Source organism: Coregonus lavaretus (assembly GCF_964263955.1).
Source record: "Coregonus lavaretus genome assembly, chromosome: 25".
Classification (NCBI taxonomy): Eukaryota; Metazoa; Chordata; class Actinopteri; order Salmoniformes; family Salmonidae; genus Coregonus; species Coregonus lavaretus.
Genome location: NC_140012.1, coordinates 6,573,422 through 6,717,600, shown reverse-complemented (window position 1 = coordinate 6,717,600; position 144,179 = coordinate 6,573,422). Strand labels below are relative to the sequence as shown.

At 42.5% G+C, this 144,179-nt stretch overlaps 5 protein-coding genes across 10 annotated transcripts in view; 1 reads left to right on the top strand and 4 right to left on the bottom strand.

The window, feature by feature from the left end:
• The window catches only part of LOC311100946 (zinc finger protein 646-like), a 12,771-nt gene extending 10,921 nt beyond the window's left edge, over window positions 1-1,850 (top strand). The window contains exon 4 of the mRNA XM_084141922.1: window positions 1-1,850. This exon is cut by the window's left edge and continues 1,023 nt beyond it. The gene's annotated coding sequence lies outside the window, so the exon portion shown is untranslated.
• Window positions 1,851-23,245: 21,395 nt separating this feature from the next.
• Window positions 23,246-44,612, bottom strand: LOC311100947 (E3 ubiquitin-protein ligase BRE1B-like). Its single transcript, XM_084141923.1, has 20 exons — window positions 44,546-44,612; window positions 43,701-43,849; window positions 43,405-43,572; window positions 43,090-43,297; window positions 42,670-42,867; window positions 40,746-40,867; window positions 40,396-40,542; window positions 40,022-40,096; window positions 39,746-39,865; window positions 39,225-39,404; window positions 38,576-38,711; window positions 38,092-38,213; window positions 37,497-37,756; window positions 37,234-37,351; window positions 36,903-37,052; window positions 28,994-29,206; window positions 28,572-28,697; window positions 28,223-28,363; window positions 25,150-25,251; window positions 23,246-24,990 (listed from the first exon to the last, which is right to left on the bottom strand). The coding sequence occupies exons 2-20, from the start codon at window positions 43,839-43,841 to the stop codon at window positions 24,814-24,816; spliced, it is 2,904 nt and encodes a 967-aa protein (XP_083998049.1). The 5' UTR covers window positions 43,842-43,849; window positions 44,546-44,612; the 3' UTR covers window positions 23,246-24,813.
• Window positions 44,613-56,201: 11,589 nt separating this feature from the next.
• LOC311100958 (SUMO-conjugating enzyme UBC9-B-like) lies at window positions 56,202-86,181 on the bottom strand. Of its 3 annotated transcripts, none has more exons than XM_084141943.1 (7): window positions 86,048-86,181; window positions 73,785-73,863; window positions 60,911-60,994; window positions 60,576-60,648; window positions 60,320-60,429; window positions 60,148-60,227; window positions 56,202-60,022 (listed from the first exon to the last, which is right to left on the bottom strand). In XM_084141943.1, exons 2-7 carry the CDS (start codon window positions 73,848-73,850, stop codon window positions 59,959-59,961), a joined length of 477 nt encoding a protein of 158 aa, XP_083998069.1. In that variant the 5' UTR covers window positions 73,851-73,863; window positions 86,048-86,181; the 3' UTR covers window positions 56,202-59,958. The 3 variants fall into 3 exon arrangements, with proteins under 3 accessions (XP_083998069.1, XP_083998070.1, XP_083998068.1); XM_084141944.1 differs by having other exon boundaries at window positions 85,322-86,165; XM_084141942.1 differs by lacking the exon at window positions 86,048-86,181 and adding an exon at window positions 80,835-85,314.
• A 587-nt stretch (window positions 86,182-86,768) lies between these two features.
• Window positions 86,769-125,104, bottom strand: LOC311100957 (BTB/POZ domain-containing protein KCTD5-like; the record flags this gene model as incomplete). 2 transcript variants are annotated; one of them, XM_084141941.1, is made up of 7 exons in its annotated part: window positions 86,769-89,432; window positions 93,169-93,294; window positions 96,092-96,193; window positions 96,378-96,473; window positions 98,436-98,527; window positions 98,679-98,787; window positions 124,883-125,104. In XM_084141941.1, 7 exons carry the CDS (start codon window positions 125,102-125,104, stop codon window positions 89,403-89,405), a joined length of 777 nt encoding a protein of 258 aa, XP_083998067.1. In that variant the 3' UTR covers window positions 86,769-89,402. The 2 variants fall into 2 exon arrangements, with proteins under 2 accessions (XP_083998067.1, XP_083998066.1); XM_084141940.1 differs by lacking the exon at window positions 96,092-96,193.
• A 217-nt stretch (window positions 125,105-125,321) lies between these two features.
• On the bottom strand, window positions 125,322-136,701 carry LOC311100950 (3-phosphoinositide-dependent protein kinase 1-like). 3 transcript variants are annotated; one of them, XM_084141932.1, is made up of 14 exons: window positions 136,198-136,701; window positions 133,573-133,851; window positions 131,689-131,731; window positions 131,381-131,518; window positions 131,087-131,231; window positions 130,756-130,853; window positions 130,505-130,580; window positions 130,305-130,373; window positions 130,022-130,118; window positions 129,015-129,188; window positions 128,609-128,832; window positions 128,374-128,431; window positions 127,935-128,087; window positions 125,322-127,773 (listed from the first exon to the last, which is right to left on the bottom strand). In XM_084141932.1, the coding sequence occupies exons 1-14, from the start codon at window positions 136,219-136,221 to the stop codon at window positions 127,660-127,662; spliced, it is 1,692 nt and encodes a 563-aa protein (XP_083998058.1). In that variant the 5' UTR covers window positions 136,222-136,701; the 3' UTR covers window positions 125,322-127,659. The 3 variants fall into 3 exon arrangements, with proteins under 3 accessions (XP_083998058.1, XP_083998059.1, XP_083998057.1); XM_084141933.1 differs by having other exon boundaries at window positions 136,232-136,701; XM_084141931.1 differs by having other exon boundaries at window positions 136,268-136,701.
• Between the last annotated feature and the right edge of the window lie 7,478 nt (window positions 136,702-144,179).

Below are 144,179 nucleotides of genomic sequence, written 5' to 3'. Positions count from 1 at the left end.
CAAGTAGAGACAGCGTTTAGTCTTGATGTTGAACTCTTCAAAGCTGCCTCACAAACATTTCATTTTTCAGATTATGCTTTGGTCATACACTTTTGGACTGGTAGAAGGATTTCTGATCTTACCTCGAGCAGGGATTGTGGCACTGTAAAAATACCCAGACCGGCACAGGCGAGTGTCTGTCAAATCTTTTATAGGATGGAATGTTTTCCCATGGAGTACACAGTCATTTAATCGTTTGACGCTATAGGAGTGAGAACTATTGAACCTCCTTCCATACTGACTGTATCAATGTCCTCCTCACAAGTTAGACTCCAGTCAATTTCCCAACCAAAGCGAACCGATGTAACAGAACTGCTTCAGCCCAGTTCCTGCATGTGAGCTTGATTCACACATGAATTACTCATATTTTTATGAGAAAAGTGCTGTTCTGAAATTGTAATTTCCTCTCGCTATCTATTACTGTGTTCAGTGCCTCCGTAGGTTCATTTCTCTGCTGTGCTTATCAAAAGTGCGGTCTGTTCTCAATATTGCCATAGGTTAGAGAGAAGTGGTTGATTTGACCTTTTGATGTGGCTTCAATAAGGACAACCCTGTCCGGGAGATGACCTCTAGGCTTACCCAGAGGATGATATCAAAGGTATTTACTGAAATCATGTAATCAAGTAAATGGTTTTAGTAATGATGATATTTGGGTTCACCTTTGAGTGACATTGTATGCTAAATGGACATATTTAATTATTTATTTATGTTATTTTTGATTTATTTTCTATTTTTCTGTGTATACTTTGATATATCACAGTTTCTATGAATGATACCTTGACTCTTAAGAAATATCCTATGTAGCGTTTAAGGAAATTCTTCAATCTGTAATTCCATTATTCTCAATTAGTGCGACTCCAACACAGGTAGGAATGCATTAGCCAAGGACAGTGGTCTTGCCAGCACTGTGGTTTTGCCACACAGAAAATATCTGATGTGCAAAGCATTGTAGATAATTATCAATGTCGGAGTTGGGCATGACTTTATTTTTACAGGTGCCATTTCTCACCCATGTCTTGTTCAAATAAGAATTGTAGGTTTTGTTGTCCATAATCCCCCTCAACAATTTTCATACGTTGCAAACCCTTAAAATACGATACACATGCTTTTGACTTCTCAAACTTTCAAAGGTATGTTTGCGTCAGTCCGTAAAATGAAAGTCAAAAGTGTAGAATTATCGTGTTGTGAAAGCCTACTTTATACTTATAATACAAAGTATTTATTTCTGTCTTATTTTAATGGTTATTGTATTTCTGTTAATGTTTCATAATGGATTCTTTTTAACTTTGAAAAGGTAGAGATGAATCTACAGAATTTTGTTTTACCACTCATCTAACACAAGCTCCAGTGTTCAAACTTGTCAACATTGTTGGTTGCTTCAACCATGTTGACAGCAACGTGTATCCAGAAGCGCATGTTGATCACCACTATTTGAGAAATGGTTTGGTGTCTTTGGAAAAAGCAATTTGTGGTCATATAACCTTTACATAAATGTGCAATTAAGTTAAATCTAGGATTTATCTTAGGTTTACAATGCCTACCAGAAAAGGTGTAGAAAAAAATAAGGTGCCTATCATGTACAAAACAGTGCATCTTTTCAGTAACACTGTAATGGCAATTTTTGGGGGGAAAACACAAGTAGGAAGCGGAGATCCTTTAGGTTTAAAACCGCAGAGGGCCTTGTTTGAAGGTGTGGGCCCCAGTACATCATGAAATGTATAACTGACACCACAATGTGTTTTTCTTGGTTTTCTTTATGTCATAGCCTATATGTATTTAATATACACTATATAAAGTGTATTCGGAAAGTATTCTGACCGCTTGATTTTTTTCCACATTTTATGTTACAGCCTTATTCTAAAATGGATTAAGTAGCCTTTTTACTCATTAATCTACAACCAATACCCCAAAAAAACAAAAAAAAACTAATTTACATAGTATTTGATCCCCTGCTGATTTTGTACGTTTGCCCACTGACAAAGACATGATCAGTCTATAATTTTAATGGTAGGTTTATTTGAACAGTGAGAGACAGAATAACAACAACAAAAATCCAGAAAAACGCATGTCAAAAATGTTATAAATTGATTTGCATTTTAATGAGGGAAATAAGTATTTGACCCCTCTGCAAAACATGACTTAGTACTTGGTGGCAAACCCCTTGTTGGCAATCACAGAGGTCAGACGTTTCTTGTAGTTGGCCACCAGGTTTGCACACATCTCAGGAGGGATTTTGTCCCACTCCTCTTTGCAGATCTTCTCCAAGTCATTAAGGTTTCGAGGCTGATGTTTGGCAACTCAAACCTTCAGCTCCCTCCACAGATTTTCTATGTGATTAAGGTCTGGAGACTGGCTAGGCCACTCCAGTACCTTAATGTGCTTCTTCTTGAGCCACTCCTTTGTTGCCTTGGCCGTGTGTTTTGGGTCATTGTCATGCTGGAATACCCATCCACAACCCATTTTCAATGCCCTGGCTGAGGGAAGGAGGTTCTCACCCAAGATTTGACGGTACATGGCCCCGTCCATCGTCCCTTTGATGCGGTGAAGTTGTCCTGTCCCCTTAGCAGAAAAACACCCCCAAAGCATAATGTTTCCACCTCCATGTTTGACGGTGGGGATGGTGTTCTTGGGGTCATAGGCAGCATTCCTCCTCCTCCAAACACGGCGAGTTGGGTTGATGCCAAAGAGCTCCATTTTGGTCTCATCTGACCACAACACTTTCACCCAGTTCTCCCCTGAATCATTCAGATGTTCATTGGCAAACTTCAGACGGCCCTGAATATGTGCTTTCTTGAGCAGGGGGACCTTGTGGGCGCTACAGGATTTCAGTCCTTCACGGCGTAGTGTGTTACCAATTGTTTTCTTGGTGACTATGATCCCAGCTGCCTTGAGATCATTGACAAGATCCTCCCGTGTAGTTCTGGGCTGATTCCTCACCGTTCTCATGATCATTGCAACTCCACGAGGTGAGATCTTGCATGGAGCCCCAGGCCGAGGTAGATTGAGTTATTTTGTGTTTCTTCCATTTGCGAATAATCGCACCAACTGTTGTCACCTTCTCACCAAGCTGCTTGGTGATGGTATTTTAGCCCATTCCAGCCTTGTGTAGGTCTACAATCTTGTCCCTGACATCCTTGGAGAGCTCTTTGGTCTTGGCCATGGTGGAGAGTTTGGAATCTGATTGATTGACTGCTTCTGTGGACAGGTGTCTTTTATACAGGTAACAAGCTGAGATTAGGAGCACTCCCTTTAAGAGTGTGCTCCTAATCTCAGCTCGTTACCTGTATAAAAGACACCTGGGAGCCAGAAATCTTTCTGATTGAGAGGGGGTCAAATACTTATTTCCCTCATTAAAATGCAAATCAATTTATAACATTTTTGACATGCGTTTTTCTGGATTTTGTTGTTGTTATTGTCTCTCACTGTTAAAATAAACCTACCATTAAAAGTATAGACTGATCATTTCTTTGTCAGTGGGCAAACGTACAAAATCAGCAGGGGATCAAATACTTTTTTCCCTCACTGTAGGTATTCAGACCCTTTTACTCAGTACTTTGCTGAAGCACCTTTGGCAGTGATTACAACCACGTCTTCTTTGGTATGACGTTACAAGCTTGGCACACTTGTATTTGGGGAGTTTCTTGCATTCTTCTCTGCAGATCCTCTCAAGCTCTGTCAGGTTGGATGGGGAGCGTTGCTGCACAGCTATTTTCAGGTCTCTCTAGAGATGTTAGATCGGATTCAAGTCCGGGCTCTGGCTGGACCACTCAAGGACATTCAGAGACTTGTCCCAAAGACACTCCTGCGTTGTATTGGCTGTGTGCTTAGGGTCGTTGTCCTGTTGGAAGGTGAACCTCGCCCCAGTCTGAGGTCCTGAGCGATCTGGAGCAGGTTTTCATCAAGGATCTCTCTGTACTTCGCTCCGATCCTGACTAGTCTCCCAGTCCCTGCCGCTGAAAAACATCCCCACAGCATGATGTTGCCACCATGTTTCACCGTAGGGATGGTGCCAGGTTTCCTCCAGACGTGATGCTTGGAATTCAGGTTAGAGTTCAATCTTCATTTCATCAGACCAGAGAATCTTGTTTCTCATGGTCTGAGAGTCTTTAGGTGCCTTTTGGCAAACTCCAAGCGGGCTGTCGTGTGCCTTTTCACTAAGGAGTGGCTTCCGTCTAGCCACTCTACCATAAAGCACGGATTGGTGGAGTGCTGCAGAGATGGTTGTCCTTCTGGAAGGTTCTCCCATCTCCACAGAGGAACTCTAGAGCTCTGTCAGAGTGACCATTGGGTTCTTGGTCACCTCCCTGACCAAGGCCCTTCTCCCCCGATTGCTCAGTTTGGCCGGGTGGCCAGCTCTAGGAAGAGTCTTGGTGGTTCCAAACTTCTTCCATTTAAGAATGATGGAGGCCACTGTGTTCTTGGGGACCTTCAATGCTGCAGACATTTTTTGGTACCCTTCCCCAGATCTGTGCCTCGACACAATCCTATCTTGGAGCTCTACGGACAATTCCTTCGACCTCATGGCTTGTTTTTTGCTCTGACATGCACTGTCAACTGTGGGACCTGATATAGACAGGTGTGTGCCTTTCCAAATCATGTCCAATCAATTGAATTGACCGCAGGTGGACTCCAATCAAGTTGTAGAAACATCTCAAGGATGATCAATGGAAACAGGATCCACCTGAGCTCAATTTCGAGTCTGAGCAAAGGGTCTAAATACTAAATAAGATATTTCTGTTTTCATTTTGTCATTATGGAGTATTGTGTGTGTAGATTTGCTGAGGATTATTTATTTAATCCATTTCAGAATAAGGCTGTAACGTAACAAAGTGGAAAAAGTGAAAGGGTCTGAACTTTCCGAAGGCACTGTATATACAGAAGTATGTGGATACCCCTTCAAATTAGTGGATTCAGCTATTTCTCCACACCCGTTGCTGACAGGTGTATAAAATCAAGCACACAGCCATGCAATCTCCATAGACAAACGTTGTCAGTAGAATGGCCTTACTGAAGAGCTCAGTGACTTTCAACGTGGCACCGTCATAGAATGCCACCTTTCCAACAAGTAAATTAGTCAAATTTCTGGCCTGTTAGAGCTGCCCTGTCAACTGTAAGTGCTGTTCTAAAGTTGAAACATCTAGGGGTAATAACGGCTCAGCCGCGAAGTAGTAAGCCACACAAGCTCACAGAACGGGACCGCCGAGTGCTGTAGTGCATAAATATCGCCTGTCCTCGGTTGCAACACTCACTACCGAGTTCCAAACTGCCTCTGGAAGCAACGTCAGCGCAATGACTGTTCGTCGGGAGCTTCATGAAATGGGTTTCCATGGCCGAACAGCTGCACACAAACCTAAGATCACCATGCGCAATGCCAAGTGTCGGCTGGGGTGGTGTACAGCTCGCTGCCATTGGACTCTGGAGCAGTGGAAACGCGTTCTCTGGAGTGATGAATCACGCTTCACCATCTAGCAGTCTGACGGACGAATCTGCGTTCGGCGGATGCCAGGAGAACGCTACCTGCTCGAATGCATAGTGCCAACTGTAAAGTTTGGAGGAATAATGGTCTGGGACTGTTTTTCATGGTTCAGGCTCCTTCGTTCCACTGAAGGGAAATCTTAACGCTACAGCGTACAATGACATTCTGGTTGACTCTGGGCTTCCAACTTTGTGGCAACAGTTTGGGGAAGGCCCTTTCCTGTTTCAGCATGACAATGCCCCCCTGTGCACAAAGCGAGGTCCATACAGAAATGGTTTGTAAAGATCGGTGTGGAAGAACTTGACTGGCCTGCACAGAGCCCTGACCACAACCCCATCGAACACCTTTGGAATGAATTGGAACTCTGACTGCGAGCCAGGCCTAATCGCCCAACATCAGTGCCCAACCTCACTAATGCTCTTATGGCTGAATGGAAGCAAGTCCCCGCAGCAATGTTCCAACATCTAGGAGAAAGCCTTCCCAGAAGAGTGGCAGCTGTTATAGCAGCAAAGGGGGGACCAACTCCATATTAATGCCCATGATTTTGGAATAAGATGTTCGACGAGCAGGTGTCTACATACTTTTTGGTATATAGTGTATTATGAATTGTAAATATTTCTGGGACCGGTAAGAGTATGAAATACCTCAAAGAGCCTTGCCAATCCAACAACTGATATTTAAAGCTATAGCAGTTTATTTAGGAAAGATTATAACATAACTTCAATACACTGTAATCATTCAAACGTTTAAAGTCAGGGAGGCCTGTATCATGAGCACATTGTTAATAAGGCATCAGCTCCCAACACCTCAAATTCGATTTACACGTGGGCAGTCGAGATGCATGTATGTTGTTCTCCCCAATCTACCAATATTATAAGCAATATGTTGACATTTTAAGAAATGTCTACGGCTCATTTTGTCAGTACATGTGCACTTACTAACATGGTACCATCTTGTTGATTTAATTTCTGTGACGGACTATTCAAACATGCTTTCCCACTGAGTAAAATGTATATTACTTGATTCAGAAGATGAAACACATGGCCATCCTGACACAGGGAAAGTACAACTCACAAAATAGCTCTGAATTAAAAAGTTTACAACATAAGGAACTACTGCACACTTAGAATAGCTTACTATGGTGATGTCAGACTTACCAATATATAAACAACACTTTTTTCAAATGGTTATTTGCGTTATTTGTATTGACAAACACTACAGTTCAAAAGTTTGGGGTCACTATGAAATGTCCTTGTTTTCGAAAGAGAACCTATTTTTGTCCATTAAAATAACATCAAATTGATCCGAAATACAGTGTAGACATTGTTAATGTTGTAAATGGTTATTGTAGCTGGAAACTGTGATTTTTGATGAAATATCTACATAGGCGTCAGTCCTGTGTTTCAATGGCACGATGTGTTTGCTAATCCAAGTTTAGCATTTTAAAAGGCAAATTGATCATTAGAAAACCCTTTTGAAATTATGTTAGCACAGTTGAAAACTGTTGTACTGATTAAAGAAGCAATAAAATTGGACTTCTTGAGACTAGTTGAGTATCTGGAGCATCAGTAATTGTGGGTTCGATTACAGGCTCAAAATGGCCAGAAACAAATAACTTTCTTCTGAATCTCGTCAGTCTATTCTTGTTCTGAGAAATGAAGGGTATTACATGCGAGAAATTGGCAAGAAACTGAAGATCTCATACAACGCTGTGTACTACTCCCTTCACAGAACAGCACAAACTGGCTCTAACCAGAAGTGTGTACTACTCCCTTCACAGAACAGCGCAAACTGGCTCTAACCAGAATAGAAAGAGGAGTGGGAGGCCCCGGTGCACAAAGAAAAAAGCCATATCTCAGACTGGCCAATAAAAAGAAAAGATTAAGATGGGCAGTCTGAGATATGGCTTTTTCTTTGCAACTCTGCCTAGAAGGTCAGCATCCCGGAGTCGCCTCTTCACTGTTGACGTTGAGACTGGTGTTTTGCGGGTGCTATATAATGAAGCTGCCAGTTGAGGATCTGTGAGGCGCCTGTTTCTCAAACTAGACACTAATGTATTTGTCCTCTTGCTCAGTTGTGCACCGGGGCCTCCCACTCCTCTTTCTATTCTGGTTAGAGCCAGTTTGCGCTGTTCTGTGAAGGGAGTAGTAAACAGCGTTGTACGAGATCTTCAGTTTCTTGGCAATTTCTTGCATAGAATAGCCTTCATTTCTCAGAACAAGAATAGACTGACGAGTTTCAGAAGAAAGTTCTTTGTTTCTGGCCATTTTGAGCCTGTAATCGAACCCACAATTGCTGATGCTCCAGATATTCAACTAGTCTCAAGAAGGCCAGTTTTATGGCTTCTTTAATCAGCACAACAGTTTTCGGCTGTGCTAACATAATTGCAAAAAGGTTTTCTAATGATCAATTAGCCTTTTAAAATGATAAAGTTGGATTAGCAAACACAACGTGCCATTGGAACACAGGACTGATGGTTGCTGATAATGGGCCTCTGTATGCCTATGTAGATATTCCATTAAAAATCAGCTTTTTCCAGCTACAATAGCCATTTACAACATTAAATGTCTACACTGTATTTCTGATCAATGTTATGTTATTTTAATAGACAAAGTGACCCCAAACTTTTGAACGGTAGTGTACATTATGGTTAAGTTCTGTAATTTGGCTCGCATATCCTAATTACGTGAAATTGCAACATGTATTTTCATAAACCATGAACATTTTATGGCCTGCATGTAGAGTGTTAATGTCAGATCTCAGTTTAAACCTTGCAAGTGGCATGGTCTCTGATTACTATGGTTCCAACCCTTCTGGCATTTGTTAATATACACAACTTTTTTGCCACCATGTACTGTGTGTCATGTGCATCTCCTACAGTTGTAAATATTGGAATGAGACATTGGTTGGGTTCTCTGTACATTCATAGCAGGATTTTCCTTTACACAAGGAACTCACCGCTAAATTAACTATAGTGTAATAAAAAGCATATACCACACAGTTTGGAATTGTGTTTAACTCAAGTCTGAAATATTTTATTCATATAACCCTGTATACATTTGTCACTTTGAAATGTAGATTTGTACTTCCCGGTTAGGACTATGAACTTAGCTAATTAGAACCTTAACAAATCAGTTGAAAATAAATTACTAAAAAAAAAAATACATTGTGTTTAATTGAGTTCATGTCCTTTTCAAAGGGTTCCGACCCTTATTTAGTTTGAAAGGTTTTATAACAAAACATGCAGAACCTGGTTCCAAACCAAGCCCTTTTTCCTACACACAGTAGAACCTGGTTCCAAATCAATGCCAGTCTCCTACACGCAGTAGTACCTGGTTCCAAACCAATGCCAGTCTCCTACACGCAGTATCTGGTTGTGTACATTTGCAGAGTTGTTGAACAACTTAATACAAGGTAGATACATCAAGAAAATCAGTTTATGGGAGTTCATTTTATTCTTAACATAATGCAAAAGTCAGCCAGAGTTCACTAGTAACATTGCTTATTACTATACTAGCCCATGTACATAAATCTAACAGACAAGAAAAGTAAATGAACTAACAAATTGTTAGTTATTGCTCAGTGAAAAATAAAGTTGGTCAGCTGGTGTCACAGGTTTTACAAACAACTTTGCAGGGATCCCTTCGACAGTATTTATCCATACATTTAGCTGTTACCACAAAGTAACTATAAACGTTCAAAAATATATAATTATAAATATATAAAAATAATGTATGTATAAAAATTGTCAAATTGACCTTTTCTTGCTGCTGGTATCCATATCCACTTAATATTGATAACGAAGTAATTTTGTCAGTATTATGGAATAGGTAATTATTCAGCCATCCACATTCTCCTGACACACAACCCCTAAAATTGTGTTCCGAGTTAGTTTGAAGCTGAGTACACAGTTATACTTGTCAATAGGGTTCAGTTTGTTTTTGCTAAACCGAAATGTTCCTTCCTGGGTTGACATTCGGTGACTAATAGTGTTAGAAATATTCTGTCACACAAGCATTGACTCAGGAAAGGGAATACCTAGTCAGTTGCACTACTGAATTCATTCAACCGAAATATGTCTTCCTCGTTTAACCCAACCCCTCTGAATCAGAGCATAGTGCTAAGGACTCCCTATTTGTGTCGATCTGGGAAGGATTTAAATGCTTAGATATAAACTATACAAACGCATTCCCACAGAATTCTGGGGGGAAAAAAACAGAAGTGTTTCGGCCCTCCAGGACCGGAGTTGAAGAACCCTGGCCTACATGCAAGCACAGACTGGATAAATGGCCCTAAAAGTACATTCAAATGGCCCAAATGTGCCCAACATTAATTTATTCAAATGGCCCAAAATGAATTTATAATCTAACACAGTGGTCACCAACCTTTTCTTAGTCAAGATCACTGAGTCAAAATGCAAGCCGAGATCTATGAGAAGAAAGCTCAGGAAATATATTATATAAAACATTTTTTTTTACACATATTTAACCCTTTTTTGGGGTAGGCACAAAACTTCCATTCATTTTTTAAAACCGGAACCGTTTACCTTCACAGGAGTCCCGTGACACTTGTGGGGCTTGTAGAGCAAAACAGAGAACACCATAGTGTTCGTGAGTCTCCCCTTTCCATAGAGTTTGTAGTGCAAACCGTTCGGACGCTACAGACGTTTTTGTGAGAAGACCGATTTTCGTAATGTCTCATGGTTACCGCTCTAGCTCTGCCACCTTTCACTGCAGATGCGGAAGTGCGACATAGGCGGATGCAGTGGATTGAGACACATCCAATGCAAAAAAACTGATATCTAGTTTAAACTGACAGATTTTGATGGGGATTCTGTAGTAATGATGTTTGTGCAGTAGGCTATAGGCCCAATACATTATTACTGCATATTGGCTATGATTGAATTGCCCTGCCAATGTTGTTCTTCTCAGACCATTTTGAAAATTATATATATTAAATGGTATAGGATCACACTGGTAATATATAATTTGTTGTATTACTTGTGAGGCACTGCTGAGTGAGCATAATAATTCCTTTTATTTTTACTGGACTCTTGGCCTGCATCGGATGGTCAGTCTGAGGGGAGGGAGGGAGCAGCGGTGAGGCTGCTTCTCACCCGATTCACCGTCCCTCCGCTGATTCCAGCTGATGGCAAAACTCAAGTCGCACTGCAATATTTCTGCCTCATGCACCAATTCATGTTGTTACTCCTATAACCAGAAAAAGTGAAACATTCCTTGATATTAAAAAGACACAAGCCGCTAATAATAACAACGCAAGCGTATCGGAACACTTTCCTATAGTCATTCATTGCAGCTGCAGTGCTGGTTGTAGCGTGAGTGGAAGTAGGGAGAATGCACATTTTAATGCACTTTATAAAAGTGTTGAACAAAGTGTTGACAGTGCTGAATAACAACTTAAACATGAACTTACTCAAAAACAGCAGCTCTTTGCTGTATGCGTTGAGTCTCTAGTCAGGGTTTGAAACGTTTTGAAATCTCACAGTATCAACTTTGCTGTGCAGTCAAGCTTCTTTTTACAGTCTATGGCTCGAGGAAACTGTGCAGACACGGTAATCTGAGCTATCTGATTGGCCAGCGGTAGGCATATAGGTACACTTGATTTGCTCTCTGGGCCTGCCAGGTAGGCAGAGTTCTACCTTCAGACACATGAAATGTTCAAAATGGGAACACTACCTTCTCGGCGCTAGGGCTGCTGAATCAAAATGCACCTACCGCCAACAGCGCAAAACTAATAAAGAAAATAGGAAGCAAGGCTTAATCGTTGTTTTTTTTCAGAAATGTTTGGTGATCAACTAGGAATGCCTTGTAGATCGACCGGTTGGTGACCACTCATCTAACATATCACTTGTATACTTCATTACCAAGAGGTTGTTATATATGACCAGCAAATAGAAACCTTTTAGTCTTAGAAGTACAGTTGGTCAAACCTAGCCCAGAAAGTTTGATTGTGCTGTATTCACATTTATCCTGCTTGTGGCAAGTCGAGGCAGTGTGTTAGCTGGTATTCGACCTAATAGGCTAAATGTACAGTATGTCCGACACCAATACAGTAATAGGTGGTCAAGCATTGACAGTTATGGTAATAAATCCAAATCATTCAAGATGTGTCTCATGTTCACTACTGTTTTTGAACCTACTTATTGTTGAAGAAATGACTTATCGATAGATAGGAATATCTACACTGGCTAAAACTAGCATCACTACTCAAAGGACATCAATACAAAAAGAGCTGTGAGCTACTCTTTACTAGCCACCTGGTCTTCCTCAGAGTACAGTCTGACTTCAGACAAGACATGGGATTGACAGCATGAGTTAACACAGTTCTATGTGAGAGCTCCGTTCTGTAACAGTCTATAATGAGTGTGAGCACATCTTTACTAACTAGCAGTATAATCAATTCAAATGGTCCAACTCTACTCGAATAATACCCACAGTCCATTGTACAAAAATTCTTCTGACGATTGGTCATCAAAAGGTGTTCCCTTGGTTCTGTCACGTCGATGTCAGGAGGAAGATGAAGATGAGGCTGAGGAAGTAATGAGAGATTTGTTGGTTCATTCACTCTCAGCATCCCACATTATTTCAAAACAATTACAATTTGTACAGAAATATTTGCAGACTTACAGTGGGCTCCAAAATTACTGCCACCCCTGACTGGCAATGCACAAACAATACTTTAAAAAATATAAACAATATAATTATAGAGAAACTCAAAATACCAACATGAGAAATACTGTACTTTATTAATGTTTCAATGGAACCAACCAAAATCATTTATTGATTTAATTAAAAATCAATGTCCTCCAAATCAAGGTTTCACAATTAATGGCACCCTTAAAGAGTATTGTAAATAACATCTACCAAAATTAAACCAGGAATTAAATTCCACTTATTTAAGTTGATCTAAGTCTTAAGGAACTATACTGAGCCATTACATCACTTCCCGTTTCACTAGGGTATAGTAATGAGGTAACACGCATGCAATATCCCTTTGTCATCCAACACCATGAAGAAAACAAAAGAACTGGCAGTTCAAAAGAGACAGACGGTTGTAGACCTTCATAAATCTGGTAATGGCTACAAGAAGATCCACAAACAATTGAATATACCACTGAGCACTGTCAGGGCAATTATTAAAAAGATATGGAACAGTTGAAAACCTCGCGGGTAGAGGACGCAAATGCATTTTGCCCCCCAGGATAGGGAGGAGGATGGTGAGAGAAGCAACAAAATCCCCAAGAATCACTGTGAAAGAATTGCAGGCCTTGGTGGCGTCTTGGGGTCACCAGGTTTCAAAAAGCACCATCAGACGCCACCGCCACAACCACAGGCTCTTTGGAAGGGTTGACAGAAGAAAGCCCTTTCTGAGTTTGCCAAACGTCATTTAAATTATGACTGGAAGAAGGTGCTCTGGTCAGATGAGACCAAAATTGAATGTTTTGGTCAGATACAGCATCGGCATGTTTGGCGTCGAAACGGAGATGCATACAAGGAGAGGCACCTCATACCCACAGTGAAATATGGTGGTGGGTCAGTGATGTTTTGAGGCTGTTTTAATTCCAGACGTCCAGGGGCACTGGTTAAGATTGATGGCATAATGAATTCCACCAAGTATCAGGCAATTTTGGCTGACAATCTGGTTGCCTCTGCCAGAAGGCTGGGACTTGGCTGTAGGTGGACTTTCCAACAAGACAATGACTCAAAACATACCTCAAGATCCACACAGAAATGGTTCTGTGACAACAAAATCAATGTTCTACCATGGCCATCTCAGTCGCCGGACCTCAGTCCAATCGAAAATCTGTGGGCTGAGCTGAAGAGGGCAGTTGATAAGCGCAAACCCAAGAATGTGAAGGATCTTGAAAGGATCTGCATAGAGGAATGGTCCAAAATCCCTCCAAATGTGTTCCTTAACCTTGTCAAACATTACAGGAAAAGACTCCATGCTGTTATCCTTGCCAGAGGTGGTTGCACTAAGTACTAAATGAGGAGTGCCAATAATTATGAAACCTTGATTTTGGTGACATTTATTTAGTATTAAATAATTGTATGATTTTGGTTGGTTCCATTGAAACATTAATAAAGTACAGTATTTCTCACATTGGTATTTTGAGTTTCTCTCTATAATTATATTGTTTATATTTTTTAAAGTATTGTTTGTGCATTGCCAGTCAGGGGTGGCAGTAATTTTGGAGCCCACTGTATGTAGGCTACTTACATACATTTATTTAATTATGTATAATAATTGATAGCCTTTATCATTGATTGTTCACACATCAACACATTTGTGGAATGCATACCTACTGAAATGTTTAAGCTTGGTAAAGAGGTCCCGTTGTCTCTTCAATAGGTTCTGCAGAACAACAAGAAAATGCAGAACATTTGTACTGTATTTTCACCAGAACCTAAAGAGCTCAATGTGTCAAAATGCTACAAAGAAATGTGTGCCTCTATCATCATGCTACAATAAGTTTAATGACTGACAATGTTAGTTTATCAGGAGATGGTATCCGTGAGCCCTACCACGAAGGGGCCTATTGTTTGCTGTGCGTCGATGCAACATGACCCCAATGATCAATCCTGCAGCGACCAGAACGACTGCCAGCACAGAGAAGCTGGAAATGGCTGCCAGTCTCCAGCCATCAGATCTCTCCTCTGTAAATGTGCCTGAAAGGGGACATATTGGTCGAAGAGGACAGTTTTAGGCATACAATAAAGCATTGGTTATTTGCAAGATTTAGTTGTAAGATAAGGTTGAATGTTCCTTAGCTAATAATTTAACTTACAAGTGTTACATGAAGGAGTCTTTGGATACTGCTTGCATGTTGAGCAGGATACACATTGGTCTATGTCTGAACTCCAGAACTCTTTACTGTTGCATAGGCCTGTGAAAAAACATAAATGGAGAGACTTAACGTTTACCCTTTGAATGACCACAATGTGACTCGTACTGTACATTTGCTCATTGGAAAATGTTCCTCTACCTCACCAAAGCAAATTAACTATTGGAATAGAGAGTGTATACATTATTTTCCTTCAACATTGGTCAGTGTCCTGCACTGTGAGAACCATAGATCAGCTTGACTAGTCTTTAGATAGCAACTTAAGTACGTAGATGTTTTTAAAACCTGCCAATAAAAAGGAATGCACTCAGTCTGTGTAATCTCTGAAAGGAATTGTTTTAGCCCAATAATAAAAGAAATCGTATGACATCAAGTCTAAAGAAATTGAGAAGATCCGAGAAACTGTGGGTTTCCTCTTCTTATAAAATGAGTTGGGGAATTCCTTTGGTTTTGCGTACTGATGCACTTACACCCAAATGAACATTACTCACTGGCTTTGTGTGTACAAGCATGGTGATACACCGTGTGTGAACGGCAGGATGTGTGTTATCAAGACCAGCTTTGCCGCATTATTTTGGGTGTTTGACTTCTAGAGAAGTTTTGGTGAGACTGAGAGGAAACATTACCGTAGCAGCAGTGAACGGTGGTTCCTCCCTGACCGACAAACATGTCATAAACTAGATAAAATGTCTACATCCATTGAGACGCTACAACTGAAACCTCTTATATCCTTTTAGAGAAGCCACAGACAGCAGTACCAGACTAATATACACTACATTACCAAAAGTATGTGGACACCTGCTCGTCGAACATCTCATTCCAAAATCATGGGCATTAATATAGAGTTGGTCCCCCCTTTGCCGCAATAACAGCCTCCACTCTTCTGGGAAGGCTTTCCACTAGATGTTGGAACATTGCTGCGGGGACTTGCTTCCATTCAGCCACAAGAGCATTAGTGAGGTCGGGCACTGATGTTGGGCGATTAGGCCTGGCTTGCAATCGGCATTCCAATTCATCCCAAAGGTTATCGATGGGGTTGAGGTCAGGGCTCTGTGCAGGCCAGTCAAGTTCTTCCACACCGATCTTGACAAACCATTTCTGTATGGACCTCGCTTTGTGCATGGGGGCATTGTCATGCTGAAACAGGATAGGGCCTTCCCCAAACTGTTGCCACAATGTTGGAAGCACAGAATCGTCTAGAAGGTCATTGTATGCTGTAGCGTAAATATTTTCCTTCACTGGAAATAAGGGGCCTAGCCCGAACCAAGAAAAACCGCCCCAGACCATTATTCCTCCACCAAACTTTACAGTTGGCACTATGCATTGGGGCAGGTAGCATTCTCCTCGCATCCGCCGAACCCAGATTCGTCCGTCGGACTGCCAGATGGTGAAGCGTGATTCATCACTCCAGAGAACGCGTTTCCACCGCTCCAGCCAACGCTTGACATTGCACACGGTGATCTTAGGCTTGTGTGCGGCTGCTCTGCCATGGAACCCCATTTCATGAAGCTCCCAAATAACAGTTTTTGTGCTGACGTTGCTTCCAGAGGCAGTTTGGAACTCAGTAGTGAGTGTTGCAACCGAGGACAGACGATTTTTACACTATACGCGCTTAAGCACGTGTGGCCTACCACTTCGCTGCTGAGCCATTGTTGCTCCTAGACGTTTCCATTTCACAATAACAGCACTTACAGTTGACCGGGGCAGCTCTAGCAGGGCAGAAATTTGATGAACTGAATTGTTGGAAAGGTGGCATCCTATGACGGTGCCACGTTGAAAGTCACTGAGCTCTTCAGTAAGGCCATTCTACTGCCAATTTTTGTATGGCTGTGTGCTCGATTTTATACACCTGTCAGCAACGAGTGTGGCTGAAATAGCCGAATCCACTAATTTGAAGGGGTGTACGCATACTTTTGTATACAGTGCATTCGGAAAGTATTCAGACCCCTTGACTTTTTCCACATTGTTACGATAACAGCCTTATTCTCAAATTAAATAAAAATCCTCATCAATCTACACACAATACCCCATAATGACAAAGCAAAAAAAAACGGTTTTTAGAAATGTTTGCAAATGTATTACAAATAAAAAACAGAAATATCATATTTACATAAGTATTCAGACCCTTTGCTATGAGACTCGAAATTCAGCTCAAGTACATCCTGTTTCCATTGATCATCCTTGAGATGTTCCTTGATTGGAGTCCACCTGTGGTAAATTCAATTGATTGGACATGATTTGGAAAGGCACACACGTCTATATAAGGTCCTAAAGTTGACAGTGCATGTCAGAACAAAAACCAAGCCATGAGGTCGAAGGAATTGTCCATAGAACTCCAAGACAGGATTGTGTTGAGGCACAGATCTGGGGAAGGGTACCGAAAGATTTCTGCAGCATTGAAGATCCCCAAGAACACAGTGGCCTCCATCATTCTTAAAATGGAAGAAGAAGCCTTGCCAGGGAGGTGACCAAGAACCCAATGGTCACTCTGACAGAGCTCCTCTGTGGAAATGGGAGAACCTCCCAGAACAACAACCATCTCTGTAGCACTCCACCAATCAGGCCTTTATGGTAGAGTGGCCAGACGGAAGCCACTCTTCAGTAAAAAGGCACATGACAGCCCGCTTGGAGTTTGCCAAAAGGCATCTAAAGACTCTCAGACCATGAGAAACAAGATTCTCCTGTCTGATGAAACCAAGATTGAACACTTTGGCCTGAATGCCAAGCGTCACGTCTGGAGGAAACCTGGCACCATCCCTACGGTGAAGCATGGTGGTGGCAGCATCATGCTGTGGGGATGTTTTCTGCGGCAGGGACTGGGAGACTAGTTAGGATCGAGGGAAAGATGAACGGAGCAAAGTACAGAGAGATCCTTGATGAAAACCTGCTCCAGAGCGCTCAGGACCTAAGACTGGGGCGAAGGTTCAACTTCCAACAGGACAACGACCCTAAGCACACAGCCAAGACAACGCAGGAGTGGCTTCGGGACAAGTCTCTGAATGTCCTTGAGTGGCCCAGCCAGAGCCCAGACGAACCCGATCTAACATCTCTGGAGAAACCTGAAAATAGCTGTGCAGCGACGCTCCCCATCCAACCAGACAGAGCTTGAGAGGATCTGCAGAGAAGAATGGGAGAAACTCCCCAAATACAGGTGTGCCAAGCTTGTAGCATCATACCCAAGAAGACTCGAGGCTGTAATTGCTGCCAAAGTTGCTTCAACAAAGTACTGAGTAAAGGGTCTGAATACTTATGTAAATGTAATATTTCCGGGTGTTTAAAAAAAATACATTTGCAAACATTTCTAAAAACCTGTTTTTGCTTTGTCATTATGGGGTAGTGTGTAGATTGATGAGGGGAAAACACAATTTAATAAATTTTAGAATAAGGCTGTAACATAACAAAATGTGGAAAAAAGGGTCTGAATACTTTCTGAATGCACATGTAAATAAATATATGTAAGGTGAAGTATTGAAGGAAAAGGTCTGCAATGTTAATTAAACTCAGTAAAGAATAAAGCATGATGGTAAATTCAATGTGGTGATCACGGCACTAAACAAACTTGTAAATAATGTAATGATAAACCTGTTACTTTACAGAGTTAGGGTTACTCTGACAATGCTTGGCAGGTTGCAGGGATATAATAATAGATCACTTTGACATCTTCACATCAATACATTTACTCATTGAAGTTATGTCAAGATAAAGAGTTAAATAAGATGCAAGCCTATAGTTTCCTCTTTCTTGAGCTCAAAGGTCACACAAGGGTTAAAGGTCTAGCCAGTGTAATCAGGTGTTGACAATGTGGTTTGTTACTTTGTAATTCAGCATGTTACCACATGGGCAATGTACTTAATTGAGAAAATGTTAACCATTTTCAACATTCACGGCAAACAGTTGGAAGGATGCAAACATTTTTCATGACCTGCAATTGCTCTTGCTACATTATCTCAGCATTCCACAATACTTTAATCATGGGTATAATGTAGGCTATGATTGGTGTGGGGTTGATCATTCATACTTAACAGGATTCTTCTTTTAGTTGCATTTTGCTTCAGCTGCTTTGTAACGCAGTTAAACGATACCAAAAGGTCAGTATTGAGTCACACAATGATGTAAGACAAAGGTGTGAGACAAGAGTGCAGGAAATTGGAGACAAGTCAGCACTAAATCTACAGTATCAGACAGTCAGTCTGAGTTTCCATGGTAAAATACTATTTATGAAGAAGCAGCTGATTGATGCATGTTATCAGGAAGTGTTATATTTTTCAAGGGATTCTCATCTTTGTTAGTCTTCAAGGACTGCTAATCCAGCGTCGTCGGGGTTTAGCCGGGGTAGGCTGTCATTGTAAATAAGAGCCACCCTAGAAAATAATCTCAATAAAGGAATTCTTAATGTGTTGGGAATGGGAAATTATTTTGTCAAGTTCAGTCACCAATTAGGCTAATCATTTATACATCCTCTCAAGAAAGTAAAGAAGTTATAATAATTTTTTATATTGCCAACTACAAGTAGGCTACACCATTCAATTAGGTATGTCCTCACCCATGGGCATGGATGGAGTGAAATAAGGTCATTAGAATGCGGAACCGGTGAGAAGGCAGCTGGTAGAGGAATCAACTCTGTAAGCAACCTTTTATCAGACTCAATTTCAGCGGACATGCGATGATTCCATGATCTTAAATGAAACACGAATTCCCATGCGATTAAAAGTGAGAGAAATAAAGTTTTCGCATTTAAAATGTCGCATCGGAATAAAACATTTATTAAAGTACTTTTTACTTGCCCTTACATAGACATGTCAACGTAAACAAACTTTATACAATTACATTTGATCACATCCATAAAAGTTTAAGAAAACATATTTGACTTACTTCTCTGCCCATTCACTATAGTCGCAATGATCAGTCCACAAAGCGCACAGAGAACGTTTGAAGCCATCCTTCTTGTATAAACGCAATTCCCGAAAGTTCATCTGATGAACAGCCGGTGTTCGTTTTTACAATGGAAAGCAAGCCTCGCACTGAGTCACCCGGAGTAGTCTGAGCCTCGTTTTAATAGAGTACACACCCACGCTTACAGTTCAACTCCTATGAGTCATTTCCTATGTACTGCTCTCAAATTATCAGTGTAGTTCGCATGAAGCACAGCCGTCCCGACAGGCAGGATACAACATTTCAGTTTCGGTTATTGTAGTAAAGAGAGAAATGTCAATGGATCATCCACAATGTGTATTTTGAACCAGCAGCGCTAACTACCATAGCCAATTTAGGAGTGAAAACTGTATATAGTCTGGAATTAAGAGTGTTCTCATTGTTAATACCACGCCTGTGTTCTACGTCATTCACTGAGCACTGCCAAAAAAGTATCTTGCATAGGTCTGGATCAAGCAGTGGAGAAAAGGACTTCAAACTGGGGTTGAATACATTTAGGGTTGTGTAAAATCTCACAAATGAGGAACTTTTGTGATGCAAAGTTGTACTTTTCTGAGAAACACTACAGAGATGACTAATATTAGAGAAGATCATCATTATCTTGGTTCACATGATTAGACTCTGCAGCTGTTGCAGTGTTCAATAGGGGCTTGTCGCCATTCTCATTAAGTAGCAAAATCAGTAAAAACACAACACAAACAAAACCCCTCCTATCAGGGTTTCCATTATGAAAATGTGGCACTGGACTTGACCTGCAGCATTCTAATTTATGCATTGGGTGCGTAACCTGATTAGGGCGTCCACCACGGTACTCAGAATTACAGAAATCACATTTAGATTGTGGTAGTTCATCTTAACAGAACATGTAAATCAAGGATGGAATTATGTGTCCTTACTGCGCACTTTGAAGAGGTTAGAATTACTGTCCACATTTACTTTTCCTCAGCCAACAAGACCAGTAATGAACAACATTATCACTAGCCTATGCTTAGGCAGCGTGTGAGTTTCAAGTTTGGGTAAGTACATTTTCACCATAAAAATGCACCTTTATAATAAAGCATCCCATGTATAATCGCATTTGCAGACTTACGTAATGTGATGAGTAGATTGTTATATTATTAGCCAAAATTATGACTATCCAATCACTGTAAGCAAACAAATCATTTTCAATGCATAGCTGAGCTCATAGGGTAGAGGTCTGGCCTATAGGCTATATCAGATAGGCCTACGTTTCTTTCTTTGCACGGGAAAAACACATTTAATGCAATTCTACTACACTTTATATGACTGGAGACATTAGCAGATATATATATATATTTTTTTTTACACATTACAGGGTTGCTTACTCTGCAAATTATTGTCCAAAAACAAACTTAAGTGGCACTGACCCAACAATGATAAAGAATGAATATGTGCATGGGGATATGGCCTCCTGGTGCCAATAAGCTAGGCTATCATAGCCACAGGAAGTAGGGGTGCTGGAGCACCCCCTGAAAAATATTAATTCAATAAATACAAATCACAAAAGTAGTGCACTGGGCCTTTAAAAGTCCTGTATTAGTGGACCTATATAGCAGCCTGCAGCACAGACCCAATTAAAAACAATCCACAACTTATTTTTATTTTAAGGCTAGGGGAAGCTAATGATCCTCTGTGACCAAATCATGTATAGACAGGAGTAGGTTAATTAGGCTATATAATTTTGGCAATTTAATTCAATTTACTTTGGGAAATCTTAGCCATATGGACTCGCCACCTATGAGCCTACAGTGCATTTGGAAAGTATTATATTAGACCCCTTGACTTTCAGACCCCTTGACTTTCCACATTTTGTTACGTTACAGCCTTATTCTAAAATGGATTAAATAAATACAAATCCTCATCAATCTACACACAATACCCCATAATGACAAAGCGAAAACAAGTTTTTAGAATTGTTTGCAATCGGGGGAGAAGGGCCTTGGTCAGGAAGTGACCAAGAACCCGATGGTCACTCTGACAGAGCTCTAGAGTTCCTCTGTGGAGATGGGAGAACCTTCCAGAAGGACAACCATCTCTGCAGCACTCCACCAATCAGCATTTATGGTGGAGTGGCCAGATGGAAGCTACTCCTCAGTAAAAGGCTCTTGAAAGCCTGCATGGAGTTTGCCAAAAGGCACCTAAAGACTCTCAGACCATGAGAAACAAGCGCCACGTCTGGAGGAAACCTGGCACCATCCCTGCGGTGAAGCATGGTGGTGGCAGCATCATGCTGTGGGGATGTTTTTCAGCGGCAGGGACTGGGAAAGATCGAGGGAAAGATGAACAGAGCAAAGTACAGAGAGATCCTTGATGAAAACCTGCTCCAGAGCACTCAGGACCTCAGACTGGGGTGAAGGTTCACCTTCCAACAGGACAACGACCCTAAGCACACAGCCAAGACAACGCAGTAGTGGCCCAGCCAGAGCCTGGACTTGAACCCGATCGAACATCTCTGGAGAGACCTGAAAACAGCTGTGCAGCGACGCTCCCCATCCAACCTGACAGAGCTTGAGGATCTGCAGAGAAATGTAATCCATTTTAGAATAAGGCTGTAAGGTAACAAAATGTGGAAAAAGTCAGAATACTTTCCGAATGCACTGTATGTCAATCTACTATTCCCCATGGTAGAAAAGTTTACCTATTCTATTGGTCAGCTTGTTGAGAAAGAAATAGCCTATTCCAAACAGACTCTGGGACAGTTGTGGGACAATAGATCCCAAATTCATACAACCAGTAGGCCTAGGCTACATAAAAACATTAAAAAGAAATTAATCTGATGCAACAGATCAGAATGTTTAGCTTAAAATGTTGAACTATTATTTCTTAACATTATTAGCGCAGCAATGCGCGAATGTGAATTTGGCTACCAGACAATTCAAGAAAGTTGATGAAAACCAATAAAACATGAGACAAATAGACTACTTCTTTCAATGGCATACGGAAACGAATATTGTAGGATTTTGCCAAGTTTACTTTGAAGCAAGGTAAAACATGCCTCATATGTAGTAAAATGTTCAGGTTTCAAACAATTAAATAGCTATGTTTTCAAAATGCATAGTGCTTCGAGCCACACCCGTCGCTATGGGCGGACCATAGGGGGCCGGGCCCGCCCCCAAAAATGCTTGTGCCCCCTCCACTTGAGGGAATTTATTATTAAATATACGTACTGTAGGCTAATAATAATTGTGCCCTGCCCTCCCATGCATTTCATATGCCCCCCTTAAGACTGAGGTCTGGCGACGGGTCTGCTTCGAGCTCATTGTGGTGTTACACGCCCTGATGAATCCTGCCTTCCATTGCCTATGCATTCGAATGGCGAATGGGAAATGCGCTTCAATTACCAGTTGAGAAACAAAAATAGTGGCTCTTTTTAATCATGGCCACAACTATTTTTAAAACACAATTGCATTTAGAATTGTTGAGCAATGATTGGGCTTATAAAGCGCAGACTGACAGATTTTCCGCTCAAAGGCCCTGTATCTGTATGCTGTGCGCGTGTGATAAATAAGATACATTACGAATATACACGCCAATTGAATTACACTAAATTATGCAAATTAACCCATAGACCGATAAGCATGACCAGTCAAATGTATTTCCATCAACTGGTATTTCCATCAATGAATAGGCTATAAAGTATTATTTCGCAATGGGATTTTTCCCTTCTCCTGGACAATTGGACTGTGCACATTTGATTTTATTGGCTTTACTGTTTAAAAAAAAAACAGAAGCCGGCTATTACCGGCTAACGTTAACCCTGCCTCCTATATACAGTATTGGGCAACCAAATGTTAGGCGCACAAGTGGACACTCCTAATTTTTTTGCAAGATCAAACGTTATCCCATTGTTCACCTCCCAAAAGGTTCAGGTCAGAAAACCCGAAGATGAGTAAATGTATTCAACAGTCAACTCATGATGCACAAGTGTATGTTTTTACTAGGAAAACGTACAACTTCTACGCTCTGTGAAATACAAAATGATCACTATGTTCCAAATGAGAACTGCTCCTTTGTCTATGGCATGTATGTTCATAACACAGAGCCCACACTGTCCACTCATTAATACCAATCCAAATATCCTGAGTCTCAAAACTCAAACATTACAACAAAATATTATAGAGGTCTTATTTTGAACAGATGTATTATGTTTTTTTGCAATTTACTTTAGATCACAAGAGTCTCACTGTGGTTTTTTGAGGCCAGCTATGATTTTGGTTCTCACAGGAGCTAACATCAAACACATCACCAAGCTCTCAATAAACAGCTAGCATCATCAGAACTGAGGAAAAGGGGGTTCAGAGATTCCATTAAGGCAGAACATGGTTGTAACATATGTTTTGAGACTTTAAAGGTACTACATGTAACAATTCAACAACGGACCGTCTCTAGTTGTCAAATTGACTGGGGCTGAGTGATTTCTTGCCCTTTGATGGCCCCAGTCAAGAAGTCTGCACCATTAGAATGGAATTTCGTGTGGGCCCAATTTTTTGGGGGGGGAATAAATATAGTGAAACTATCCTTCCACTATTACTGTAGATACATTAAGGACCTTTTCTGAAATTACAATGCAAAAATATTACATATGGCCCCTTTAATGTTCCAGTAATCTTTAAGTAGTGTTGAAAGAGCTGGATGGGACGGCCCACTTAAGATGACACTCGTGAGCTGACTCTTCCACTGAAATGTCATCAGTAATGAAGCACTAAAACCTGCAGATGTTGTGTGTGACTGAGGCGCTCGATCTGCTAGCAACGGGCTTGGTTATAACATGTTATCCTTAACACTCCTGTTTGTGCTGATTCTAAGTCAAACTTAACTGCCAACTTTATGTCGAATGATTCCTAGGTATTGACAATAGTATTATCCGGTGAAATCTCTCCACAGGTGCATAACCTGATCATTACGATAATGAAAGAAACTCAATTTCAACTGAATGGAGTCGTAATGTACACAACGTCTGAACTAATATGTGTCCAGTAAAGGAATCTCAGTTCTTGAGATTGGGCTTCTTTTCTTAGAATATCCAAAACAAGCACATACAGGTGTTCTAAAGGATGATTCTGGGTAAGTCTGTATACAAATCATACAGCACCACAACATCCCAGTTCACTTTTAAAAGGTGAATAACAGCTTAAAAATGGGCTCGGTTAAAAGTGAAGAATTCCGCATGGGCAAGATCTGACAAACTAAGATGGGACAGAAAAACAGAAGTAGTAATACCTTGGTATGTGTGCATGAGCACTTCTGTATTTATTACTACCTACCGTACATCTCAATCAATCACAACTCTCTGTTTGGTCACTTAGCACCAACCGGCAATGATGCAATTTAAGAAAGTCTTTCCAAAAGGAGCCATTAAAACTGAGAAACTAAGCTCTCCCGACACCTCTCCAACCACACCCTCACTATTATATTTGTCTCCCTCTCCTTTGGCTCTGTTCACTGTTCTCTTCTATTCCTCCTCTCCATGGTAACGGAGTTAGGTGATGTAGATGCGGTGGAAGTCGTTGGCCCCGAAGGCACAGTTACACTTGGGGCACTTCCTCTGTCGGGTGTCGTAGCGCGTCTTCAGACACTCGTAGCAGAACACGTGGAAGCACTTGGTGAGCACCGTCTCCTTGTCGCGGGTGTTGCAGCACGGACAACGCAGCTTCGCCTGCGAAGGGGTGGATGAGAGAAAATGGCAGGGTCAATTTGGATAGAAAATGTACCACAAGACACACTATGTGAACCTTCTCACATGTACCACCTCATGCAATTGATAAAACAAAAAGTAAGGCTATTCCATCAAGATTGGTCAAGTTTCTTTTTTCACCTTGTACTGGTTAATCTCCTCCTGCAGGATCTCATCAGCATCAGTGTACACCTCCACTTTCTTCTGCTTCTCCAGCTTTCGTCGTAGCCTGGACAGGTCCTCCTATAAGTTAGACAGTCAACTACTTTAGTAGTGAAATCAAATCAAATGTTATTTGTCACATGCACCAATACAACAGGTGTAGACCTTATCGTGAAATGCTTACTTACAAGCCCTTAACCAACAATGCAGTTTAGAAATATGAGAGTTGAGAAAATATTTACTAAATAAACTAAAGTAAAACAAATAAAAGAGTAACAATAAAATAACAATAATGAGGCTATATACAGGGGGTACCAGTACCAAGTCAATGTGTGGGGGTACAGGTTAGTCAAGGTAGTTGAGGTAATATGTACACTACCGGTCAAAAGTTTTAGAACACCTACTCATTCAAGGGTTTTTCTTTATTTTTTACTATTTTCTACATTGTAGAATAATAGTGAAGACATCAAAACTATGAAATAACACATGGAATTATGTAGTAACCAAGGGTGACTACCTCATTAAGCTGGTTGAGAGAATGCCAAGAGTGTGCAAAGCTGTCATCAAGGCAAAGGGTGGCTATTTGAAGAATCTCAAATATTAAATATTTGTTTAACACTTTTTTGGTTACTACAGTTGTGGTCAAAAGTTTTGAGAATGACACAAATATTAATTTTCACAGTCTGCTGCCTCAGTTTTTATGATGGCAATTTGCATATACTCCAGAATGTTATGAAGAGTGATCAGATGAATTGCAATTAATTGCAAAGTCCCTCTTTGCCATGAAAATGAACTTAATCCCCCAAAAACATTTCCACTGCATTTCAGCCCTGCCACAAAAGGACCAGCTGACATCATGTCAGTGATTCTCTCGTTAACACAGGTGAGAGTGTTGACGAGGACAAGGCTGGAGATCACTCTGTCATGCTGATTGAGTTAGAATAACAGACCGGAAGCTTTAAAAGGAGGGTGGTGCTTGAAATCATTGTTCTTCCTCTGTTAACCATGGTTACCTGCAAGGAAACACGTGCCATCATCATTGCTTTGCACAAAAAGGGCTTCACAGGCAAGGATATTGCTGCTAGTAAGATTGCACCTAAATCAACCATTTATCGGATCATCAAGAACTTCAAGGAGAGAGGTTCAATTGTTGTGAAGAAGGTTTCAGGGCTCCCAAGAAAGTCCAGCAAGCGCCAGGACCGTCTCCTAAAGTTGATTCAGCTGCGGGATCAGGGCACCACCAGTGCAGAGCTTGCTCAGGAATGGCAGAAGGCAGGTGTGAGCGCATCTGCACGCACAGTGAGGCGAAGACTTTTGGAGGATGGCCTAGTGTCATGAAGGGCAGCGAGGAAGCCACTTCTCTCCAGGAAAAACATCAGGGACAGACTGATATTCTGCAAAAGGTACAAGGACTGCTGAGGACTGGGGTAAAGTCATTTTCTCTGATGAATCCCCTTTCCGAATGTTTGGGGCATCCGGAAAAAAGCTTGTCTGGAGAAGACAAGGTGAGCGCTACCATCAGTCCTGTGTCATGCCAACAGTAAAGCATCCTGAGACCATTCATGTGTGGGGTTGCTTCTCAGCCAAGGGAGTGGGCTCACTCACAATTTTGCCTAAAGAACACAGCCATTAATAAAGAATGGTACCAACACATCCTCCAAGAGCAACTTCTCCCAACCATCCAAGAACAGTTTGGTGACGAACAATGCCTTTTCCAGCATGATGGAGCACCTTGCCATAAGGCAAAAGTGATAACTAAGTGGCTCCGGAAACAAAACATCGAAATGTTGGGTCCATGGCCAGGAAACTCCCCAGACCTTAATCCCATTGAGAACTTGTGGTCAATTCTCAAGAGGCGGGTGGACAAACAAAAACCCACAAATTCTGACAAACTCCAAGCATTGATTATGCAAGAATGGGCTGCCATCAGTCAGGATGTGGCCCAGAAGTGAATTGACAGCATGCCAGGGCGGATTGCAGAGGACTTGAAAAAGAAGTGTCAAGACTGCAAATATTGACTCTTTGCATAAACTTAATATAATTGTCAACAAATACCTTTGACACTTATGGAATGCTTTTAATTATACTTCAGTATACCATAGTAACATCTGACAAAAATATCTAAAAACACTGAAGCAGCAAACTTTGTTAATACCAATACTTGTCATTCTCAAAACTTTTGACCACGACTGTACATGATTCCATATGTGTTATTTCATAGTTTTGATGTCTTCACTATTATTCTACAATGTAGAAAATAGTAAAAATAAAGAAAAACCCTTGAATGAGTAGGTGTTCTAAAACTTATGGAATCAAACTTGGCATTCTCTCAACCAGCTTAATGAGGTAGTCACCTGGAATGAAACTTTTTTGGTTACTACATGATTCCATGTGTTATTTCATTGTTTTGATGTCTTCACTATTATTCTACAATGTTGAAAATAGTAAAAAATTAAGAAAAACTCTTGAATGAGTAGGTGTTCTAAAACTTCTGACTGGTAGTGTACATGTAGATAGGGGTAAAGTGACTATGCATAGATAATAAACAGCGAGTAGCAGTCCGGGTACCCATTTGATTGACTGTGTAGCAGTCTTATGGCTTGGGGGTAGAAGCTGTTAAGGAGCGTTTTGGACCTAGACTTGGCGCTCTGGTACCGCTGGAGTCGGTCTTCAACTTTTATGGTCTTCTTCTGACACCGCCTGGTATAGAGGTCCTAGATGGCAGGAAGCTTGGCCCCAGTGATGTACTGGGCCGTACGCACTACCCTCTGTAGCGCCTTGCGGTCAGAGGCCGAGCAGTTGCCATACCAGGCGGTGATGCAACCAGTCAGGATGCTCTCGATGGTGCAGCTGTATAACTTTTTTAGGATCTTTTCAGTCTTCTGAGGGGGAATAGGCGTTGTCGTGCCCTCTTCACGACCATATTAAACCTACAGTTAACATTCACACGCTCTAATTTTCTTTCCCACTGTAATCGCTGAAGACTTTTAGGGGTTTGACAAATTAACATATCAGGGCTAGAATGGACAGACTTGTCAGTAGTTGTGTGTACCTGTGCTCTTTTGAGGTTGCCCAACTCCCTCTCTCTGGCAGTGCGGTTCTCGGACACAGACACCTGGATCTCTCTCAGCTTGGACTGGGTGTGTTCCAGCTGCACCTTCAGGTCCTCAGCCAGCTGGGCTGCCTCCACCGCCTGGGGACATGGAGGGGCAAGAGACACTCAGAGATACTCCCAACAGAACGTTACAAGAAGAGTGACCAGCAATACAATTGCTAGTATTTGTCCTTTGTAACCGTGGCATTACAGTATAAATAGTAAAAGCAGTAGTATTGGTAAGGTAACTGTGGAAGAAGGAGAGTTTAAAACTATCTTAGTAGTAGTAGAGGTATTGTTTTCCTACCTTCCTCTTGTTGAGTTCTAGTGCTTGTGTGCGGACTCCTAACTCTTTCTCCAGAGTGGCCAGTGTGCTCTGGAGGATGCCCTCCTTCTCCTCCAGCTTCTGTACAACCAATAGCTGTGCTTCCACCTGTGACAGACAGCAAGGGGAACCAATCAGACCTCTTCCTCATTGGCTCAGAAACACAAGCATTATCCAGACTACTATCAAATGTTTATTTTTATTTTATTTCAATAGCCAGTGTTTTCAATGCGGCCCGAGATATGCTATTTTTTGTAAAGGTTTTCTTTGTAAAAAAAAAAAAATGGTTTCCCCTGTTTCCCTTGCCAAATGAGTTGTGCACCCGTTTTAAATCCGCTTTGCAAGTTGCCCTGGAAATAAACACAAACACGATGCGACAGTCCATCCTCCACAGTCCCTCTCACCTGGGTCTTGAAGGTGAGCACCTGGTCGGCCAGCTCCTCCTTCTCCTCCCTCAGCAGCTTGTAGATCTGGTTGGACTTGATGCGTTCCGACATCAGCTTGAAGTTGGCATCGTCCTTCTCCCTCAGCTGCTGCATTAGCCGGCTGTTCTGCTCCTGCATGTCCTCAAAGGCCTGACCCGTCACGTCCATCTCACTCAGTAGGGCCTCTTCCTCCTGGACAGAATGGAGAGGTACAGGGGGTTAGGAGGTTGGAATAGAGTTGTTTTCATTTTTTTATTTAACTGTTAGTTATGTAGTTTAATTTCATTGAGGTTAAATCTCCTTGAGAGAGAGAGAGACAGACACTTGGTACAATATGCCAGATAAACACATTAGGTCAAATTAGATCACACTGTGTTATTTACAGTGCATTCTGAACATATTTCAGACACCTTGACTTTTTCCACATTTCGTTACAGCCTTATTCTAGAATGGATTAACCTCTTAAGGGTCGGAGCCTTTTTTCTCTCTCAAATTTTCGCCTAAAATGACGTACCCAAATCTAACTGCCTGTAGCTCAGGACCTGAAGCAAGGATGTGCATATTCTTCATACCATTTGAAAGGAAACACTGATGTTTGTGGAAATGTGAAATTAATGTAGGAGAATATAACACATTAGATCTGGTAAAAGATAATACAAACAAAAAAACATGCGCTTTCTATTATTTTTTTGGTTCCATCATCTTTGAAATGCAAGAGAAAGGCCACAATATCATATTGCAGTTTAGGCACAATTTAGATTTTGACCACTAGATGGAAGCAGTGTGTGCAAAGATTCAGGTTGATCCAGTGAAGCATTGCAATACTGGACTATTTTGTATCAAGTCTGCCCAAATGTGCCGAATTGGTCAAATGATTGTAAAAGTGAAATACATGCAGATTTTGTTCCTTTTTTGGAGTGAGCGGGGGGCGATTTGAGTGGAGCGCGATGCAAACTGCGTTGAGCGCTGAGCGATAATGAGCGGACTGGCCTGATGTGGCTTTGAGCGGGGGGAGCGGAGGGGTGAACAGCTCCGTGAGCGAGGAGCTGAGATTCTCACCGCTCCACTCCGCTCATATGCTCTGGTAGAGGTTAAATTGTTTTTTTCCCCTTCAATCTACACACAATACCCAATGATGACAAAGCAAACACGCAACATGCAACCACTTCAAAGATTTGACTGAGTTACAGTTCATATAAGGAAATCAGTCAATTGAAATAAATTCATTAGGCCCTAATCTATGGATTACACATGACTGGGAATACAGATATGCATCTGTAGGTAACAGACACCTTTAAGAAAAGGTAGGGGCGTGGATCAGAAAACCAGTCAATATCTGGTGTGACCACGATTTGCCTCATGCAAATCGCATAGGGTTGATCAGGCTGTTGATTGTGGCCTGTGGAATGTTGTCCCACTCCTCGTCAATGGCTGTGCGAAGTTGCTGGATATTGGCGGGAACTGGAACACGCTGTTGTACACGTCGATCGAGAGCATCCCAAACATGCTCAATGGGTGACATGTCTGGTGAGTATGCAGGCCGTGGAAGAGCTGGGACATTTTCAGCTTCCAGGAATTGTGTACATATTTTTGCAACATGGGGCCGTGCATTATCATGCTGAAACATGAGGTGATGGCGGCGGATGAATGGCACGACAATGGGCCTCAGGATCTCGTCACGGTTTCTCTGTGCATTCAAACTGCCATCAATAAAATAGCATAGTGTTCATTGTCTGTAGCTTATTCCTGCCCATACCATAACCCCACCGCCATCATGGGGCACTCTTAACATTGACATCAGCAAACCATTCGCCCACACAACGCCATACTGTCATCTGCCCGGTACAGTTGAAACCGGGATTCATCCGTGAAGAGCACACTTCTGCAGCGTGCCAGTGGCCATCGAAGGTGAGCATTTGCCCACTGAAGTCGGTTACGACTCTGAACTGCAGTCAGCCCAAAGGATGCCGAGCACGCAGATGAGCTTCCCTGAGGCGGTTTCTGACAATTTGTGCAGAAATTATTTGGTTGTGCAAACCCACAGATTCATCAGCTGTCCGGGTGGCTGGTCTCAGATGATCCCGCAGGTGAAGAAGCCGGATGTGGAGGTCCTGGGCTGGCGTGGTTACACGTGGTCTGCAGTTGTGAGGCCGATTGGACGTACTGCCAAATTCTCTAAAACGACGTTGGAGGCGGTTTATGGCAGAGAAATGAACATTAAGTTATCTGGCAACAGCTCTGGTGGACATTCCTGCAGTCAGCATGTCAATTGCACGCTCCCTCAACTTGAGACATCTGTGGCATTGTGTTGTGTGACATAACTGCCTTTTATTGTCCCCAGCACAAGGTGCACCTATGTAATGATCATGCTGTTTAATCAGCATCTTGATTTGACACACCTGTCAGGTGGATGGATTATCTTGGCAAAGGAGAAATGCTCACTAACAGTGATGTAAACAAATTTCTGCACAACATTTCAGAGAAACAGCTTTTTGTGTGTATGGAACATTTCTAGGATATTTTATTTCAGCTCATGAAACATGGGACCAACACTTTACATGTTGCATTTATATTTTTGTTCAGTGTAATATGTATCAACGGACTTCACTATGACACTTCATCTAATGTAATTAACATTTTACGATTGTATCTTCTATCGACGATGTTTGACAGCCATCGTCGATGATGACGACATCGTGATGTCACAAATGATGGTTTAGCATATTTTAATTTGACTGGAGTCTGGCAGTGCACAACGGTGCAGTGCAGTGAGCGCACAGCAGGGTGACATGCCAATTGGCCTATTCCCCATAGCTTAATACATTTCAATACATATATGGTAGTTAGACTATTAACATAATGCAAGAGAACAACGTAGATTGTAGAAAGAGCGGAGAGCACCAAAGCAGTGCAAATTGTCAGATAGGGTCTAACGTTTTTTTCCCCCCTTTCCAATGTCGGATGATCATGGGCCTTTTGCAGCTGACAATCCGTTGTCTGGCTTATTGTTTTAAAATCTTAAAATTTCCCTTTTCTCCCCAATCCCCATTCGATTTGAATGTGACTTGTTGGCCTAGACATAGCCTACTCTTTCATGATCAACCATCAAATGAACCTACAGTGAGGGAAAAAAGTATTTGATCCCCTGCTGATTTTGTACGTTTGCCCACTGACAAAGAAATGATCACTATAATTTTAATGGTAGGTTTATTTGAACAGTGAGAGACAGAATAACAACAACAAAATCCAGAAAAATGCATGTCAAAAATGTTATAAATTGATTTGCATTTTAATGAGGGAAATAAGTATTTGACCCCCTCTCAATCAGAAAGATTTCTGGCTCCCAGGTGTCTTTTATACAGGTAACGAGCTGAGATTAGGAGCACACTCTTAAAGGGAGTGCTCCTAATCTCAGCTTGTTACCTGTATAAAAGACACCTGTCCACAGAAGCAATCAATCAATCAGATTCCAAACTCTCCACCATGGCCAAGACCAAAGAGCTCTCCAAGGATGTCAGGGACAAGATTGTAGACATACACAAGGCTGGAATGGGCTACAAGACCATCACCAAGCAGCTTGGTGAGAAGGTGACAACAGTTTTTGCGATTATTCGCAAATGGAAGAAACACAAAAGAACTGTCAATCTCCCTCGGCCTGGGGCTCCATGCAAGATCTCACCTCGTGGAGTTGCAATGATCATGAGAACGGTGAGGAATCAGCCCAGAACTACACGGGAGGATCTTGTCAATGATCTCAAGGCAGCTGGGACCATAGTCACCAAGAAAACAATTGGTAACACACTACGCCGTGAAGGACTGAAATCCTGCAGCGCCCGCAAGGTCCCCCTGCTCAAGAAAGCACATATACAGGGCCGTCTGAAGTTTGCCAATGAACATCTGAATGATTCAGAGGAGAACTGGGTGAAAGTGTTGTGGTCAGATGAGACCAAAATCAAGCTCTTTGGCATCAACTCAACTCGCCGTGTTTGGAGAAGGAATACTGCCTATGACCCCAAGAACACCATCCACACTGTCAAACATGGAGGTGGAAACATTATGCTTTGGGGGTGTTTTTCTTCTCAGGGGACAGGACAACTTCACCGCATCAAAGGGACGATGGACGGGGCCATGTACCGTCGAATCTTGGGTGAGAACCTCCTTCCCTCAGCCAGGGTATTGAAAATGGGTAGTGGATGGGTATTCCAGCATGACAATGACCCAAAACACACGGCCAAGGCAACAAAGGAGTGGCTCAAGAAAAAGCACATTAAGGTCCTGGAGTGGCCTAGCCAGTCTCCAGACCTTAATCCCATAGAAAATCTGTGGAGGGAGCTGAAGGTTCGAGTTGCCAAACATCAGCCTCGAAACCTTAATGACTTGGAGAAGATCTGCAAAGAGGAGTGGAACAAAATCCCTCCTGAGATGTGTGCAAACCTGGTGGCCAAATACAAGAAACGTCTGACCTCTGTGATTGCCAACAAGGGTTTTGCCACCAAGTACTAAGTCATGTTTTGCAGAGGGGTCAAATACTTATTTCCCTCATTAAAATGCAAATCAATTTATAACATTTTTGACATGCGTTTTTCTGGATTTAATAATAATAATAATAATAATATGCCATTTAGCAGACGCTTTTATCCAAAGCGACTTACAGTCATGTGTGCATACATTGTTGTGTATGGGTGGTCCCGGGGATTTTTTGTTGTTATTCTGTCTCACTGTTCAAATAAACCTACCATTAAAATTAGACTGATCATGTCTTTGTCAGTGGGCAAACGTACAAAATCAGCAGGGGATCAAATACTTTTTTCCCTCACTGTATATAAAAGTCAACACTCAGATAAAAAAAAAAATATACTATTTAGCCTATAACATTTCTAACACTTGAATGAACATTGGCTTAAGCTAAAAACAAACAGGCCTATTATCCTCATGGTTTTTGCCATCAAACTGTAAAAATCATAAATACACAATCAACTAAAAACATTTTTTGGCTTATGCTAAAAACAAATAGACCTATTAGGATATGCCTTTTGCCTATCGAACGGTACAAATCCTAAATATACAGTGCCTTCAAAGTATTCATACCCCTTGACTTATTCCACATTTTGTTGATACAGCCTGAATTTAAAATGGATTAAACAGATTTTTTTCTCTCACCCATCTACACAGAATACCCCATAATGACAAAGTGAAAACATGTTTGTAGAAACTTTTGCAGATGTATTGAAAATTAAATACAGAAATCTATCATTTACGTAAGTATTTACACCGCTTTGCTATGACACTCCAAATTGATCTCAGGTGCATCCAATTTCCTTTGATCATCCTTGAGATGTCACTACAACTTGATTGGAGTCCACCTGTGGCCAATTCAATTATTTGGACGTGATTTAGAAAGAAACACACCTGTATATATAAGGTCCAACAGTTGACAGTTCATGTCAGAGCAGAAACTATCCTATGAAGTCCAAGGAACTGTCCCTAGATATCCGAGATAGAATTGTGATGAGGCATATAAAGGGTATAAAACAATTTCTAGAGTGTTGAAAGTTTCCAAGAGCACAGTGGTCTCCATCATTGGGAAATTGAAAAAATATGGAACTACCCAGACTCTGCCTAGAGCTGGCCGTCCGACCAAACTGAGCAACTGGCCAAGAAGGACCTTGGTCAGGGAGGTGACCAAGAACCCAATGATCACTCTGACAGAACTACAGAGTTCCTTGGCTGAGATGGGAGAACCTGCTAGAAGGACAAAAGTCTCTACAGCACTTCACCAATCTGGGCTTTATGGGAGAGTAAGCCACTCCTGAGAAAAAGGCACATGACAGCACGCCTGGAGTTAGCAAAAAGGCATGTGTAAGACTGAGATCATAAGGCAAAAGATTCTGTGGTCTGACGAGACAAAAATGTAACTATTTGGCCTGAACGCAAAATGCAATATCTGGGGAAAACCAGGTACAGCTCATCACCCATCTAACACCATCCTTACAGTGAAGCATGGTGGTGGCAGCATCATGCTTTGGGGATGCTTTTCTGTGGCAGGGACTGGGAGACTGGTAAGGATAGAGGATACAATGAATGGAGCCAAATATAGGCAAATCCTTGATGAGAACCTGCTCCAGAGTGCAAACGACCTAAAGGTTACTGGCAAGGAACACCAGCATGTTCACCTTTTCTGCCCCAGAGTATCGAACTCAGCAGGACGATGGACTTGGAAATGTTGACGGAGGTTTGTAGTCTGACCATACTTTGCCCTAATAATCTTTTTGCATATTCAGGTCTGCTGGCTCACCTTTATCATTCGGCCTAAAACCGAAGAACTGCCAAACAGGCGAAGACGTGCTTTTCTTTCCCACCAAATCAGCCACAGTTTTTTTCTGATTTAGCATAAGGCAGGCTATACTATAGTGAAATCCCGTCACTTACAGTCTGAAAGTAGCCTAATGGAAGCGCAAATGCGCTTACCTAGATGATCAACATGAAAAAACTATAGCCTTGATATGCCTATCATATTAGTTTTTAAAAGGTAGGCTAATCACACTGGGCACAGATGCAACTCAATATTAGGAAGGTGTCCTTAATGTTTGGTATACTCAGTAACTGATGAGTATTTATTGTTGGTACTTTTTTACCCCTTTTTCTCCCCAATTTCATCATATCCAATTGGTAGTTACAGTCTTGTCCCATCGCTGCAACTCCCGTACGGACTCGGGAGAGGCGAAGGTCGAGAGACACACTGCTCGCTTAACCCGGAAGCCAGCCGCACCAATGTGTCGGAGGAAACACCGTACAGCTGGCGACCCAAGTCAGCGTGCATGCGCCCGGCCCGCCACAAGGAGTCGCTAGAGCACGATGGGACAAGGACATCCCAGCCGGCCAAACTCTCCCCTAACACGGACGACGCTGGGCCAAATGGGTTTCCCGGTAACGGCCGGCTGCGACACAGCTCGGGATCGAACCCGGATCTGTAGTGACACCTCTAGCACTCCGATGCAGTGCCTTAGACCGTTGCGCCACTCGGGAGGCCACTGAAACATAACCCTAACAATTTGAACCCCTCCCTTATCTTAGCTCATTGGTCACCATAGCAACACCCACCCGTAGTATGCGCTCCAGCAGGTATTTCTCACTGGTCATCCCCAAAGCCAACACCTCCTTTGGCCGCCATTCCTTCCAGTTCTCTGCTGCCAATGACTGGAACAAACTGCAAAAATCTCTGAAGCTGGAGACTCTCATCTCCCTCACTTTAAGCATCAGTTGTCAGAGCACCTTACCGATCACTGCACCTGTACTCAGCCCATCTGTAATTAGCCCACTCAACTACCTCATCCCTATATTGTTATTTATTTTCTATCTATCATTCCAGTGTTAAATAATAAATAAATAAATAATATGCCATTTAGCAGACGCTTTTATCCAAAGCGACTTACAGTCATGCGTGCATACATTTTTGTGTATGGGTGGTCCCGGGTGTTAATACTAATTGTAATTATTTTGCACTATGGCCTATTTATTGCCTTACCTCCATAACTTACTACATTTGCACACACTGTATATATATATATTTTCTGTGGTATTTTTGACTTGTTTTGTTTTACCCCATATGTAACTCTGTGTTGTTGTTTTTAATCGCACTGCTTTGCTTTATCTTGGCCAGGTCGCAGTTGTAAATGATAACTTGTTCTCAACTGGCTTACCTGGTTAAATAAAGGTGAAATAAATAAATAAATATAAATAAAATTGCGATACCTCACTTATTCCATTGAAATCCCTGGTCAAATGAAACAAAGAAATGGCAAAGCCAAGGCAAACCCACTGCAATTGTGATATTTAACATATTCAGCACCTCTGCAAACGGTTTGAATGTGTAGTGGATATACAGTACCTGTTTGGTGGCAGTGAGCTTCTTCTGTAGGTGGTCGATCGTCTCCTCTGCCACGCGGATCTTCCTGAGAGCGTCTTCATCAGCCAGCTTCTTGCTCTCCTTCCTCTCCCTCTCCTCCAGCTCTCGAACCCGCACCCGCAACTCATCCACCTGGGACACAGAGGGGGGGATTTAGGTATAACACACGGACTGAGACTCATAGGCACTACTTCAGTTTGTAGTGGGGGTAGATTCAGATAACAATTTAAGTACCTCATGAATTGATTTTCATTGATAACCTACAGTACAGGTTGGAATTTGAAGAAAGAAGTCAGAGCATAGCTGGACAAACCTCGGCTTTAGACTTGCGCTCTGCTGCCATAAGCTGCACTTTGTCTCGCTGCTCTTTGGGAGCTGATTTGTACATGTCCAAAAGTAGCTTCATCTCCTTCTGAGACTCCTGGGCTTTCCTGAGGGGAAAGGAGAATAAACAGAAGAGTTAGCACTATCTAACTCCAGAGTAAGACAATGAGTCATCTACTCTACTATATGACAGTACCCTTTATTCTATATAAAATACGAGTTGTGTGTTCTGTGACCAAAAACTAAACATACTTAAGTTCCGCCCTCAGCATCTTCAGAGTGTCCGAATCTTTCCTCTTCAACTCCTCGCTGCGCTGTCGCTCCCTTTCTCGTTCCCTCTCCCGTTCCCTCTCGACCTCCCTCTCTCTCTCCCGGGCCCGCTGTCTCTCCAGCTCCCTCCTCCTCTCCTCCTCCTCCTCTTGGTCTTCCTCCTCTTCTTTCTTCACCTCCAGGCTGTCGCTCACCGGCTCCTCCAACGACAGAAGCCCAGTGTCACCACTCTGGCACCGCAACTGACAAAGGGACAGGGATAGAAAATGGTTTTGGGACATCAATCGCGTTTATCACATTTTCGTACCAAATATCGTGATTCAAGTGTCACGTTTATCCTTATCTATTAACCAGATATTGTGCATCTCAGGTTTTGTTGAACCATGTGACCTAACCACCTCACCAGGGCAAACTCCAGGCTGTAGTTAACCTATAATAAGGGTCCAGAGTTTATCCTGACCTGGTCAGGTCATATGGTTAGAAAAAACTCCTGGCTCTATCTATGAGCTATGCATATTGATTAAATATTCGTAGAGAAGAAAGTCTATTGGTCTCACGTGCAGGATCGGCTGCCTACCTTGTTAATCTCCATCTGTGTTTCTCTGAGCTTCCGCTTGTAGCGCTGCACGTCACCTTTCAGCTGGTGGTTGTGGTTCTGGAGGCTGCTGATGAGGTGGCGCATCTCTCTGTTGATTGGGCCTAAGGGAAAGGGCAAAGGGACAGAGGTGTCGATAAGATGATGACCATGTGGTTTCAGTCAGAGCCGTCGCATGGTTTTCCCTGACTATTGTCTGCGTGCGCTAAACTTGTGAAGTCTCGCCAAACTTGAGAGCAATATGGATAGTGATAACAGGATAGGATACATTCCTCCCAAACACACAGTCAACATCCTTGGTTACAGAACATTTTAAAATGAACAAATAAAGACATGCATATATTACTAAGCACATAAGATTGACATCACTGACAATCGTCCATTCAAAAGTCTCACTGAGAAACATTTGCTTTAGTGATAGAAACAAGCCTAGGGAGTGGGAGGTGTTGTGGAGATGAGACGTTACCTGCTTGCTCGTTGGCCGCCAGGTTCTGCTCAAACTCGATGCGCAGCATTTCATACTCCTTGCGCACCTGGGCCAGCGTGTCTTCCAGCTGGATGACCTCTGTGCGGAGCTTCTTCTGTAGTGACAGCTCGTCACTCTGAAAAGATTACAACACCAACTTCTGTTGACGGCAGTCAAACAGCGAGATCACACCAATCTGATATCCTGACTACTAATGTTGGCCATTCTTTACCGATTGTGACGTAATCCACTTTCCAAGCGTCTAAAGAGCCTGTCTGTTTCTGCTTACGCCAAATTGGTAATGTTTTGCCCAAACACAAGGCACTGTCGCCATAGCATTACCTTTCTAACCACATATTCCTATTGTATTCATGATATACGTGCCAGACCCGGGTTCAAGTAATATTAGGTCTTTCAAATACATTAGCTGCGCTTGATTGAGCTTGCCTGACACAATGGAACCAATGGAATAGTCCTAAAAGTTCAAATCCCATCCATCTGATACCCCAGACAGGCTCAATCAAGCTCCCTCCTACACTTAAGTTATTTGTCAGATTCTCTTATCCAAAGCGACAACCAAAGGGAGGTAAAACAACCATGATCACAATGACTGCAAGTAAAACCTATCTGCTAAATCAGTGCTTCTGACCTCCATATGCTCTATCTGTCTGAGGTGGGCGTTCTTGGCGGTGAGGAGCAGGGCACGGGCCTCGTCCAGCTGGGTCTTCACCCCCAGAGACTCGTTGTAGAGCAGTGAGAACTGGGACTGCAGGCACTTGTAGTCCGCGGTCTCCTTCACCACTTCCTCTGGAATATTTTTCAGGTCCAACTGAAAGGGAGTTAAGTGGGTGAGTGAGTTAACCCCCCATACACTGGAAGATGTCTTGGTGAAAAACGATATGAATGCAATTCATTTGGGCTAGAGCAAACAGAAAAGTAAATACACGGCATGATATTACATACGGAGTATAGATTCAATGATCATAATATGACAAACAAGTTATTGTGTTTATACATTCTACAATTATTGCCTGCCTTGACATGACATCTGACTCATCATGACTGTCTAAACAGTGAGCATATCCGTTGTTAAGCAGACAGATAATAGAATGCACAGAGTATTGTTGTGAGTTTAGTCTTGTATTCCCTCAGAGAGGACTGCTGCTGTACCTTAAGCTTCTCACTCTCCCTCACAGCCTCCTGGAGCTCCTGCTGGAGTTTCTCCAGTTCCGCCATGCGGTTGTTGGCCAGCTCCTGATTCTGCTCCAACTCTGCATTCAGGCTCTCAAACTAATGGACATTATAATGTATGAAGTTAAATTATCGTCACTTTTGGCACCAATTTAACTCCATATGACAGGGTTGGAATACAACAATGTATCAAAACAAGATGGAAGGGAAGCTCAAGAATATGGTTGGACAATAGAGTGACAAGTCTGCACTCACCTTCTGTATATTGAGGGTGATCTGGCCTCCGGGTAGCCCCCCTGAGCTGCCAGTGGTGTAGTAGCCCGAGTTCAACTGGACAGAACAATCATAAAGGAGGTGTTTAGCGAACTTGGCCCATATATTAGTACAGACACTAACCCAGAAATATTACAATAGTTATATAGATGTGGTTACAGTCTTGAAAACAAAACATTATTTTACTCATGTACATAAAGCTGGACATAGATAAACACACAACACACACAGCTGCGATTCAATGGCTGGCATGCTCTGGTGCTTCAGCCTTATCGCTAACAATTCGATGAATAATTGAGAGTGACATCAGCAATGATGAGATACAGGACTATACACGGCCACAGATTAAAACAAACCTGTTCCAGTGCCTCAGCTAGATGCTTGTTGAGCTTCTGTTCCCTCTTACGGAGCTTCTCGATGTCCCACTGCAGATCCTCCACAGCAGTCTCCATCTCAGACACCTTGGTCTCTGAGCTCGTCACCTTATCCACAAGCTCATTGTACTGATTAAGAGAAGTACAGATGAGAGCACATTTGATTATGGAATTGTCTGGATGAGTTTACACAATCGCCATGTATTACCACCGATGAGAAATGGCAGACATTCATATTGAAGAGGATACAAAAGCCTGAGAGAAGACACCATGGAGATGTGGGCATTCCCAATCCCCACACACACTATACATTACAGGGTGAGGCAAAGTACCTCCATAGACATCTTGTGGTGTCTGCTCTGCAGGGAGGAAGCCAGGTCTTGCAGTCTGCTATTCTCCTCCAGCAGAGTACGATTCAGACGGAGCAGCTCTTCCTGGCTGTCGTCCTCACACACTGACAAAGACAACACTGTTACTAGGGTTACTCAACTAGTGATAATACACTACTGGTCAAAAGTTCTAGAACACCTACTCATTCAAGGGTTTTTGTTTATTTTTACTATTTTCTACATTGTAGAATAATAGTGAAGACATCAAAACTATGAAATAACACATATGGAATCATGTAGTAACCAAATAAGTGTTAAACAAATCAAAATATATTTATTTGAGATTCTTCAAATAGCCACCCTTTGCCTTGATGACAGCTTTGCACATTCTTGGCATTCTCTCAACCATCATCACCTGGAATCCTTTTCCAACAGTCTTGAAGGAGTTCCCACATATGCTGAGCACTTGTTGGCTGTTTTTCCTTCACTCTGCGGTCCGACAACCCAAACCATCTCAATTTGGTTGAGGTCGGGGGATTGTGGAGGCCAGGTCATCTGATGCAGCACTCCATCACTCTCCTTCTTGGTAAAATAGCCCTTACACAGCCTGGAGGTGTGTTGGGTCATTGTTCTGTTGAAAAACAAATGATAGTCCCACTAAGCCCAAACCAGATGGGATGGCGTATCGCTGCAGAATGCTGTGGTAGCCATGCTGGTTAAGTGTGCCTTGAATTCTAAATAAATCACAGACAGTGTCACCAGCAAAGCACCCCCACACCATAACACCTCCTCCTCTGTGCTTCACGGTGGGAAATACACAAGCGGAGATCATCCGTTCAACCACATCGCGTCTCACAAAGACACGGCGGTTAGAACCAAAAATCTCAAATTTGGACTCCAGACCAAAGGACAAATTTCCATCGGTCTAATGTCCATTGCTCGTGTTTCTTGGCCCAAGCAAGTCTTCTTCTTATTGGTGTCCTTTAGTAGTGGTTTCTTTGCAGCAATTCTACCATGAAGGCCTGATTCACACAGTCTCCTCTGAACAGTTGATGTTGAGATGTGTCTGTTACTTGAACTCTGTGAAGCATTTATTTGGGCTGCAATTTCTGAGGCTGGTAACTCTAATTAACTTATCCTATGCAGCAGAGGTAACTCTGGGTCTTCCATTTCTGTGGCGGTCCTCATGAGAGCCAGTTTCATCATAGCGCTCGATGGTTTTTGCGACAACACTTTAAGAAACGTTCAAAGTTCTTGAAATGTTCCATGTTGACTGACCTTCATTTCTTAAAGTAATGATGGACTGTCGTTTCTCTTTGCTTATTTGAGCTGTTCTTGCCATAATATGGACTTGGTTTTTTACCAAATAGGGCTATCTTCTGTATACCTTGTCACAACATAGCGGATTGGCTCAAACACATTAAGGAGGAAAGAAATTCCACAAATTAACTTTTAAGAAGGCACACCTGTTAATTGAAATGCATTCCAGGTGAGTACCTCATGAAGCTGGTTGAGATCATTCCAAGAGTGTGCAAAGCTGTCATCAAGGCAAAGGGTGGCTATTTGAAGAATCTCAAAAATAAAATATTTTGATTTGTTTAACACTTTTTTGGTTACTACATGACTCCATGTGTTATTTCATAGTTTTGATGTATTCACTATTATTCTACAATGTAGAAAATAGTAGAAATAAAGAAAAATCCTTGAATGAGTAGGTGTTCTAAAACTTTTGACCGGTAGTGTATATGCCATGTAGCAGATGCTATGATCCAATGTGACTTACAGGAATTTAACACAAGACCAGAGTGAATATCATAGTAGGGAACTCCTCTACATGATTATGCCACATTTAGAACCCGCATGCTTCTACAACAACAAAGTGAAAAACTCTTGTCCCTAGTCATGATTAGTGAGTCTGAATAGTTACCTGCGGACTGGATCTGGGTGCATAAGCCATCGATGCGGCTGTGCAGCCTGTCGAAGACGCAGACCATGCAAGCAGCAGCCTCTTTGCTAAACTGCATCCTGTCCTGCAGCTGAAGGCTGAGCTCCTCCTCACTGCTGTTGTCCAGAATGGAGAGGAAGGCCTTGGCACTCTCACTAAGGGAAGTAGAGGGTGGCGGTGCTACACACCATGGTGATAGGTAAACAGTTAGGATGGGAGGATTTAGGATGTGGTTGACAATATAAACATGTGGTGTAAGTGCTAGAAAGGTTTACTGCTTTGTTATGTTTCCATACCTCACACCAGTTATTACAGGTGGCAACGCAATGGACTTGGAGGTATCATTACTGCGGATCAGAGGCTAGATATGCATAGATAAAGGTTGAGAGAGAGCATCTTTACCTGTTGCCGAGTCCTGCTGTGGTTCAGGAGCTTTCTCCATAACATCAGGTGGGGGAGGCTGTTGCTCCTCGTTTTCTGGTGCTGGAGGAGGGGGTGGTGGGATCATCATACCATCCTCTTCTATTGGGGTAGGGGCAGGCGTAGCAGGTGGTGCTGGGACCACCGTGGGGTCAATGCGTAGGCGCAGGACGTGAACATTTTCTTCCAACTGGAAGTTAAATAAAGAGAGTAATTGAGTATGTGTGGGGTTACATTTTAGGTTAAGTATATGTCTATGATCCTTCATGGCAGCAAACGATTGTGGAATGTACATACCTGGGACCAGTAACGATTCACAATGAGCAGTGTGGTATCATCAGTGGCTTGTCGCTTTTCCAGCTTCTCGATCTTCTCTCGCAGCTCGTCCTCCATGGTCTGCCTCTGCTCCAGACGCTCACTCAGCTTCTTATTCTTAAACTGGATCACTTTCATGTCCATTTCCTCCTGCCGATGTCAAATACACGATAATGAAGAAGATAACAATATAGGAGGGATAATGAACTTCATTATAGACAAGACCAAGATGTGGAGGCCAAGACCTAGTTGTGGAGGACAAAAATAGAGTGACAAACCGTAGAGGAAACTCCCCCAATGCGTATAGGCTCAATGAGAGTGGTGGTGGTCTTCTCCTCTTTTTTAATCTTCTTCTCAGGTGGACCAGGGGGGCTGTCCCCACCTGAGGCTCGCTTCCCTCCCCCGGTGCCAGACATCATTGCTGCTTCTGCAACAAAAGTGTGACAGCTGTTTTAGGCCAGAAGGCCGATGAAAATTGTAAATTTCGTTTGAACAACATAATTCGTCAGCTGACTATGTACTCTATGAATGGCGAAAGAGAGACATTTAGCTTTGATGACAAGACTGATAATCTCCCCTTAACAACACTAGGGTTTTGTCACTGTGTCACCAACTTGTGAAGTTAAATTTTGCTAACGTTACTGAAGCTAACTACTACCTGGTATCTAACTACAAATAATTGATGTTGATTTCTTACAATTGCTCAAGTTGGCGAATAAATTTAGATTTGTAAATGCCAATTCAATGAAGGCCAGAATGTCCCGCTAGCTAACTTGCTAGCTATCCAGTTTTTGATGTGTGAATTATGTGCGCCTAAACTTGCGAAGTGGCCATCAAAAACTTGGCATGCGTATGTACTTTAGCTTCCTAAATAGCGGCAGTTGCGTCTTAGCTATATTTTACTACCTAGTATAACGTTTGCAAGAATCTAGCTAGCTAACAGGCTAATACTGACTGTAAAGAATGCTAACAGATTAGCAACTGTGAGTGCAATGGCTAGTTAGCTAGTTATACGGTTTATTTCCTCAAATCAGTTTTAAATGTATTCCACATGCAATCATATATAAGGTACTATTAATTAATATACGTTTTTATTTCACAATCACTAAGAAATATGACAAACCTTCAGAAAGAGACCTCGTAAAACATAGCCGCTAAACGGAGATGACGACAGTAGCTACTTCCTGTACGGCACGGTAAGTGTACCGATGGAGAAAGTCGTTTCATCAAAATAAAAGGTCCTGTTGGCAGCGTCTCGCTTTCTTTTTACAGTATAGTTCACGCCTAAACGAATGCATGATGTACCAACTTTTCTATTATACAATAAATATTCAAACGTTGTTTTATGCGATGAATTCTGTGACATGATGTTTAGTCCAGGGGTTCTCAAAGGTGGGTCCGGGTCAGCGGAGGGTCCGCGGACAGATCTCAAAATATTTTAATTTAATTTTTAAATGAACGTTACTAATAGGTAGGTAGCCTAGTGGTTAAGAGCGTTGGCTAAATAACCGAAAGATCACTGGTTCGAATCCCCGAGCCGACTGGGTGAAATATCTATTTGTGCCCTTAAGTTACTCTGGATAAGCGCGTCTGCTAAATGACATAAATGTTTTTTAAAAGTACCATGTCGGTTCCTACGAGGAGAGGCCCACACAAATGGACCACTGTTCTTTTGAGACATTCTTTTGAATGGCCATTGAAGGAGTAAGACGGTTTAAAGAGTGGCTACAGAAGACACACGAGTCAGGAATCACTTGGAGGGTCGCTGTCACAAAAGTTGAGGCCAAATCAGCAACAGTGTCATGTCACACACGGTCTCTCTCACACACACACACACACACTTCTTGTTTGTTTAGTCTTGTTATTTATGGTCTCCTACCTTATCCCAGTAAATAGTTTAGCTGTTTTGTAGAAATTAGAAGAATAAACTCCATATATTTTGTTCAGGCTCATTATAGGTGTCAACACAATGTGGCCGTCAGATTCCAAACAGCCAATGACAGAAGACTGTCCAAGAATCCTGATGCGAGGCAAAGACTACCTGTACTCTGCTGACATGTGCCGACAAGACCGGAAGATTGAGCAGGTGGGTCAGCGATTCATGTCTAATAAACCTGTTTGTTAATCCAGTTATCCCCTCTTTGTTCTCTGACTCAATTTGACATAATTCTGTGTGTGGTTGGTCCCAGGAGCAAAGACCCTCATCTTCCATAATATGCGTCCATTGTGTGCAACTACAATGTACATAACCACAACATGTTTGTGGCAGACGCCCTCAGGCACAGGGATGTGGGGCCCAAAGACATAGAGACACTGACCCAGCTCTTTGAAATCGGGCACTCCCCCTCATCTGCCCTGACGGTCCTGAAGAACGACCTGCAGATGGAGTACGGAGAGGACTACATCTTCATCTCGGCAAACAGATCCCTCTGTCCAGACCTCCAGATCTGTTACCGGTAAATTAAAACATTTTTAAGATAGGTGCCTAGGAAACTGGGTGATATTTTTTTGAATTCAGGACAGTATTAGTAGTGTGGAGGCGAAAGAAACTCATACCTATTTAGGCGAGGTGCTGGCTAACGGAGTAGAACCCTAAAAAAGAAAAGGAGAGCAGCACACTCTAGGAGCTCAGATGCAATCATTGAATAACCTAATAACAAACGTTTCGACAGACAAGCTGTCTTCATCAGGGTATATTAGGTTATTCAATTATTGCATGTGAGCTCCTAGAGTGTGCGGCTCTCCTTTTCGTTTGAAAGTATTAGTAGTGAACAGGTGTAGGGAACTGGGGACACATCTTTGTCCTACTACCTTTTGCACAGATTTCAACTGTTGAAGGACATGCTGAGGGAGGACGCCTTTGCAGGGAGAGTTCAGGCTGGTCTTCGCCTCATCATTACAGATGACTGCAAGGCAGAGAGGGGAGCATTAGGTACGGCATTTCCAGGGGCCAAACTGCTCCTCTGCACCTTCCACCTACTCCAGGCAGTGTGGAGGTGGCTGTGGAGCAAGGAGAGTGGAGTACACCTGAGACAGGCAGACCCTCTTCACTGTCATCAAATACATAATTTATGACAGTGAAGAGATGGTTGAGCCCCTCTATCAACAGGCAAAACGAAACCCAGTTGTAGCCAGGTTAGTGTAGTATGACAGTATAATGAGGTGCAATATATTAACTTATGCTTTATTCTCAGTAACTTTATGATAAAACCAGGACATGCTGATCCGTTTGAGTCTTTTCTAATTAAAATTTGGGATATGTTGTTATTTGGGATACATTTTGTAACCAATATGTGATAGTACAAGACATTGTTCAAGTACATATTTTACCCTAATTACAGGTACAAGAAATTCACGGTCTACTTCGATCGACTGTTCAGTCGTTGAGAGTGTTGGCCACTCAGCTATCGGGAGGAGCTGCCAAACTGAGGGAACGACACAAAACACTTTGTGGAGGCAGCAATGCGGGTCCTTAAGGATAAAATCCTTCAGCACACGAACGCGTTCAATCACCCTGCCTTATTTAACTGCTGACATCGCACCTGGAGGCCTACTATGAGGCAGGGGTCACTGACGTTGCCCTTGGTCGCTGGGAAATGTTCCAGCACTCAAGTTGTCTGGCCCAGGAAAGCAACGTCAAGCAATCTGACATCGAGCAGGTAAAATTGTGATGAATACAGGTTTGTAATATTTAAAAAATCCATCATGTGGTCTTTTATTATTTGTTGTATCTTCTATTATAAGTTGCCTATCCTCTCTCTCCTAATGTCTGTCAGGTGGGGGAGAAGCAGTACAGGGTGAAGGGCACCACACCAGGCCAGACCTATACTGTTGAGATGGAGATGGACCTCTGCACTTGTCCAGTAGGGCACACAGGAGCTCCATGCAAGCACCAGGCTGCTGTGGTCCAGATATACAAATGCCTGTCCAGCAACTTCCTCCCGACAACACCGGAGATGAGGGCTGAGTTGCTGAAGATACTGTAACAGGAGGTAAAATAGTGGCTATTTTTTTTTTGTTTATACAATCATTTATGTGAATATATAATGTACCAAAGCGGAGTGCTTAAGTTGATTAAATATCTCTTACAGCAACAATACCTATGGATTTTCTGCAGCCAGACAGCCCAGTCAGTCATTAGAGAGTGAGTGAGCACAGCCACTGAGACAGCCCAGTCAGTCATTAGAGAGTGAGTGAGCACAGCCACTGAGACAGCCCAGTCAGTCATTAGAGAGTGAGTGAGCACAGCCACTGAGACAGCCCAGTCAGTCATTAGAGAGTGAGTGAGCACAGCCACTGAGACAGCCCAGTCAGTCATTAGAGAGTGAGTGAGCACAGCCACTGAGACAGCCCAGTCAGTCATTAGAGAGTGAGTGAGCACAGCCACTGAGACAGCCCAGTCAGTCATTAGATAGTGAGTGAGCACAGCCACTGAGACAGCCCAGTCAGTCATTAGAGAGTGAGTGAGAACAGCCACTGAGACAGCCCAGTCAGTCATTTGATGGTGAATGAGCACACAAAACAGACAAATTATGAATATGAGGCAACAATACAGAATGTCATGTTTTATTTTAGTGTATTTTAGCATTTCACAATGAAAACATGAAACTGGTTTGAAGGGTTTCAAATCCCCATTCGGACAAAATGGTGACGTCACCATGCTCTTTATTTATTTGTTATTTTTTACTTATCTATTTTTTACTTAACAATAATTTTTCTTAAAACTGCATTGTTGGTTAAGGGCTTGTAAGTAAGCATTTCACTGTAAGGTCTACACCTGTTGTATTCGGTGCATGTGGCAAATCAAATTTGATTTGATATTCAGACCCTTTGCTATGAGACTCGAAATTGAGCTCAGGTGCATCCTGTTTCCATTGATCATCCTTGAGATGTTTCTACAACTTCATTGGAGTCCACCTGTGGTAAATTCAATTGATTGGACATGATTTGGAAAGGTATACACCTGTCTATATAAGGTCCCACAGTTGACAGTGCATGTCAGAGCAAAAACCAAGCCATGAGGTCGAAGGAATTGGTCCGTAGAGCTCCGAGACAGGATTGTGTCGAGGCACAGATCTGGGGAAGGGTACCAAAAAATGTCTGCAGCATTGAAGGTCCCCAAGAACACGGAGGCCTCCATCATTCTTAAATGGAAGAAGTTTGGAACCACCAAGGCTCTTCCAAGAGCTGGCCGCCCGGCCAAACTGAGCAATCGGGGGAGAAGAGCGTTGGTCAGGGAGTTGACCAAGAGCCCGATGGTCACTGACAGAGCGCCAGAGTTCCTCTGTGGAGATGGGAGAACCTTCCAGAAGGAAAACCATCTCTGCAGCACTCCACCAATCAGGCCTTTATGGTAGAGTGGCCAGACGGAAGCCACTCCTTAGTAAAAGGCACATGACAGCCCACTTGGAGTTTGCAAAAAGGCACCTAAAGGACTCTCAGACCATGAGAAACAAGATTCTCTGGTCTGATGATACCGAGATTGAACTCTTTGGCCTGAATGCCAAGCGTCACGTCTGGAGGAAACCTGGCACCATCCCTACGGTGAACCATGTTGGTGGCAACAGCATCGTGCTGTGGGGATGTTTTCAAAGGCAGGGACTGGGAGACTAGTCAGGATTGAGGCAAAGATGAACGGAGCAAAGTACAGCGAGATCCTTGATGAAAACCTGCTCCAGAGCGCTCAGGACATCAGACTGGGGTGAAGGTTGACCTTCAAACAGGACAATGACCCTAAGCACACAGCCAAGACAACATAGGAGTGGCTTCGGGACAAGTCTCTGAATGTCCTTGAGTGGCCCAGCCAGAGCGCGGACTTGAACCCGATCTAACATCTCTGGAGAGACCTGAAAATAGCTGTGCAGTGACGCTCCCCATTCAACCTGACAGAGCTTGGGAGGATCTGCAGAGAAGAATGGGAGAAACTCCCCAAATACAGGTGTGCCAAGCTTGTAGCGTCATGCCCAAAAATACTTGAGTCTGTAATCGCTGCCAAAGGTGCTTCATCAAAGTACTGAGTAAAGGGTCTGAATATTTATGTAAATGTGATAAAAAATAAATAAATAAATAATATATATATATACAGTGGGGAAAAAAAGTATTTAGTCAGCCACCAATTGTGCAAGTTCTCCCACTTAAAAAGATGAGAGAGGCCTGTAATTTTCATCATAGGTACACGTCAACTATGACAGACAAATTGAGGAAAAGAAATCCAGAAAATCACATTGTAGGATTATTAATTTATTTATTTGCAAATTATGGTGGAAAATAAGTATTTGGTCACCTACAAATAAGCAAGATTTCTGGCTCTCACAGACCTGTAACTTCTTCTTTAAGAGGCTCCTCTGTCCTCCACTCGTTACCTGTATTAATGGCACCTGTTTGAACTTGTTATCAGTATAAAAGACACCTGTCCACAACCTCAAACAGTCACACTCCAAACTCCACTATGGCCAAGACCAAAGAGCTGTCAAAGGACACCAGAAACAAAATTGTAGACCTGCACCAGGCTGGGAAGACTGAATCTGCAATAGGTAAGCAGCTTGGTTTGAAGAAATCAACTGTGGGAGCAATTATTAGGAAATGGAAGACATACAAGACCACTGATAATCTCCCTCGATCTGGGGCTCCACGCAAGATCTCACCCCGTGGGGTCAAAATGATCACAAGAACAGTGAGCAAAAATCCCAGAACCACACGGGGGGGGACCTAGTGAATGACCTGCAGAGAGCTGGGACCAAAGTAACAAAGCCTACCATCAGTAACACACTACGCCGCCAGGGACTCAAATCCTGCAGTGCGAGACGTGTCCCCCTGCTTAAGCCAGTACATGTCCAGGCCCGTCTGAAGTTTACTAGAGTGCATTTGGATGATCCAGAAGAGGATTGGAAACATCATGCTTTGGGGCTGTTTTTCTGCAAAGGGACCAGGATGACTGATCCGTGTAAAGGAAAGAATGAATGGGGCCATGTATCGTGAGATTTTGAGTGAAAACCTCCTTCCATCAGCAAGGGCATTGAAGATGAAACGTGGCTGGGTCTTTCAGCATGACAATGATCCCAAACACACTGCCCGGGCAACAAAGGAGTGGCTTCGTAAGAAGCATTTCAAGGTTCTGGAGTGGCCTAGCCAGTCTCCAGATCTCAACCCCATAGAAAATCTTTGGAGGGAGTTGAAAGTCTGTGTTGCCCAGCGACAGCCCCAAAACATCACTGCTCTAGAGGAGATCTGCATGGAGGAATGGGCCAAAATACCAGCAACAGTGTGTGAAAACCTTGTGAAGACTTACAGAAAACGTTTGACCTGTGTCATTGCCAACAAAGGGTATATAACAAAGTATTGAGAAACTTTTGTTATTGACCAAATACTTATTTTCCACCATAATTTGCAAATAAATTCATAAAAAATCCTACAATGTGATTTTCTGGATTTTTTTTCTCATTTTGTCTGTCATAGTTGACGTGTACCTATGATGAAAATTACAGGCCTCTCTCATCTTTTTAAGTGGGAGAACTTGCACAATTGGTGGCTGACTAAATACTTTTTTTCCCCACTTTCTCTCCCAGTGGGGAGAACAAGTATTTGATACACTGCCGATTTTGCAGGTTTTCCTACTTACAAAGCATGTAGAGGTCTGTAATTTTTATCATAGGTACACTTCAACTGTGAGAGATGGAATCAAAAATCCAGAAAATCACATTATATGATTTTTAAGTAATTGATTTGCATTTTATTGCATGACATAAGTATTTGATCACCTACCAACCAGTAAGAATTCCGGCTCTCACAGACCTGTTAGTTTTTCTTTAAGAAGCCCTCATGTTCTCCACTCATTACCTGTATTAACTGCACCTGTTTGAACTCGTTACCTGTATAAAAGACACCTGTCCACACACTCAATCAAACAGACTCCAACCTCTCCACAATGGCCAAGACCAGAGAGCTGTGTAAGGACATCAGAGATAGAATTGTAGACCTGCACAAGGCTGGGATGGGCTACAGGACAATAGGCAAGCAGCTTGGTAAGAAGGCAACAACTGTTGGCGCAATTATTAGAAAATGGAAGAAGTTAAAGATGACGGTCAATCACCCTCGGTCTGGGGCTCCATGCAAGATCTCACCTCGTGGGGCATCAATGATCATGAGGAAGGTGAGGGATCAGCCCAGAACTACACGACAGGACCTGGTCAATGACCTGAAGAGAGCTGGGACCACAGTCTCAAAGAAAACCATTAGTAACACACTACGCCGTCATGGATTAAAATCCTGCAGCGCACGCAAGGTTCCCCTGCTCAAGCCAGCGCATGTCCAGACCCGTCTGAAGTTTGCCAATGATCATCTGGATGATCCAGAGGAGGAATGGGAGAAGGTCATGTGGTCTGATGAGACAAAAATATAGCTTTTTGGTCAAAACTCCATTTGCCGTGTTTGGAGGAAGAAGAAGGATGAGTACAACCCCAAGAACACCATCCCAACCGTAAAGCATGGAGGTGGAAACATCATTCTTTGGGGATGCTTTTCTGCAAAGGGGACAGGACGACTGCACCGTATTGAGGGGAGGATGGATGGGGCCATGTATCGCGAGATCTTGGCCAACAACCTCCTTCCCTCAGTAAGAGCATTGAAGATGGGTCGTGAATGGGTCTTCCAGCATGACAACAACCCGAAACACACAGCCAGGGCAACTAAGGAGTGGTTCCGTAACAAGCATCTCAAGATCCTGGAGTGGCCTAGCCAGTCTCCAGACCTGAATCCAATAGAAAATCTTTGGAGGGAGCTGAAAGTACGTATTGCCCAGCGACAGCCCCGAAACCTGAAGGATCTGGAGAAGCTATGGAGGAGTGGGCCAAAATCCCTGCTGCAGTGTGTGCAAACCTGGTCAAGACCTACAGGAAATGTATGATCTCTGTAATTGCAAACAAAGGTTTCTGTACCAAATATTAAGTTCTGCTTTTCTGATGTATCACATACTTATGTCATGCAATAAAATGCAAATTAATTACTTAAAAATCATACAATGTGATTTTCTGGATTTTGGTTTTAGATTCCGTCTCTCACAGTTGAAGTGTACCTATGATAAAAATTACAGACCTCTACATGCTTTGTAAGTAGGAAAACCTGCAAAATCGGTAGTGTATCAAATACTTGTTCTCCCCACTGTATATATATATATATATATATATTAGCAGACATTTCTAAAAAACTATTTTTGCTTCGTCATTTTGGGGTATTGTGTGTAGATTGATGAGGAAAAAATAACTATTTAATCAATTTTAGAATAAGGCTGTAACATAACAAAATGTGGAAAAAGTCAAGGGGTCTGAATACTTTCCGAAGGCACTGTAAGTATTGAAATATATGCCTAAGTAAGTTACGGTATTAAGACTAAACAGGATGCGCTCTTAGGCCTACAGCTCGATGGTGGTTATACAAGGCTGCTATACTAAGCCTACTAATGATAATGACATTACTTATAATAATAATAATAATAATAATAATAATAATAATTAACTCATAGTAATAATAACAAAAAGGAGGGTTATTATAAATATAATTTCTGATCATTTGGAAGTGTAAACACTAAATACATTATTAATAATAGAGGCTGGTCTAATGAAAGAAAGTGTAAAGCCTTTATTACAGCATAGCAAAGATATTTAAAAAAGCCAAATGTGAAATTGTTTATCCGACATGTGGTTGCTTGAGGCTTGGTGATCAGTAGGCTATTAAACAAACATTCAAACAGGCAACAGAAGCAGGATCGGTCTTATTTCTAATATATATATATATATATATATATATATATATATATATACACACACACACAATACATAAATATATATACATATACAGTTGAAGTCGGAAGTTTACATACACCTTAGCCAAATACATTTAAACTCAGTTTTTCACAATTCCTGACATTTAATCCTACTACAAATTCCCTGTCTTAGGTCAGTTAGGATCACCACTTTATTTTAAGAATGTGAAATGTCAGAATAATAGTAGAGTGATTTATTTCATCACATTCCCAGTGGGTCAGAAGTTTACATACACTCAATTAGCATTTGGTAGTATTTCCTTTAAAATGTTTAACTTGGGTCAAATGTTTCGGGTAGCCTTCCACAAGCTTCCCACAATAAGTTGGGTGAATTTTGGCCCATTTCTCCTGACAAGAGCTGGTGTAACTGAGTCAGGTTTGTAGGCCTCCTTGCTCGCACACGCTTTTTCAGTTCTGCCCACAAATCTTCTATAGGATTGAGGTCAGGGCTTTGTGATGGCCACTCCAATACCTTGACTTTGTTGTCCTTAAGCCATTTTGCCACAACTTTGGAAGTATGCTTGGGGTCATTGTCCATTTGGAAGACCCATTTGCGACCAAGCTTTAACTTCCTGACTGATGTCTTGAGATGTTGCTTCAATATATCCACATAATTTTCCTTCCTCATGATGCCATCTATTTTGTGAAGTGTACCAGTCCCTCCTGCAGCAAAGCACCCCCACAGCATGATGCTGCCACGCCCGTTTGTCACGGTTGGGATGGTGTTCTTCAGCTTGCAAGCAAACCCTTTTCCACTGCATTTCAGCCCTGCCACAAAAGGACCAGCTGACATCATGTCAGTGATTCTCTCGTTAACACAGGTGAGTGTTGACGAGGACAATGCCTTTTCCAGCATGATGGAGCACCTTGCCATAATGCAAAAGTGATAACTAAGTGGCTCGGGGAACAAAACATTGAAATCTTGGGTCCATGGCCAGGAAACTCCCCAGACCTTAATCCCATTGAGAACTTGTGGTAATTCCTCAAGAGGCAGGCGGACAAACAAAAACCCACAAATTCTGACAAACTCCAAGCATTGATTATGCAAGAAGGGGCTGCCTTCAGTCAGGATGTGGCCCGGAAGTGAATTGACAGCATGCCAGGGCGGATTGCAGAGGTCTTGAAAAAGAAGGGTCAACACTGCAAATATTGACTCTTTGCATAAACTTAATGTAATTGTCAATAAAAGCCTTTGACACTTATGGAATGCTTGTAATTATACAGTGAGGGAAAAAAGTATTTGATCCCCTGCTGATTTTGTACGTTTGCCCATTGACAAAGAAATGATCAGTCTATAATTTTAATGGTAGGTTTATTTGAACAGTGAGAGACAGAATAACAACAAAAAAATCCAGAAAAACGCAAAAATGTTATAAATTGATTTGCATTTTAATGAGGGAAATAAGTATTTGACCCCTCTGCAAAACATGACTTAATACTTGGTGGCAAAACCCTTGTTGGCAATCAGAGGTCAGACATTTCTTGTAGTTGGCCACCAGGTTTGCACACATCTCAGGAGGGATTTTGTCCCACTCTTCTTTGCAGATCTTCTCCAAGTCATTAAGGTTTCGAGGCTGACGTTTGGCAACTCGAACCTTCAGCTCCCTCCACATATTTTCTATGGGATTAAGGTCTAGAGACTGGCTAGGCCACTCCAGGACCTTAATGTGATTCTTCTTGAGCCACTCCTTTGTTGCCTTGGCCGTGTGTTTTGGGTCATTTTCATGCTGGAATACCCATCCACGACCCATTTTCAATGCCCTGGCTGAGGGAAGGAGGTTATCTCCCAAGATTTGACGGTACATAGCCCCGTCCATCGTCACTTTGATGCGGTGAAGTTGTCCTGTCCCCTTAGCAGAAAAACACCCCCAAGGCATAATGTTTCCACCTCCATGTTTGACGGTGAGGATGGTGTTCTTGGGGTCATAGGCAGCATTTCTCCTCCTTCAAACACGACGAGTTGAGTTGATGCCAAAGAGCTCAATTTTGGTCTCATCTGACCACAACACTTTCACACAGTTCTCCTCTGAATCATTCAGATGTTCATTGGCAAACTTCAGACGGACATGTATATGTGCTTTCTTGAGCAGGGGGACCTTGCGGGCGCTGCAGGATTTCAGTCCTTCACAGCGTAGTGTGTTACCAATTGTTTTCTTGGTGACTATGGTCCCAGCTGCCTTGAGATCATTGACAAGATCCTCCCGTGTAGTTCTGGGCTGATTCCTCACCGTTCTCATGATCATTGCAACTCCACAAGGTGGATGGAGCCCCAGGCCGAGGGAGATTGACAGTTCTTTTGTGTTTCTTCCATTTGCGAATAATCGCACCAACTGTTGTCACCTTCTCACCAAGCTGCTTGGCGATGGTCTTGTAGCCCATTCCAGCCTTGTGTAGGTCTACAATCTTGTCCCTGACATCCTTGGAGAGCACTTTGGTCTTGGCCATGGTGGAGAGTTTGGAATCTGATTGATTGATTGTTACCTGTATAAAAGACACCTGTCCACAGAAGCAAACTGAGATTAGGAGCACTCCCTTTAAGAGTGTGCTCCTAATCTCAGCTCTTTACCTGTATAAAAGACACCTGGGAGCCAGAAATCTTTCTGATTGAGAGGGGGTCAAATACTTATTTCCCTCATTAAAATGCAAATCAATTTATAACATTTTTGACATGAGTTTCTTTATTTTTTTGTTGTTATTCTGTCTCTCACTGTTCAAATAAACCTACCATTAAAATTATAGACTGATCATTTCTTTGTCAGTGGGCAAACATACAAAATCAGCAGGGGATCAAATACTTTTTTCCCTTACTGTACTTCAGTATACCATAGTAACATCTGACAAAAATATCTAAAAACACTGAAGCAGCAAACTATGTGAAGACCAAAACTTTTTACCACGACTGTACACACATATATTCACACACAAATATACATACTACCAGTCAAAAGTTTGGACACACCTACTCATTCAAGGGTTTTTCTTTATTTTTACATTGTAGAATAGTGAAGACATCACAACTATGAAACAACACATTGAATCATGTAGTAACCAAAAAAGTGTTAAACAAATCAAAATATATTTTATATTTGAGGTTCTTTAAAATAGCCACCCTTTGCCTTGATGACAGCTTTGCACACTCTTGGCATTCTCTCAACCAGCTTCATGAGGTAGTCACCTGGAATGCATTTCAATTAACAGGTGTGCCTTCTTAAAAGTTAATTCGTGGTATTTATTTCCTTCTTAATGCGTTTGAGCCAATCAGTTGTTGTGACAAGGTAGGGGTGGTATACAGAAGATAGCCCTATTTGGTAAACGACCAAGTCCATATTATGGCAAGAACAGCTCATAAGCAAAGAGAAACAACAGTCCATCATTACTTTAAGACATGAAGGTCAGTCAATACAGAACATTAAGAACTTTGAAAGTTTCTTCAAGTGCAGTCACAGAAACCATTAAGCGCTATGATGAAACATCTCAACATCAACTGTTCAGAGGAGACTGTGTGAATCAGGCCTTCATGGTCAAATTGCTACAAAGAAACCACTACCAAAGGACACCAATAAGAAGAAGAGACTTGCTTGGGCCAAGAAACACGAGCAATGGAGTCCAAATTGGAGATTTTTGGTTCCAACCGTCGTGGCTTTGTGAGACGCGGTTTGGGTAAACGGATGATCTCTGCATGTGTGTAAGTCGCTTTGGATAAAAGCATCTGCTAAATGGTATATTCTATTATATTATTATCTCCCACTGTAAAGCATGGAGGAGGTGTGATGGTGGTTTGCTGGTGACACTGTCTGTGATCTATTTAGAATTCAAGGCACACTTAACCAGCATGGCTACCACAGCATTCTGCAGTGATTCACCATCCCATCTGGTTTGGGCTTAGTGGGACTATCATTTGTTTTTCAACAGGACAATGACCCAACACACCTCCAGGCTGTGTAAGGGCTATTTGACCAAGAAGGAGAGTGATGGAGTGCTGCATCAGATGACCTTGCCTCCACAATCCCTGGACCTCAACCCAATTGAGTCGGACTCCAGAGTGAAGGAAAAGCAGCCAACAAGTGCTCAGCATATGTGGGAACTCCTTCAAGACTGTTGGAAAAGCATTCCAGGTGAAGCTGGTTGAGAGGCACATTTAACAGTTAGGCTATTGATTATAGACCTAATTAAGTTGGCGTTTCCTCCCTCCTCACTTTTCTTAGACAATTAAGGCAAGGGCTGTTTGTCATCTCCTAGCTCCGCTGCTGCTTCTGCCGCATTGTTCTCAACACCAATATGCTGGTTAACTTTGCTATTATGCACATACCAACATGGTCTTGGAAAAGGCGCCAATTCAACAGCGCACTGATGTTTCAGAACCGCCGACAGAGACCACTATCTAACGCGAGAGATAGCACATTTGTTATAAAATAATATTTGTATTTGTGTTGCACCATTGTTCTTAAGTAATATAACCATATACAATGTCACTAGCATGTCTTAGACTGATGGACTTTGCCATCCCCACGGCCTCCTCAATGGATCAGTCGACTCGGACAGGCACGAATCAGACAGGTGTCTTTTTTTTGTTGCTACTGCTCGACTAAAGAAATCTCGGTCGGCCAAAAGCCTATCGACCAAGCAATTGACCAGTCGACTAAATGGGGTCAGCCGTAGTCCGGATTCCCTTTTCCAGCGCTATATTGAAATGCCGGTATTCATTCTGCAAACAGTGGAACACGCTAAATCTGATCATAACACAATATCTTGATGGCAGTAGCCAACTACTGCAGCTGACCTCTAACTAGCCAGCAAGCAAAGCTAAAAGGGATTGCAAAAAGGTTAGCATAACTCTAGCCAAACAAAAACTAGCTAGCTGGCTAGGATTTATGAAGCCAGCAAACACGTTCCTCACACACTAGGAAGGCATTTCCTCCAACGTTTAATGAAAAAAGGTGCCTCTTGCTCCCAAAAACGTTTTCTGGAAACTTGTGGGCAAAGTGCTGATGACTTCGCCCACTGTATGCGCCTTGACTGCATCTAGACCTAAGGAGAAATCCGCATACAATGCGTCCCTGACCACCTCCTGAAGTGGTCAGCCAGATCTGAACACAATCCAACCACAATGCGACTTGTGTCTAGACCAGTCTTTTCAATGCGATCTTCACATTTTGATAGCAGAAGTCGTACGTAAGTGACACGGTAGACATTTAAATGTAGATGCATGACGTGTCCGCAATTCCATGATCAGAACTCCATGATCAGAATACAAAAGCTGCATGAACTGTCAAGTCTAGACACTGCCTCAGACACGTTCTCCAGTGGGCCATCTGGGAGCCGGGAGCGGTGCCCCAGAGACACGGCATAAGAAATGCCCAGGAAAGGTGCATCAGACGCTGGGTTACAGGTCGTCGCTGGGGCCATCCTTGATCATGTATACAGTGCGTTCATAAAGTATGCTGACTCCTTGACTTTTTCCACATTGTTACATTACAGCCTTATTCTAAAATTGATTAAATAAAACAATGTCCTCTATCTACACACAACACCCCATAATGACAAAGTGAAAACAGATTTATATTTTGCCCCCTAGAATGGATAGGCATATTGTGCCTGACATACGTTAGCATGGAAGAGGCTAGAAAACATAAAAATAAATAAGCCCCATTTGCTCTTAATCTACAGAAAAATGTGTTAATTCTTACTCATATGGAATAATAACATCCTTACATATGGGTTTTTTTGTAAATAAAAGGTGCAAATATCCTGTATTATGATCCTTTATTTTATTTCTCCACTCAATGAGATGGAAATCAAAATCTTACTCTGTATCATGATGCTCAAACATGTTTTAATATACTATTTGTACAAAATCTGGTATATAGAAAGTGTCTTAAATAAGAGTTATGGGGGGCAGCTACAGCTATTAACTTTTCTATGCCAACATTTGTTAACCACTAGTTTTACTGCTCGAGACAGAGTAACAATGGCTTTATAGAAACAGTTTATTTACTAACACATACATGAACAAAGCACCATATAAACATAAAGACTAATACAGAAGTAACCCTACCTGCCTTGCGAGTCAATGTGGCCATTTTCTTTTTTTCATAGCAAACACTCCATATAACAAAAAAGACAGTTTAGGTAGCAGATTCTTATATTACAGCATGCTGAATAGAAAACCTGCGTAAGACAAATCAGACAGAGCCATCTAGAGACACTAGTGAGATGACAGTGTAAAAGTGCCATTCATTATACAGCAGTTGAAATACTGACAAGTAAGTAAATAGCACATTTTACATAATTAAAATAATAAAAAATACAAGAGGGGAGGGGTTTTTAAGGAGTAGACCAATGAGAGCAAAATTAAACAAAAAACTTAAAGACAACCAAGACGTTGAAGATCGGGTTATTTTGATTCGATGGTGAAACCGGTGCTGTGCCGTGTCCCTCGCACCATAAGACAAGTAATACAGCTAAAAGGAAGTGGCCGGGGTGCTACGGCACCCATTTCCTCCCAGCACCCACCACACGCCAGCCCAGCGGTTAAGAACAAAAAAAAAAAGGGGTAGGTCAGAGGAGAAGAGGATGGCACAGAATGCCTGTCAAAGTTTTATATAGAAGTCCTTATAAGCAAGTCCCGATGTGAGAGGGGCACATTCATCGAGAAACAGAGGGGCGGTGATCCGCGTTTGACCCATTCCTTCTGCCAAAGCCGAACAGAGTCTTCACCCTTATGAAGGGGAGAATTTTTTGGCCTGTGCTCGAACTCTTTTTTCATATTCTACTCTGTTTTGGCTGAAAACAAGAGAGGGGTTTAGTAAAACAACAATGATCGGAATCTAGTGTTACATCCACCATATCCCTATCCAAAAACAAGACTACAATCGGGAAGGAATCCCCTCGATACTAGCAGGACTCACCAGTAAATTGTGTATGCCTCTGCTTGGGCTGGATCCTGGATATTTGGCTCATTTAAGAGTTCCTGTATTCCTAATAGGATCTGTAAGACATGACAATACATAAAGATCATGTTAGTTGGGCATAGCCATTTGGTGGCTATAGTTTGTAAGTCGATCACCAGTATCTCCTAACCTGCTTGATGGTGATGGCTGGTCGCCAGTCCTTGTCTTCCTCTAGAATGGAGAGGCATACTGTGCCGGACGGATATACGTTAGGATGGAAGAGCGGAGGCTCAAATTTACCTATAAAATAGAAAAAAACGAGGGAATCAGTAAGGGGAAAATAGGTCATGAGATAAGTTCTAAGTCCTGTTCCAATACATCCTTCCTACCTTTGTGATCACCTGATCTGATATGACTGAAAATGTGAGGGGAAAAAAGAAACTCACACTTTGGGGGCGAGGAAGGATAGTCATCCTTGAACAGCATCCGCAGTTTGAACAAGCCTCCTTCCCATGGGGTCTGGGGATGAGTCACACGTGTTTATAATGGATCACAAACACTTGGACTATGTGAGGGTCAAGGATGAGCTATGACCCCATCCTAGAATTCTTTGGTTTCATACAAGATGTCCACTTCTTAGTGTTGGTGTATGCAACTACTACATATGCAGGTGCAAAACATTTCCTCTCAATGATCTACTACCAACTATGCACAGATGGAGTGCTATAAACAATGACTATTTGAAACTGTATTGCATGTGTAGAGAAATGGCTGTACTTACCCCCTTCTTCCCAGGAATGGCACATTCCCAGTTCATCAAGTTCATAGTTCCATCTGGGTTTTTCGTCGGAACAGCCACAAAGCCCTGAGAAAGAGGTGCATCAAACAGTATAACAGAGTGAGATGAAGCAAAAAGAAATAAACATCAATGGGGCCATGCATTATAATGCTGAAACATGAGGTGATGGCGGTGGATGAATGGCACAACAATGGGCCTCAGGATCTCGTCATGGTATCTCTATGCATTCAAAATACCATCGATAAGACGCAATTGTGTTAGTTGTCCGTAGCTTATGCCTGCCCATACCATAACTCCACCATGAGGCACTCTGTTTACAACGTTGACATCAGCAAACAGCTCTCCCACATGACGCCATACACGTGGTCTGCGGTTGCGAGGCCAGTTGGACGTAGGACGATTACAGTGACCGTATTACCGCCACACCTGCGGTCACGAGTCATGACCGCAGTCAAATTCCAAGTGACCGTTTAGTCCCGGGTTCCCCAAGCTCGGATGCTGCTGATGGCCCTCTAATTACTCTGACATTAATGCAAACGTAATCGAAAATCAAATCAAAACACTTCATGAGAGCCCATGAGCTCATGTTGCGCAACATTTTCTATAGGCTATGTAATTGAAAAGAGTTGATGGCCTCTATTAAAAAGAGGATCCCATCAACTTTCTATAGGCTAGGCCTACTATATATTTTTCTCAACTTTCGTAATATCAAGCACATTGCTTTGCTGTACAACAGGAGTATAACCTACCTGGCTGGCATGAAAATGAGCCACGGGAAAAGCGTCCTCCATTTGCTATTTAAGTGCATAGATGACATGTATTTTTTTCTCCTGCCCCTGTTGTTTCGAGACAGGTGCATGATAATGATCCATTCTAAATCAAAACTAATTTCACACATATATTATTTAGTATATGTAAAGACATGATTAAATTAAGAATAGTCTGATTGGTGACTATTAGCCTATCACCACTTGTGAATGATGCCCAACGTGTAGCGTCGCTGCAACTTCCCATCGGACTCGGGAGGCGAAGGTCGAGTCATGCGTCCTCCGAAACATAACCCGCCAAACCGCGCTTCTTAACACCCGGCCCCTTAACTCGGAAGTCAGCCGCACCAACGTGCCGAGGAAACACTGTTCACCTGATGACCGAGGTCAGCCTGCAGGCGCCCGGCCCGCCACAGGGAGTCGCTAGAGCACGATGAGTAAAGCCCCCCCGGCCAAACCCTCCCCTAACCCGGACGATGCTGGGCCAATTGTGTGCCGCCCTATGGGACACCCGATCACGGCCGGTTGTGATACAGCTCGGGATCTAACCCGGGTCTGTAGGGACGCCTCTAGCACTGCGATGCAGTGCCTTAGACCGCTGTGCCACTCGGGAGGCCCAGGCCCCTATATGTTTTGACAAGGTTTGTATCACAATTAAAGTGGCCAAATAACGACTTAAAATTAAGCACATTCATCCACTTTACAACCGGTGTAGAGCGTAACTGGCATTCATAGGCGGCGCGTGATTTTCAAGTTTGGAGAATGCTCCTTTACAATAAAGCATTACATGCATAATCGCATTTGCGGTCACTTTTGAGAATGGTGTTTTCCCGCTAACTGATTGCATTTTGGAACATTTGCGCTTATAGCCTACTGCCATGTGCGCATTGCTGCGCTTATAATGTGAAGAAATGGCCGAATAGTTAATCAACATTTTAAGCTAAACGTTCTGATCTGTTGCATCAGCCACATTGCTTTTAAAAGTTTGAGATGCCAGTGGTTGTATTAATTTGGGATCTATGGCATCACAACTGTCCCAGAGTATGTTTGGAATATTTATTTATTGCACAGAAGGACAAGTTGACCAATAGAATAGGTAAACTTTTGTACTATGGGGGATATTAGATTGACATAGGCTAGTGTTTTTGCTGTTCGTTAGGCCTACTCATCTTGTTGGCTGATGAAAAGTAAATGTAGACAGTTATAACATGTTCAATATGCTCGTCGGAATTCAATAAGACGATGTGTCGGTCTTCACTTGTAGCCTACTTTGGAGCGGCGATGCCTGTGACAAGGATCTGATCACGTGACGGGCATTGGCTAATCGGAATTGAGATATCAGAGAGCCATGTGCGTGAGGTGCTTGGCAGCCGGAATTATAATTATTATATTCAGCCCAAGGGCATAACGGCCATTTTGACCGCAAAATGCATGGATTTTTGTAAGGGGCATTACAGCCACACAAGGGGGATGCTGCCAGGAAATTTGAGGCCTGGTGAGAATATTATCAAGTGCTTGTCAAAATGTGAATGAGAGACTGATGAAGTGTGTACAGCCTGCACAAGAAACAAAGCAGAGCTCATGCCTTTCATGCAACCTTTTTCAAATCAGTCGCATCATGCATCCTTAGAATCTATTTTAAAAATCTAAACATAGGGCGCAGCGGTCTAAGGCACTGCATCGCAGTGTTGCGGCGTCACTACATTGTGCTCTAGCGACTCCTTGTGGCGGGCCGGGCACCTGCAGGCTGACTTCGGTCGTCAGTTGAACAGTGTTTCCTCCGACACGTTGGTGCAGCTGGCTTCAGGGTTAAGCGAGCGGGTGTTAAGAAGCGCGGTTTGCCGGGTCATGTTTCGGAGGACGCATGACTCGACCTTCGCCTCTCCCAAGCCCGTTGGGGAGTTGCAGCGATGAGACATTGGGGAGAAGAAATTTAAAACAAACTAAAATTGCATAAATAACTCTAAATTAAGCATATAGGAGGACCTGTTTCTTTGTTACGCATGACTGTAAGTCGCTTTGGATAAAAGCGTCTGCTAAATGGCATATTATTATTATTAACAACCGCTCAATACAGAACAGTCGCATGTGCGCACTCCCTCTGAAATTGTTTGGGGAAAAATACAGTTTCTATTTTATTCAGCTATGTTCAATTGTATTGTTCTTACTACAAAAGAATGCCACGGGACTTATAAGCAAATATTGTCTGCTAAATGAACTAGTGTAGCCAGATCAGGGCCTAACATAAGGACAACGCAGAGTATGCTATTCTGTTCTTCTGAAATGGACTACATTTCCTTCATATCATGTTTCTTTAGACCCATCTAAAATAGATTTGTGATGGTGTAGTCCATATTAAAATGATTTATTAGACTTTTTCAAATGTAGATGTTCTAAAAAGGTCTGCATCAGTGGCTTGTAGGCTATGCATGGACGCCAGGAGATGCTAAACGTGTTTGTTAATTAATGGTAAATTACCGTGAGACCGGCAGTTATTCGCTTGACAAAATGTCATGACCGCCACAGCCCTAGTTGGACGTACTGTAAAATTCTCTAAAACGACGGAGGCCAATTGCACGCTCCCTCAACTTGAGACATCTGAGGCATTGTGTTGTGTGACAAAACTGCACATTTTAGAGTGGCTTTTTATTATCCACAGCACAAGGTGCACCTGTGTAATGATCATGCTGTTTAAATTAGCTTCTAGATAATCCATCCACCTGTCAGGTGTGGCATATCTTGGCAAAGGAGAAATGCTAACTAACAGGGATGAAATACACATTTGTACACAACATTTGTGCTTATGGAAAATTTCTGGGATCTTTTATTTCAGCTCGTCAAACACTTTACATATTGCGTTCATATTTTTGTTCAGTGTGTGTGTGCGTGCTTACACACAAACACACTACCAGTCAGAAGTTTGAACACACCTACTCCTTCAATGGTTCTTTATTTTTTACATTGTAGAATAATAGTGAAGACATCAAAACGATGAAATAACATGGAATCATGTAGTAAACTAAAAAGTGTTAAACAAATCAAAATATATTTGCAATTTGAGATTCTTCAAATAGCCACCCTTTGCCTTGATGACAGCTTTGCGCACTCTTGGCATTCTCTCAACCAGCTTCATGAGGTAGTCACCTGGAATGCATTTCAATTAACAGGTGTGCCTTCTTAAAAGTTAATTCGTGGAATTTATTTCCTTCTTAATGCGTTTGAACCAATCAGTTTTGTTGTGCCAAGAAGATAGCTCTATTTGGTAAAAGACCAAGTCCATATTATGGCAAGAACAGCTCAAATAATAAGAAACGACAGTCCATCATTACTTTAAGACATGAAGGTCAGTCAATACGGAACATTTCAAGAACTTTGAAAGTTTCTTCAAGTGCAGTCGCAAAAACCATCAAGCGCTATGATGAAACTGTCTCTCATGAGGACCGCCACAGGAATGGAAGACCCAGTTACCTCTGCTGCAGAGAATAAGTTCATTAGAGTTACCAGCCTCAGAAATTGCAGCCCAAATAAATGTTCAGAGTACAAGTCACAGACACATCTCAACATTAACTGTTCAGAGAGGACTGTGTGAAATCAGGCCTTCATGGCCGGATTGCTACAAAGAAACCACTACTAAAGGACACCAATAAGAAGAAGACTTGCTTGGGCCAAGAAACACGAGCAATGGACATTAGACCGGTGGGAATTTGTCCTTCGGTCTGCAGTCCAAATTGGAGATGTTTGGTTCCAACCACTGTGGCTTTGTGAGACGCGGTGTGGGTGAACAGATGATCTCCACATGTGTATTTCCCACCGTAAAACATGGAGGAGGTGGTGTTATGGTGTGGGGGTGATGGTGACACTGTCCGTGATTTATTTATAATTCAAGGCACACTTAACCAGTATGGCTACCACAGCATTCTGCAGCGATACGCCATCCCATCTGGTTTGGGCTTAGTGGGACTATCATTTGTTTTTCAACAGGACAATGACCCAACAAACCTCCAGGCTGTGTAAGGGCTATTTGACCAAGAAGGAGAGTGACGGAGTGCTGCATCAGATGACCTCCACAATCCCCCGACATCAACCGAATTGAGATGGTTTGGGATGAGTCGGACCGCAGAGTGAAGGAAAAGCAGCCAACAAGTGCTCAACATATGTGGGAATTCCTTCAAGACTGTTGGAAAAGCATTCCAGGTGAAGCTGGTTGAGATAATGCCAAGAGTGTGCAAAGCTGTCATCAAGGCAAAGGGTGATTATTTGAAGAATCTCAAATATATTTTGATTTGTTTAACACTTTTTTGGTTACTACATGATTCCATATGTGTTATTTCATAGTTGTGATGTCATAAAGAAAAACCCTTGAATGAGTATAGTAAAAAAAAAGAAAAACCCTTGAATGAGTAGGTGTGTCCAAACTTTTGACTGGTACTATATATATATATATATATATATATATATATATATATATATAATGCCTTTGGAAAGTATTCAGACCCCTTGACTTTCCCACATTTTGTTACGTTACAGCCTTTTCTAAAATGGATTAAAAGACCAAAAAAAATCTCAACAATCCACACACACACACAACCCCATAATGACAAAGTGAAAACCGGTTTTTGGACATTTTTGCAAATGTATTTTAAAAAATGTAAAACTGAAATACCTTATTTAAATAAGTATTCAGACCCTTTGCTATGAAACTCGAAATTGAGCTCAGGTGCATCCTGTTTCCATTGATCATCCTTGGATGTTTCTACAACTTGATTGGAGTCCACCTGTGGTAAATTCAATTGATTGGACATGATTTGGAAAGGCACATACACCGGTCTATATAAAAGGTCCCACAGTTGACAGTGCATGTCAGAGCAAAAACCAAGCCATGAGGTCGAAGGAATTGTCCGTAGAGCTCAGAGAAAGGATTGTGTCGAGGAACAGATCTGGGGAAGTGTACCAAAACATTTCTGCAGCATTGAAGGTCCCCAAGGACACAGTGGCCTCCATCATTCTTAAATGGAAGAAGTTGGGAACCACCAAGACTCTTCCTAGAGCTGGCTGCCCCGCCAAACTGAGAAATCGGGGGAGAAGGGCCTTGGTAAGGGAGGTGACCTGATTGTCACTGACAGAACTCCAGAGTTCCTCTGTGGTGATGGTTGTCCTTCTGGAAGGTTCTCCCATCTCTGCATTAGTCCACCAATCAGGCCTTTATGGTAGAGTGGCCAGATGGAAGCCACTCCTCAGTAAAAAGGCACATGACAGCCCATTTGAAGTTTGCCAAAAGGCACCTAAAGACTCTCAGACCATGAGGAACAAGATTATCTGGTCTTGATGAAACTAAGATTGAACTCTTTGAACCTGGCACCATCCCTACGGTGAAGCACCGGGGTGGCAGCATCATGCTGTGGGGATGTTTTTCAGTGGCAGGGACTGGGAGACTAGTCAGGATCGAGGGAAAGAGGAACGGAGCAAAGTACAGAGAGATCCTTGATGAAAACCTGCTCCAGAGAGCTCAGGACCTCAGACTGGGGCGAAGGTTCACCTTCCAACAGGACAACGACCCTAAGCACACAGCCAAGACAACGCAGGAGTGGCTTCGGGACAAGTCTCTGAATGTCCTTGAGTGGCCCAGCCAGAGCCTGGACTTGAACCCGATCAAACATCTCTGGAGAGACCTGAAAATAGCTGTGCAGCGACGCTCCCCATCCAAGCTGACAGAGCTTGAGAGGATCTGAAGAGAAAAATGGGAGAAACTCCCCAAATACAGGTGTGCCAAGCTTGTCGCGTCATACGCAATAAGACTCAAGCCTGTAATCGCTGCCAAACGTGCTTCAACAAAGTACTGAGTAAAGGGTCTGAATACTTATGTAAATGTGATATTTCCTTTATTTTTTATAAATTAGCAAAACATTCGAAAACCTGTTTTTGCTTTGTCATTATGGGGTAATATGTGTCGATTGATGAGTGGAAAAAACTTCATCAATTTTAAAATAAGGCTGTAACCTAACAAAAACGTGGAAAAAGTCAAGGGGTCTGAATACTTTCCGAAGGCACTAATATAAACTCAGCAAAAAAAGAAACGTCCCCTTTTCAGGACCCTGTCTTTCAAAGATGTTTCCCATGCCTGTGGAACGGTCGTTAAGAGACTAACAGCTTACAGATGGTAGGCAATTAAGGTCACAGTTATGAAAACATAGGACACTAAAAAGAGGCCTTTCTACCGACTCTGAGAAACATCAAAAGAAAGATGCCCAGGGTCCCTGCTCATCTGCATGAACGTGCCTTAGGCATGTTGCAAGGAGGCATGAGGACTGCAGATGTGGCCAGGGCAATAAATTGCAATGTCCGTACTGTGAGACAACGCTACAGGGAGACAGGACGGACCGCTGATCGTCCTCACAGTGGCAGACGACGTGTAACAACACCTGCACATGATCGGTACATCTGAACATCACACCTGCGGGACAGGTACAGGATGGCAACAACAAATGCCCGAGTTACACCAGGAATGCACAATCCCTCCATTAATGCTCAGACTGTCCGCAATAGGCTGAGAGAGGCTGGACTGTGGGCTTGTAGGCCTGTTGTAAGGCAGGTCCTCACCAGACATCACCGGCAACAACATCGCCTATGAGCACAAACCCACCGTCGCTGGACCAGAGGACTGGCAAAAAGTGCTCTTCACTGACGAGTCGCGGTTTTGTCTCACCAGGGATGATGGTCGGATTCGCGTTTATCGTCGAAGGAATGAGCGTTACACCGAGGCCTGTACTCTGGAGCGGGATCGATTTGGAGGTGGAGGGTCCGTGTGTCACAGCATCATCGGACTGAGCTTGTTGTCATTGCAGGCAATCTCAACGCTGTGTGTTACAGGGAAGACATCCTCCTCCCTCATGTGATACCTTTCCTGCAGGCTCATCCTGACATGACCCTCCAGCATGACAATGCCACCAGCCATACTGCTCGTTCTGTGCGTAATTTCCTGCAAGACAGGAATGTCAGTGTTCTGCCATGGCCAGGGAAGAGCCCGGATCTCAATCCCATTGAGCACGTCTGGGACCTGTTTGATCGGAGGGTGAGGGCTAGGGCCATTCCCCCCAGAAATGTCTGGGAACTTGCAGGTGCCTTGGTAGAAGTGTGGGGTAACATCTCACAGCAAGAACTGGCAAATCTGGTGCAGTCCATGAGGAGATGCACTGCAGTACTTAATGCAGCTGGTGGCCACACCAGATACGGACTGTTACTTTTTTTGACCCCCCCTTTCTTCAGGGACACATTATTCAATTTCTGTTAAGTCACAGGTCTGTGGAACTTGTGCAGTTTATGTCTCAGTTGTTGAATCTTGTTATGTTCATACAAATATTTACACATGTTAAGTTTGCTGAAAATAAACGCAGTTGACAGTGAGAGGACGTTTCTTTTTTTGCTGAGTAGAGATATATATCTATCTAGCCACACAAAAGTATGTAGACACCCCTTCAAATTAGTGGATCCGGCTCCTTCAGCCACACCCGTTTCTGACGGGTATAAAAATCTAGCACACAGCCATGCAATCTCCATAGATAAACATTGGCAGTAGAATGGCCTTACTGAAGAGCTCAGTGACTTTCAACGTAGCACCGTAATTTTCCAACAAGTCAGTTCATCAAATGTTTTGCACTGCTAGAGCTGCCCCGGTCAAATGTAAGTGCGGTTATTGTGAAGTGGAAACGTCTAGGAGCAACAATGGCTCAGCTGCGAAGTGGTAGGCCATACAAGCTCACAGAACGAGACCACAGAGTGCTGATGCGCGTTGCCCGTACAAATCATCGGTCCTCGGTTGCAACACTCAGTACAGAGTTCCAAACTGCCTCTGGAAGCAATGTCAGCACAAGAACTGTTCGTCGGGACCTTCATGAAATGGGTTTCCATGGCCGAGCAGCCGCAGACAAGCCTAAGATCACCATGCGCAAAGCCAAGCGTCAGCTGGAGTGCTGTAAAGCTCACCGCCATTGGACTCTGAAGCGCACACACACAAAAATAATAAACGCAACATGTAAAGTGTTGGCCATGAGCTGAAATATTTTTTTTAAAATCAGAATTATTCCTTATGCACAAAAAGCGTATTTCTCTCAAATTTTGTGCACAAATGTTTACATCCCCATTTCTCCTTTGCCAAAATAATCCAGCCACCATATCAAAAAGCTTATTAAAAAGCATGCACAGGTACACCTTGTGCTAGGGACAATAAAAGGCCACTTTAAAAATGTGCAGTTGTCACAACACAATGCCAACATGTAAAGTGTTGGTCCCATGTTTCATGAGCTGAAATAAAAGATAAAAGTTCTGAGGAGTATTTGTCTGTAATAAAGCCCTTCTGTGGGGAAAAACAATCTGATTGGGTATGCCCTCCCAGGCCCACCAATGGCTGCACCCTTGCCCAGTTGTGAAATCCATAGAATAAAGTGTAAGGAATTTATGTCAATTGACCGATTTCCTTATAAGAACTGCATCTCAGTAAAATTGTTATTTATATTTTCTATACACACAGTGCAGTCGGAAAGTAGTCAGACCCCTTGACTTTTTCCACTTTGTTACGTTACAGCCTTATTATAAAATGGATTAAATTGTTCCCCCCCTCAATCTACACAGAATACCCCATAATGACGAAGCAACATTTTTATCACATTTAGACAAGTATTCAGACCCTTTACTCAGTACTTTGTTGAAGCACCTTTGGCAGCAATTACAGCCTTGAGTCTTCTTGGGTATGACACTACAGTGAGGGAAAAAAGTATTTGATCCCCTGCTGATTTTGTATGTTTTCCCACTGACAAAGACATGATCAGTCTATAATTTTAATGGTAGGTTTATTTGAACAGTGAGAGACAGAATAACAACAAAAAAATCCAGAAAAACGCATGTTAAAACTGTTATAAATTGATTTGCATTTTAATGAGGTAAATAAGTATTTGACCCCTCTGCAAAACATGACATGACTCAAAACCCTTGTTGGCAATCACAGAGGTCAGACGTTTCTTGTAGTTGGCCACCAGGTTTGCACACATCTCAGGAGGGATTTTGTCCCACTCCTCTTTGCAGATCTTCTCCAAGTCATTAAGGTTTTGAGGCTGACGTTTGGCAACTCAAACCTTCAGCTCCCTCCACAGATTTTCTATGGGATTAAGGTCTGGAGACTGGCTAGGCCACTCCAGAACCTTAATGTGCTTCTTCTTGAGCCACTCCTTTGTTGCCTTGGCCATGTGTTTTGGGTCATTGTCATGCTGGAATACCCATCCACGACCCATTTTCAATGCCCTGGCTGAGGGAAGGAGGTTCTCACCCAAGATTTGACGGTACATGGCCCCGTCCATCGTCCCTTTGATGCGGTGAAGTTGTCCTGTCCCCTTAGGAGAAAAACACCCCCAAAGCATAATGTTTTCACCTCCATGTTTGACGGTGGGGATGGTGTTCTTGGGGTCATAGGCAGCATTCCTCCTCCTCCAAACACGGCGAGTTGAGTTGATGCCAAAGAGCTCGATTTTGGTCTCATCTGACCACAACACTTTAACCCAGTTCTCCTCTGAATCATTCAGATGTTCATTGGCAAACTTCAGACGGACATGTATATGTGCTTTTTTGAGCAGGGGGACCTTGCGGGCGCTGCAGGATTTCAGTCCTTCACGGCGTAGTGTGTTACCAATTGTTTTCTTGGTGACTATGGTCCCAGCTGCCTTGAGATCATTGACAAGATCCTCCCGTGTAGTTCTGGGCTGATTCCTCACCGTTCTCATGATCAGTGCAACTCCATGAGGTGAGATCTTGCATGGAGCCCCAGGCTGAGGGAGATTGACAGTTATTTTGTGTTTCTTCCATTTGAGAATAATCGCACCAACTGTTGTCACCTTCTCACCAAGCTGCTTGGCGATGGTCTTGTAGCCCATTCAAACCTTGTGTAGGTCTACAATCTTGTCCCTGACATCCTTGGAGAGCTCTTTGGTCTTGGCCATGGTGGAGAGTTTGGAATCTGATTGATTGCTTCTGTGGACAGGTGTCTTTTATACAGGTAACAAGCTGAGATTAGGAGCACTCCCTTTAAGAGTGTGCTCCTAATCTCAGCTCGTTACCTGTATAAAAGACACCTGGGAGCCAGAAATCTTTCTGATTGAGAGGGGTCAAATACTTTATTTCCCTCATTTAAAATGCAAATCAATTTATAACATTTTTGACATGCGGTTTTCTGGATTTTGTTGTTATTATTCTGTCTCTCGCTGTTCAAATAAACCTACCATTAAAATTATAGACTGATAATTTCTTTGTCAGTGGGCAAACGTACAAAATCAGCAGGGGATCAAATACATTTTTTCCCCCCTCACTGTACGAGCTTGGCACACCTGTATTTGGGGAGTTTCTCCCATTCTTCTCTGCAGATCCTCTCAACCTCTGTCAGGTTCGATCGGGTTCAAGTCCGGGCTCTGGCTGGGCCACTCAAGCACATTCAGAGACTTGTCCCCAAGCCACTCCTGCGTTGTCTTGGCTGTGTGCTTAGGGTCGTTGTCCTGTTGAAAGGTGAACCTTCGCCCCAGTCTGAGGTCCTGAGCGCTCTGGAGCAGGTTTTCATAAAGGATCTCTTTACTTTGCTCCGTTCATCTTTCCCTCGATCCTGACTAGTCTCTGAGTCCCTGCCGCTGAAAAACATCCCCACAGCATGATGCTGCCACCACCATGCTTCACCGTAGGGATGGTTCCAGGTTTCCTCCAGACGTGACACTTGGCATTCAGGCCAAAGAGTTTCAATCTTGGTTTCATCAGTTGTTGTATTAAGTACTGTTTCTCATGGTCGGAGTCTTTAGGTGCCTTTTCGCAAACTCCAAGCGGGCTGTCATGTGCCTTTTACTGAGGAGTGGCTTCCGTCTGGCCACTACCATAAAGGCCTGATTTGGTGGAATGCTGCAGAGATAGTTGTCCTTCTGGAAGGTTCTCCCATCTCCACAGAGGAACTCTGGAGCTCTGTCAGAGTGACCATCAGGTTCTTTGTCACCTCCCTGACCAAGGCTCTTCTCCCCCGATTGCTCAGTTTGGCTGGGCGGCCAGCTCTAGGAAGAGTCTTGGTGGTTCCAAACTTCTTCTATTTCTAATGATGGAGGCCACTGTGTTCTTGGGGACCTTCAATGCTGCAGAAATGTTTTGGTACCCTTCCCCAGATCTGTGCCTCGACACAATCCTGTCTCGGAGCTCTATGGACAATTCCTTTGACCTCATGGCTTGGTTTTCGGTCTGACATGCACTGTCAACTGTGGGACCTTATATAGACAGGTGTGTGCCTTTCCAAATCATGTCCAATCAATTGAATTTACCACAGCTGGACTCCAATCAAGTTGTAGAAACATCTCAAGGATGATCAATGGAAACAGGATGCACCTGAGCTCAATTTCGAGTCTCAAAGCAAAGGGTCTGAGTACTTATGTAAATAAGGAATCTGTTTTTAATACATTTGCCAACATTTCTAATAACCTGTTTTCTCTGTCATTATGGGGTATTGTGTGCAGATTGATTAGGATTCGTTATTTTATTTAATCAATTTTAGAATCAGGCTGTAACGTAACAAAATGTGGAAAAAAAATCAAGGGGTCTGAATACTTTCCCAATGCACTGTATCTGTATGTATACATACCACACAGTGTAAAAAAACATTAGCAACACCTGCTCTTTCCATGACAGACTGACCAGGTGAAAGCTATGATACCTGATGTCATGTGTTAAATCCACTTCAAATCAGTTTAGACGAGGGGGCGGAGACAGGTTAAAGAAGGGTTTTTAAGCCTTGAGACAATTGAGACATTGATTGTGTATGTGTGCCATTCAGAGGGTGAATGGGCAAGACAACAGATTTAAGTGCCTTTGAAGGGGATATAATATAATAAGGGGGGTGCAACTCAATATTAGGAAGGTGTTCCTAATGTTTTATACACTCAGTGTATATAAAATGTTTTACTTAAAACCACCTGCAGGCCGGATTGGACCCCCTCGCGTGGCGGATCTGAGCTGTAAGTTCGACACCCCTGGTCTAGAACTACACACAGAAAATGTGAAGCTTGACTGGCATAAATACTCACGAAAGGGTGGTCTTTCCGCCACGCTTTGCGCTCCTGAGCAAGCCGGCTCAATGCAATGCCAGACATGACTGGTGGGCTCCTGAAACAGCAGAAGTAACAAACAAGTGTGCTTTCAAAGGCATGTACATACAAAATCTAAGAAATTAGGTTACATGTATCATTAAGGCAGAGTGGGTATTATAATTATTCTACATTTTTGTTACAAAGTGGGATTCAAATTGATTTAATAGTTATTTTTGTCAACAATCTACACAAAATACTCCAATGCCAAAGTGAAAGAAAACGTTTAATGTTTTAAAGATAAAAAATAAAACACCTTGATTAGATAAATATTCACCCGGAGTCAATACATGTTAGAAACACCTTTGGCAGCGATTACAGCTTTCAGTTCATGAGTAAGTCTAAAGGCGTTAGCATGCTTCAGTTCGGCTGGCGCCTAGCTATGCGAACCGAACGAGTGTGCTTTCATACTCCCTTAAGACCTTCACTTGAAAAACGAAAAAAAAAAAAAAAGCACCAATAGTACTGTTTTTCCACTCAAGAAATGTGTCATTAATTTTGACGTTTTTGCCGAGATCTAACTAAGATGTTCGAACAAAAGACGGCACCAAATGTCATCATAATATATGCACAAACTCTTCCGAACGGTTTCGGCTGGGAAGCATGCGGACGCCTTAAGAGCTTTGCACACCTGGATTGTGCAATATTTGCCCATCATTCTTTTCAAAATTGTTCAAGCTCTTTTCAGGAGCATTCACTGTCTTCTTGGTCATTTCTACTTTTTGCAAAGCCTTTTATGTCAAATATACCATGATGCAGCCACCACTATGCTTGAAAATAATGAGGCAGTTAATCAGTGATGTGTTCAGGGTTTCCATTAGCCGGTAATTGCCAGCTTTTGTCAGAGAGATAGATATATATATATATATTTTTTTTAAACAAACAAAATCCCATTGCGAAATAGGTCTAATGCTTTTTAGCCTATTCATTGATCGAAATACAGTTGACTGGTCATGCTTATTGGTCTATAGCAGGGAATAATTAATACATTCTCTCCCCCCCCCCCCCAAGAGATTTTAATTTAAATAATCTATTCTAAACCATTCCCACGCATAATAGAGACACGTGATTGTATACAAACGTAAACAAGGTTTGAAATGTTTATGTTTTAGTCAAACATCTGCTTGGGCTTGCTGCAGTCAATTTGCAGGATACAAATTATTTGTAATTATAAACTGGGTGGTTAAAGCCCTGAATGCTGATTGGCTGACAGCTGTGGTATATCAGACCGTATATACCACAGGCATGACAAAATTAATATTAATTTTTACTGCTCTAATTACAATTATAATAACCAAAAGGCACCTCGGGGGTTTGTGGTATATGGTCAATATACCACCGCTAAGGGCTGTATCCAGGCACTCTGCGTTACTCCGCGTTGCCCAAACATAAGTAACTGCCTCATTTTCAAGCATGGTGGTTACTGCGGAAAGGTATGCTTGACATCGGCAAATACTGGGGAGTTTTTCAGGATAAAAATAAATGGGATGGAGCTAAGCACAGGCAAAATCCTAGAGGAAAACCTGCTTCAGTCTGCTTTATACCAGAGACTGGGAGAGGAAATTCACATTTCAGCAGGACAATATAACCTACAACACAAGAACAAATATACACTTGAGTTGCTTACCAAGAAGACCGTGAATGTTCCTGAGTGGCCAAGTTAAAATTGACTTAAATCTGCTTAAAAATCTATGGCAAAACTTGAAAATTGCTGTCTAGCCGTGTACCCCAACAGAGCTTGAATACTTTTTTAAAGAATAAATTGTGAAATATTTGCCCATTTACGACCCTGCCTTACACAGGAAGCGGCACAGGTCCTAATCCAGGCACTTGTCATCTCCCGTCTGGATTACTGCAACTCGCTGTTGGCTGGGCTCCCTGCCTGTGCCATTAAACCCCTACAACTCATCCAGAATGCCGCAGCCCGTCTGGTGTTCAACCTTCCCAAGTTCTCTCACGTCACCCCGCTCCTCCGCACACTACACTGGCTTCCAGTTGAAGCTCGCATCTGCTACAAGACCATGGTGCTTGCCTACGGAGCTGTGAGGGGAACGGCACCTCCGTACCTTCAGGCTCTGATCAGTCCCTACACCCAAACGAGGGCATTGCGTTCATCCACCTCTGGCCTGCTGGCTCCCCTACCTCTGCTGAAGCACAGTTCCCGCTCAGCCCAGTCAAAACTGTTCGCTGCTCTGGCACCCCAATGGTGGAACAAGCTCCCTCACGACACCAGGACAGCGGAGTCACTGACCACCTTCCGGAGACATTTGAAACCCCACCTCTTTAAGGAACACCTGGGATAGGATAAAGTAATCCTTCTAACCCCCCCATTACCCCACCAAAAAATAAAAAAAATAATTGTAAAGTGGTTATCCCACTGGCTATAAGGTGAATGCACCAATTTGTAAGTCGCTCTGGATAAGAGCGTCTGCTAAATGACGTAAATGTAAATGTAAAGCCCTTAGACTTACCCAGAAGACTCACAGCTGTAGTCGATGCCAAAGGTGTTTCTAACATGTATTGATTCAGAGACCTGAATACTAACGCAACTATATTAAATAATAAAAACGTTTTAAAGTACAATTTCTTCCACTTTGACAAAGTCTTGTGTAGATTGTTCACAAAAAAAAAAAAAATTACATTAATTGTAATCCCACTTTGTAACAAAATGTGAAGAAATCCACAGGGTCTTAATACTTTTACAAGGCAGAGGAAGGGTTAGTCATTCAAAAATCATGTCAACCCCTATCATTTCACAGAGTGAGTCCCATGTAACTTAAGTGATTTGTTAAGCCAAATCTTACTCCTAAACTAATTTAGGATTGCCTAAACAATGGGGGTGAATACTTATGAAACTACACTGCTCAAAAAAATAAAGGGAACACTTAACAACACAATGTAACTCCAAGTCAATCACACTTCTGTGAAATCAAACTGTCCACTTAGGAAGCAACACTGATTGACAATAAAATGTCACATGCAAATTGAATAGACAACAGGTGGAAATTATAGGCAATTAGCAAGACATCCCCAATAAAGAAGTGGTTCTGCAGGTGGTGACCACAGACCACTTCTCAGTTCCTATGCTTCCTGGCTGATGTTATGGTCACTTTTGAATGCTGGCGGTGCTTTCACTCTAGTGGTAGCATGAGACTGAGTCTACAACCCACACAAGTGGCTCAGGTAATGCAGCTCATTCAGGATGGCACATCAATGCGAGCTGTGGCAAGAAGGTTTGCTGTGTCTGTCAGCGTAGTGTCCAGAGCAGGGGTGTCAAACTCATTTTAGCTCAGGGGCCACATGGAGGAAAATCTATTCCCAAGTGGGCCGGACCGGAAAAATCATGGTATATATATATATATATATATATCTAAAACTTAAAAACAACAACTTCAGATTGTTTTCTTTGTTTTAATACGATCAACATACAACATAAAGCTGGAGCCTGAGGACAGTGTGTCCAAAATAGTACAAGCACAACATCACTATTAATCATAAAACACGTCAAGTTTATTTGAAAATTCTAAAGAAAAAGAACACAAACACACAATGCCTCAGTGATTCACAGAACTGTTTCACAGATCACAGAACTATATCAGGGTGTCATTTCTCAGGCAGAAATGTAGATACAAATAATGAAATCCTGTTCCCCAAACAAGTGCAAGAACCACAGTCAAGAATAGGTTAAATATACAAATAAAATAAAATCAATTAAAAACAATAGCACATCAACATAAAAACATATAAACATAAATCTGAAAGCGTTGCTCAAACTCCCGTAACAGTCCAGTTATTTTATCTTTGAACCGCTTCATGTCTGCCACATGTTGGGTCGCGCACACATTTTTCAGACAGGGGAAGTGAGCTGCATCACCACCAGCAAGTTGCGTCTCCCACAATGACAGCTTCAACTTGAAAGAACGTATGCGGTCATAATACTGCGTGACAACTTTGTTGCGCCCTTGCAGCTGTTTGTTCAAGTTATTCAGGTGCTCTGTAACATCCACCATAAATGCAAGGTCCGGCATCCATTTTGCGGAATGAAATTCTAACACTGGTTTGCCCTTTTCTTCCATGAACTGTTCAATTTCTTCTCGTAAATCAAAGAAACGCCTCAGCACAGCACCTCGGCTTAACCATCTTACCTCAGTGTGGTATGGCAGGCCATAGATGTGGTCTTTCTCTCTGAGAAGGCTGTCAAACTGACGGTGATTCAGGCTTCTGGATCGGATGAAATTAACAGTTTGGATGACCACCTTCATGACGTTATCCATCTTTAATGACTTGCAACACAAAGCCTCCTGGTCCAAAATACAGTGAAAAGTCAAAAAATCACGTCCTCCATTTGCAGATTGCACTTTCTCTCTGAACTTTGTCACAACGCCTGCTTTCTTCCCGATCATTGAGGGCGCACCATCTGTAGCCAGGCTGACAGCGCGGGACCAGTCCACTCCGACCCTGTCCAGCGCGCCGACGAGTGCGGTAAAAATATCAGCTGCTGTCGTTGTATCTGTCATCGGCACCAACTCCACGAACTCCTCGGTGACGGTCAATGTGTCATCAACTCCGCGGATGAAAATGGCCAGTTGTGCAACATCTGTAATGTCCGTGCTTTCATCAATTGCAACCGAAAACGCAATAAATGACTTTACTTTTTGCTTCAACTGGCTGTCCAAATCCACTGAAAGATCGGAAATCCTGTCTGCAACTGTGTTTCTTGTCAGGCTGATATTTGCAAAAGCCTGCCGCTTTTCAGGGCACACAATCTCCGCTGCCTTCATCATGCATGTTTTTACAAATTCACCCTCACTAAATGGTTTTGAAGCCACTGCGATTTCATTAGCAATGAGGTAGCTAGCTTTCACTGCAGCGTCACTGATGTCTCGGCTGTGAGTAAACACAGACTGCTGTTTCTTCAGACCCGCCAACAGTTCATTCACCTTCTCTCATCTCCGCTGTCCTTGAAAGTTGTCATATTTGTCGGCATGAAGACTCACAGTGGCGACGAAGGTTATATTCTTTCAGCACTGCAACATGCTCGGAACACACCAAACATACAGCTTTCCCATTCAATAGGATGACCATTTTTCTTGGAACACTCTGCACTCTGCGTCCACTTTCCTCTTTTTTGACAGAGACATATTGGGGCAATGAGGGTGCCAAAGCACATAATGTTAAAAGTAGAAGCCGTAATAAATATCGCGGGCAAAACAAAGTAGCTCATTGGCTGCACGTGCTTGACCTACTTGCTCTGCCCCGGTATAAACAGTTTGCTTGCTTAACACAATTGCTATTGCGCCATCCAGTGGACGCAATTGGAACAGCAGTTTATTTTCTTGAAAAATTGCAGCGCATTTTTATACTTAAAAAAAAAGAAAAAAGTTCTCTTTTTTTTTTTTTTATCATCTCGCGGGCCGGATTAAACCCGTTTGCGGGCCTGATCCGGCCCGCACGTTTGACACCCCTGGTCCAGAGCATGGAGGCGCGCCAGTACATCAGGAGACGTGGAGGAGGCCGTAGGAGGCCAACAACCCAGCAACAGGACCGCTACCTCCGCCTTTGTGCAAGGAGGAGCAGGAGGAGCACTGCAAAATGACCTCCAGCAGGCCACAAATGTGCATGTGTCTGCTCAAACGGTCAGAAACAGACTCCATGAGGGTGGTATGAGGGCCCGACGTCCACAGGTGGGGGTTGTGCTTACAGCCCAACACCGTGCAGGACGTTTGGCATTTGCCAGAGAACACCAAGATTGGCAAATTCGCCACTGACGCCCTGTGCTCTTCACAGATGAAAGCAGGTTCACACTGAGCACATGTGACAGACGTGACAGAGTCTGGAGACGCCGTGGAGAATGTTCTGCTGCCTGCAACATCCTCCAGCATGACCGGTTTGGCGGTGGGTCAGTCATGGTGTGGGGTGGCATTTCTTTGGGGGGCCGCACAGCCCTCCATGTGCTCGCCAGAGGTAGCCTGACTGCCATTAGGTACCGAGATGAGATCCTCAGACCCCTTGTGAGACCATATGCTGGTGCGGTTGGCCCTGGGTTCCTCCTAATGCAACACAATGCTAGACCTCGTGGCTGGAGTGTGTCAGCAGTACCTGCAAGAGGAAGGCATTGATGCTATGGACTGGCCCGCCTGTTCCCCAGACCTGAATCCAATTGAGCACATCTGGGACATCATGTCTCGCTCCATCCACCAACGCCACGTTGCACCACAGACTGTCCAGGAGTTGGCGGATGCTTTAGTCCAGGTCTGGGAGGAGATCCCTCAGGAGACCATCCGCCACCTCATCAGGAGCATGCCCAGGCGTTGTAGGGAGGTCATACAGGCACGTGGAGGCCACACACTACTGAGCCTCATTTTGACTTGTTTTAAGGACATTACATCAAAGTTGGATCAGCCTGTAGTGTGGTTTTCCACTTTAATTTTGAGGGTGATTCCAAATCCAGACCTCCATGGGTTGATAAATTTGATTTCCATTGATAATTTGTGTGATTTTGTGGTCAGCACATTCATCTATGTAAAGAAAAAAGTATTTAATAAGATTATTTCATTCATTCAGATCTAGGATGTGTTGTTTAAGTGTTCCCTTTATTTTTTTGAGCAGTGTATATTAGTTAATTTTTATTAAATTTGTAAACATTTGTAGAATTTAGTTTTCACTTTGACAGATTATTTTTGTATAGACCAATGATAAAATAAAAAAATCTGTTAAATCTATTTTAATTCCACTTTGTAATGCAACAGAATAAATTAAATGTATCCCAAGGGGGTTGAATCCTTATGATACCAACTGTATGTGTAATAAATCAATATTATAAGCATTATGGCGCCGGAGGGGATGGCTGCCATTTTACGGGCTCCTAACCAACTGTGCTATTTGGTGTGTTTTTTCGCATTGTTTGTAACTTACTTTGTACATAATGTTGCTGCTACAGTCTCGTATGACCGAAAAGAGCTTCTGGATATCAGAACAGCGATTACTCACCTCGAACTGGACGAAGAGTTTTTCTTTAATGAGTCCGACGCGAAGGATATACTGCTTCTCCGAGACCAGGCCCAAATCCCCGTCATTCGCGTGAAGAAAAGACGGAAATACAGGGGGCGGAGATCGGGGTGCCTTGTTAGAATTCGTCGGCGAGTGGGTAACCCAACTCCACCATCCGTTCTATTGGCCAACGTGCAATCACTGGAAAATTTACTGGATGATCTCCATTCGAGACTATCCTACCAACGGGACACTAAAAACGGTAATATCTTGTTTCACCGAGTCGTGGCTGAACGACGACACGGAAAATATACATTTGGCTGGATTTTCAGTGCATTGGCAGGACAGAACAGCTACGTCTGGTAAGACGAGGGGTGGGGGTGTGCCTTTGTCAATTACAGCTCGTGCGCGATGTCTAATATTAAGGAAGTCTCGATATTGCTCGCCTGAGGTAGAGTACCTCATGATAAACTGTAGACCACACCATCTACCAAGAGAGTTTATCTATATTTTTCGTAGCTGTCTATTTGCCACCACAAACCGATGCTGGCACTAAGACCGCACTCAACGAGCTGTATAAGGCCATAAGCAAACAAGAAAATGCTCATCCAGAAGCGGCGCTCCTAGTGGCCGGGGACTTTAATGCAGGCAAACTTAAATCCGCTTTACCTCATTTCTACCAACGTCACATGTGCAACCAGAGGAGAAAAAAACCTCTAGATCACCTTTACTCCACACACTGAGATGCATACAAAGCTCTCCCTCCATTTGCAAATCTGACCATAATTCTATCCTCCTGATTCCTGCTTACAAGCTAAACCTAAAGCAGGAAGCACCAGTAACTCGCTCAATACGGAAGTGGTCAGATGACGCGGATGCTACGCTACAGCACTATTTTGCTAGCACAGACTGGAATATGTTCCGGGATTCATCCAATGGCATTGAGGAGTATACCACCTTAGTCATTGGCTTCATCAATAAGTGCATCGACGACATCATCCCCACAGTGACCGTACGTACATATCCCAACCAGAAGCCATGGATTACAGGCAACATCCACACAGAGCTAAAGGCTAGAGCTTCCGCTTTCAAGGAGCGGGACACCAATCCGGACACTTATAAGAAATCCCGCTATGCCCTCAGACGAACCATCAAACAGGCAAAGCGTCAATACAGGACTAAGATTGAATCCTATGTGAGAATGCTGTTCATTGACTACAGCTCAGCGTTCAACACCATACTGCCAACAAAGCTCATCACTAAGCTAATGACCCTGGGACTAAACACCTCCCTCTGCAACTGGATCCTGGACGTCCTGACGGGCTGCCCCCAAGTGGTAAGGGTAGGCAACAACACATCTGCCACGCAGATCCTCAACACGGGGGCATGCTTAGTCCCCTCCTGTACTCCCACGACTGTGTGGCCAAGCATGACTCCAACACAATCATTAAGTTTGCTGACGACACAACCGTGGTAGGCCTGATCACCGACAACGATGAGACTGCCTATAGGGAGGAGGTCAGAGACCTGACAGTGTGGTGCCAGGACAACAACCTCTCCCTCAACATGTGCAAGACAAAAGGAGCTGATCATGGACTACAGGAAAAGGAGGGCTGAACACGCCCCCATTCATATCGACGGGGCTGTAGTGGAGCGGTTCGACAGTTTCAAGTTCCTTGGTGTCCACATCACCAACAAACTGTCATGGTCCTAACACACCAAGACAGTCGTGAAGAGGGCACAACAACGCCTTTTCCTCCTCAGGAGACTGAAGAGATTTGGCATGGGTCACTGCTGCTACTCGCTGTTTATTATCTATGCATAATCACTTTACCCCTAGCTACATGTACAAATTACCTTGACTAACATGTACCCCCGCACATTGACTCGGTACCAGTACCCCCTGTATATAGCCCCGTTATTGTGTTACTAAATAAAACAAAGTATAAAATAAAAAGTACATATTTTCTTAACTCTATTTCTTGAACTGCATTGTTGATTAAGGGCTCGTAAGCAAGCATTTCACGGTAAGGTCTACACCTGTTGTATTCGGCGCATGTGACAAATACAATTTGATCTTGCACAAGGGTATATACCTGGTTTACAAAGTCTAGCCTATATAATAATAATAATATGCCATTTAGCAGACGCTTTTATCCAAAGCGACTTACAGTCATGCGTGCATACATTTTTTATTTTTTTTTGTGTATGGGTGGTCCCGGGGATCGAACCCACTACCTTGGCGTTACAAGCGCCGTGCTCTACCAGCTGAGCTACAGAGGATCAAAAGATAAAAATATGTATAAACAGTGGCCCTCGAAGACTGGAGTTTTACATTCATAGATAAGTTGCTAAGTCTATCTCCCATGTTGACTTCCCTAGAAAGCTCCTGGTGTGTACAGAAGGTTATGTATCCAAAACTTAGGGTGTCCAACTTTGCCTAGAGGGGGTGAAAAAGCGCTTTGGTGAAGAAACGTAACTTCCTTATTTTTTAAAATACACTGCTCAAAAAAATAAAAGGGAACACTAAAATAACACATCCTAGATCTGAATGAAATAATCTTATTAAATACTTTTTTCTTTACATAGTTGAATGTGCTGACAACAAAATCACACAAGAAATTATCAATGGAAAGCAAATGTATCAACCCATGGAGGTCTGGATTTGGAGTCACACTCAAAATTAAAGTGGAAAACCACACTACAGGCTGATCCAACTTTGATGTAATGTCCTTAAAACAAGTCAAAATGAGGCTCAGTAGTGTGTGTGGCCTCCACGTGCCTGTATGACCTCCCTACAACGCCTGGGCATGCTCCTGATGAGGTGGCGGATGGTCTCCTGAGGGATCTCCTCCCAGACCTGGACTAAAGCATCCGCCAACTCCTGGACAGTCTGTGGTGCAACGTGGCGTTGGTGGATGGAGCGAGACATGATGTCCCAGATGTGCTCAATTGGATTCAGGTCTGGGGAACAGGCGGGCCAGTCCATAGCATCAATGCCTTCCTCTTGCAGGTACTGCTGACACACTCCAGCCACGAGGTCTAGCATTGTGTTGCATTAGGAGGAACCCAGGGCCAACCGCACCAGCATATGGTCTCACAAGGGGTCTGAGGATCTCATCTCGGTACCTAATGGCAGTCAGGCTACCTCTGGCGAGCACATGGAGGGCTGTGCGGCCGCCCAAAGAAATGCCACCCCACACCATGACTGACCCACCGCCAAACCGGTCATGCTGGAGGATGTTGCAGGCAGCAGAACGTTCTCCACGGCGTCTCCAGACTGTCACGTCGGTCACGTGCTCAGTTTGAACCTGCTTTCATCTGTGAAAAGCACAGGGCGCCAGTGGCGAATTTGCCAATCTTGGCGCTCTGGCAAATGCCAAACGTCCTGCACGGTGTTGGGCTGTAAGCACAACCCCCACCTGTGGACGTCGGGCCCTCATACCACCCTCATGGAGTCTGTTTCTGACCGTTTGAGCAGACATGCACATTTGTGGCCTGCTGGAAGTCATTTTGCAGGGCTCTGACAGTGTTCCTCCTGCTCCTCCTTGCACAAAGGCGGAGGTAGCGGTCCTGCTGCTGGGTTGTTGCCCTCCTACGGCCTCCTCCACGTCTCCTGATGTACTGGCCTGTCTTCTGGTAGCGCCTCCATGCTCTCGACACTACGCTGACAGACACCGCAAACCTTCTTGCCACAGCTCGCATTGATGTGCCATCCTGGATGAGCTGCACTACCTGAGCCACTTGTGTGGGTTGTAGACTCCGTCTCATGCTACCACTAGGGTGAAAGCACCGCCAGCATTCAAAAGTGACCAAAACATCAGCCAGGAAGCATAGGAACTGAGAAGTGGTCTGTGGTCACCACCTGCAGAACCACTCCTTTATTGGGGGTGTCTTGCTAATTGCCTATAATTTCCACCCGTTGTCTATTCCATTGGCACAACAGCATGTGAAATGTATTGTCAATCATTGTTGCTTCTTAAGTGGACAGTTTGATTTCACAGAAGTGTGATTGACTTGGAGTTACATTGTGTTGTTTAAGTGTTCCCTTTATTTTTTTGAGCAGTGTACATTTTACAATGACAAATATGATTTTATGTTCTGAATCGTTCAGTGTGGTCTTTCTCTGACATATCATCAACATTATATCCAAGAAGTGAGATATCGTAAACTAATACAGCCTAGCTCTGTTGACATAGGGGTGCAGGTTTCTCATAACTTTTGGGGATTTTACATTTTGTGGTCATTGTCTTCAAAGTTGTTTTCGCTGGTCGCAAAAAGCAAATTTTGCATGACACGAGCTGAATTAAAAGTAAAAGGCTTTGAAAATATAAAGCTTGGTATACCCTCATTGTTCCGTTGACATATAACAGAGATACGCTTGTTTTTCTGAGAGAGCTTACAAAAAGAACAGGGATTTTGAATAAGTATGAAAAGCGTATTTTAAAATACTACATGTCATGTCTCAAACTCGATATCCATCTTACCTCTATATTGTTTTATGTCCTGCGGATTCGAGAAGATCAGTTCAACAGGAAAATGAGCCGGTGAGGTAGCCAGTAGATTTAGTAATTGCACAGAATCCAGCCTATTTGACGCGATTTTCCTATTTCACCACTATGATAGTCATGGACTGAGCACACAGCTATCATCATAGCTAGCTAGCAACATAACATCATCCGGCTGTTCATCTGCGCCAGAAAACCCCATGTTTGCGCAAAATATCTCTGGTCCGCTGGCTGCCTAAAGCACGTTAGCAGGTAACTATGTCAGCGACGATACAAATTACGTATGAAAGAAATTACTCATAGTGCAAGTTACAGGTCAGAAACTGTGGCCAACTAGCCGACAACATGTGCGAGTACCCTACCCATATGTGGCGCACGGCTGGCGAACGGAGTCTGCTTGAACACTTGTCGTGTTATTTTTTTTTTTCCACATCTTGTTGTGGCAACGAGACTCGCTCTTCTCATCATCTGAAGCCCATAAATATGAGTTGCTATGTTGGTCCGCTTTCTTTAGTTTAAAACGGAACCAAACAAATTTGCAATAATACCACCCATGACTGAGCAGGACAAAGAACCGAGGGCTTCCCAAACTGGCGCACATTTACGCATCAACCAACTACCGAAAATTGCGCAAACTCAGGCAGATTATATAACCTCGTATTACATAAATACACAATTGTAAGGCCACGGGCGACATTCTCTTACCTTTCAATATGGCTATAATGACTCGTATTTTTTTAACTGGATGAATTAGCCGTGTTTAAATCGGGATAAAGCCCGGTGAAGTTTCCCTCCTGAAAAAACAACCGTTCCTGCCCAGGCTAAATAACCGGACCAGTAACATAGGCAACCTCCCAACCGCCTGAAAATAATTATAATTAAGTGGGGGTTCTGCAGGGATTGATGTACCATAATCACGTTACTAGTTTGTGTTAGTTGAAATAATTGACAATTAAGTGGTACAATGTTCATAATGTGGTCTGCATTGACTTGGGCACAATTTGCATTCGTAAGTGACAGCTGATGAAGATGGCCTTCTTACTATGTCCGATCATTTCAGTTATGCAATATGTCCACAGAAATTGGATAATTTTAGATATAGTCCAAAAAATGTAATAACTAATAAACGCAAACAGGCAATTTTGTAGACGACTAAAGATTTAAAGGTGAGGTACGAGCATTTTTAAATAAATAACACTAGAGGGCGCCATTTGTTTACGTTGATCAGTTCCATAAATGTATGTTTGATCAAACAATGTTCTGCTCTTTTGAAACCATTTTTTAAATATATATGATTAGCCTACCACATAGGGTGCTATGAAGTTCGTATGTTAGCTTATTTTTATTCTCCATTTAAGACAGAAAAAATATCCTAAGTGTGCTGCTACAAACTGCATTAAAAAGACACACACACACATACCAAATGTGAAAGACAAACCATTTTATTGGGCTTACCCTATGCAAGACCATAAATCTATCCCAGTAACATTAGTTATTTTAAACATTGCATAAAATCATGGTAATAGTCAGAAGTGACTGATGTAGTGATGATATTATCATGATAATTATCTTTGATATCAACAGCATAATCATCATCATTCTTATTGAGGAAGAAATCAAGCCCATCTACTCTGGAATAATAGGCCTAAGTGTGACAGTCTTCAATCATGCATTGCAGTGGTCTGTGATGAAGTAACCAGCTGACTCATTACATTTTAGTCATTTAGCAGACACTCTTATCCAGAGCGACTTACAGTTAGTGAGTGCATACATTGACTCATCACATTATACTGGGAACTTGACTGGATACTTTGGTGCACAAAATATAATTATGTTATTTCTCCATGGCATGTAGTCTAGCAGAAAGAAGGGTGCTGCTGAGGAGGTAGTGCAGCCAGCCACTGTGACACAGGTCAGACCAAAGTACACAGACTGCTAAGATTAAGATGGAACCAAGCAAACTAAACTAAAAACACACTAAGAATCTCACTGCAACAATACTCATGAGAACAAAACTAGTCTCCTCATCAAGCCGACTGAGCTAGTCACCATTCCACTGAGAATCACTATCACAGGAAAAAAAATAAGATTGTCTCAAAAACTAAAATCTCACATAATTTGGGCAGTACCATTTAAGTTGACATAGTCTGTCCACAAGAGATTACCTGCACTTTAACATTGAAGTGGTAGCAAACCACTTTGAAATGCATACGATATGTTCACATAAATTAACAACAGTAACTATTAACAAGCGTTTAAAATTAATCTGGAATGGGGAGTGCTTGTTTTCTTTGCTCCAGTCAAACAAGTCAGTCTCTGTTAAGGTATGTGAGGGAGTGCAAGATCTCTGAAAGGCGTCAGCATACTATAGCAAATGTAAACATAGCCTAGCGCCAGCCAAACACCCGCTCTTATTTGATTGAACTTCTTTGCAGATTTCATCATCTCCACTTTAAAAGCCCTTGTGTGTGTATAAAAAAAAAACATGTATCCAGCCTATAACCTTTAATTATATTAAACTTTGTTACGTGGATAGAGTGTGGGTAAGGAGTAGTGTCAATATGTGTGTCCTGCTGCATATAGTGTGTGCGCCTGCCGCCCGAAATGTTTTCTTATCCCGACACTAAAAGTTCATGTTTAAGCTGCACATAAGACATTGTATTTGGTCATCACTGCATAGGAAAAGGTAACACTATCAAAAGTTAGAAGTGAAAGAAATATCGAACAGAGCAATACCGCATCCCAGGCCAGAAACAATTCTCTGTATTAAAAAATGTGTCCTGAAATGCAGAATTTACCCTTAACAGTGTTGCAGGATAAGGAAAGCATTGTGCACAGTGTTCCTCCTATTGTAGAGCTTGAAATGCTGTGTATGAAGTCTACACAATACAAAATGCCTCAAAGAATGTGTAGCCTTGCAAGACAAATACATCTTTGTACAACATAACAGTCAACGTCTGAGCTAAGGTATATTTCCTCTTATTGGATATCAAAAGACGTTCCAGGTGTGTTCTAAGTAAAACAGATATTGAGCATCAACAATTTAAATCCTGATTTACAAATCTTAATATGCAGAGACCTCTGTACAAACAATTGCAAAACTCGAGTCACCATCATTTCATTGTCAAGACTTTCTAGCGTGTAAGATCCAGTACAACAACTTCCATTTGAAGTCATTGTGTTTAACTATACAGTGTACAAAACATGCAGTTTGAGTTAAATATGAATATTGGATTTTTTAGATTATGTACATAAAAAAACATAAGGATATTAAAAGACATTCCTTCACCATTACCTTAAAAAAAAAAAAAAAAACCTTAGCAAACCCCAGCAAACCCCAACCTTCCCAAAAATAGCTTACCCCCAAATAAACACTTTATTAAACAAAATGTACACTCTAAGAATACAGAGGATAAACCAGTTAAGGAGGCATTACAATTAATTCCCTTCTAAAAAATATTTTAATCTACTGACAGTACAGGTTTTAGCGGTTTATGCTTGATAATATAGATAGACCATCATGATCCCTTACAGCAGGGTTCTTCAATTCCGGTCCTGGAGGGCTGAAACACTTTTTTTTTTCTTTTTTTTCTACCTGGTAGTTAATTGCACTCACCTGGTGTCCCAGGTCTGAATTAGCCCCTGATTAGAAGGAGAGGATGAAAAACAGAGGTGTTTCGGCCCTCCAGGACCGGAATTGAAGAACCCTGCCTTACAAGATTCCCTTGAGTTAGAAGGTAAAAGAAAAACTCAAAAGTAGCCCCTGAGTGAATCATTGGCAGTGTATGACCATGGCCATGTTTTATAGCATAACATATTTAAATGATTATAATTCATAATTTGTTGGGAAAAAAACTTGCCACTAATTCAAAAAGAAAATCCAGTTTAACTGTACAGGCACAACAAGTCTGTAAACAGACTTATTTACATAAAATAAAATGGAGGAAAAACAAACAAATGTGTGTCCCTCTCGACTAATGTCTTCTCTGTTGTGTGAAAGGTTCTTCCTCGTCAATGATATGTTTGCATCGTTATACCTGGAGCTTGTAATACTGATCCTTCACATTCGGGATCCCCTCTCCTGAAGAATCTGCAAAGGCAAAAGGAATTCAATCAGTTAATGATGTAAAAATATATTCCTGCAATTACCTAACTAATAAGAAACTAGACTACAGCAGGCTCATAGTTAAATATGACAGGCATACAGTATATTAGTAATGAACGTGATCTTTAAGTCTGGTATCTGCGAATGGGTCTCACACACACACACACACACACACACACAAAATGGAGTAGGGCGAAAGGATATGTTTAGGGGTTTTCTAAGCTAACCATGCCATCAATACAAAGCAAATACACTGAGTGTACAAAACATTAAGGACACCTGCTCTTTCCATGACAGACTGACCAGATGAAAGCTATGATCCCTTATTGATGTGACTTGTTAAATCCACGTCAATCAATCAGAGTAGTTGAACGGGAGGAGACAAATTAGAGGATTTTTAAGCCTTGAGACAATTGAGACATATATTGTGTATATGTGCCATACAGAGGGAGATGGGCAAGACAAAATATTTAAATGTCTTTGAATGGGGTATGGTAGTATGTGCCAGGCGCACTGGTTTGTGTCAAGAACTGCAATGCTGCTGGATTTTTCACGCTCAACAGTTTCCTGTGTGTTTCTAGAACGTCCCACTACCCAAAGGACATCCAGCCAACTTGACACAACTTTGGGCAGTATTGGAGTCAATATGGACCAGCATCCCTGTGGAACGCTTTTGACACCTTGCAGAGTCAATGCCCAGACAAATTGAGGCTGTTCTGATGGCAAAAGGGGGGTGCAACTCAATATTAGGTTTTCCTAATGTTTGGTATGCGCAGTGTATTTGCTCATGCTAAATGAAAAGCTTGACAGGTGTAGTCAACCGTGGTCCTAGAGAGTGTGTGTGAAAGACGAAGCGATTTAAAGTCTGACAGGATCAAAATCCCCAACACAATCCTCTCATGGGCCAGGGTTGCAAACACCAGGGCAAAGACGCATGGGGGAGTTATGGGAAGAAAAAAGGTACGTGTAAGGGAGTCGAAAGAAAGGAGAGTCAGGAGGGCAGCAGAGCTGAGCTCTCACCGTTGAGTCATAAGTGCTCAACCCTAATCAGAGTCATTCATTTCATAATCCGTCTCGTCGTCCTCGCTCTGAGCAACATGCAGCATGCAAAATGGTACAGGAAGAAGGCAAGTCTTACAAGAATGAAAATGAATGGGGAGAAAATGTCAGGGGTAAAGTGGGGTAAAGAACTACAGATGGGGTTGTGTAAATGTTACAAAACATTTACCTTCCAACTAACTAACTAACTAACATCAGTCCAAGGAAGACTCTCCGACTGGGGATGCATCACTAAAATCAGGTTTCCATCAAACCATTTAATGTGAATGAATTACCTGACGCATAAAAACTCACAACAGGGCAGATGGAAACAGCAGATGTGTGTAAAATGTCCCATTGTCGACAAAACATGCTAGACAAAGTGGGATCATTTTTGGGTCGGTGAAATACTTTATGCGACATTTGCGGTGGAAACTCCTTAACGCGCAAATATTTATATAAATAATCCAGAATGTAGTAGTAAACTTGGAGTCACGCAATGAAATGTTACATTGTACTACCACCACCACATGCAAAAGCATTAAGAGTTTATAGGCAGATGAAATAAGGCATGATGAACTTCATGGTGGTTAAGTGATGGACGGTGATAAGCTTGATGCACATTTTCTAATAAATACAGAGGGTATTATTTGAATGCTGGTGACATGAGCTATGCTTGGCTGCCAATTATCAAATGAAAATGATATTGCTCTTATCCATCTCTCATCATATAACCTACCCTGTCCACTTGATCAGTGAACTGTTGTCAAGAGCGCATGCACCAAAACCAGATGGGGCACGTTTGCGATTTATCGCAACGTCATCACGCACAGCATTTTAGTTTGATGATGGGAAAATTCATTTTTTTCAGATTCTAGAATATTCGCATGAAAAACTGTCACCAATTGGATGGAAACCTAGCTGCTGACTATTACTAGTCCAACACACAATCACAACATTTGGACATTGACGGGTTGGAGGGTAGGCTACTTTCATATCTAGTAAGATTCACTTGCAACCGAGCCGATACGCCCTCTCTCAAGAGGTCTCTGTGATTGCTTTGCTACCGTACCAAAGTCCATTCAGTCTAAAAATGTAATAGGTGTATAAACCTCTTAAGAACTCAAGTCAAAAGCCTCTTTCTGTGGTGTAAATGCATTGAAATTCCTATCAATAGAAAATAAATCTCTAAAACAGGTATTAACTAGATTACATCCATGTGATATTTAAATCTGAATGAATTCTAAGACTTCTTAGGGGGCTTTCACACCAAATTGTTTTGGATCGATTTCCCCCTTAGTTCGGTTCGTTTGGACTGGTGTGAACACTATCCGGAGCGCACTAAACAACGCACCGTGGTTTGCGCAAAAATGGCAGTCTTGGTCAGATTCCATTTGTACCATGGTGCGGTTCGCTGCAGGTGTGAATGCAGTCCGTGCAGTACATTTTACATTTACATTTTAGCAGACGCTCTTATCCAGAGCGACAGTTTTATTTTTGTGAGTGCATACATTTTTCATACTGTAGGCCTATTATTGGTTGTTTGACTGCAAGCATTTGATGAAATTCAAGCAGTAGCCTACCATAACTTGATCTCTCTGAAACATTGAGTAGCACCGCATTTATGAGCGCATCCGATGCAGATTAGGGGAGACTGAAGCTATAGCCTACTTGGGATACAGGTTACTGAATATAGCCTATTAATCTCAGTTAGAGCGGCTATTCTGCCGTTTTCTCCCGCATGTTGTTGGAAGACCAAAGTGAAAGTCATGAAGTTTGGGACACAAGTTATGCTTCTTGATAGTCAGACAGATGTAACGTTAGCATTTTTCTCCAATAAACAAATGACTTGCATGAACATGTGGTTTTGTTTAGGCATTTTAGTTCGTTTTACATTTGGCAATATGAAACCAACCGAACCAAATGAAGAAAATACAATACAACAAATAAATTGAACTCTGATTCGAACTATAGCTCAAAACGATGTGTGAAAACGGCCTTAATCTCAGCCTATTTGCAACAATTCAATAGAATTACCAAGTCTGGGATTGGAAGGAGCCTGATTAAAATAAGTGAGTGTGAAGCGTGCCCTGGAGGACTGGGCCCACATGGGGACCTGCAGATGGGACTAGTAATTCCCACAGCTAGGCCTGGTGCTCTGAACTTCCCCACTAATCATCAAGCCTATGCGCTCAAGGTCCTCCTAATGTGGATAATTGTTTTGGGGGGGGTGGTTTCAGTCGAAGGTAAAATCTAACATTACATCAATCTTGTAAAACTGGAGAAATGCATTTAGGCCTGCGTGTGGTCTTTGACTTTAACTTTACACTAACAATTACAGAACTGTCCTTTTGATTTAGATACAAAATTGTTGAAAGTTAAAATGAACTGCTATGAAAAGGACTTGGCTAGATTATTTGAAGGCTAATTCAATACCTAACTAATTGACCAATGTTTTATACTTTTTGGAAAATACCAAAATTCTCATTCATCAATGAATTACTCTGTGCAGCAGTCCAAGCCTATTTCCTTTAAAATGGACTCCTCTATGAGCGTTTACATCAGAAAACCAAGGCCATTTATCACTGTCCCATATGGTCATTTAGACATCCAGAACAAGCCACCATTCAGACAAGCTCGTCATGGAATTCTCACTTTGCTTACTGCCGGTGTTTACACTCACCTTGGCTTTCTCACTGGGCTCACTGTTTGTGCCGTATGATTGGTTGTGCAGCTCCTTGGAGACCACACACAGGAACTCAGATTGGTCTTCGTTTCCGTAGTTATAAGAGGAGCCAATGCTGACCAGCTGGGAGAGAGAGGGAGAGAGGGAGAGAGAGAAAATTAGCTTCAGAGACAAAATGAGGACAGAAAGTGGGTTACAGTGTACTTAGATAACAGAAAAGTGAAGAGTTTGAACAGTAATAAAAAGCATTAGATAATAGGTAGAAAACACATAACACAGACCTTGAAACAGATCAGAACACAAAAGGTGAATTGGCTATAGGCTTGGGCAATATACCGGGGTATTTGGAATTAACCACTGGAAGGTTTTTCAACACTGTCAAAACTACTTATTTGAAGTTTTTTAAAAATAAAATTTGAATATTTCTAGCTACATTTAAAGTAAATACCTGCAGTCAACTTGTGCAATACGTAAGGAGATAAAGATTGCGTTCTTCATTTCACCGGTCACAATGTTTCATCATGAAGCTTACCGGTAGTCCCCAATCACGTGGTGTTTGTTTACAAGCACACAATGACGAGAGACCGGAGCCTTGAGTCCCTCACTGTTGTGCAGCCAGCTGATCTAGTTACAGTATGGAATTCACAACTAAATGTTTGCCAGCTAGATATCCTATAACTATTAAGTTAAACAGTCAAAAAAATGTGCTAAAATGTTCCGCAGTTGTGCATTTCGTTTGCTAATTTAGTACCTAGTTAGCCATCTAGCTAAGTGGTTAGCTTCTTCCAAAATCAAGTTTCGCTTGGTAACAGCAGAGAACACCTCCTGGATCAAGGGGGGGGTTGGGGCCTTGCCTCTTTTGTCCTTTATTGTTCCCGCAAGCAAGGGGGGAGGGGGAAGACGTCATAGTGCACCCATCAGACCAACTCCTTGAATTTCACCCAATTTATTTACCATTAAGTGAGTGTACTGTATTTATACTTGGAATATATTTTTCAACAGGAAAGTTCACAAATAGCTGGAGTTGGTCTTTAAAAGGACACAAAGCAACTTCGACAGGGATAACAGATTGTTAAACATGCAGACGGTGAGGTGACATGTCATGCAAATCAACACGGAGTACTTCGGCCTACAAAATACACATTTGACAACGTCAGACAAACTGTTCCTCCTCTTAGTCGAATGCTTTTAACTTTGGTGTTCAGCCAGTCAGTATGTGTACTGTACAGTGTTCTCTGTGGGTGTGCATGTCTCGACATGCAGCCTCATTAGCCACTTCTGCAGGAACCATGTTGTTGCCAAGAGATGCCTCCTGTGTGAGGCAAGAGTTTTAAGCTACTCTATATTGATGCTAAATGTTATCAAATCAAATTTTATTTGTCACATACACGTGTTTAGCAGATGTTATTGCGGGTGTAGCGAAATGCTTGTGCTTCTAGCTCCGACAGTGCAGTAATATCTAACAAGTAATATCTAACAATTTCACAACATATACCCAATACACACAACTATAGCTACCTGCTACTGTACCAAGTACAACCAGTCTCTCAGTTCTCACCCATCGCAATACCCACTCAAGCCCAACGATATGGTCAAAACCTCAACCTCACTTGAACTCAAATGTGTCTTTTAAAGTGCAGTCAACTTGCAGATCACTTGTTTTCTGAGGTAACTTTGAAATAGCATTCATACACACATTCAATGTGATTCAAGAACCTTTCTCAACCAATCTAGCGTGGATGATCGGTGGACACAGCAAAAGAATTTAGAAACCCCAAGGCAGCCCAGGATCGGGTTAGGTAGCACGGAATTGAAGAAAAAGGTCAGAAATAGAGTGAAACTGGGCGGTACCATCTGAACTTCTCCAATAAGTTGGGCTCCCGAGTGGCACAGTGGTCTAAGGTACTGCATTTCAGTGCTTGAGGCGTCACTACAGACCCCCTGGTTCGATTCCAGGCTGTATCACAACCGGCCGTGATTGGGAGTCCCATAGGGCGGCGCACAATTGGCCCAGCGTCGTCCGGGTTTGGCAGTCATTGTAAATAAGAATTTGTTCTTAACTGACTTGACTAGTTAAATAAAGGTTAAATAAAATTAACAAAAATAAAAAAAAGTATTCATTTTCTGTTGCAAAACATTCCCTAATGAACACAACCCAGGACTGAGTGGCTCTGAAAGATCCCCAGATGACTGGGCTCACTGCTGCTGAGCGATAAAGCCTTAAGCTTAGGTCGAGTAAGTGTTTTAAGGGGTTTCCCATTTGACCCCTGTAAGACGATTAGTATCATTCCAGCACTCAGGGAGATCCAGTGATCCCTCATCCCTCCCCACAGGGACAGTGGGGCCAGGGGAGACTCATTCAGTGCGTACCCACTCACACGCTTATAGCTTGCACTTACAGCTTGCACACACACTTACAGCCCAAATTCTTTCAAGAGTGTTTAAGTGCTTAACCATTTTAGCTGAACTCAAAAATGACAAATGTGAGTCTGGAAAACTAAGTGCTTTGGAACGTACCACTAACACAATCCATGTTAAATTACAACGTATAGCCTAATCAGGCTTCAATCTGTTCCTTCGCTCATCATCTAGCATATGTTAAAGAATAAACATGGACCCAAAAATATCCTCTTAAGACAATACACCGTCAAGAAAAACATGTAAATACAAGGCGTATTACCAGCAACCTGAAAACAAAATGTGAAGGTGGAGGAGATAGTCAAACAACAGACACAGAAAGGGTGCCGTGTTCATTTGGGTCCTTTGTCGGACAAACAGTACACATCTTAAAATTAAAATCAACTCAAAATGGCCACCTCCTGAGCATAGAGCTGGGACACACAGAGGCCAAAAGGGTTGTGAATGGGTACATAGGAAACATGCAGTGACCAGCCCGTGGACGGAACATTGTGGGACACACCTCGCTGTGGTTTGGGAAAGTAGACTCCTCCCCCTTCACCTCCCTTGACACAATCAGCAGAAACTCTGACTGCTGGGCCCGCCCGTAACCTATACTGACAAGCTGCAACAACCAATCAGAGCACAGAGGGACGCCCAGATTACGTATAAGACACTGACATTTGTTTAGACTTTTTTTTTATTTCCAATTAATGGATTGTATTGTTGGGGTGATGTGAGGATTACGGGGCGAGGGAAGTACAAATAAAGCAGGACATTTGTCTCTTTGTGGCGGGAGGCAGCGTTACCTGCTCAAACTTCCAGCCATCTGACATGGTGGACACCATCTGGGTGAGCTCCTCCTCCTGGCACTGCAGCACCCTGTACACATGCTTCACTGGAGCCTGGGGAGAGAGCAGGGAGAAGAGATGAGAGAGCAGAGAGAGAGAGTGAGCAGAAAATAAGAGGCTTTTTGAGTTGAGTGCATTCTGGCTCCACTACCCCCACACACAAACACCAGGCTTTCTGTTAGGAAAATGTGGCACCGGCCAACGTGACCAGGATTTTTTATTTTTTTTATTATTTACCGGCCATTTAAGACATTTACCGGACCCATATGCATTGGGTGCATAACCCATTAGGGCGTCCACCCACGGTGCTCAAAATGACAGAAGAAACATTTTGATTATGCTAATGTAAGAAACAGAACATGCAACTCATGTAATGAAGCAGCCAATAAAACGTCATTTTCAAACATTTGCCAACATGCAATTTGCGGGAAAAGCCCATTCTAAACGACGCACCGGATATCGGTTCCATATGCAACAACTAGGATGGGTTGCTAATATGACTCGAATTGTGCCTTTGGCTTCTGGACAATGAAAGAAAGTTGATATGAAAAACAATAGAACAGGAGAGAAATGGCATAGCGGTGGGTCCAAAAGGGAAGTAAAGGTACGTTTGCGAGATTTGTCAATTTTTTTTTGGAGTGCTTCATTTGAGCAATGAACATGTGTCTGGTTTCTATGTCCTGATAATGTTGAGGGAGTGCGTGCGCCTGAGCAGAAATGTAGGAAAGTGTTGTTTTTTTTAACATCCATTGCGAATGATATTAAATTCATAGTTCCTGAGCCTCCCGAGTGGCGCAGCGGTCTAAGGCACTGCATCACAGTGCTAGAGGCGTCACTACAGACCCGGGTTCATTCCCGGCCTGTGCCACAACCGGCCATGGCCGGGAGTCCCATAGGACGGCGCACAATCGGCCCATTAGTTGACTTTTTATCATTTTAATTCTGATTTATTTGATTAACTACATGACAATGATTTTGAGAAACGAAAACATTTTTATCGAAATGAAACTGTTCCACGAAAATGCGCATATGAAAATCATAACTGGCATGCAGAACGGTAGAAATGGTAGGACAAATTGTAACCTTCCCCAAACTTGAAAAGCACGAGCCGCCTATGAAGTCTTCATGAAATAATTGCCTCCACGTTTCCATGGTCAGATTTTGCCTATAGGCTACTTTGACGCAAGACATGCCTCATAATATGAAATGAAAAACATTCAGGTTTCAAACAATTAAGTATGTTTTCAAAATGCATACTGCCTCCAGCTCACATTGTAAAGTGGTAGGTGACACGCTGATAGCCTGGTCCTGCACTTGGATGGGAGGCCCGCTTCAATTACATTTACATCATTTAGCAGACGCTCTTATCCAGAGCGACTTACAAATTGATTACCAGTTGAGAAATAAAAAGTATAGCTTTTTTTAATCATGCACCAAAACATTTAACACACGATTGCATTTAAAATAGTTCCGCAATGAATGTGCTTATATAAGCAAGTTTTACTCCAGCAGCAACCAGCTGAGGCACTGCAGGAGAAATTCCGCTCAAAATATGCTCTGTATGCTGTGCGGGTGTGATAGATGTGTTGGATAAATAAGATGGGCCTACATGAGGACTAACGAAAATACACACAGGCCAATTTAATTCCACTAAATTATGCAAATTAACCTATAGACCAATAAGCATGACGGTCAAATGTATTTCCATCGACTGGTATTGCAATTTATTAATAAAAAGCATTTCGCAATGGGATTTATTTTCTCCCGGTCATTTTTGGGCAACAGTTTTATTTAAAATCGGCTTTCATCTTGGGGGTTTTTTTTTGCCAGCAATTGCAGGCCAATGGAAACCCGTCACACACAGTGGGGAACTGAAGCATGGGATGGAGCAGGTGCATTTATTCTAACAGTGGCCTCAGCCAAGGCCAGGAACCCCAAAGAGATAAAATAACGGGTTTAAAATAAATGAATACAAAATCAATAATGTGGGATGTGTCAATTCAGAAGTTCACCCACCTGTAATGTTTTGCAGTCACGTTCCCTGATCTTCTCCTTGAGGAGCTTTATTAATGACGTGATATTGTAGAATTCGGCTTCCTCCAAGACACCTTCAAAAACACACGTTTAGAATCTATCCTGGCAAAAATTATCAACATACTGAATAGACTGCTACAGAGGATACTTGAGAGCTGACATTGGAAACCAACTGCTTCACATTGCACCCTGGCAGTAATATGCATAGCACATGCCCAGTCTTACCTTCCTCAGCCAGGTCCCTGTTGAGCACCAGCTTGCCATGCCTCAGGTAGTTCAGCACCGGCCCAAAGTATGTGGGGTCTCGGTCTATGAGATATGCACCAGTGTCATCCTGAAAACGGAACAGAAAGAAAATAATTAAGTCAAGACTCACAATTCACCGTTGTTGGACGATGAAGACCGAGTTGAGTAAAGAGAGTAAATCCACTGGACAGCTGTTCGTAGAATACATAAAACCACAAAGTATATCAAGAAATACACTGCTCAAAAAAATAAAGGGAACACTCAAACAACACAATGTAACTCCAAGTCAAGTCAATCACACTTCTGTGAAATCAAACTGTCCACTTAGGAAGTAACACTGATTGACAATAAATTTCACATGCTGTTGTGCAAATGGAATAGACAACAGGTGGAAATTATAGGCAATTAGCAAGACACCCCCAATAAAGGAGTGGTTCCTATGCTTCCTGGCTGATGTTTTGGTCACTTTTGAATGCTGGCGGTGCTTTCACTCTAGTGGTAGCATGAGACGGAGTCTACAACCCACACAAGTGGCTCAGGTAGTGCAGCTCATCCAGGATGGCACATCAATGCGAGCTGTGGCAAGAAGGTTTGCTGTGTCTGTCAGCGTAGTGTCCAGAGCATGGAGGCGCTACCAGGAGACAGGCCAGTACATCAGGAGATGTGGAGGAGGCCGTAGGAGGGCAACAACCCAGCAGCAGGACCGCTACCTCCACCTTTGTGCAAGGAGGAGCAGGAGGAGCACTGCCAGAGCCCTGCAAAATGACCTCCAGCAGGCCACAAATGTGCATGTGTCTGCTCAAACGGTCAGAAACAGACTCCATGAGGGTGGTATGAGGGCCCGACGTCCACAGGTGGGGGTTGTGCTTACATCCCAACACCGTGCAGGACGTTTGGCATTTGCCAGAGAACACCAAGATTGGCAAATTCGCCACTGGCGCCCTGTGCTCTTCACAGATGAAAGCAGGTTCATACTGAGCACATGTGACAGACGTGACAGAGTCTGGAGACGCCGTGGAGAACGTTCTGCTGCCTGCAACATCCTCCAGCATGACCGGTTTGGTGGTGGGTCAGTCATGGTGTGGGGTGGCATTTCTTTGGGGGGGCTGCACAGCCCTCCATGTGCTCGCCAGAGGTAGCCTGACTGCCATTAGGTACCGAGATGAGATCCTCAGACCCCTTGTGAGACCATGTGCTGGTGCGGTTGGCCCTGGGTTCCTCCTAATGCAAGACAATGCTAGACCTCATGTGGCTGGAGTGTGTCAGCAGTTCCTGCAAGAGGAAGGCATTGATGCTATGGACTGGCCCGCCCGTTCCCCAGACCTGAATCCAATTGAGCACATCTGGGACATCATGTCTCGCTTTAGTCCAGGTCTGGGAGGAGATCCCTCAGGAGACCATCCGCCACCTCATCAGGAGCATGCCCAGGCGTTGTAGGGAGGTCATACAGATCTCTGTCGTAGCCGGCCGTGACCGGGAGACCCATGTGGCGGTGCACAATTGGCCCAGCGTCGTCCAGGATAGGGGAGGGAATGGCCGGCAACTGTAGCTCAGTTGGTTGAGCATGGCGTTTGCAACGCCAAGGTTGTGGGTCCAATTCCCACGGGGGGCCAGTATTTTAAAAAAAATAATAAGAATAAGAATAAGAATAATAAGAATGACTCACTAACTGTAAGTCGCTCTGGATAAGAGCGTCTGCTAAATGACAAAAAGTAAGTAATACAGGCACGTGGAGGCCACACACTACTGAGCCTCATTTTGACTTGTTTTAAGGACATTACATCAAAGTTGGATCAGCCTGTAGTGTGGTTTTCCACTTTAATTTTGAGGGTGATTCCAAATCCAGACCTCCATGGGTTGATAAATTTGATTTCCATTGATCATTTTTGTGTGATTTTGTTGTCAGCACATTCAACTATGTGTATTTAATAAGATTTCATTCATTCAGATCTAGGATGTGTTGTTTAAGTGTTCCCTTTATTTTTTTGAGCAGTGTAGAAGCCCTAACATAAGCGCATATCAATTATGGAGAAAGCGCCTGGGCTCATAATCCCTGCATGGGTTGTCACACACACCATGGCCTTCCATGATCGTTTCGATCCTATATCCCCACAATCACTGGGGCTTTGATCCTCATGCGCTCATAAACAGTGGGCAATCCCATATTCCTGTAAGTACTGTGATTAGAGCATCAGTCTCCTTGGGGAATGGGAGGTTAAAAAACAATTAGAGCAGAACGAGATTTGGAACAGGAGGCCGAATCCGGAGGAAAACACTACTGCACCCTCTTCAATGCAAAACAATTACGACTGCAGAACCCAACACGATCTTACATACTGTAGGCCTACAAGAAGTAACAAATTACACAACCACCCTCTTCATTACATTAAAACACAGAAGTCATTGAGACAGTTTGTCAGTAATCTGCAATTAACACCAGTTCCCTGAGAAGAGAATAGAAATATATTTCAAGTAAGGATTAAATGGAAATGGTGTGTGGATGTCATTCACAAAAAACTTGTGGGGGGTGAAACCCAAAACAAATGTTGTGCAAATCCACTTAATGCAACAGGATGTGTGACTTTGCATGAAGTTGAGTATTTGGCTTCAGGAATGATCTAGACAAATTAGCTGAGGCACTAGACCGGCAGCTATCCCAACATAATTGACGCAAGAACACACGCTTCACTTTCATACTTTCCAGGCCTTGGTCACTGTCTAACAAACCTAGGTAAACTCCAACCGACACAGAGGCATCTATTCACAGCTACCGTCACCAGATAGACTGGCACCAAACGTTGTGAAACCCAATTAGTCTTTCCTATAATGAGAAACTGTCTCAGAGCATTCTCTATGGTGCTGAACCTGAACCTTCTTGGCTGACTGGCCTCCTTTCCATGGCAAAAAATACCCCACTGGACCCCATGGGTTATGAACTAGCCTGAATGCTCTGTGAGTCAGTTTCTTACTCCTCTTCTGCAGACACTAAAGTTTAACTACAGGTACAGGTGGAGAGTACAGGAGAACAGAAATAGGTCAGTTAAGACTTCCATCTTCTGGTGTAGCGGCACTGCCACAACACTTCCTGACTTAAGTGCTGAGCCAGGTCCATAGTGAATACATCGATTGCCGTGTTTGTACTTTGTCGATGTGCAACCATGAGGGTTCATTAGAAAGTTTCAAGACAGGCCACCTAGATGTAGAAGCATGCCTCAGCGATGCCATATAAGTACATTGTTTGTCTCTCGTCGGTGTGTGAGCTCTATGCTGCACATTTGCAAATGAGGCGAGCGCCACACTCCTCTTTCTGTCTAACCCACTGCTGGGACCGCCTTGAGTTGGTTCATTTGGGCTGGGTCCTCTGGGTCCTCATGGCCCTATGGGTGAGGCCCCACTTGGAGTGACCCTGTTCCTGGGAGAGTGGTGATTAGAGGAGCAGTGGCTCGTGATTGATGTGGACCAAACACACAAAGGGCACAGTGTTTTAATGAAAAACAAGAGCCTCTCTCTGGGGGGCCGGGGGAGCGCCGATCAACAAAACACAGGGAAGGGGAGGAAAGAACGAGAGAATAGGGAGAAAACCACAGGGAAATGGAGAGAGGGAGTAACAGAGGACACGAGTAGTGATATAGAATGGGATGGGAAATCATTGAATCAGCTAAATTAAGTGATCACAAGTGGCTGTTGTTGCAAGAGTAAGATGCTGATGGGGAGCATCAAAGAACGTTGGGTAGGTGATACCATAAAAGTCACTTAAGATGACATTTGAATGAGCTCGGGTGGAAAACGCACAAGGATATTCAAAGAAAGACTATGACAAGTCTAATGAATAATGCAACATCATGCAATTGTGGGAGTAACTTAAAACTCCCATCAAACCTTCTTGAAGGACAGAAAACATCATTAATTTATGCCCAGTCCATTTGAGGTCCCCAATGGCTGCACCTTCATCTAAAGAAAGGCCAGATATAAAGCTGTGGGGGTCATGAAATTTGTCAGCTGGTTATCGTCATGCAAAAGCCTGCTGGTCTCACTGTAATTGAACATTAATTAACAAACACGTTTAGCATCTTCAGGCCTCCACACATACAAGCCTCTGATGCGTGCCTTCGGAACATCTGCATTTAAAAAAAAACTTGAATAAAATCAATTTAATATACACCATCACAATAAATCCATTATTTATTTTAGTCATGTCTAAAGAAACATGATATTAAGAACATTTATTTCAGAAGAACAGAACAGGAGCCTACTGTAGGCCTATATTTTAGTCATTTAGCAGACGCTCTTATCCAGAGCGACTTACAGTTAGTGAGTGCATACATTTTCATACTGGCCCCCCGTGGGAAATGAACCCACAACCCTGGCGTTGCAAGCGCCATGCTCTACCAACTGAGCTACATGGGACTACGTTATCTGGTTATGCTCCAGGCCATTGGCTTGTTAATTTAGCTGACAAGATATGCTTATAAAGTCCCGTGACATTTTATTTTATAGTAAGAAGAATAGAATTGAACTTGTCAGCTTGAATAAAATAAAGGATATTCTTCCCATTAGACCTACTGTGCGAGTGCGCATATGAAGTGGCTATTTTGAGCGTAAAAGTGAACATAAAAATAAAAAAAAATAACCCGGTCCTATATGCTAGATGTAGTTATTTGGCAACTTTAGCTGTGAATGATACAGACCTGGGTCTTAGAAATCAAAACATATGGGCTGCATGGTGCGACTATAGGCTATTGATGATTTGAGAAAGTAGCAAAATAAGCTTGCGCTCTGTTCCTTGCCCTCAGGCTGCACGGCTGTTCTCATACTATTCTCAATTGAATCTTGTCTTTCCGAATATGTACAATTTGTTTAGATTTAGAATGGCCCATTATCAAATGGGCAGGGGAAAAAATTACATGACATCTGTATGCACTCTAATAGCGAATGGAGGCTGTGCTTTCCCACCGGTCCGTTTTGTAGGCTAATTCGGGTTTATAGCGAAGCATGTGCTTAATGAGCAGCTGAGAAATAAATATAAAGAACACTTATTAACCTCCATGCATCAACCACTGTTTGAGGAGCATGCTCTCGCTGCCCGACACATGATATTCCGCCCAAACTCTATATGCCATGGGCTCTCCAACCCTGTTCCTGCAGCTACCCAGTGATTAATATGGCAACCAAGTGAAATCTGTTCGGGAACATCGATAGCAACATGTTTTCGCAACGAAACATATTTCACTAAACTGTTGACAGCCAGTCTACGCACTCGAGAAAGGAAATGGAAACGCATGGTGGTGAAATATTCTGTATAGCTGAAGGTAAATGTGTCACCCAATTAATTATGAAAACAAAAGATATTCTCCATTACTATGCCATTCAAAACACAAATTCACTAATTGTGAACTGTAAGCCGCCCTGCACAATCAATGAACCAACAGCATTGACCAGGCTATACGTTATCTCCCAGACTCATGGATATAAATGTTGGAGCGTAGCATAAGGTAACCAGTCCATCCAGTATGCATAATAATACGGTCCACACTCAAAAGGCGATTACTCAAATTTGTTGAAATTTTGGTGTAAAGGCTAGATCAATTATGTACCAAAGACATCTTAAAATCAGTTTTGTTTTATGTTTTTCTGCTATGGGTAATATGCGTACACTATATTCTATAACCGCACAATCATGTTTTTTTTTAGGCTTGGGCTCATAAGTCTATGCATAAGCTCTAATATGGTTATGGGTGTTTTGAATTAATCATCAACTTAGAAAGCGCTGTCCATTTTGTTGTGTTAGGCTTTGAAACAACAACCATGTTTTACACTGTTTCAACCTGCTGTTGAACTTCTTTCTTCAAATTGATCACAGTGAGGTGAGTTTTAAAAGTATGATAAGCCTGCTGTTTTGATAAGTGTTTGATGTGATTTTCGTTTGCATTTATGTCAGAGTGGTTAGAGGGACAATAGCGCCCTTAGTACCAGGCCATTAGGACCTGATGGTAGTTAGCATGTTGGGTACTACCAAAGCATGTCCAGAGTGCATAAAATAAGTTTACCTTGACTCAACGGTCACATGGAATTTTACTAGGTGTGGTGGTAATATGTGACCGGCTCAATTCGGTCTTATGTAGCAATATTTGAAAATGTGGTTTTTACATTGGATAAAAATTGACGCTGGAGAAGTGTGCTCTTCACGGATGAATCCCGGTTTTAACTTTACCGGGCAGGTGACAGACTGCGTATTGCGTCGTGTGGGCGAAAGGTTTGCTGATGTCAAAGTGAGCTACGGAAAACGAACACAATTGCCTTTCATCAATGGCAATTTGAATGCACAGAGATACCGTGACGAGATCCTGAGGCCCATTGTCGTGCCATTCATCCGCCGCCATCACCTCCTGTTTCAGCGTGATAATGCACAGGCCCATGTCGCAAGGTTCTGTAGACAATTCCTGGAAGCTGAAAATGTCCCAGCTATTTCATGGCCTGCATACTCACCAGACATGTCACCCATTGAGCATGTTGTTTGGGATGCTCTCGATCAACGTGTACGAGAGTGTTCCAGTTCCCGCCATTATCCAGCAACTTTGCACCGCCATTAAAGAGTGAGACAACATTACACAGGCCACAATCAACAGCATGATCAACTCTGTAGCACTGCATGAGGCAAATGGTGGTCACACCAGATACTGACTGTTTTTCTGATCCTTGCCCCTACTAAAAAAAAATAAAATAAAAAATTGTGACCAACAGGTGCATATCTATATTCCCAGTCATGTGAAATCCATAGATTAGGGCCTAATGAATTTATTATTTCCTTTATGAACTAACTCAGTAAAATCTTTGAAATTGTTGCATGTTTACATGTTTGTTCAGTGTAGGAGACCAAAGTGCTTAACAACAAACCCAAAGACATAAGGAGGGAAAACAATGTGTAAATAGAAGGGGGGAATACAGATCTGAGAGGAAAGCCTTAAAGTATTCCCTAATCGTTCTCCCATACACAATACATATCCTCCTGCAGGAAATACCACTGTGGCCCACCCTTCAACGACATGAAAGTCAAACGTTTGGAGCTTAAAAAAAAAAGCCTAGATCTTGAAAGCTCAAAGTTCAAATATCGCTGCACCAACATTTAAAGCATCAGTTAAATAAAAAAATTAAAATAAAAGGGCAGCTAGAGAACTTGAATCAGAGTAAGCAGCTACAGATATCAGAACTGAACAGGGGAATATACTTTCTAGAAGTCACAAGACTGAAGCTAGCACTTAGTGGAAGTCTGATCATTGTAGGGTAGGAGCTGATGCCCCTTAGGAGTACAACTAAGAACTCACTGTCAAATAGAACTGCTAAATAATCCACACATCCTGTACACCTACCTTTTTTTTTTTTTTTGTACTACATTGATAACTGCATCGTTGGGTTTAGAGCTTGCAAGAAAGGCATTTCACTGTACTTGTGCACGTGACATTAAAACTACGTTGAACCATATCAATTTTCAAAACATTAAACAGTGTCATTTTTTTGGGTAGTCGGACCTTGCCTCTGGGGTTTTTTCCTCTGCTTCTTTGACCATTTTCAAGGTACACATTCATTAAGGTTTCAAATTAACAGCTACTTTTAGAAGCCCCTGAAAGCTTTCCCATCATAACGAGGCCGTTAAGAGTTCCATAATGGCTGGGCTGTCCAGAGCACTAGTATACCACCCCTACCTTGTCACAACACAACTGATTTGCTTAAACGCATTAAAGGAGGAAAGAAATTCCACAAATTAACTTTTAACAAGGCACACTTGTTAATTGAAATGCATTCCAGGTGACTACCTCATGAGGCTGGTGTGAGTGTGCAAAGCTGTCAAGGCAAAGGGAATCTAAAATATATTTTGATTTAACACTTTTTTGGTTACTACATGATTCGATGTGTTATTTCATAGTTTTTGATGTCTTCACTGTTATTCTACAATGTAGAAAATAGTAAAAATAAAGAAAAACCCTTGAATGAGTAAGTGTGTCCAAACTTTTGACTGGTACTGTACACACACACTTTGCTGGCTCAATCCCTCTGTCCTGACTGCATGAGTGTACTACTCCCCCTCCACACACTCTCTCCCTGGCTTACCCCACAATGTGCAAAACAGTCTAGCCAACATGAATAATGCAGAGCTCATCCTGAAGCAAGTCAGCCTGGATGACTGAAGACCAAGCCACTCATTTCCTGAGGTGGGAAACAATACTGCGTCGGCCAAAAACCGAGCACTTGAATTAGCCATCAATCTTTGGTGCTTCCTGTTCACATTTTAGTCATTTAGCAGATGCTCTTATCCAGAGCGACTTACAGTTAGTGAGTACATACATTTTTCATACATGCAGGGTTGTGTAACGTGACAAAAAAAACCTTGCCTCACACTAATTCATGTTTTTTTTTTTTTTTTACAGGTGTTGGCTATAGGGCTGACTATGGTTGTCGGGAATATATATTTAATATTGAAGTAGACTATGAGTCAAACCTGCCTCCAGACAGGGATATGTAGTGCATTAGCCTAAGAGCCCAATCTGCACTTAGGCAGGGGATTGGGCTGGCCTGCTCCATTTATGATCAGCTGTTCACATTTGGGTAAACCACACCGATTTAGGCTATTGAGAGATTAGGAGATTTGCATGATACATTTAAATATGAAAGGAACTGAGACAACAGCAAATCCAGGGAATGTGGGGTAATGGAGATTAACAGTGCTAGTAGGCTAGATGAGAGCAATGGACTGTGATGGAGCAGTAAGAGAGAAACACACACACACACACGGCTGCTTTTAAACTGACGAAGCAGTGCCGGGAGGCAGGGAGAAGTGAAATACACACTGCTGCTGGCAGATGGACGAACAGAGGCCCCTGATTCTCGCCCAACACAGCCCATTCAGGGAGGCGAGTGACCTCATCCCTTGGCTACCAGTTGTTAGCGCCTCACCACACTTGGAAAAGGCTGGAACACTAAGCCAGTAGGAGGGAGAAGGCATCCATACAGACTGACTGGTGACGTCACCAGGCGGTAAATTAGTTCATAGATCAATAGGAAAGAGTTCCAAACCTCTGCCAAGAACAGCTAGTTTTCCCCACTCAGACCACCAGCTAAGAAGCTACAGTGGCTTGCGAAAGTATTCACCCCCCTTGGCATTTTTTCCTATTTTGTTGCCTTACAACCTGGAATTAAAATAGATTTTTGGGGGGTTTGTATCATTTGATTTACACAACATGCCTACCACTTTGAAGATGCAAAATATTTTCTCTTGTGAAACAAACAAGAAATGACAAAAAAAACAGAAAACTTGAGCGTGCATAACTATTCACCCCCCCAAAGTCAATACTTTGTAGAGCCACCTTTTGAAGCAATTACAGCTGCAAGTTTTTTGGGGTGTCTCTATAAGCTTGGCACATCTAGCCACTGGGATTCTTGCCCATTCTTCAAGGCAAAACTGCTCCAGCTCCTTCAAGTTGGATGGGTTCCGCTGGTGTACAGCAATCTTCAAGTCATACCACAGATTCTCAATTGGATTGAGGTCTGGGCTTTGACTAGGCCATTCCAAGACATTTAAATGTTTCCCCTTAAACCACTCAAGTGTTGCTTTAGCAGTATGTTTAGGGTCATTGTCCTGCTGGAAGGTGCACCTCCGTCCCAGTCTCAAATCTCTGGAAGACAAACAGGTTTCCCTCAAGAATTTCCCTGTATTTAGCACCATCCATCATTCCTTCAATTCTGAACAGTTTCCCAGTCCCTGCCGATGAAAAACATCCCCACAGCATGATACTGCCACCACCATACCATCTGTGGGGATGGTGTTCTCGGGGTGATGGGTTTGCGCCAGACATAGCGTTTTCCTTGATGGCCAAAAAGCTCAATTTTAGTCTCATCTGACCAGAGTACCTTCTCCCATATGTTTGGAGAGTCTCCCACATGCCTTTTGGCGAACACCAAACGTGTTCGCTTACTTTTTTCTTTAAGCAATGGCTTTTTTCTGGCCACTCTTCCGTAAAGCCCAGCTCTGTGGAGTGTACGGCTTAAAGTGGTCCTATGGACAGATACTCCAATCTCCGCTGTGGAGCTTTGCAGCTCCTTCAGGGTTATCTTTGGTCTCTTTGTTGCCCCTCTAATTAATGCCCTCCTTGCCTGGTCCGTGAGTTTTGGTGGGCGGCCCTCTCTTGGCAGGTTTGTTGTAGTGCCATATTCTTTCCATTTTTAAATAATGGATTTTAAAAATGGTGCTCCGTGGGATGTTCAAAGATAGATTTCTTTTTTTTTTTATAACCCAACCCTGATCTGTACTTATCCATAACTTTGTCCCGGACCTGTTTGGAGAGCTCCTTGGTCTTCATGGTGCCGCTTGCTTGGTGGTGCCCCTTGCTTAGTGGTGTTGCAGACTCTGGTGCTTTTCAGAACAGGTGTATATATATACACACACACACACACACACACACACACACACACACACACACACACCGAGATCATGTGACACTTTAAGTCCACCTGTGTGCAATCTAACTAATTATGTGACTTCTGAAGGTAATTGGTTGCACCAGATCTTATTTAGGGGCTTCATAGCAAAGGGGTGAATACATATGCACGCACCACTTTTCCATTATTTATTTTTTTGAATTCTTTGAAACAAGTAATTTGTTTCATTTCACTTCACCAATTTGGACTATTTTGTGCATGTCCATTACATGAAATCCAAATAAAAATCCATTTAAATTACAGGTTGTAATGCAACAAAATAGGAAAAACGTCAAAGGGGATGAATACTTTTGCAAGGTACTGTATTTGTTTCTTTTTGACCACTTTAATTGAAAACGAATCACAGTAGGATACTTCAAATTGTTACCCAGAAATGATTTGATTGAGATAAAAACAGCTGCATTGGACCTTTAACTCAAGTTAACTTTGAAAAACAGTTCATTATCATCATTATCATTGTGTGTGAGCAGCGTCACACTAATTGGAGCTGCCCATGTACACAACTGCTTCTTACTCTATGCCCAACAGACGAATAGGAAATTCACCACACTTGGCCAGAATTTTCATTCATGCAAGCACTCAAACTGAAGTCTATAAACGGGTTGGCTGACAACGTCGCGAAAATTATACGCACGCGTCGATGAGGCAGATGGCCGTATAGTGTTATGATTCTTAACGGTCAAATAGATGCAGTAAAGAAGAAGTCAATGGAACTCAACCACAACAATGGAAACGTGTGGGGGACAAGATGCCGTGGCCCAGCAATATTAGCCTACATATAGGCTATTGTTTATATGTGTATTTCACATGTTGAGGAAAGAATTGGAGTGTAATGCTTGTATGGACGCCAACCCAAATAAAAAATGTTCAACCCATCGTCACCAATCAACAGGATTACAGTTAAAAACGACTGACTACTGCCACCGATTTCTGTACGCTAGCTATGCTACCAGCTTACAGTGCATTCAGAAAGTATTCAGAGCCCTGTTCACTAGTTTACTCCAATTAGGGAAGGGATGGTGGGGTTGGAAAGTAATAAAGGGAAATATATATGCGAGAGAAAACAACAACATATGGGGGATTGGAAGTGATGCAGACAATTACATTGATGGAAGTTACAATCTATCTGCAATAAAGCTGATCTACCCCCTAAAAAATAAAAAGTATTCAGAGCCCTTGACTTTTTCCACATTTTGTTGTTACATCCTTATTCTAAAATGGATTAAATTGTCCCCCCCACCCCAAACTACACACAATACCCCATAATGACGAAGCAAAAAACAAGCGTAGAAATTAACTAAAAATAAAATCAACTGAAATATCACATTAACATAAGTATTCAGACCCTTTACTCAGTACTTTGTTTTAGCACCTTTGGTAGCGATTACGAGTCTTCAAGCTTGGCACACATGTATTTGGGGAGTTTCTCCCATTCTTCTCTGAAGATCCTCTCAAGCTCTGTCAGGTTGGATGGTGAGCATCGCTGCACAGCTATTTTCAGTTCCCTCCAGAGGAAGATGGCGCCGGAGGGGATAGCTGCCGTTTTATGGACTCTTAACCAAACGTGCCATTGTGTGTTTTTTCGCATTGTTTAACTTATTTTGCTGCTACCCTCTCTTATGACCGAAAAGAGCTTCTGGACATTAGAACAGCGATTACTCACCTTGAACTGGACAAATAATTGTTCTTTAACGAGTCGGACGAGAGGGATTTGCTCCAGACAACCGACAGGGCCCTCATCCCCGTCATTCGCAGCAGAAAGAAAAGGAGATATCGCAGAAGGAGCCGGCGACGAGTGGCTAATCTGCCTTTGACATCAATACTATTGGCAAACTTACAATCACTTGATAATAAAGTGGACGAACTACAGGCACGAATATCCTACCAACGGGACATTAAAAACTGTAATATATTATGTTTCACAGAGTCGTGGCTGAACGAAGACATGAATAACATACAGCTGGCAGGTTATACACTGTATCGGCAGGATAGAACAGCAGCCTCTGGTAAGACAAGGGGTGGCGGTCTATGTATATTTGTAAACAACAGCTGGTGCACGACATCTAAGGAAGTCTCAAGGTTTTGCTCGCCTGAGGTAGAGCATCTCATGATAAGCTGTAGTCCACATTATCTACCAAGAGAGCTTTCATCTATATTCTTCGTAGCTGTCTATTTACCACCACAAACCGATGCTGGCACTAAGACCGCACTCAATTAACTGTATACGGCCATAAGCAAACAGGAAAACGCTCATCCAGGTGGCGCTCCTAGTGGCTGGGGACTTTAATGCAGGGAAACTTAAATCCGTTTTACCTCATTCCTACCAGCATGTTAAATGTGCATCCAGAGGGAAAATAACTCTAGACCACCTTTACTTCACACACAGAGACGCGTACAAAGCTCTCCCTCGCCCTCCATTTGGCAAATCTGACCATAATTCTCCTTATTCCTGCTTACAAGAAAACACTAAAGCAGGACGCACCAGTGACTCGGTCAATTAAAAAAAAGTGGTCAGATGAAGCAGATGCTAAGCTACAGGAATGTTTTGCTAGCACAGACTGGAATATGTTCCGGGATTCTTCCGATGGCATTGAGGAGTACACCACATCAGTCACTGGCTTCATCAATAAGTGCATTGATGACGGCGTCTCCAGTGACTGTACGTACATACCCCAACCAGAAGCCATGGATTACAGGCAACATCCGCACTGAGCTAAAGGGTAGAGCTGCCGCGTTCAAGGAGCGGGACTCTAACCCGGAAGCTTATAAGAAATCCCGTTATGCCCTCCGACGAACTATCACAGGCAAAGCGTCAATACAGGACTAAGGTCGAATCGTCCTACACCGGCTCCGAAGCTTGTCGGATGTGGCAGGGCTTGCAAACTATTACAGACTACAAAGGAAAGCACAGCCGCGAGCTGCCCAGTGACACGTGCCTACCAGACGAGCTAAATTACTTCTATGCTCGCGTCGAGGCAAGTAACACTAACATGCATGAGAGCATCAGCTGTTCTGGACGACTGTGTGATCACGCTCTCTGTAGCCGATGCGAGTAAGACCTTTAAACAGGTCAACATTCACAAGGCCAGACGGATTACCAGGACGTGTACTCCGAGCATGCGCTGACCAACTGGCAAGTGTCTTCACTGACATTTTCAAACTCTCCCTGTCAGTCTAATCCCAACATGTTTCAAGCAGACCACCGTAGTCCCTGTGCCCTAGAACACTAAGGTAACCTGCCTAAATGACTACCGAACCGTAGCACTCACACTGCCCTTTCACACCTGGACAAAAGGAACACCCATGTTAGAATACTATTCATTGACTACAGCTCAGCGTTCAACACCATAAATAATAATATAATATACCATAGTGCCCTCAAAGCTCAGCACTAAGCTAAGGATCCTGGGACTAAACATCTCCCTCTGCAACTGGATCCTGGACTTCCTGACAGGCCACCCCCAGGTGGTAAGGGTAGGTAACACCACATCCGCCACGCTTATCCTCAACACGGGGGCCCCTCAGGGGTGCGTGCTCAGACCCCTCCTGTACTCCCTGTTCATTCATGACTGCAAGGCCAGGCACGACTCAAACGCCATCATTAAGTTTGCCGATGACACAAGTGGTAGGCCTGATCACCAACAAGACAGCCTATAGGGAGGTGGTGAGAGACCTGGCCATGTGGTGCCAGGACAACCTCTCCCTCAACGTGCTCAAGCCAAAGGAGCTGATTGTGGACTACAGGAAAAAGAGGACCGAGCACGCCCCCATTCTCATCGACGGGGATGTAGTAGAGCAGGTTGAGAGCTTCAAGTTCCTTGTTGTCCACATCACCAACAAACTAACATGGTCCAAGCACACCAAGACTGTCGTGAAGAGGGCACGACAAAACCTATACCCCCTAAGGAGACTGAAAAGATTTGGCATGGGTCCTCAGAGCCTCAAAAGGTTCTACAGCTGCACCATCGAGAGCATCCTGACTGGTTGCATCACTGCCTGGTATGGCAACTGCTCAGCCTCCGACCGACCGCAAGGCACTACAGAGGGTATTGCGTACGGCCCAGTACATCACTGGGGCCAAGCTTCCTGCCATCCAGGACCTATATACCAGGCGGTGTCAGAGGAAGGCCCTAAAAAGACTCCAGCCACCCTAGTCATAGACTGTTCTCTCTACTACCGCATGACAAGCGGTACCGGAGGGCTAAGTCTAGGTCCAAGAGGCTTCTAAACAGCTTCTACTCCTGAACAGCTAAATCATGGCTACCCAGACTATTTGCATTGTCCCCCCTCCCCCACTTCTGCTACTCTGTTTATTATCTATGCATAGTCACTTTAATAACTCTACCTACATGTACATATTACCTCGACTTACCGGTGCCCCCGCACATTGACTCTGTACCGGTACCCCCTGTATATAGCCTCGCTATTGTTATTTTTACTGCTGCTCTTTCATTATTTGTTAATTTTTATTTCGTATTATTTTATATTGTATTTTTTTGTGATTTTTTGGGGTATTCTTTCTTAAAACTGCATTGTTAGTTAAGGGCTCGTAAGTAAGCATTTCACTGTAAGGTTGTAAGGTTCACCTGTTGTATTCAGCGGATGTGACAAATAAAATTATTTGATTTTTGATTTGAGATGTTCGATCGGGTTCAAGTCCAGGCTCTGGCTGGGCCACTCAAGGACATTCAGAGACTTTTCCCGTAGCCACGCCTGCGTTGTCTTGGCTGTGTGCTTAGTGTCGTTGTCCTGTCGGAAGGTGAACCGTCGCCCCAGTCTGAGATCCTGAGCGCTCTGGAGCAGGTTTTCATCAAGGAGCTCTCTGTACTTTGCTCCGTTCCTCTTTCCCCTCGATCCTGTCTAGTCTCCCAGTCCCTGCTGCTGAAAAACATCCCCACAGCATGATGCTGCCACCACCACGCTTCACCGTAGGTATGGTGCCAGCTTTTCCTCCAGATGTGACGCTTGGCATTCAGGCCAAAGAGCTCAATCTTGGTTTCATCAGACCAGAGAATCTTGTTTCTCATGGTCAGAGTCCTTTAGGTTCCTTTTGGAAAACTCCATGCGGGCTGTCATGTGCCTTTTACTGAGGAGTGGCTTCCGTTTGGCCACTCTACCATAAAGGCCTGATTGGTGGAGTGCTGCAGAGATGGTTGTCCTTCTGGAAGGTTCTCCCATCTTAACAGAGGAACTCTGGAGCCCTGTCAGTGTGACCATCGGATTCTTGGTCACCTCCCTGACCAAGGCCCTTCTCCCCCGACTGCTCAGTTTGGCCAGGAGGCCAGCTCTAGGAAGAGTCTTGGTGGTTCCAAACTTCTTCCATTTAAGAATGACGGAGGCCTCTGTGTTCTTGGGGACCTTCAATGCTGCAGAAATGTTTTGGTACCCTTCCCCAGAGCTGCGCCTCGACACAATCCTGTCTTGGAGCTCTACAGACAATTCCTTCGACCTCATGGCTTGGTTTTTGTTCTGACATGCACTGTCAACTGTGAGATCATATATAGACAGGCGTGTGCCTTTCCACATTATGTCCAATCAATTGAATTTACCACAGGTGGACTCCAATCAAGTTGTAGAAACATCAAGGATGATCAATGGAAACAGGATGCACCCGAGCTCAATTTTGAGTCTCATAGCAAAGGGGCTGAATACTTATGTAAATAAGGTATCTGTTTTTTATTTTTAAGAAATTCACCTTGTCATTATAGGCTTGTGTAGATTGATGAGGATAATTATTTAAAAAAAAAATCAATTTTAGAATAAGGCTGTTAGTTCAAATGTGGAAAAGGTCAAGGGATCTGAATACTTTCTGAATGCACTGTATACGAACGGGAGTTAAGTGGTCACTTTTTCTAAACCTGAAAAGGGACAACTTATAAAATGTTACGCACCAAAAAAACATACCCAAATCGGATTGTAGTAACCACATTGATGTATTGTCACAGGCCCACAATCATGACGGATGACGAATATCCACTTTGTTAGATCAGATTTGTAGAATGTGCGCCAATCTGGTGTCCTTTTATCCCCCAGTCTGCTTTCCATTGACCTCTTTAAATCGCATCTACAGTTGAAGTCGGAAGTTTACATACACCTTCGCCAAATACATTTAAACTCAGTTTCACAATTCCTGACATTTAATCCCAGTAAAAATTCCCTGTCTTAGGTCAGTTAGGATCACCACTTTATTTTAAGAATGTGAAATGTCAAAATAATAGTAGAGAGAATGAGTTCAGCTTTTATTTATTTCATCACATTCCCAGTGGGTCAGAAGTTTACATACACTCAATTAGTATTCGGTAGCATTGCCTTTAAATTGTTTTACTTGGGTCAAACATTTCGGGTAGCCTTCCACAAGCTTCCCACAATAAGTTGGGTGAATTTTGGCCCATTCCTCCTGACAGCACTGGTGTAACTGAGTCAGGTTTGTAGGCCTCCTTGCTCGCACATGCTTTTTCAGTTCTGCCCACACATTTGCTATAGGATTGAGGTCAGGGCTTTGTGATGGCCACTCCAATACCTTGACTTTGTTGTCCTTAAGCCATTTTGCCACAAATTTGGAAGTATGCTTGGGGTCATTGTCCATTTGGAAGACCCATTTGTGACCAAGCTTTAACTTCCTGACTGATGTCTTGAGATGTTGCTTCAATATATCCACGTAATTTTCCTTCCTCATGATGCCATCTATTTTGTGAAGTGCACCAGTCCCTCCTGCAGCAAAGCACCCCCACAGCATGATGCTGCCACCCCCGTTCTTCACGGTTGGGATGGTGGTCTTCAGCTTGCAAGTTTCCCCCTTTTTCCTCCAAACATAACGATTGTCATTATGGCCAAACAGGCTTTGTTATGGCGGTTTTGGAGCAGTGGCTTCTTCCTTGCTGAGCGGCCTTTCAGGTTATGTCGATATAGGACTCGTTTAACTGTGGATATAGATACATTTGTACACGTTTCCTCCAGCCTCTTCAGAAGGTCCTTCGCTGCTGTTCTGGGATTGATTTGCACTTTCCGCACCAAAGTACGTTAATCTCTAGGAGACAGAACGCGTCTCCTTCCTGAGCGGTATGACGGCTGCGTGGTCCCATGGTGTTTGTACTTGCGTACTATTGTTTGTACAGATGAACGTGGTACCTTCAGGCGTTTGGAAATTGCGCCCAAGGATGAACCAGACTTGGAGGTCTACAATTTCTTGGCTGATTTCTTTTGATTTTCCCATGATGTCAAGCAACGAGGCACTGAGTTTGAAGGTACACCTCCAATTGACTCAAATGATGTCAATTAGCCTAAATCAGAAGCTGTTTAAAAAGGCACAGTCAACTTAGGGTATGTAAACCTCTGACCCACTGGAATTGTTATACAGTGAATAAGTGAAAGAATCTGTCTAAACTATTGTTGGAAAAATTAAATGTGTCATGCTCAAATTAGATGTCCTAACCGACTTGCCAAAACTATAGTTTGTTAACAAGAAATTTGTGGAGTGGTTGAAACACGAGTTTTAATGACTCCAACCTAAGTGTCCGTAAACTTCCGACTTCAACTGTATAGCTAGCAATGTGGGGAATAGTAGGTGGCTAGTTTCAGCTCGTTGTATCTTGTTATTGATAACATGTCGTTTTGACTCATGTCATGTCTATACGTCTAAAATTCGCTAGCTAACCAACCATTGAACCATGTATTTGAGAGACAAGTGCTCATTGTACAATTGTATCTGTTTTCAATAAACATTGAGACTAAATATTGTTTACACTGATGTTGTCAACAATCTAAGCCAACAATCTGTTTTGCCCCATTGTTGCTATGGGGCTAAACAACCAACCCTTCTTATAGAACAGTCAGCCAGCGCATCATTGGGCACTAATGGTTAATTCCTCACCATATAGGTGGTGGGCTTAAGCAGAAAAGAGTGAAGTTGATCGGTCCCTGTCGAGGGAGGGGCTCATTTTTTCTATATGACAGCAAAACATTCGTATGATGACTATAAAATGTTGGTACCTTCAATTCTTGCACTCTCATTAAGTATATTTCAATACGGTCTGCTCTGGCAAATTTGCTGAACTGCTAAACTTGGAACCAATCAGAACTCCCGTACATATCCCTTGTGATGAACGCAGCCAATTCCCTGCTTCTATCTATGATCCAAACAAAAACGTGAGCTGCTGATGGAGAGGAACAGATAGCTAGTTCCCAAAGACTGGAGTTAAATACAGTGAGTATAGAAAGTCACCACTCCCTTTCAAAATGTTCACCTTCTGTTGCCTTACAGCCAGAAATGAAGACATAAAAAACAATATCCAAGTGGGGGAAAATCTAAAAGAACTCTGAAAAGGTATTAAAATTAAAAACAGTAAAATACCCCAACTTGGATAAGTGAACCCCCCCCCTTACAATTGCAAACTTGCTGAGGTATAACCAACCACCTTCCAGATCAAAAATCAAGCTAATTGGCTTCCATCTGTGATCATTTGTAGTGACTTTGATTAGTTAAGAATAAAAGCACTCCACTGCTTAGTAGTGCAATTCAAAGCAAAGAATCCACTATGGGCGGAAAGGTACTTTCAAAATATCTACGAGATAAAGTTGTGGAAAAACCAGTCAGGGGATGGATATAAAAATATTTCAAAAGGCTTTTCTATTCCTCGGAGCACAGTTAAGACCATTGTTAAGAAGTGGAAGGCGTATGGCCCCACCCAGACCCTGCATAGATCAGGCCTTCCCTCCAAACTGGATGACCGGACAAGGAGGAGACTGATCAGAGAGGCTACCAAGAAGCCAATGGCGACTTTGAAGGAGCTTCAGGCCTTTATGGCAAAGACTGGTCAATGTGTGCATGTGACCACAATATCACAAGCGCTTCACAAATCTGGCCTCTATGGGAGGGTGGCAAGAAAAAAAACTCCTCAAAAAAGGCAACATCAAGTCTCGTTTTAGCTTTGCCAAAAAGCACATTGTAGATTCCGAGGCCAAGTGGCAAAAGGTGCTGTGGTCAGATGAGACCAAAATTGAACTTTTTGGCCTGAATGCAAAACAATATGTCTGGCGAAAACTCAATACATCTTTCCACCCAAAGAACACCATGCCTACAGTAAAGCATGGCGGTGGCAGCATCCTGTTGTGGGGGTGTTTCTCTTCAGCAGGGACTGGAGCGCTTGTCAGGATAGAAGGGAAGATGGACAGTGCAAAATACCGACAGTTTTGAGGAGAACCTGCAGCCCTCTGCCAGGAAGTTGAAAATGGGAAGATGGTGACCCAAAGCAACCGTGGCTGAAGGACAAGGTAAATGTCCTTGAGTGGCCTAGAGAATCTGTGGAATGACTTGAAGAGTGCAGTCCATGAGCGGTCACCATGCAATTTGACTGAGCTTGAACAATTCTGCAAGGAAGAAATGGGCAAATCTTGCACAGTCTAGGTGTGCAAAGTTAGTAGAGAAGTATTCAAAAGAAACTCATGGAATACAAAATGGTCTTGATCATATAAAAAAAAGAGGTAACTCTGTTGACCATTTAGCCAATTTATTGAAAGCTAGCCAATGTTAGTTTGACTAGCCTAGCCAGCTACTGTAAATGTCCATTTGTTTTTCATTAGCTAGCCCTCCCGCTGTCAGTGAATTAAATTTTTTTAAACCAGGTTTTGGCATGATTATGTCTCATTTCAAGTAACTAGCTGCAGGCTTAAAGAAACATTCAAATCATATACTTTGCATAGAAATCCAAATAAAAGCATGCAGATAAAAATAGTTTGATTTCTAAACCAGATGAGTTCTCAAATAGCAGCTGCCCAATACCATGGTGGTCAGCCATAATGTTGGATGTATTGGAATATAAGGTATGGAGAATGATAAAGAGCCTGTAGGATTATAGAAAAAGCAGTTGGGAAAATGAATGTTTGCGTTTCAAATACTAAATGTATGTGGTTTATATGATCAACTTTCCTACTAACCTTCTAAAAGTTGACGGTACCAAAATCTTGCCAATCCATTCATTATTCTACTGACTATGACAAGACATGGTATCAAGAACAAGATTAAACGAGACACTTACGATTCCCCACATGGCAGTTTGTCATTCTTGCTAGCAATCTGGCCATCCAGAATCACAACAACTTCTTCACCATGGAAGCGCGCACATCCGGGTTTCCTTTAGGAAAATGTGGCGCCGGACATTTGACCGGCAGCATTTTAATTTAAAGGACATTTAAGAAATGTTACAGTTCCCTATGCATTGGTTGCAAACCTGAATAGAGCATCCACCCACGGTGCTCAGAATGCCAGAAATCACATTTAGTTTATGGTAATTCATCTTAAAGATTCACCCATTTTCTATTGATTCCCTGGGTCAATTCATGTTATGTATATCTGAGATATTGCCGTTCAAGCAGGCAGAAATGTGGCTTCTATGACATAGCAATAAGAATAGAACTGTTATGCAATGATTGGGCTTAAAGGCAATCACGTGTAAAAAATAAAAATAAGTGGCCACTATTAAAAATGAGCTCCTAATTATTTTCTTCCTCAATTGGTAATTGAAGAGCGCTTCCCAGTCGCCATTCAGGTGCATAGGCAACTAGGCAGGCTTCAGCGCATCACGCCACTTTTTAATGAGCTGAAGGCAATATGTATTTTGAAAACATATTGTTTGAAATCTGGAAGCTTTACTACATTATTATTTATTTAACCAGGCAAGTCAGTTAAGAACAAATTCTTATTTACAATGACGACCTACCAACCGGCCTCCTGCGGGGACGGGGCCTGGGATAAAAAATAAAATATAGGACCAAAAACACATCACGACACCACAACACTACATAAAGAGAGACCTAAGATAACATGGCAGCAACAAATGACAACACAGCATGGTAGCAACACAACATGACAACATGGTAGCAACACATGGCAGCAGCACAAAACATAGTACAAACATTATTGGGTAAAGACAACAGCACAAAGGGCAAGAAGGTAGAGACAACAACACATCACGTGAAGCAGCCACAACTGTCAGTAAGAGTGTCCATGATTGAGTATTTGAATGAAGAGATACGATAAAACTGTCCAGTTTGAGTATTTTTTGCAGCTCGTTCCAGTCGCTAGCTGCAGCGAACTGAACAGAGGAGCGACCCAGGGATGTGTGTGCTTTGGGGATCTTCAACAGAATGTGACTGGCAGAACGGGTGTTGTATGTGGAGGATGAGGGCTGCAGTAGGTATCTCTGATAGGGGGAGTGAGGCCTAAGAGGGTTTTATAAATAAGCATCAACCAGTGGGTCTTGCGACGGGTATACAGAGATGACCAGTTTACAGAGGAGTATAGAGTGCAGTGATGTGTCCTATAAAGGAGCATTGTTGGCAAATCTGATGGCCGAATGGTAAAGAACATCTAGCCGCTCGAGACCACCCTTACCTGCCGATCTATAAATTAGTCTCCGTAATCTAGCATGGGTAGGATGGTCACCTGAATCAGGGTTAGTTTAGCAGCTGGGGTGAAAGAGGAGCGATTACGAGAGGAAACCAAGTCTAGATTTAACCCTAGCCTGCAACTTTGATATGTGCTGAGAGAAGGAAAGTGTACCGTCTAGCCGTACTCCCAAGTACTTGTATGAGGTGACTACCTCAAGCTCTAAACCCTCAGAGGTAGTAATCACACCGGTGGGGAGAGGGGCATTCTTACCAAACCACATGACCTTTGTTTTGGAGGTGTTCAGAACAATGTTAAGGGCAGAGAAAGCTTGTTGGACACTAAGAAAGCTTTGTTGTAGAGCATTTAACACAAAATCCAGGGAGGGGCTAGCTGAGCATAAGATTATCATCTGCATATACAGTGAGGGAAAAAAGTATTTGATCCCCTGCTGATTTTGTACGTTTGACACTGACAAAGAAATGATCAGTCTAATTTTAATGGTAGGTTTATTTGAACAGTGAGAGACAGAATAACAACAAAAAATCCAGAAAAGTGCATGTCAAAAATGTTATAAATTGATTTGCATTTTAAATGAGGGAAATAAGTATTTGACCCCCTCTCAATCAGAAAGATTTCTGGCTCCCAGGTGTCTTTTATACAGGTAACGAGCTGAGATTAGGAGCACATTCTTAAAGGGAGTGCTCCTAATCTCAGCTTGTTACCTGTATAAAAGACCTGTCCACAGAAGCAATCAATCAGATTCCATACTCTCCACCATGGCCAAGACCAAAGAGCTCTCCAAGGATGTCAGGGACAACAACAAATACTTTTTTCCCCTCACTGTAAATGGATTAGAGAGCTTCCTACTGCCTGAGCTATGTTGTTGATGTAAATTGAGAAGAGCGTGGGGCCTAGGCTCGAGCCTTGGGGTACTCCCTTGGTGACAGGCAGTGGCTGAGACAGCAGATGTTCTGACTTTATACACTGCACTCTTTGAGAGAGGTAGTTAGCAAACCAGGCCAAAGACCCCTCAGAGACACCAATACTCCTTAGCCGGCCCACAAGAATGGAATGGTCTACCATATCAATAGCTTTCGCCAAGTCAATAAATAAATAAAAATCGCAGCACAACATTGCTTAGAATCAAGGGCAATGGTGACATCATTTAGGACCTTTAAGGTTGCAGTGACACATCCATAAGCAGAGCAGAAACCAGATTGCATATCAGAGAGAACACTATAGACATCAAGAAAGCCAGTCAGTTGATTATTGACAAGTTTTTCCAACACTTTTGATAAACAGGGCAAAATAGAAATTGGCCTATAACAGTTAGGATCAGCTTGATCTCCCCCTTTAAATAAAGGACGCACCGTGGCTGCATATGAGGCATGTCTTACCTTGCTTCGAAGTAGCCTAGCCAAAATCTAACCAAATGTGCAGGCAATTACTGTATAAAGACTTCCATATGCCATTGAAACAAGTAGCCATTTTCTCTGATATTATATTGGTTTTCAAAGGAACAATCCTAGTCATATTAGCAACCCATGCTAGTTGTTGCATATTTAGATATCCCCGCTTTCTACATTTCTAATAGATATTGTCATCTCGGTGACAATGAAAATCACTCACAATGGTATTTTCACGCTAATTGAATTATGGAACGAAGATTTGCACATAGTCTACTGCCTTGTGCACACTGCTACACTTATGTGAACATTTTAAGCTAAACGTTCTGATGTGTTGTATGAGCCTCATTGCTTTTTAGATGTAGCCTAGGCCAGGGTTTCCCCAAACTCGGTCCCGGGCCTTCAAGACAGTTGGAAAAGCATTCCTCCTGAAGCTGGTTGAGAGAATGCCAAGAGTGTGCAAAGCTGTCAAGGCAAAGGGTGGCTACTTTGAAGAATCTCAAATATATTTTGATTTGTTTTACTACATGATTCCATATGTGTTATTTCATAGTTTGGATGTCTTCACTATTATTGTACAATGTAGAAAATAGTAAAAATAAAGAAAAACCCTTGAATGAGTAAGTGTCCAAACTTTTGACTGGTACACACACAGGCCATTACCGGCAAACGGAAACACTGGCGCACATCTATTTCGTTACGTTGTCAGCTAACCCATCTATAAAAGAAAATCATCACAACAACAAAAAAGTTTATTTGTGAGCTAGAAAATGAACATCCTGAGAGTCTGCTCTGCAATCATCCTACTATTGGACAGGGACAATGTGGCATTTTGTATTTGTCAGTATGAATGAAATTAGTGGGACCTGCCTTGATGACTATTAGCTTTACACTGCTGACTTGTCCTATAGATTTTTGTAGTCTTAAATAATTACTTGGAATAAACAGAAACGCTCCTTGTCCCAAAATGACACGCTAGCAAGTGATAGCTATCTGCTCCTGCTAGCTAGCAACAGATCTACTTGTAACTAGCAAGCTAGCTACATTACTAAGGTTGCTGTGTTCTAAGTTGGGAGTCATTTTACAGCTTGCAATAATGGTATCACGTTTCTATAACTAAATAGTTAGATTACAAATAAATACATTTTTTAAGACTTTACCTGTTAGCAGTTTGTCGGATGGCGATCTCTCCACTACCTTTGATACGGATAACGTGATTGGCAGACGTGATCGTCAGAGACAGTACACAAGTTCTGAGTGGTTTACATAAGGGATAATCAACTCGGGGCTCTATGCGTTGTCTGGAAAATAATGAACGACGTGGAAGGTGTTATCCACGATCCGCTAGCAGAGTGGAACTAACCTTCCACAGAGTTGCATTACTTTCCAGAGAACGCATAGAGCCCCGAGTTGATTTTCCTTTTTATGCCATGGCTATAATTTAACACATTTACCACTAGAAATGTGTTCATTTGCAGATAGAAATGTGTTCAACATCCACTGAAGTAGCTAGCAAGTTTACTAGATAACTACAGTAGTTGCTTTTGTAACCAAACAGACTAGCTAGTTTAGCTAATCATCAGTCCTAGCTTGCCATTATGAAAATCGAATTGAACAATGCCAATAATCTTTTCAATTCAAAAGCAGCTCAATAGAACATTAAGAATGAACAATAGACATTGAATTCTACCCTTCTGATATACTGTGCGTTATTTAAGCAATAAGGCCCGAGGGGGTGTGGTATATGGCCAATATACCACAGCTAAGGGCTGTTCTTATATATGACGCAACGCAGAGTGCCTGGATACAGCCCTTAGCAATATACCACAAACCCCGGAGGTGCCTTACTGTTATTATAAACTGGTTTCGAACGTAATTAGAGCAGTAAAAATAACTTGTGTCATACCCATGGTATATGGACGACTTCCAGCCATTCAGGGCTCGTTTACTGACACCGGCCATATTCAACCCGTGTTGATCATTCCTAAATTCATCAGTTATTCTGCGCTCTGGCACACTCAGACGAGAGTGCTCTGAAATCGGAATAGATAGCCAGAGCGAATTTACGTAAATGTATGTAAAGTTTAGTACTTGGCAGCGTTTGCCGGTCCAGCTAGCGAACATAAAAGTACGTATTTAGAAAACATTTGCAAGAATTGACATTGCCAAAACGGAAATGTGCTCATTAGAAATAAATATACACAATTTGTAAAAACCAGTTCCTCCCTCGACAGATCGATAATCTCTAAAAACTAAAGCAGAGATGCTTGCTATGGCCCACCACCTATTACCAGACTTGTCTGAATCACCCTGTATCCTCAATTCAAACTGGTCATGGTCACAGAGACCAAAATGACCTAATTCAATTTTGGCACTGAAAATACATAGTGCAAGAAGTTAACGTTAATATGCTATTTGGAGTTGAAAAGTGCATCAAATTAAAGTGGATAATAATTACGTTTCGTTGTGAGCTACTGCTACGTCGTTCTATAGTAGCAACCAATTATTTACAATGTTTCGCTATCTGCACTAGCTAGCTAACGTAGCTAACCTTCCTTACTTGCTAGTGAACCAGGGTATCTGGGCCCGGTTACCCACAAGCATCTTAAGGCTAAGTTCTTAGCTTTAAGATGCTTTTGGGTAACCGGGCCCAGATATGTTGCTGGTTACCTAACAGGCTACTGTAACTAGCTAGCCGTACGTCGTTTTACGTCTGTCGACATCTGGAATTAGTAAACTAGCAGTTTTATAGTCGGTCTTAAAATATGACTTTTTACTGCATTATATTACTACTTACATTTGCTGAGAAAACAACTTATGCGAACCCACACAGACAATCAACCATTCACACACGAGACCCGGAGAAGGCTATCTAGCTCGGCTAACATTAATTTAGCTACCTTATCAGAGTCGAGGTCGGGGTCAGCCTGGCTCAGTCGGTACAGAAATGATTTCGGATCTCGGCACAGCGTCTGTCGTGTTGTTAAGAAATAGGTTCCCCCCACGTTCAAGCGAACCCATTTGGAAGCCCCGTTACTGGTTGACTGGGGTTTTTCCCAGGGAGAATGAGTCAAACACCTCCGATAAACGGAACCACAAGTATCGGCGCTGTTTTCTGCCATCCCCTCTTCTCCGCCCTCTGGTATGACTGAAGCAGTTGACAGGAAGCATCTCCTCTCCATTTAAGTAGGCTGTCCCCACTCCATGCACAGGCGATACCACTCCTTTCCCTCCACCTACTAGCTGCCTACCACTCCACTTTATCAACAATAACAGAATATGCATTGGGCCAAAAGCAGAATAATTTCAAACATTATATAAAATATGACAAAACGCATAAAATCGCTACAATTTATATTGTTAAACTTTTTTTTACACAACATTAAAATCAGGTGGATACAGTATACCTACTTATAAGATTGAACAGCTAGTCATGTTTGAATGGAAATGTACTCTTTCTTACAAGCCTTTATATTGTATCAATTTAACACTATGCAGAAAACTGATGGAAAGATACATTTGTAATGTTTCAGCAGTCAAGTATTATGTCAGGTTGTAACAGAAGACAGGAGGCATGGTTTTATTGTATGCCTAAATCCCTACATGCTTTAATTACTGGACTACCAAGCATTACGTGGAAAATTCATCATTCAACAACTGACCTAGCGCACAAACAATCAGAGAGAGAATGAACAGAATCATTAAATTATCAGAAATATGATTAAATCACTGAGCAAATAGAAAATGTATATGATATAGTAAGAAAAAAGCTGTAAAATATTATAGTTTACAATAATTATTCACATTCAAAGGCTTTACATCTCAATACATACACAACATGGCCCCTGAACATGACTTCAATCCAAATATGATTCATATATTAGAATTTAAATAACACAGAATGAACTAGAGGCTAAACAATAGCCATCAAATAACCTTATACAAGAATAAAAATACAAAAACTGTATCCTAATATCATTGCATTACTTGCTTCAGATTTCAATAATACATCATCTGTACATCACAGTTCTAGTCGGTTACAAACCAGGTAGAGTATTACATACAATGTAACCGACTGCCGCCCAACTTGATTTAAAAAATGTTCTAGCAAGAGATAAGCAAACACTTTCTATAGTGTTTCCTTACTTTAGAGACAGATACAGCAATTTCATCTTAATTGGATCAGATACCCTTTAGTTGACGTCCAAGCAAGTTAAGCCCAAGCCAGAGGCTATTATTCACCTGCTCCAGTCACACACAGACTAAGAGCTGGAGGAATATCTTGAGAGGACCTTTAGGTAATGTCAGAATTAAAAGTATTACTATTATATATCTCTAAAAAAAAAAGAGCAAAAGTAAAATCAATCTACACATATTGGGCCAGGTGTCAAGTTGTAGAAAAACCATACGGACATTCCTAATGAACCTTGATAACCCAACGAGGCAAAGCAGACAACTTTCCCTGGGACTACAGCTGTATTGTGATTGCTTCCAATAAATGATAGTATAGTATTGTATTACGGATGTAACTCTTGAAGCTTTCCTTATCGCCAAAGCGGTTCAACATGGGGTGGTCAGCATTCTGTTTTGTTTTAAAACAGGACATACTTAAGATGAACCGTCAATCCCACCAAAAGAAAACTAAAATTATTCAAACCACAAAGAAATAGCCAGTGAATGGTAAAGAACAGCCAAATATTTCAATATTATTATCCATGGTTGCCAATGCAGTCAAAATACCCACCTTAACTTTAATAAAACTATATCTCCAGTGCCCTGGGAGAGAAGCAGACAAGGCTAAGCTAAAAAACTGGCCGTGCAGGAAAGCTAAGCGAGTCTTATGATAAGAGTACAAGCTAGTGGCATGTTCACCCACCCCCTATTTGCAATGTACTATTAGGGACTGTCCTCACAGTCTGTCTATGGAGAACCCACGCTGAAGCAATTGAGTGCTATTCATATCTATGCCTCACTTTGGGGACCAGCGCTCTGCCCTGAAACATGAACATACAGACCCAAACCGGACTGCAGTCAGTAAGTACCAAGAGTATTGAGAACAAATTCATATATACTATGTGGACAATGGGGGTCTGACAAAAATATACTTTATTGGGTAAGCGCCTGTTTGCAGTGTGATACTGAACCAGGCAATAGTCTGGAGTATGTGTGTGTCGAGTTCAGGTAAAATTACAGAGGCATACAATGTTGGATTAGGATCTGGATTGAGTATCATACTGTATTGGGATAAGCTCTGGTGTACGAGCGATGCTGGATTGTGTTTTGTTATGGTTGAAGAAGGAAACCAGTCCTTGCACTGAGATGGCCCTAATGGTACCTACACCAGTGAAATTCTACAAACAAGCCTGTCCTCTCGTTCCCCTGCAGAATGTATAAGATGCCGATGTGCATGGAAGTCATCATCCACACATGAAAAAAATAAACGCATTTAAAAGCCTCACAGAGCACAAAGAACAAGCAAAGCAACCCTGAATCCCATGGTGTCTTTTTTCCTATTGGTTCTGCTAATTTCAGAAAAGGAAAATAAACAAGGTCTAGATGCCAGCGTCTCTAAAAGAGTTTGTTTACATTGCGGTGATGAAGGGCACTAAAGAGGATGTTTCTCTGTGATTGGCCTCAGAGCTTGGAGGAAGGAGTGGCCGCAGGAGGAACTGCTCTCCTATAGGCCAGGATTTTGTTGCTTGTGATAGATCTTTCTCCACACTTCCTGGATCTTCTTACACCACTTGTCAGCGTTGCCACTGGGGTCCATCAGATAGTATGTTCGATTGGGCTGTAAACGAATCACAACAAAGATGAAATAAAAACATCCAAAGCTGAGACAAAGTCAATATTGTTAGACAAGAAACCAGAGGTTATGTAATAATGTCAGTTTGAAATATGATTCAGCCATTTCAGTGTCATCAATAAGTGTTAATTGCAGTTCACAATTACCGTGTGGACAAAGAAGGTCTTGAAGTTCTTGGCCTCTGGGCGCAGCTCAGGGGACCAGGGGATCTCCCCTTTCAGGACCTTGTTGACAGGGTCCACGTAGTACAGATGTGGCCCTTCAGTAAGGAGCAGCTGCCTCCGCCGAGCAAACAGGCCCTGCAATGGAGTCATGAGACATGGCATGAGTTGACCACCAGAGGGAGCTAGTGCCAAGTGTGACATTCCACACCAGAGGTGGAATTCCCCCTTGCTGCTGACCTAGGATCAGCTTTCTTCAGCTCTAACAAGTGAAACTACATACAAACATTGCTCCTCATTGTCAACAACTAAACATTTGGTAAGTCAAAAGTGACACCACTTTTATGAACTTATTTACTTTGAGTTTAAAAACTTATGAGATGTGGTGTAAAGATTCAATACCACTGGTTTGGCTTCCACTCACCTTCCTTTTATCCACTGGGCCCATTTTCAAGATCAAATTATTCTCAACAAACTGGTGCCTGTGTAAGTCAGTAATAGTAAGGGTTACGAGCAAGTACTTCCAAGCAAATAAAAGCAAAGCAATGTAAACAAAGTCTTTACAAAACTCTCAAACTATCAATTCAACATCACATTTTCATGGTCAACGCTTATTAAACAAATTTGAATAGGCGAGAATGCTTCAGAGTGGGGCTTACCAGGGGTTCCCACTGGTCTGTTTTTCCAGCAACAGCTGCTTCTCCTCCTCGGAGAACAGCAGGTCCAGCTCAAACGAGTTGTTGTCCAGGTCGTGGATGTACTGCTCGATGTTGCTGCTGGACCTCTGTGGCGCTGGGGGAATGGTCTCAGGCGTGGAGAGCGAGTGGGACGAACTGGACAGGGCCACCTGCATGCTGCTGAACTGGCTCAGGAGGTCATCGTACTGGGGGAAGACAGGAGATGGGGGCAGAAGGTAGTAAAGTTGGCTTAAAGCATGGGCTTTTGCATGGCACAAAGACATGGATCCCTTAATGAACAGGATTCTTGAAAAATCATCACAAGCCACAATGACGTGGTGACCCGTTTCATGTTGCCATGTTCAATGTATGTGTGGAAGTGTCTCACGTTTCCATAGCAGTCCTCGTCATCCTCGGACATGGCTGGCAGGTATGGAGTGAGCTTGGGTGGCGTCTGCACATGCAGGTCTCCCCAGGAGATGGTCTCGAAGAACGGGTGTCCCCTCAGGGGGTCGTACCCTCCCATATCCTCGCAACCAATTCTCTTGGAAGGGTCCAGCGACTGTAAGAGAAACAGAATCACGTTCACTGACCCAAAGCCTTCAACTCTTACTACAATTAACTAAACCAGTGTGTGGATGATGGAGGGACACACCACAACATGCATCCTCGTCTGCAGTGCTGATAACCGCAGGGCTCTCCAGAGGGTGGTGTGGTCTGCCCAACGCATTACCGGGGGCAAACTACCCGCCCTACAGGACACCTACAGCACCCGATGTCACAGGAAGGCCAAAAATATCATCAAGGGCATCAACCACCCAAGCCACCCCGTTATCATCCAGAAGGCGAGGTCAGTACAGGTCCATCAAAGCTGGGACCGAGAGACTGAAAAACAGCTTATATCTCAAGGCCATCAGACTAGTAAATAGCCATCACTAGCACATTAGAGGCTGCTGCTGCCTATAGAAATCACTGGCCACTTTAAGAAATGGAACACTAGTCACTTTAATAATGTTTACATATCTTGCATTACTCATCTCATATGTATATTCTGTGTTCTATAATATTCTACTGTATCTTAGTCCATGCCGCTCTGTCATTGCTCATCCATATATTCTTAATTCCATTCCTTACATAGATTTGTGTGTATTGGGTATATGTTGTGAAATTGTTAGATATTACTTGTTAGATATTACTGCACTTTCGGAGCTAGAAGCACAAGCATTTCGCTACACCCGCAATAACATCTGCTAAACACGTGTATGTGACAAATAAATGCACCAATTTGTAAGTCGCTCTGGATAAGAGCGTCTGCTAAATGATGTAAATGTCAAATGCAAATACAATTTGATATTACAGAATTACATTGAGTATATTGATGAAAACATGACCTACCAAAAGCTGTTCAACAAGATCCTTGGCTTTGGGAAAGAACTTCTCAGGGAATTCATACTCCAGCTTGATTATCTTCTGGAATATTAGGTACTCGTTTCTGGTCCGAAGTAAGCACAGATACGTCATGAGGGGTGAAGGAAGCCAGAGAAAGGACAGTGAGTGAAGTGGAGGTAAGAGCAACCCCATAAAACGTCCTAATATCCAAATAAGCTGTAAGCCTATCACAGAAGCTAAAACAAAAAAAGGTGAAAGAGGCCAAGAGCAGACGTCGTGCTCTCCTTACCCAGCTCTGAAGGGTGGTAGCCCAGCCACCAGCTGATAGACTATGCATCCCAAGGCCCAGAGGTCGGAGCTGAAACACACAACCAGTTGACATCAATATAATATCCTATCGGAGAAGGACAGACATATTCACTAACTGCATAGAAAAATCATGCATTGGCACAACACTCCAAGGTACTCAAATTGTAGAGTCCCAATTACCTCTTGCAGGCCGATTTCTCTGTCAGCAGCTCTGGAGACACGTACTGCGCAGTTCCTACAAAGGAGTTTGCTCTCGCTGCAAAACAATAAGGGGGTATGAACCAGACAACACACTCGACGTGAGACTGATCAAAACTGTAAAGTGAGAACAAATGTGTGTATTAAAGTAAGAACATTATAGAATTGGGGAATGTTCAGGGAGAAATAAATCGCAATGAATGCTTTATGTTGATAAAAGTCTATACATGTACCTTGTTTGCTATCTGAAGATAACTGCTTTGCTGTTCCAAAGTCTGTTATTTGGATGTGCATGTCTTCGCTCAGTAAAATATTCTCAGGTTTAAGGTCTCTGAAAGACAAAAGAAACATGTGAGGGAACCTAGTCAACCTACATTTTCAAAAACAGAATTTAGCATAGCAAGAAGGACTAATTTGCGTAAACATAGTGGAAGCAAGTTTGTAAGTCAACTTATTTATACAAATGTTGTACATTTCTTATTAAAATTGATGATCAGGATATAAATTCAACTACGATAACCTGTAACATACCATTACAGACATACCAGTTCTGACATTTCTTACCTGTGAATTATCCCCTTCTCATGCAAATATTCTAGTGCACAAACAATTTCAGCCGAGTAGAATCTAGTGCAGGTCTCATCAAAAGAACCGATTTTGCGAATATATTTCAAAAGCTCTCCATTCTTAGCATAGCTAAGGCCAAAATCTAATAGCAAGTTAAGAAAAACGACATATCAAAGGAACAAACAAACACAAGAAAACATGTTTACCATACAACTAAGACAAGATAAGTTGCTAAACAAGTTGGTGATACAGTCAGGCTCCAAGTCATCATGGTCTGTTTTTAAAGGATACACAACTTCTCATCATCTTGAAATGTAAAGTACAGTTTGACGAAGAATGGATGATCTAGGTTCGACATTACATCCCTTTCTCTTTTCACATACTGAGCCTTGTTCTCCTTCATAATATGCCGCTTCTCCAAAATTTTTACTGGAAGAGAGAAAAATTACAAGTAGAGTTAAGGGTAAAAGATCAAATGTGATAAACAGCAACTTTGCACTTATGACAATCCGTAAACAACATTTTTTTTAAACATTGAAGAGCAACAAGTATGATCCATGGAAGCCAAGTTCTAACCTAATGCCTAAATTAGAACTTACTTGCATATTCTTTTGCCGTTGCGTGTTCTCTTGCAAGGACAACCTATAGAAAAAAAGACAGTGCATTCGGTAAGTATTCAGACCCTTGACTTTTTCTACATTTTGTTACAGCCTTATTCTAAAATTGATTAATTACTCCCCCCCCCCTCCCCCACCACCAATCTACACACAACACCCCATAATGACAGAGCAAAAACAGGTTTAGAAATCTTTGCACATTAAATTAAAAAAAAAAAAATTTTAAATGTCACATTTACATAAGTATTCAGACCTTTTACTCAGTACTTTGTTAAAGCACCTTTGGCAGCGATTACAGCCTCAAGTCTTCTTAGGTATGACGCTACAAGCTTGGCACAGCTGTATTTGGGGAGTTTCTCCCATTCTTCTCTGCAGATCTTCTCAAGCTCTGTCAGGTTGGATGGGGAGCGTCGCTGCACAGCTATTTTCAGGTCTCTCCAGAGATGTTCGATCAGTTTCAAGTCCGGGCTCTGGCTGGGCCACTCAAGGACATTCAGAGACTTGTCCCCAAGCCACTCCTGCGTTGTCTTGGCTGTGTGCTTAGGGTCGTTGTTCTGTTGGAAGGTGAACCTTCGCCCCAGTCTGAGGTCCCGAGAGCTCTGGAGCAGGTTTTCATCAAGGATCTCTCTGTACTTTGCTCCGTTCATCTTTCCCTCGATCCTGTCTAGTCTCCCAGTCCTTGCCGCTGAAAAACATCCCCACAGCATGATGCTGCCACCACCATGCTTCACCGTAGGGATGGTGCCAGGTTTCCTCCAGACGTGACACTTGGCATTCAGGCCAAAGAGCTCAATTTTGGTTTCATCAGGCCAGAGAATCTTGTTTCTCATGGTCTGAGAGTCCTTTAGGTCCCTTTTGGCAAACTCCAAGTGGGCTGTCATGTGCCTTTTACTGAGGAGTGGCTTCCGTCTGGCCACTCTACCATAAAGGCCTGATTGGTGGATTGCTGCAGAGATGGTTGTCCTTCTGGAAGGTTCTCTCATCTCCACAGAGGAACTCTGTCAGAGTGACCATCGGGTTCTTGGTCACCTTCCTGACCAAGGCCCTTCTCCCCCGATTGCTCAGTTTGGCCGGGTGGCCAGCTCTAAGAAGAGTCTTGGTGGTTCCAAACTTCTTCCATTTAAGAATGATGAAGACCACTGTGTTCTTGGAGACCTTCAATGCTGCAGAAATGTTTTGGTACCCTTCCCCAGATCTGTGCCACGACACAATTCTGTCTCTGAGCTCTATGGACAATTCCTTCAATCTCATGGCTTGGTTTTTGCTCTGACATGCACTGTCAACTATGGGACCTTACATAGACAGGTGTGTGCCTTTCCAATACATGTCCAATCAATTGAATTTACCGCAGGTGGATTCCAATCAAGTTGTAGAAACATCTCAATGGAAACAGGATGCACCTGAGCTCAATTTCGAGTCTCATAGCAAAGGGTCTGAATACTTATGTAAATAAGGTATTTCTGTTTAGTATTTTTAATACATTTGCAAAAAAGTCAAAAAACCTGTTTTCGCTTGTCATTATCGTGTGTGTAGATTGATGAGGGAAAAAAATAGTTTAATCAATTTCAGAATAAGGCTGTAATGTAACAAAATGTGGAAAAAGTCAAGGGATCTGAATACTTTCCGAATGCACTGTACATAGTTTGAAGAAAATATATTTCTAAAACTCACGCAGTAGACCACTTCATCCCCATAGTAAATTAGGTGCCAGGTTAACTTAAAATCCATTGAAACTACTCAGTCATTCCTGATCAACTAGCATGAATTGAAGATGAGTCACTGGAATATATGACCACAAGAATGCTTACATGCCACAACACTTATCTAGGGCTAATTCGTAAGTGAAATGGAATGCTGGCTACTTACGGTTGAGAAGGAGCCCTCTCCCAGTATCTTGCCGAATTTGAAGTCCTCTGGCCTCTTCTTGCGGGGCTGAGGGGCCTGCTGTGCCCGGAGCTCGGCACCCAGGCTGGCAGGTTTGCCCGTGGCCCGGGACTCGGAGGTGGGGCCCTCCATGCTGGGATAGTGGCTGCTACTTGCGCCTGGGATGGCAAGTGGCGAGCAGGAGTCGGGCTGATTTCTTACCATTGATGGATGTGGGCAGGAACAGATGACCACGCTGGATTGAATGGGCACAACATCATACTGTATGTGAGAGAGGGGGGGGGGGGGCATTAGGTGATGTTACTACTACAAAATGAGAGAGGGGTGAACAGGTGGAGGAACGTACTGGGCATAATTATTTGTCTAGACTTGGGCCAAAGTTTTTTGCTCAATCATCCTCAGTTATTTCTAATGTCTTGTCTTCAGTTAACAGTAGGTTGTCATTCTGGCATTACTCTGTCCCTAAACTCTGGGTACTTTGTGACAAAACATTGAGTAAACACCTAGGCTATGCCATGTTCAGTCACAGACAGTCCTTTAAGAATTTAGGTGTGAACAAAAAGCTCAAGTGCTGCTCTCTGGAGGGACTGAGGGCCCCATGAGGAGGAAGGCTAACTCAAGCTACACGTGTAGGAAATGCGGAAGTCATTTCGGTTGAATGCATTCAGTTGTGCCACTGACTAGGTATCCCCCCCCCTTCTCTCTCATATAGAGTCTAAACTATTTTAAATCAGAAATGCCAGGGGATACAATTCCCTTAGCACCTTTGAGTCATCCTTCATATTGTTTCTCAAATGTGTATGTCTGGTAGGTGTTTGAAAACAAACAAATCACTGCCTCTCTCTTGAAGATAGCTGGCAGGGCTCCCAGCCCAAGTAACAGCACAGGTAGAGAGCAGCCCATGTTTTGAGAATTGAGATGGGAAGTTGAGGGGAAAGAATAGCTTTGTGGGGCTTGGGCATATCTTTAACCTAACTAAATATGATGTTGTTCTATGTACAACCTAGGGCATGTTCCACTCCAGACAATATATGCTTAGTTGAGGATGAGGCAAAACGTCAACGTATTCATTTAACAATGTGGGCATTCAGCCTTGAATCATCTAGCTATTTAAGTCATCATGATCAGTAAGTGACCTCATACCTTGTGTTCACTATGGAGCAATTTAATAACTTGGGGTGGAGATTAATCTTGTGGACAAGACAACGTGAAGTAGATGGAAAAACTCCTGACCCAACCCTTTCCCTGGATGAAAAATCCCATTTACGTCCTCCAATCAGACACCCAATACTTAAGTTAAATTACAGACAATATTAACACAGTTGATTGACTGGTAAACAAAAATACATTATGTGGTGCATTTTCGTTAGCAAGTAACTAGATGGCATCATGTCGTTAACGAATGTTAACAAGGAAATATGCATTGGCTAACAGCTTGTGAATGTGAGCAAGGACGCCAACGCAAAAAAAGGTGGTTTCGTTTAGTGAGCAGCAAGCGTCATGAATTATTAGCAAGCCAGTCCCGCTTAAAAGGACATTAAACATACAAGCACGATTTAAACACCTACCACCGGCCAAAGGAAAAGCTTTAGATTCTGAATCCACTGCCAAAATATTAAACTGAGTTAGTTAGCTAACGTTAGCAGGCTACCATCCTAGGCCTGGGAAATGAGAAGCTAGGTAGCTACCTAGCGAACGTTTGTTTTGTAGCTAGCCAGTTTAGGAAACTGGATTGTTTGTCAAACACGGTCAGGTGAAATCTCGAGCTAGCCAACGGTAGTCAACGGCGATCCACAATTGTGGCACAAGGTGTGGCCAGATTGGTCCTAATCCATGAGTAATTGTTATCGGTAAACTAGCTAACGTTAGTTTGCTTACGTTACATCATGTTGATTAGGACATGTAGCTAGCTAGGGATGCAACTTCACGGGAAAGTCTCAGCAGTCTGCTACCAACTAACGTTATCTTGTTAGCATCCTCAGCTAATTCTAGAGCTGACGCTTCAGGTATTCAACAACAAGTTAACTTGCTACAGTAGCTAATGATGACTGCAAGTTGATGATTGCAAGTTGACACAGCTAACGTTAGCTAATTTACCCATAAATCCTCATAGTAATAATTTAGTACCAGAGCTATGTACAGTACTAACAGTAGCTACCTAGATATGAATTTACTAGCCAAATACATAGCTAGTTTGTAATGTAAATAACGTTAATGAATACATTAATTTGTTCGCAATCCCTTTCACTGACGATTACAGTTAGCCAGTTAACGTAACGTCCTTAGCTAGCTAGAAACTTTTAACTACAAAAGGCGTAACCGCCAAGTTGGCTTGCTGGCTAGTTAGTTAACGTTACATTAGCTAGTTAATTAATTACCAGGAATTTCAACTCACGTTAGCGAGCTAGCATGCTAGTTGGTTGCTAGATAGCTTCATCGACTGACTGCGCGTAGCTAATGCGTTAGTCAGTCAGAGAGGACCTCTTACCGCTGTTTGAAATGAGGGCCTAACAGTAACACATCGAAAATGTTGTCAAACTGCCGCCATACAATACATATTGGGCAACGGCTTCGAATCGACATTTGGATGAACGTTGCAATACTCACAATCTGACTTGTGGCTCTTGCCATGGAAGTTTACCTCGAGTATTTATTTGGAATAAAATGATTACAGAACCTCCAGCAATGGCTGCCTCTGCGCCTTCATTTTCCAGCTGTGACGTCGTTCCACAACAATGTTACCAAAGACAGTACAGTATGAAGATATGCAGAAACTGCTTCTCTAATAGAAATCCCCGATCACACTTGTAGACGATGTCATTGCGACGTTGGCTAGCATAGCTCATGCGCAGAAAAACGTCATCGGGTCTAAAGGTCGTGTCGCGCCGAACTGCGCCTCTGCAGGCCGTCGATATAAAGTTTATTTATTGTCAAAAATTCAAACGTGCCAGTTTGTGACTCTCACGACGTTGTAGTGATGACAGGTTCAGCTGCTTAAGATATTTTCTCGAATCTAGGTTTTGCCTTTAGAATTCGATAACATTAACAACGAAGGACGAAGTTTCACTTCTCCCATTGCAAGGCAATGGGTCCCCCGGGCTGGTTTGTCGAGTCTGCTTCACGACGCGTTCCTGGGAATATATCGATTTTGCGCCTGGGTTTGAAAACTCTGTGATGTTACCAAATATGTTTATAACTAACCCCGCAAAGACAGGAGAAGATCTACTTCCTGTATCTGCCCCCTTCGCGCTTCAAAGGAACTTTATAAAAATGAAGACCGTGACGGTCGTTTTAGGAAAGGTCATAAATGTCATTCAACCCCTATTTCAAAGTGCCTTTGCATAACTATTATTTTGATTGTGTCTTAATTGTTGTTCCATGTTGGCAGGCAACACAGACATACACTGAGTATACCAAACATATGGAACACCTTCCTAATGAGTTGCACCCCAGCTTTTGCAGCCTCAGCCTCAATTCATCGGCTCATGGACTCTACAAGGTGTCGAAAGCGTTCCACAGGGATTCTAGCCCATGTTGACTCCAATGTTTCCTACAGTTGTGTCAAGTTGGCTGGATGTCCTTTGGGTGGTGGACCATTCTTGATGCACATGGGAAATTGTTGAGCGTGAAAAACCCAGCAGTGTTGCATTTCAATATTTTAACTTGCCCATTCACCCTCCATGACTCAATTGTCTCAAGGCTGTCTCCTCCCCTTCATCTACACAGATTGAGGTGGATTTAACAAGTGACATCAATAAGGGATTATAGCTTTCACCTGGATTCACGTGGTCAGTCTATGTCATGGAAAGAGCAGGTGTCCTTAATGCTTTGTACACTCAGCATAAAACAAATGTTATGTTTCAAGAATAATAGGCCGATACTGTATACTCTTCACACTGTAGATACTCCATGTCATGATCTCCTCTTTCAAACATTTACCTTAAAGGGATGACATTTTGGCAATGAAGCCTTTTTTGTTACTTACCCAGAGTCAGATGAACTCATGGATACCATTTCTGTGTGCAGTTTGAAGGGAGTTGAATGGAGTTTCTGGATCCATTGCTAACTAGCGTTATGACTGGAAGTCTACAGGAGCAGCTAACATGGGTCCAAGTACATCCCATGTTCAAATATATTTTCTATCATCCACACACATTCATTTTCATACTAAATCTATTATTTTTGCTGTTGATGCCTGTCATTAATGCCACATTCACAAGCTAGTCGGAACTAGGAAACTCGGACATTTCCGACTTGCTAAATGGTTGAACGCGGCACGTGTATAACTACAACCAGGTAGCAAGTCTGAAATGTCAGTTTCCTAGTTCCGACTAGCACGTGAATGCTGCATGATACCCATCTCTGCTGCTTTTGTTGTTCATATCTTCAGTCTTTTCACTTACATAACTATGGATTAAGATGCCTTATTGCATTACATTTAATTCAATGTAATAATCATGAATTCACTTTTACTGAATTAAGAGTGTGTACAGACAATGTGAAGTAAACAAATTACCTCAATATCTTGACTTTCACGTAGTGAATCAGTCTTGCCATTCTCCTCAAAGTCCCAAGTATACTAAACAAAGATGATATGTAATCAGTGGCGGTGGGTGCCGTTTAAGATTAGGGAGGACCTTTTTTTAAATGAGCATGGCCTTATATATATGTATTACAGCATATTGAATGATTGTCATGCATATTCCATTCACCCAGCAAAAAGTTCAGTTTTGCAACTAAAACAAGAGTTTCTGTTGGACAAAATCAGGTAGGTCCATCCCTGTTTTGTTCCGTTTAAGAAATGTTTTGCAACAGAATCGGCAGAATGACTACACCTTTGATCACCCTCACACACAGTTCACATACAGCATCATCACGTTGCTCATTGTATAATTCCTTCCTGCATCTACATGCTCTCCTCCTCTCACCGTTTCCCTTCGCTTGTGGACTTCAGCGCAAAACACAACAGCTGTCTGTGACCAGGAGAAAAAACCTCTCCAAGCCAAACCTTCATACCATAACCACTACACAGCCTATATCATTGTCATCATATTAGCTAACGTCATAGTCAACATAGCAACTAGAACTAATGTGTTAGTCAACCCACAATCCAATCCTTGTGTACAATGTACAGCAAGCAGCTTAGCAGTTACACCAGCGGGCCCCAGTGGCAATAAATTAATCAAACCAAAAGCTTACCTTGACTTGGAAGAGTTGCGGTGTTGGATAGCCGTAGCCAGCTAGCTAACATAAATAGCTAGCGTTCCTCTCTTTGAGTCAGGTTGTTGAGGAGGATAAATTAGCTGCATTAGCTAGCTATGTAAGTGAAAGGTAAACTAAGAAGAAAAAATACAAGTAAATATAGCTCTCTCTCTCTCTGCTGCTTCTCCTACATTTCTTGAATAAATTATTTTGTTCAAAACTGTTCAACTATTGTCTTTCTCTCGGAGTCAACTATTCAGCACACGTTATGCACTGCAGTGCTAGCTAGCTTATGCTTTCAGTACTAGATTCATTCTCTGATTCTTTGATTGGACAACATGTCAGTTAATGCTGCGAAAGCTCTGGCAGGTTGGAGGACGTCCTCCGGAAGTCGTCATAATTACTGTGTAAGTCTATGGAAGGGGGTGAGAACCATGAGCCTCCTAGGTTTTGTATTGAACTCAATGTACCCAGAGGAGGACGAAAAATAGCTGTCCTCCGAGTACACCATGGTGCTATCCTAGAGGGTGCTTCTGAGGCTACTGTAGACCTTCATTGCAAAACAGTGTGTTTTAATCAGTTATTTGGTGACATGTGAAGTGTTTCGTATAGTTTTATCTAAAAATAAAAACGTTAAATGTTTCACTATTTTTATTTTTATGAAATTCACTGAGTAGGATGGTCCTCCCCTTCCTCCTCTGAGGAGCCGCCACTGTATGTAATACAATTTCCCAACATAGTTGTCACAACAAATGTGAGACAATTAAACATATTAATGATTTTCAATGTAATACAAAGCAACATGTCTTATTACCGACGGGGTCTGTTGAGATTTATGCAGTCAACATCGAATGGCTCTGCAAAGACATTGAATTAGAACTTTAGAAATACACAAACATTAATTATTTCCACTCAAAGTAAAATATATTAAAGCTATAGTGCTCTTCGCTCTAAAGGCATATCACGGTTTTCTTAAACCCTTGTATGGTTAACCGATCACCTCTCAACCTAAGACGAGTCAACAGGTGCCTTCAGATGAGAGCAAGAGATTTCCTGTGATTTGGCCCAAAACTTCTCTTACAGTAACTTACTAAACTCCTCTTCTTCAGGAGGGGTATTGAGGTACGCTTTCTCCACAGCCAGCAGCTCCTCCTCTGACTGACAAATTGCATAGCACTCCAGCAGAGTCTTGTTCAGATCCAGAAACATTGTCCCCCACTTAAACTTCCTCAGCAGAATCACGGCCATGTCCCGAAAGCCTGCATTTCAGACATGCTAATTCCTGATTGATCATAACGCTGCCAACATTTACCACTACTAAGGTAATCTGATGGTAAAACAATTCATTTGTATAGATGAGCATCTTTGCGTAAAATCTTCTATCCAGGTAAATGTAATGGTTCATGCGATACGATACCACAGGTTTTGAATTAACTGCAGAATAGCTCAAGCCTTACCTACAATGCAGAATGTGCAGCAAAAGCCTCCACACAAGACAGCTTTCAGGGCTTGCCGTAGTTCACTAGGTTGGCTGCAACTGAGGATGATTACCTATCATCTTGATGAAGGGCGTCTCCTTGAGTTTAGCCCAAGCGCAGTCAATGACAGCCAGTCGATTCTGAGCTACAATGTCCCTGAAAAATACACAAAAGCACAGGACTCTGACTTCAACATTAAACACTTACATATGTGACCAACCGGCTCAATTTGGTCTTATGTAGCAACATTTGAAATAGTTTTTTTACAGTGTATAAAAGTAGAGACTCAGAAAATGGTACACTACAGTTGAGGAACAATGGGAACGTAATTCTGCTTTGAAAGTTGATAAACTAGTAACCCCACTTTTAAGAAAATGGCTTTTGAATGTTTTGATACACCGACTGGAAAGCTCTTCTTTGTCTACACCCATTCAACATTGTTCACACCCTCTTAAGCCTTAGCCCCATCCATCTCTTTAAGGATTCACATGTGAGGCTATGTGCTAAACAGAGTGAGTACAGCAGTGTACTAAACAACCAAAGATTTCAAGACTAATGGCTGGTTTATACTACATCTATTGACATGTCTGTATACAGTTGTCGCAGTGACTTCATTAACATTCTATTGTCGTCCGATATCAAACTTGTCGTTGTCATTATGAAAAAGTATAAACACAAAAACGACAGGCTGCATGACATAAGCAGCCTGGTGGTCCAAAATAGTATAACTGGGGTATTTCAACACCAATAACCCCATCCGTTTAAAAATGAATTTAGTATATGTCAATCTAGCAAACCAGGCAACTAAAAGCAACTTTCTAAACAATGTTTTGGTTCATTTCGAGCTTGTTAGCTAGCTAGCTAACTTTAAGTTAGCTGGCTAGCCAAATCAAATAATGACCATATCATATAGCTGACAACATCTTAACTTTAGCTAATTTGTATTAATTTGTATTAATTTGTATTAACAGAACAAGATCATTATTTACAAGTTATTGGCGAGCTAATTACAGAAAATAGCTTACGGTTGTGAGTGTGACAAAATAAAAGCAGGGCATTCGACCTGAGAATTTTAGAACATGGACACTGTCTCGTTGGCCTAACGTTATATCCTAATTTGACTCTGGTGCAGGTCATGTTGTTCTTCACATTACCGTCTCTGGTAAACACACACTATATCAAATAAAATCAAAGTTTATTTGTCACATGCAAAGGCTTTTGACATTATCGATCATAGTCTGCTGCTGGAAAAACGTATGTGTTATGTGTCTTTACTAACGACATGCCACTGGCTTTGAGTAAAGCCAGTGTGTCTATGTATGCGGATGACTCAACACTATACATGTCAGCTACTACAGTGACTGAAATGACTGCAACACTTAACAAAGAGCTGCAGTTAGTTTCAGAGTGGGTGGTAAGAAATAAGTTAGTCCTAAATATTTCTAAAACTAAAAGCATTGAATTTGGGACAAATCATTCACTAAACCCAAACCTCAACTTAATCTTGTAATAAATAATGTGGAAATTGAGCAAGTTGCGTGCATCATTTTTGTAGGTAAAAGTAGGCATTTATTAAAACTGAATTTGACATGAGAATGTGCTTATTCTATCGCAAACTTTAGACCATGCGTACGCACAGTTTCTACTGGTTGAAGTATTGCATTGCAAGAATGCAAAAGTAGCTTAGTAGCCTTGTGCAAATGGGGAACAAGTAGCAAGTGAGAAGAGCAAAATATATTTTTTAAATCGTTGCATTCTAAAATAATTATACATCTTTTTCCGATTATTTATTTAATTTCCCTGATCATTGCAGAATAAATTCCTCCCCTTTTCTGAATGTGATGGTTTCATACTCGCGAAATAGCCTGTAGGCCTACAAGTTAGGATGAATCGGATGAATGGTAGCCTATCTATCATTTAATTGAACCCACTTCACAGTAGTAAATAGATAAGCTATTTAAAGTATTTTGCACTATGCGATCCGATCCAAGTGCAGTTTAACAATAGAACAGACGGTTCACCTTTGCCATTGACATTTGTAGGCTACGTCTGAATAATGTAATGTCAAATGTTGTGGAAATTCACCACTAAGGACTCGAACTCAATGTAAATTAATCAATCTTAATTATCACGGTCGGAGAGGTTCACAAATTCAATCCAAGCTTGATGAAAACTCTGAAAAGGGCATTCTCTTTCAGTCCTAATATACTGCTACACATACAAGTCATATAAGCATGATTTACATTATTAATTATTAATGTTGGTTCCTGCATGTGACTGACGAGGCTTCTTCTCTCAAAGCTGAGACCTTGAAACTGAGATACTCCTTTTGATTCCCAGAGTAATGTTCTAGGCATACTGCCAAATTGCTTATACAGTGATAGTGAGGATTCCTCCCGTGCACAATCAATCAGTCACTTGCATGAACCCAACCGAGTTGGTTATTAGAAAAGCAGCATTTATGCTAAACATACGATCTGTGTACGATCTGATACACACAAACATAACATTTCCTTCACACAAATTTATTCAGTAGACAATATTTCATTTATAAACATAATACATACAGTGGGGAGAACAATCGATCCCATCATTTCCAATCTACAATGTTTGTTTGGTTACGGTAATTTCTGTTAATGCATTCAATATATTATTATTACAGTCTTACAGTTGTCATTGTAGGAGTGGACACATTGTTTAAGCCTTACCTATGCTACACTTTTTGGTTTATTTCATTCCATTTATGAGTTGTCAATTTATTCATTGTCTTTTGTTTGGAGCGCTGCTGTCAATCTTGAGTAAGGACAAGCACCTGATTACGCATATACAGTGGGGAGAACAAGTATTTGATACACTGCCGATTTTGCAGGTTTTCATACTTACAAAGCATGTAGAGGTCTGTAATTTTTTATTATAGGTACACTTCAACTGTGAGAGATGGAATCTAAAACAAAAATCCAGAAAATCACATTGTATGATTTTTAAATAATTAATTTGCATTTTATTGCATTACATAAGTATTTGATCACCTACCAACCAGTAAGAATTCCGTCTCTCACAGACCTGTTAGTTTTTCTTTAAGAAGCCCTCCTGTTCTCCACTCATTACCTGTATTAACTGCACCTGTTTGAACTCGTTACCTGTATAAAAGACACCTGTCCACACACTCAATCAAACAGACTCCAACCTCTCCACAATGGCCAAGACCAGAGAGGTGTGTAATGATATCAGGGATACAATTGTAGACCTGCACAAGGCTGGGATGGGCTACAGGATAATAGGCAAGCAGCTTGGTGAGAAGGCAACAACTGTTGGCGCAATTATTAGAAAACGGAAGAAGTTCAAGATGACGGTCAATCACCCTCGGTCTGGGGCTCCATGCAAGATCTCACCTCGTGGGGCATCAATGATCATGAGGAAGGTGAGGGATCAGCCCAGAACTACACAGCAGGACCTGGTCAATGACCTGAAGAGAGCTGGGACCACAGTCTCAAAGAAAACCATTAGTAACACACTACGCCATCATGGATTATAATCCTGCAGCGCACGCAAGGTCCCTCTGCTCAAGCCAGCGCATGTCCAGGCCCGTCTGAAGTTTGCCAATGACCATCTGGATGATCCAGAGGAGGAATGGGAGAAGGTCATGTGGTCTGATGAGACAAAAATATAGCTTTTTGGTCTAAACTCCACTCGCCTTGTTTGGAGGAAGAAGAAGGATGAGTACAACCCCAAGAACACCATCCCAACCGTGAAGCATGGAGGTGGAAACATCATTCTTTGGGGATGCTTTTCTGCAAAGGGGACAGGACGACTGAACCGTATTGAGTGGAGGATGGATGGGGCCATGTATCGCGAGATCTTTGCCAACAACCTCCTTCCCTCAGTAAGACCATTGAAGATGGGTCGTGG

Coding starts and splice junctions, on each gene's coding strand:
- LOC311100947 (XM_084141923.1), bottom strand. CDS start 43,841: ATGATGTCTGGCACCGGGGGAGGGAAGCGAGCCTCAGGTGGGGACAGC. Junction 40,543..40,745: donor ACCACAAGATGTCTATGGAG/GTACTTTGCCTC, acceptor TCTCTTAATCAG/TACAATGAGCTTGTGGATAA. Junction 37,053..37,233: donor AGCGCAAGTCTAAAGCCGAG/GTTTGTCCAGCT, acceptor TCTGTGTCCCAG/GTGGATGAGTTGCGGGTGCG.
- LOC311100958 (XM_084141942.1), bottom strand. CDS start 80,920: ATGACGGGGATTTGGGCCTGGTCTCGGAGAAGCAGTATATCCTTCGCG. Junction 60,995..73,784: donor GGCGGAAAGACCACCCTTTC/GTGAGTATTTAT, acceptor CCTCTTTCTCAG/GGCTTTGTGGCTGTTCCGAC. Junction 60,649..60,910: donor CCATTCCTGGGAAGAAGGGG/GTAAGTACAGCC, acceptor ACTCATCCCCAG/ACCCCATGGGAAGGAGGCTT.
- LOC311100950 (XM_084141931.1), bottom strand. CDS start 136,297: ATGAAGGCGCAGAGGCAGCCATTGCTGGAG. Junction 130,374..130,504: donor GAGAAATCGGCCTGCAAGAG/GTAATTGGGACT, acceptor TGTGTGTTTCAG/CTCCGACCTCTGGGCCTTGG. Junction 129,189..130,021: donor ATCTTGTTGAACAGCTTTTG/GTAGGTCATGTT, acceptor TTTCTCTTACAG/TCGCTGGACCCTTCCAAGAG.